Source organism: Hemiscyllium ocellatum, chromosome 6 (assembly GCF_020745735.1).
Source record: "Hemiscyllium ocellatum isolate sHemOce1 chromosome 6, sHemOce1.pat.X.cur, whole genome shotgun sequence".
Lineage (NCBI taxonomy): Eukaryota > Metazoa > Chordata > Chondrichthyes > Orectolobiformes > Hemiscylliidae > Hemiscyllium > Hemiscyllium ocellatum.
The window spans coordinates 122,998,287-123,113,414 of record NC_083406.1 but is presented as its reverse complement, the minus strand read 5'-3'; the positions used below and the strand labels follow the sequence as shown (position 1 = coordinate 123,113,414).

Genomic DNA, 115,128 nt, shown 5'->3' with positions numbered 1-115,128 from the left:
TGAACTCATCTCCGATCATTAGTCTATACCTTGGATTACTAGTCCAATAACAAAGCCACTTTCCTACCACTCCCAGTTGATCTCATTTACCTTCTCTTCTGCAGTTTTGCAGTTAAGTTGCTGCTGTGTCCTGTAGGATCTCAGTTGTATTTCTGAACTTTAATAAAACTCCCCCTTCATTCTGACAGTATAATGTTCCACTCCAGTGACATCATGAATAGGGGTATGTGCAGGGGGAGGGGGCAGAGGGAGAGGGATACCACAGAGTGACTGGATTAAAATGACGTGAAAAGTTATTCCAGGGCACTCGCCCCGCTAGGCTGCAATTATCCAACATTTCCATGTGGAAACACGCAACTGGACCGAGAGAGCAGTGAGTGTTCAGATACTGCATACAGTCATAGAGTCACAGCGATGTACAGCATGGAAACAGACACTTAGATCCAACCCGATCATGCTGCCCAGATATCCCAACCCAATCGAGTCCCACTTGCCAGCATCCAGCCCATATCCCTCAAAACCCTTCCTATTCATATAGCCATCCAAGTGCCTCTTAAATGATGTAATTGTACCAGCCTCCACCACATCCTCTGGCAGCTCATTCCACACACGTACCACCCTCTGTGGGGTATATTCAGAGAGAGACACTCAACAACTGCAATTTGACTTTGTATAGTGTGTTTAATGTTGAGAAATGTCTTATTCATGGGGGAAGAGGTGGGGGTGTGTGTGGCGTGGGCTAGGTGCATGCTGGTATTCAGGAGTCATTTCAAAGAGGCGAGGGCAAGAGGTTTAAGGATAAAATTCCAAAACAGATTATAGTTGGAGTGAGCAGAATGGAGGACAACAGGCTCATGTCTGCAAGTTATCTGGGATGGGGAGGTGGTGCAGAGTTGCACAGATACAACAGGCAGTGGAGCGTTCCTCCTGCAGAATGTTTGAGGTAGGGGTGACCACCGATGCTCCAGCCGACTTCACCTGCAGGAAGTGCAGCCAGCTCCAGCTCCTCATAGTCCGCGTTAGAGAACTGGAGCTGGAGTTGGATGAACTGAGGATTATTCGAGAGGCTGAGAGGGTGATAGATAGAAGCTGCAGGGACATAGTTACGCCAGAGAACAGAGGTAGCTGGGTAACAGTTAGAGGTGGGAAGGGGAGGAAGCAGGCAGTGCAGGGATCCCTGTACAATAAGTATACCGCTTCGGATACTGTTGGGGGGGACAGCCCAGCAGGGGTAAGCGGCAGTGATCGGGTCTCTGGCACGAGGTCCGGCTCTGAGGCCCAGAAGGGAAAGGGGGAGAGGAGGAGAGCGCTAGTTATAGGAGACTCTATGGTTAGAGGGACAGACAGGCGGTTCTGTGGACATGGGCAAGACTCTCAGATGGTTTGTTGCCTCCCGGGTGCCAGGGTCCGAGACATCTCAGACCGTGTTTTCAGAATACTTAAGGGGAAGGGTGTGCAGCCAGAAGTCGTGGTGCACATTGGCACCAACGACATAGGTAGGAAGAGGGGTGGGGAGGTCATTCAGGAGCTCAGGGAGTTAGGCTGGAAGCTAAAAGCTAGGATGGACAGAGTCGTCATCCCTGGGTTGTTGACGGTGCCACATGACAGTGAGGCAAGGAATAGGGAGAGAGTGCAGTTGAACACGTGGCTGCAAGGATGGTGTAGGAGGGAGGGCTTCAGGTATTTGGACAATTGGACTGCACTCTGGGGAAGGTGGGACCTGTATAAGCAGGACAGGTTGCACCTGAACCAAAAGGGCACCAATATCCTGGGAGGTAGGTTTGCTAGCACTCTTCGGTGGGGGGTTTAAACTAATTTGGCAGGGGGATGGGATCCAGACTTGTAGTCCAGCAAGTAGGTTAGCTGTTTTTCAGGATGTCCAAGAATGTAGGGAGGCTGTGGAGAAGATAGCACTGACAGGAAATACTTGCGGACACAGAGATGGGCTCAAGTGTGTATACTTCAACGCAAGGAGTATCAGAAATAAGGTGGGTGAACTTAAGGCGTGGATCAGTACTTGGGACTATGATGTTGTGGCCATCACGGAAATGTGGATAGAAGAGGGACAGGAATGGTTGTTGGAGGTTCCTGGTTACAGATGTTTCAATAAGATTAGTGGGGGGGGGGGGGGGGGGGTAAAAAAGGAGAGGGGGTGGTGTTGCTAATTAGAAATGGTATAACGGCTGCAGAAAGGAAGTTTGAGGAGAATCTGCCTTTGGAGGTAGAATGGGCTGAAGTCAGAAATAGGAAAGGAGCAGTCACCTTGTTGGGTGTTTACTATAGGCCCCCCAATAGGAGCAGAGATGTGGAGAAACAGATTGGGAAACAGATTTTGGAAAGGTGCAGAAGCCTCAGGGTAGTAGTCATGGGCGATTTCAACTTCCCAAATATTGATTGGAAGCTCTTTAGATCAAGTAGATTGGACGGGGCGGTGTTTGTGCAGTGTGTCCAGGAAGCTTTTCTAACTCAGTATGTGGATTGTCCGACCAGAGGGGAGGCCATATTGGATTTGGTACTTGGTAACGAACCAGGACAAGTGATGGGCTTGTTAGTGGGTGAGCATTTTGGTGATGGTGACCACAGTTCTGTGACCTTCACCTTGGTTATGGAGAGAGATAGGTGCGTGCAACTGGGTAGGTTTTACAATTGGGGGAAGGGTAAATACGATGCTGCAAGACAGGATCTGAGGAGCATAAATTGGGAGCATAGGCTGTCAGGGAAGGATGTCGTTGAAATGTGGAACTTTTTCAAGGAACAGATACGACGCGTCCTTGATATGTATGTACCTGTCAGGCAGGAAAGAGATGGTCGTGTGAGGGAACCTTGGTTGACGAGAGAGTTTGAATGTCTTGTAAGGAGGAAGAAGGAGATTTACATAAGGTTGAGGAAACAGGGTTCAGACAGAGCATTGGAGGGATACAGGATAGCCAGGAGGGAGCTGAAGAAAGGGATTAGGAGAGCTAAGAGAGGGCATGAAAAATATTTGGCGGGTAGGATCAAGGATAACCCCAAGGCCTTTTATGCATATGTGAGAAACATGAGAATGACGAGAACGAGGGTAGGTCCGATCAAGGACAGTAGTGGGAGACTGTGTATTGAGTCGGAAGAGATAGGAGAGGTCTTGAATGAGTACTTTTCTTCAGTATTTACAAATGAGAGGCACCGTATTGTTGACGAGGAGAGTATGAAACGGACTGGTAAGCTAGAGGAGATACTTGTTAGGAAGGAAGATGTGTTTGGCATTTTGAAAAACTTGAGGATAGATAAGTCCCCCCGTCCTGACGGGATATATCCTGGGATTATGTGGGAAGCAAGAGAGGAAATTGCAGAACCGTTGGCAATGATCTTTTCGTCTTCACTGTCAATGGGGGTGGTGCCAGGAGACTGGAGAGTAGCGAATGTTGTGCCCTGTTCAAAAAAGGGAATAGGGATAACCCTGGGAATTACAGGCCAGTTAGTCTTACTTCTGTGGTAGACAAAGTAATGGAAAGGGTACTGAGGGATAGGGTGTATGAGTATCTGGAAAGACACTGCTTGATTTAGGGACAGCCAGCACGGATTTGTGAGGGGTAGGTCTTGCCTTACAAGTCTTATTGAATTCTTTGAGGAGGTGACCAAGCATGTGGATGAGGGTAGAGCGGTGGATGTAGTGTACATGGATTTTAGTAAAGCATTTGATAAGGTTCCCCATTGTAGGCTTATGCGGAAAGACAGGAGGCATGGGATAGTGGGAAGTTTGGCCAATTGGATAGAAAACTGGCTAACCGGTCAAAGTCAGAGAGTGGTGGTAGATGGTAAATATTCAGCCTGGAGCCCAGTTACAAGTGGAGTTCCGCAGGGATCAGTTCTGGATCCTCTGCTGTTTGTAATTTTTATTAATGACTTGGAAGAGGGGGTCGAAGGGTGGGCCAGTAAATTTGCAGACGATACGAAGATTGGTGGAGTTGTGGATAGTGAGGAGGGCTGTTGTCGGCTGCAAAGGGACTTAGATATGATGCACAGCTGGGCTGAGGAGTGGCAGATGGAGTTCAACACTGTCAAGTGTGAGGTTGTCCATTTTGGAAGGACAAATAAGAATGCGGAATACAGGGTTAACGGTAGGGTTCTTAGTCAGGTGGAGGAGCAGAGGGATCTTGGGGTCTATGTTCATAGATCTTTGAAAGTTGCCACTCAGGTGGATAGAGCTTGTAAGAAGGCCTATGGTGTATTAGCGTTCATTAGCAGAGGGATTGAATTCAAGAGTCATGAAGTGATGTTGCAGCTGTACAGGACTTTGGTTAGGCCACATTTGGAGTACTGTGAGCAGTTCTGGTCGCCTCAATTTAGGAAAGATGTGGAAGCTTTGGAGAGGGTGCAGAGGAGATTTACCAGGATGTTGCCTGGAATGGAGAATAGGTCGTACGAGGATAGGTTGAGAATGCTAGGCCTTTTCTCATTGGAACGGCGAAGGATGAGGGGTGACTTGATAGAGGTTTATAAGATGATCAGAGGAATAGATAGAGTAAACAGTCAGAGATTTTTTCCCCGGGTACAACAGAGTGTTACAAGGGGACATAAATTTAAGGTGAAGGGTGGAAGATATAGTGGTAGGTTCTTTACCCAGAGAGTGGTGGGGGCATGGAATGCGCTGCCTGTGGGAGTGGCAGAGGCAGAATCATTGGTGACCTTTAAGCGACAATTGGATAGGTACATGGCTAGGTGCTTAAGCTAGGACAAATGTTCGGCACAACATCGTGGGCCGAAGGGCCTGTTCTGTGCTGCATTGTTCTATGTTCTATGTTCTAACAGGTTGTGGAATTAGGCAAGGTGGCATTTCAATACAAAGTGTCCAGGATAAGGTGAGCAGATATCCTGGTTTTGTTGGTGCGGTTACAATTTTACATTAAATGTCCTGATGCCCAGACAATTTCCTAAAAATACTTCAATGTCATGGCCTTCACGTATTCCCTATTTATCTGATGTAAATTTGGCCTGAAAATCTGTAAAAATTTCCTCTTTTTTCCTGTAGGCACTCATCACCACATTCTTTGATGTCTACATGGGAGTCACCACAAACCTCTTTGGCTCCAGCATCTCCACTGCTGTTGATGTCTCTTAAAGGATCAACACAATAGGGTCATCAGCTGTGGCTGAACAAATTCAGGGAGTTGTCTCCACTTGATCTCATGGAATCAGAATCCCCATATTGCAGAAAGAAGCCACTTGACCCATTGGGTCAGCACCAACCATCCAAAGAGCATCCCACCCAGACCCGCCCCCTAACCTATCCCCATAACCCGGTATTTTCCATGGTTAACTCACCTATAACACATCCCAGGATACTACGGACAATTTAGCATGGCCAGTCCATCTAACCTGCACATTTTTGGTCTGTGGGAGGAAACTGGAGTATAGATTAGATTACTTACAGTGTGGAAACAGGCCCTTCGGCCCAACAAGTCCACACCGACCTGCCGAAGCGAAACCCACCCATACCCCCACACTTACCCCTTACCTAACACTACGGGCAATTTAGCATGGCCAATTCACCTGACCCGCACATCTTTGTGACTGTGGGAGGAAACCGGAGCACCCGGAGGAAACCCACGCAGACACGGGGAGAACGTGCAAACTCCACACAGTCAGTCGCCTGAATCGGGAATTGAACCCGGGTCTCAGGCACTGTGAGGCAGCAGTGCTAACCACTGTGCCACCGTGCCGCCCACAAAGTATGCAGTGGAGTATGCAGTGGAATCCCACACAGATACAAGGAGAACCTGTAAACCCCACACATTTACCCATGGTTGGAACTGCACCTGGGTCCCCTGGTACTGTGAGGCAGCAGTGCTAACCACTGAGCCATATGGCTGCCCACTCTTCCCACCTCCCACCTTCAACTGCTCCTCCCTCAGTGTCCTGCCTTTGATCACCCACCAAGTGAATCATCAAAGAGACCAACCTTGCCATCATCTTTTAGTGTGCCCTGGTTTTGACTTGTAAAATTTGGCCACTTTAATCCCGAGCAAATCTAGTGACTAGTCAGTGGGACACCATGTGGTATAGAAGACAAAGTTTGGAGGGAACTGGAATATAAATGTTGGGGTGGGGGGGGGGGGGGGGGGGTGGCATTGGAGATGTAGAGAGACCTGGAAGGCCAACCAGAAGGTCATTGGCATGTTGCTAAGAAGAGATACATTTGTCAAAGCTCTTATGTTCACTTGGACAATTTACATGAAATAGTAATGATCGGGAAAGTAAGGAGGTGGGCTCTGACTGATATGCTGTGGCACATGCACTAGTTAATGATAGTTGGCAGTTAACTCCTCTCATGCAATATATAAGAAACTGCTGATTGGTAGAAGTGTTGTCGTGATGAATGCATCAGTTAATGATGACTGACAATTAACTGCCAACCCCTCTCAAACAATATATATGTATGTTGTTTTTCTTGCAAATTGTCCTGATGAGCAAGCTTAAAAATTTCAACAAAAAAAAGCAGTACTTACGTTGAGTGCTACTAAATCTTTCCTCATTCCTGAAGAAGGGCTTATGCCTGAAACGTCGATTCTCCTGCTCCTTGGATGCTGCCTGACCTGCTGCGCTTTTCCAGCAACACATTTTCAGCTCTGCTACTAAACCAACCTTGTAATCATTGTTGAACTGTGAGAAACAAAGCTCACTCACTGCAATAATTTCAGTCCGAGACAAGATCTGAATCAGTAGTGCCCTTTATTTCACACTTGCAAGTGGGTGTGATGTCCACAAGGCAGGGACAAAACACACTGAATTCAACAAATACTCAATATTTATATAATTTGGTTCCTACATTTTTTTCTTATTTCATTGTTTCCCCCCCCTGTTTACATCCTCCATTTCCCTAAGACCAGTACCCATTACTCCTGTTTATCTCGTGTCTTATCTGGTCTTGTCTGTGACAAAAAATGCTCATTCCTGTTCTCAAGGCCATTTGACCCCCTCCTGCTGTGGGCACATCCTTGCCTTACCATTATTTACCCCCTCCATCTGTGCTGCCCCTCACAGCATCTTATCACTAAGCCCTTTTAATTGAGGTTTGTTCCTGTGTTTCTGTAAAAGTGGGAAACAGATGTTTATACCTACTGTTTATACAGGCCTGTCTTCACAGCATCTTGTCTTGTGCCTTCATTTTTACCATTGTCTTACAGCCCCATTTCTTTCTTGCATACATTTCTAGCTAATACAAAAAAAAATTATGCATTGTGGGCAGCACGGTGGCACAGTGGTTAGCACTCATTTCCCGACTCAGGCGACTGATTGTGTGGAGTTTGCACGTTCTCCCCATGTCTGCGTGGGTTTCCTCCGGGTGCTCCGGTTTCCTCCCACAGTTCAACAAAGATGTGCGGGTCAGGTGAATTGGCCATGCTAAATTGCCCGTAGTGTTGGGTAAGGGGTAAATGTAGGGGTATGGGTGGGTGGCGCTTCGGCGGGTCAGTGTGGACTTGTTGGGCTGAAAGCTTATGCCCGAAACGTCGAATTTCCTGTTCCTTGGATGCTGCCTAACCTGCTGTGCTTTAACCAGCAACACATTTTCAGCTGTTGGGCTGGAGGGCCTGTTTCCACACTGTAAGTAATCTAATCTAATCATTTCCTCCACATAGTTCCCATTCTTGCTGAAACAATTACACACTGATGTGAGTTCATTCACCTTGTATCAGAAATTATAAATGAGAATTGCAGAAGGAACATTAATTTACCATATCCCACAGAACCAACACAAAGACCATTTCTCTTGGAACCTCTTCATCTTCCTACAACCTAAGACCAGAAATGCACACAATGTCCCAATCCTCCCTTTCCCTGGAGCCCCTAGTTATATTAGTTAATTTGGTTGATGGTTAACCGGTCAGGATGAGGTCAGGAAGCAGCTAGTTAGGGTTAGTTGAGAGAAGCAGCACTGATGAAGGCTGTGGGTTTAGTCAGGAGCTGGTTGCTAGGCACCAAAGGCCATGGTTGGTTACGTGCGCGCACCCGCGGCCGGCTCCGTGCGCGCGCGCGCACCCGCGGCGGGGGCGGGCCTCCGACATCACAAGATGGCGGCCCGGAGCGGGAGCGGGGAGCGGGCCCGGAGAGAGCGGCCCGGGCCCCGGCTCCAGGCCCAGGCCCAGCCCCAGCCCCAGGCCGGAGACAGCGGCCTGTGCCGCGGCTGCCTGAGCCTCGGCCTCGCCTGCCCGCTGTGCCGCCACCGCCGCTGCTGCTCGGGCAGCGGGAGCCGTGTCCCCTCGCCCGGGGCGGACTCTGGGGCCGGGCCGCTCTGGCAGCAGCCGCTGGGCCGCAGGAGGAAGCAGCAGCCGGGACGGAGAAGGACGAGGCGGAGGCTGGGCGAGGAAGCGGAGGAGGAAGCGGCGGCGGCAGGGCCTGAGTCCGGTGAGAATGGGAGGGACCGGGGATAGAGCTTCTGATCTGGGCGGGAAGGGAGGGATAGGGGCGGGACCCTGGCCCGGACTGGCCCGATCCTGGGACCCGGACCCCGGCCTGACCCTGGGACCCGGACCCCGGCCTGACCCTGGGACCCCGGACCCCGGCCCGGCCCTGGGACCCCGGCCCGGCCTGACCCTGGGACCCCGGACCCCGGCCCGGCCTGGCCCTGGGACCCCGGACCCCGGCCCGGCCTGGCCCTGGGACCCCGGACCCCGGCCCGGCCTGGCCCTGGGACCCCGGACCCCGGCCTGGCCTGACCCTGGGACCCCGGACCCCGGCCTGACCCTGGGACCCCGGCCCGGCCTGGCCCTGGGACCCCGGACCCCGGCCCGGCCTGGCCCTGGGACCCCGGACCCCGGCCCGGCCTGGCCCTGGGACCCCGGACCCCGGCCCGGCCTGGCCCTGGGACCCCGGACCCCGGCCCGGCCTGGCCCTGGGACCCCGGACCCCGGCCCGGCCTGGCCCTGGGACCCCGGACCCCGGCCCGGCCTGGCCCTGGGACCCCGGACCCCGGCCCGGCCTGGCCCTGGGACCCCGGACCCCGGCCCGGCCTGGCCCTGGGACCCCGGACCCCGGCCCGGCCTGGCCCTGGGACCCCGGACCCCGGCCCGGCCTGGCCCTGGGACCCCGGACCCCGGCCCGGCCTGGCCCTGGGACCCCGGACCCCGGCCCGGCCTGGCCCTGGGACCCCGGACCCCGGCCCGGCCTGGCCCTGGGACCCCGGACCCCGGCCCGGCCTGGCCCTGGGACCCCGGACCCCGGCCTGGCCTTGATCCTGGGACCCTGCTCCCGGAATCCGCCAAGAGGGGAGGACGTTCAGATACAGGGAGGCGATGTAGTAGCCACTAAACTGGAGATACTGTCGACAGTTAATGGTGTCAAAGCAACTAAGGTAGTCATCGAGAGGCTCAGGTAATGATGTGGGAGCTAGTTACTGCAGGTGCTGGAATCTATACCGAAAACAACACATACTGGAGACCACAGGCAGCATCCATGGAGGGAGAGAGAGAGCTAACTGCCTGCTTCCAGTCTAGATGAACTCTGATGAAGAGTCATCCGCTCTCAAAACATTAGCTTTCTCTCTCCAGGGAATGCTGTCTGACCCACTGTGATCTCCAACATTTGTTTTCCGTCATGATGTGGGAACATACCTTCAAGTCCCACCATGGCAGCTAATGGTGTTTAAATTCAGTTACTAAATCTGGGATTAATTCCCTAAATTACAAGTGTAACAGTTCTACCCTGTAGACAAATCCTGAACACGCCAACCTAATCCCATATTGAGTCATTTTTCAGATTGGGGTGATCACGGTAAAGTGGAAATGTCATTGGGTTAGTAATTCAAGACACAAGTTTAAATCCCACAGCTGCTGTACCTACCAGATTTAAAATCAATTAATATGTCTGAAATTGAATTGAATTTAGATTAGATTAGATTACTTTTTAGTAAAAAAAATTAGATTAGATTACTTACAGTGTGGAAACAGGCCCTTCAGCCCAACAAGTCCACACCGACCCACTGAAGCGCAACCCACCCATACCCCTACATTTACCCTGTGCCTAACACTACGGGCAATTTAGCATGGCCAATTCACCTGACCCGCACATCTTTGCACCCAGAGGAAACCCACGCAGACACTGGGAGAATGTGCAGATTCCACACAGTCAGCCATCTGAGGCGGGAATTGAACCCGGGTCTCTGGCACTGTGAGGCAGCAGTGCTAACCACTGTGCCACCCACGAATTTATTGTCATGTATACCAAGGCACAGTGAAAAGCTTTGTCTTGCGAGCAATACAGGCAGATCACAGATTAAGTAAATAATAGGTAAACAGTGGCAAAAACAAAAACACAGTTACATTGAATGTTAAGAGTTTAAGTCCATTCAATATTCTAACAACTAGCCCCAGTAATGTGACCGTGAAACTTTCCTTGATTGTTGTAAAACCCCACCTGTTTCACTAATACCTTTTCCCTTTCTTTTACCTGGTCTGGCTGACATGCAACTCTGAATCTACAGCAGTGTGATTGACTTTTCTCTGCCCTCTGAAATGACCCAGCAAGTCACACCAGGGCACTTGGTGATGAGCAGTAAATGCTGAGTCTGCCAATTACTCATACATTCATGAAAAAATTAAAAATAATTTTAGAAAATGATGCATGGGGAGAATGAGAGATAAAAGGACCAATCTTACATAGTTCAAGGAATGAGAGGAATGGGATCAGAGGGAGTTTTGTGGGATATACAGGTTTGTGACAGTGAAAAGGCTTAAGTGGATGACCAGGGGAACTGAAGAGTTTTTACAAGCTTTCTTCATTGTGGAGTGGAACTTCTGAAATTCTTAAAATGCCTGTTTCAGGTCTGATTCAATCACGAACCAAAGCTGAAGCACTTACTGGTTCCGCCCGCCTCCGAGAGTTTTCTCACAGGACTTGTCCAGGCATGTAACTGGCTGCTCTTTGCTTGTGTTAAAGTTAATGTGTAGGATGTTACAACACAAGAGAAGCCATTTGGCACATTTCTGCTGCCCTGTGACAAAACTGCATCACCCCCGATCCCACCTGCACCACCTTTTAATCCTAAGCCATCCTATCTTTTCCTTCTATTTCTCCATCTCACATTTTCCCTTTGTAAAGGCCAATTTAGATTCTGTTCTTTGTGAAATATTCATTGTCCTGTTGGTGAGATCAGTGCTTTAGAAAGAGTAAAATTCTAACATATCCCCTTGTAACAGTTTAACCATGTGTTCTGAAATTATAGATTCACTGACCATTAGATATATTTTCCCTTATTTTATGTGACGAAAATCTCTCAAATGTGAGTGTCTTCCAAAAATAATGCATCCGTTTCTTTCGCCTCCTCAATGTTGAAGTCTTTTGCCTTAGTATCATCTTGGTAAGTTTCTTGTAGTAAAACTTGCACACCTCTACATGGCATTCTGACCAGTGATTTTTACAGATTTAGTACTTTTTAAGATACTTTCTAGTCCATCTGTTCAGCAGTGTTATGAACCTGGACCAGATGGGACTTTAACCCAGACCTCAAGGCTCAGAAATAGTCATGATTTGGAGATGCTGGTGTTGGACTGGGGTGTACAAAGTTAAACATCACACAACACCAGGTTATAGACCAACAGATTTAATTGGAAGCACACTAGCTTTCGGAGCGTCGCTCCTTCACTATCACCTGATGAAGGAGCGACGCTCCGAAAGCTAGTGTGCTTCCAGTTAAACCTGTTGGACTATAACCTGGTGTTGTGTGATGTTTAGCTCAGAAATAAGTACACCACCTCTGTACCACAGGACCCACTTAAATACACTTTGTGATTTTGAAAAGAAGTCGACCACTCTCCGAATATGTTTGCAGGATTTGAATCTGGGTTCCCCCAGAATATTCCTGATGAAGGGCTTATGCCCGAAACATCGAATTTCCTGTTCCTTGGATGCTGCCTGACCTGCTGCGCTTTTCCAGCAACACATTTTTCAGCTCCCCCAGAATATTACCTGGGTTTCTGTATGAATAGTCTAGCTAATGCTAGGAATGGACTCACCTGTTTTAGGATGCTACGACCCTAATTCAGGACACTGTAATCTGGTCGTTGAAAAGAAATGGGGACAGAGATTTAACATTTCCATAACTTGCTAATACAAACTCGTAACCCATACAAGACAGAAAGCTTGTTTCTGATAATAATATTTCATCAGTGCTCGATATAATACAAGTGTCAGTGGGGGAGCATTTCGTAGATGGCAATCATTACTCCATTAGATTTAAGATTGCTTTGAGAAAGGACAAAGATGGGCCTGAAATGAAAGTTCTAAACTGGAGGAAGGCTGCTATGATTTGGCCAGATTGAACTGAGAGCACTAACTTTCAGAAAATCTGTCTCAGAACAATGGGATAACTTTTAAGGGAATAAGGAGAGTACAGTCCTAACATTACGCCATTAAAGAAAAATGGTGGGACCAACCAATCCTGTGAATCCTGGCTATCAAGGAACACAATGGATAAAGCAAAAAGGGAAGCTGAAAATCGCAGAAACCCTAAAGATGTATGGGGGAAACTTAAAAAGTAAATTAGAGCAAAAAAGGGAATAAAAAAAATTAATAAAGGAAAATTACAAATTATTTGACAGGAACATTATGGTAAAAGGATATCCAGGTAGACAGTCGGACCCATTAAGGGCCACATAATAATTTGTGCGAGAAACCAAAGATTGTGGACAGGTGAATCCTGGACTATTTTGTTGGTGTTCACTAATGAGAGGTACAATGTGGATTTGGAAATCTGAGAAGGACCATGATATACTTAAAGAAATTAACATAGACAGAGAGAAAGTTCTGAATGGTCTGGAGACTTAAAAATAGTTAAATTTCCATGGCCAGATGAAATGTATCCAGGCTGTTGAGTGAGGCAAGGGAGGAAATAGCATGTTGACAGTAATTCTCAACTCCTCTCTGACCACAGGAGAGGTGCCAGAGGGCTGGACAACGTGCCAGAGGGCTGGTCAACAGGCCAGTGTGCTACCATTTATTCAAGAAGGGAACAATGACAGGCTAACCTCAGTGGTGGGGAAAATATTGAAAACCATTCTGAGGAACAGAATTAATTTGGTCTTTGAAGGCGGGGATTAATCAAGAACAGTCAGCATGGTTTTGTTCAGGGGAGCTCATGTCTGACCAGCTTAATTGAATTTTTTGAAGAGGTGACCAGTTATGAGGATGAGAGCAATACATTCGATGTAGGCCTGCTGGGCCTTTTCAGTACCACACTCTCGACTCTAATCTCCAGCATCTGCAGCCCTCACTTTCACATGGTTGATCAGATAAGTTTGCTGATGATTGGAAGTCTATGTGTTGGTAAATAGTGAGGAGGATATAGATGGACTGGTCAGATGGCTGTTACTGGTCAGTGGCAAATGGAATAAGTGTGAGGTAATGCACTGAGCAGGACAAACAAAGCAAAGGAGTACATGGTGAATGGTATGGCCCTGGGAAGCACCAAGGATAAGAGGGACCTTGGTGTTTATGTCCCTTAAGGTGCATCAGGTCAGGTTGATACAGTGATTAAGAAGGCATATGGGATGCAAAAGGCATATGCCCTTTAGCTAAGGCATAGAGTTTAAGAGCAGGGAAGTTATGCAGGATTTGTATAAAACATATATTGAACCACCGCTGGAGTGTTGTGTGCTGTTCTGGCATCCAAGTTATAGAAGGGGTGAGATAGCATTGGAGAGGGTGCAGAGGCGATTTACTAGGATGTTGCTTGGCCTGGAGAATTTTAGTTTTGAAGAGAGGTTGGACAGACTGGGATTGTTTTTCCTGGAGCAGAGCAGCCTGAGGCGGGGTGAATGTGATTGAAATGAATAAAATTATAAGAGGCAGAGACAGGAAGGGACATTCCGTCTCAGTGGAGGGACCAGTGACCAAGGAGCAGAGATTTAAAGTAAAGGCAGATGGTTTAAAGGGGATGTGAGGGTAAAAAAGGTACTGAGGGTGTTTTAGAATCTGAAACCCACTGCCTATAAGGGTGGTAGAAGCAGAAACCCTCATTCCAACATTTAAAAAGTGTTTAGATGTATGTTTGCAATGCCAAATGCTGGAAAATATTGACTGGAAGCGCTATAGTTCGAGTACCTTAGATGGGTCAGTTTTTTTTCCCATGTGTGCCGGAGGGTTTCCTGACACAGTATGTAGACAGGCCAACAAGAGGCAAGGTCACATTGGATTTGGTACTGGGTAATGAACCAGGGTAGGTGAGCACATTGGTGATAGTGACCACAATTCAGTTACATTTACTTTAACAATGGAAAGGGATGAGTATATACCGCAGGGCAAGAGTTATAGCTGGGAGAGGGCGATCATGATGCAATTAGGCAAGATTTAGGATGCATAAGATGAGGAAAAAAGGTGCAGGGATTCAGCACAATTGAAATGTGGAGCTTGTTCAAGGAACAGCTACTGCGGGTCCTTGATAAGTATGTGCTGGTCAGGCAGGGAGGAAGTGGTCAAGTGACCAAACTGTGGTTTACTAAGGAAGTTGAATCTCTTGTCAAGCAGAATAAGGAGGATTATGTTAGGGTGAGACGTGAAAGCTCAGTTATGGCACTTGAGAGTTACAAGTTAGCCAAGAAGGACCTAAAGGAGAGCTAAGAAGAGCTAGGAGGGGACATGAGAAGTCTTCGGCAAGTAGGATCAAGGAAAACCCTAAAGCTTTCTATAGCTATGTTAGGAATAAAGGACTGACTGGAATAAGATTAGGGCCAGTCACGGACTGTAGTGGGAAGTTGTGCGTGGAGTCCAAGGAGCTAGGAGAGGCACTAAATGAATATTTTTCATCAGTTTCACACAGGAAAAAGATAATGTCGCCGAGGAGAATACTGAGATACAGGCTAATAGATTAGATGGATTGAGGTTCATAAAGAAGAGGTGTTAGTAATTCTGAAAAGTTTAGAAATTAGATAAGACCCCTGTGCTGGATGGGATTTATCCTAGGATTCTCTGGGAAGCCAGGGAGGAGATTGCACAACGTTTGGCTTTGATCATTATGTTTTCATTGTCTACAGGAATAGTGCGAGAAGACTGCAGGATAGCAAATGTTGTTCCCTTGTTTAAGAAGGGGAGTAGAGACAATCCTGGTAATTATAGACCAATGAGCCTTACTTTGGCTGTGGGTAAAGTGTTGGAAAGGACTATAAGAGATAGAAATAACTTGATTTGGGTTAGTCAACATGTTTTTTGAAGGGTAGGTCGTGCCTCACAAACCTTATTGAGTTCTTTAGAAGGTGACCAAACAGGTGGATGAGGGTAAAGCGGTTGATGTGGAGTATATGGGTTTCAGTAAAACATTTGACAAGGTTCCCCACAGTAGGCTATTGCAGAAAACATGGAGGCATAGGATTGAAGGTGCTTTAGTGGTTTGGATCAGAAATTGGCTAGCTGAAAGAATACTGGGAAATGTACATCCTGGAGTTCAGTTACTAATGATGGATAGCACTGTTTTGGGGCCACTGCTGTTTGTTATTTTTTTATAAATGATCTGGATGAGGGCATAGAAGAATGAGTTGATAAATTTGTAGATGACATTAAGGTAGGTGGAGTTGTGCACAGTGCTAAAGGATGTTGCAGGTTCCAGAGGGACATAGCTAAGTTGCAGAGCTGGGCTGGGAGGTGGCAATGGAGTTTAATGTGGAAAAGTGTGAGATGATTCACTTTGGAAGGAGCAACAGGAATGCTGAGTACTGGGCTAATGGTAAGATTCTTGGTAGTGTGGATGAGCAGAGGGATCTTGGTGTCCATGTACATAGATCCCTGAAAGTTGAAAGGTTCATAGGGTTGTTAAGAAGTTCACTTTTATTGGTAGAGAAATTGAGTTTCGGAGCCATGAGGTCATGTTGCAACTGTACAAAACTTTGGTGCAGTTCTGGTTGCCACTTTATAGGAAAGATGTGAAAGGGTGTAGAGAAAATTTACCATGGTATTGCCAGGTTTAGAGGGAAGGGCTTACGAGGAAAGGCTGAGGATCTTGAGGCTGTTTTCATTAGAGAGAAGGTGGTTGAGAGGTAACTTAATAGAGACATACAGGATCATCAGAGGATTAGGTAGGGTGGACAGTGAGAGCCTTTTTCCTCGGATGGTGACGGCTAGCATTGGGGAATTGCTTTAAATTGAGGGGTGATAGATGTCAGAGGTAGGTTCTTTACTCAGAGAGTAGTAGGGACGTGGAACAGCCTGCCTGCAACACTAGTAGACTCACCAACTTTAAGGGCATTTAAATGGTCATTGGATAAACATATGGATGATTATGGAATAATGTAGGTTAGAAGGGCTTCGGATTGATTTCACATCAAGGGCCAAAGGATCTGTACTACGCTGTATTGTTCTATGTTCTAAATGGAATTAAATATTCAGGTTGTTTTGACCAGCACACATTCAATGGACCAAAGGGCATTTTCCTGTGCAGTAGACCTCTATAACTCTAACATCCTTTCAAGAAAGAAAATCTCCTATCTTTACCTGATCTGGCCTGCATGTGACTCCACACCGTCAGGAATGTCCTCTGAGCAATTAGAGTTGGCCACTAAATCCCTGAACCATTAAAATGGCTAATGTAAAGACAAAATACTGTGGATTCCAGAGTTGAAGTTAAATCAGAAAGTGGTGGTGAAGTTCAGCAGGAAACACAGACTTGCTGAATTCCTCTAGCTCTTTCTGCCTTCATTTCGGATCATCTGCTGGTTGTGGCTGGTTGCCGTCATAGATCAGCCCCAGCTCAGTTAGTAATAATGTCTGCTGAGTTAGGCCATTATAGGTTCATGACCTCATTCCAGAGACTTGAGCATTTAATCGAGACTGATGCTTCTAGTGCCAACACTGTGGATGTGCTAGACTGTTTGAGATGCTGTGTCCCAGACGGAAAGTTAAACTAAGGCCCACCTTCCCACCCAGGTGAAATATCCCCCAATCGCTACTGGGGAAAAAAAAGACTTTTGTTTATATGTAGATCCTTTGAGAACTTTGGGACAGATAAATTATTTTTGAAGACTAACCCCTGATTTAATGTAGGAAAAACGGCAGAAATGTCTGCACAGCAAGATCCCACAAACAGTAGTATGATAAAAGGTTACCAATGTAAATGGTTTGCATATTGTTGTTTGAGAGGCGAAGCCGAAGGAGCATCTCACCTTCAAAAGAAATCTTTAACATCCATGTTGGAGGGCACAGATTCTTACAGAAAATGGTATCTCTCACAGTTCATCATTCCTTCAGTACAGCATTGGCAGTGCCAACCTCCGATATTGTGCTCAAAACACAAAGCATTCTTGCCTGTGTCCTGGGCCAATGGTATTCAGCTGTGAGAAAATTAGACTCTGTATTGGCTTTACTTTAAAAACAGGTATATCATGTTGTAGTGCTTTGAGACAACCTGAGGTGGTGAAAGACTTTGCCCTAGTTTGTGTGTGTCTGTGTGTCTATGTGTCTGTAAATTAGATAGTGTGGACCTCTGATTGTTTCTGACTCCCAGGTATTATACCAGAAGCTATCCAGCAATGACCTTCAGAGTTTTGGAAGGACTTTTAAACTCTCATTGTGCCTTTCATAAATCTCTGAATGTTTTCAAATTCCTTAGGTAGGGCCTTTAGCTTGTTCTGTTGTCTTTATTGGGCTGAAGGCTGTTCAGCCCCTCCTGGTGCTGTTCTACCATTCAGTGCCATTGTAGCTGATCTATGTCTTAACAATTTTGTGGTCATTTTGAATGAAACCAGATTTATATTTCCTAATTTTTTTTTAAATTACAAAGCCTTATATAAACTAAGTTGGGATTTGAATTGACAGCTCTGTCACTGAACATTTTGTTTTGTGACTATGCTTTGATTGGGCGGCACTTGATAAACATCAATGATGTGCTCCTAGCTGCATTAACAAACAGTTTAAGATGGTTAGGTGACCTCATACAAGGCTTATTTATACTTACTGCAAGCAACACATTTGTACCAGGCCTGTTATCTGCGAACGAAAGGGAAATGTTTGCACTTTGCTTTTTTTTTTAATCGCACAAGACTTAAGGGAGTGGGTAAATCCCTTTTGATTTCTCTATAAAATGTCAGCCAATCAGTGCCCTTTTCTCCTCCAGTGTAAGTTGTTGAAGTTGGCATTCTTACATTTGTCCTGTTGAGTGCAAGATGGAAAGCTTTAGCAACATGATTCTGCCTTCAGTGACATTCACCTTTCCATATGTGATATGTTTCAGGTCACAACCCAGTACTTGGGCACAGTGTTAGGCTGATCAGCAGCTGACACAGGCATGATGGAACGAATGGCCTCCTGTTCTCTAAATCTTTACTTCTGACTCAGTCAAACAGCATGAACTGAGCAAGGATAAATCTTGGCAATAAAGACTCGATGGGCCAAAGGGCTTCTTCTGTACTGTGTGATTCTGTGAACGTTATAGCCTTACTTGACCAGGTCTGTTCCCCTTATTGTTCTGTCAATCATTTCAACCCTTTATTGTTCTGAAGGCAATTTGAGTCTAGAACGTAGCCAGTTATGGAGGCTGAGAATAAAATACAAGATATTTCCATCCTGTCACTACCTCCGTGCTCTAAACAAACACACAAATCCAGTTTGGCAAACTTTCACATCACCAGTTATCACCTTGGTTTCAAATGCCTCCACTTCCTCACCCTAAACAACTCTCCAATGATGTGTATGCTTCTTTTATTCTGTATTCCCAGTTTCCATCATCCAACTGTTGAGTGATCATGCCTTCAGCTGTCAAAGCCCAGAGTTCTGGTATTGTCTCCCTAATCTTGTCTCCCACTCTCCGATCTTTCAGTACAATCATTTAACAGCGCTCTTTATTACACTATTGTGATGCATTTTCCATTGGCACATTCGTAGGAGTGCCTTTTTGACGTATAGGACATGACAATTGTTCCCTCTGCTGTTTAGAGTGTCTGTCATGCTCTGTGAAATGCATGCTTGAGTCACTGTACAACCTTATCTGCATTCCAAATTGTGAGGACCTGAGGAAATGGGGATAACAGTTTTCTCTGGGGAGAGGGTTAGTAACCAGAGGTCACAGACTGAAGATAATTGGCGAAAGGATGAGTGCAAGTGTAAGACCTGGAAGCTGATTCAGTCACTTTTATGTCAGTTCAGTAGTATAGAACTTGAGTTTTGCTGAAAAACAAACACTTTGAACCTTTTCATCTTGCATTCAGAACAAATTGCAAGAAATTCCAAAGTAATGGGGAACAACATTACATTCTCCATGGCAATGCCTGTACCAATCAGAGTCCGCTTGCCAACCAATCAGTACTTGTTCTGATACAATTTAAATATTTTGTTCCTCTTTACACTGGTATTTCTTGCACATTGTCCTGATGAGGGCAAAATGAAAAGCTTTGATGCCATTTATCTTTTTTCTGTAATAACTTTTAGAAGGGAATTAGATGAATAAATCGATGGGGACATTTCCTGGCTCTAGACAAAGAACAGAGGGTACTGAGATTAATTAAATAGCTGTGCTAAAGGGTCAGCACAAGTCAAATGAGCTGGGAGACCTCCAGTGCTATATGATTTACGGTTATTGGAACTTGATGGATAAAGGGTATTGGCTACTTCAGGAGCTTTGTCTGATTGGAGTTGGGTTTGTCTTCACTGAGTTTCCATCATTGAACGGTGTGATGCTGGAAAAGCATAGCCAATCAGGCAGCATCCAAAGAACAGGAGAATCGATGTTTCAGGTAAAAGCCCTCGGATGCTGCCCAACCGGCTGTTTCCAGCATCACACTCAGACTCTGATCTCCAGCATCTGCAGTCCTCACTTTCTCCTTTAGTGAGTTTCCCTTTTGTTTTGTGCTTACAGAGCCAGTGTTCCGTGCTCCCCTGGTGCTGAGTAAAGCAGGTGATGTCCGGGAGGGGCTTGAGAATCAACTCCGACAGGTACTGTCCTCTGTCACTTCAGTTACTTCAGTCAACTGTTTTCAGAATGAGATGGGGAATGGGGCAGCGATTTGTGGGGTGGAGAATGACCTCGCTCTCTCCTTGTACTGTAACCATTTGTTGATGGTGTCATCTTGGAGGAAACACAAGTTCTTTGGTTGTATTCCAGGATTGAGCTGATGTGGAGTAAATTATGTTCATGTCACAAGTGCCAATCAGCGGTCACCTCAATACAGTTACATGATAGCCCTCCATTTCATTACACACTGATTGAACTATGGTTGTCAGCTCTGTTCAGCGTCATCTTCTGGGGCTCCTGAACCGCATTCTGCCGTTGCCACATTTGCTGCAGAGGAAGATATTGGGCTGAGAAGATGCAGTATTCAGTAGTCTCTGTTTTCTCTGGGCTCTCTTCTCACTAGCTGAGCTTCTCGTTTCTGCTTGCATCTTCCAGTGGTCGTTCAAGCAGTTAGCCTCCAGACATTGCAGGCATCAGTAGATGCTTCCATGAAGAGAGTCTAACCATCACCTCGTGACATTCTGTAATATTACCATTGAATTCCTACCATTAACATCCTAGTGATTACTATTGACCAGAAACTGAACTGGATTAGCAGTATAAATCCTGTGCTAAAAGGACATGGCAGATGCTGAGAATTCTCAGTGTAACTTACTTCCTGACTGTCTTAAGTCTGTCCGCTGTCTGTAAGATACAAGTCAGGATATATGAAATATCTCCCACTTGTCTAGTTGGGTGCAGCTCCAACGATGTCCTAGAAGCTTGACACCCTCCAGGTCAAAGGATCCACTTGCTTGGCACCTTATCCTCCACCTTCAACACACACTCCCTGACCACTGATGCACAGTGCTAAATGTGTGGACTGTCTACAAGATGCACTGCAGCAACTTAGCAAGGCTCCTTAACACCTCCCAAGCCTAGTACTTCCTTGTAAAAGGATAAGGGCAGCAGATACATGGGAACGTCACCACTTGCAAGCCACTCACCTTCCTGAAATATTTTGCTGATACTTTACTGTTACTGGGTTAAAATCCTAGAAATTGTTCCTCTGAGCACTGTGGGTGTTCCTATATCACCCAGACTTCAGAAGTTTAGGAAAGTGACTCATGACTAAGATGCTATTTACAGTGTGATACTGAATGTGTTGTTTGATTCGGATGGTTCAGTTCAGTCTGCGTGCACCCTGCCCCTCCATCTCCCCAAGTACAAGTCACTGATTAGTGTCCTGAATAACTTGGGGTTAATTGGATGTCAAGTAATCATATTCCTAAAAATTAATCTGCGAAATATCAATCAGTCCAAATGGCTAATAGAATGACGGCCCTTTGTGGCTGATATACAAGGGGCAAAAGTATGTACCCATTGAGGAAAATATTTAAAGGGACTGCATTCAACTGTGGTAAACCTCAGGGAGGATATCCCATCTTACCTTTGTGTCATGGATTCACTAGAAAGATGCCTGGCTTTTTTAGGGTTAAGTTGCAAACTCAACTTGAATGAATTTGGTCTGTATTCCTTTCAGTTCAGGGGTTTATGTGGTTTTCTATAAATTTGATGGGATTAGAAACTGTTTCCTCTGGGGGTGGTGGACAGAGATCCATAATAACAGGCAGAACTTCTTTCAAAATAGAGCTAGGCTGTCAGGAAGCCTTTCCTCACACAAAAGGGATTGGAAGTTTGGATCCATTGGGGTCAGTTGGAAATTTCAAGACAAATTTTCAGGTAAGGCATATATCAAATCAACAGTTAAGAGCATTGGAGTCCAGATACACACCAAGGCAGACTCACAAAAGTTGGAATGCACTCCTTCCATGGTACAGATCTGGACACATTCAGGGCAATGCCACCTTTATTGACAGGCCTAGTCCAGCCTCTGAGCTCATATCTTCTGGAAACAAACCTGTGCACGTTCCTGACACTTTTGGAAAGAGGCCAAGATTGACAAGCTGCAGAGGATCAGAACCAAGGGAGTGTTGCACTCTCGGAGGGTCAGCACTGAGGGGGCATTGCACTCTCGGTGGGTCAATGCCAAGGGTGTACCATACTGTCGGAAGGTCAGCACCAAGGGAGTGCCGCACTGTTAGAGGGTCAGCGCCAAATAAGTACTGCACTGTCGAAGGGTCAGTAATGACAGAGGGCTACGTTGTTGGAGAGTCACTACCTGGGTCATGCCATACTATCCGGCCATCAGTGCAGAGTCTAACCAATCAGGGAATCAGCTGTGATATTGTGTCATTATGTCAGGACTGAGGCAATGCCACACAGTTGGAGGGTCAAAGATGAGAGAACATTTTGCTATCAGAGGGTCAGGGCTGAGAAAGAACCGTGTTGTTGAAAATGCCACCTTTGTGATGTAACTTTTAACTAAAACTTGCCTGCACCCTCAGGTAGATATTCAAAATTCCAAGATTACTATTTCAAAACAGAGCAGGTAGTTTCTCACTTGTGTTCAGGGGCTAATGTTTCTCCCTCAATTAACGTCACTAAAACAGATGATTTGGCCAGTGCCACATTACTGTTTGTGAGAGCTTGCTGTGCATAAATGACAGTGACTGACTGTGACAGTCCTGATGAAGGGTGCTGCTAAAACGTCAACTCCCCTGCTCCTCTGCTGCTGCTTGACCTGCTGTTCTTTTTCCAGCTCCACATTTTATTGACAGTGATTGTATTACCTGTTTTAAATAAAACCTTTAGGAATGCCAGGAGGGCTGTGGTGCTATTTAATTAGATGGCTGTCTTTGTTTTAATTAGTTGCCTTTTTTCCATTTATCATTGGATGTGGTACAGCATTTATTGCCCTTTGATAAGCTACCATCTTGAACAGCTACAGTCCTTGAGGCTTAAGAACACCCACAATGCCATTAGGAAGGGGGTTCTAAGATTTTTGTTGAGTGACTCTGAAGGAACCGTTATATGTACAAGTCAGGATGGCGAGTGGCTTGAATCTGCTGCTGTTGTTCTTCTCGGTTGTAGGTTTGGAAGGTGCTGTCTCAGGAGCCTTGCTGAGTTGGTGTATTACATGTTATAGATGGTATACTGTTATTCAGGAGAATGCTGTAGCCATTCTCCACATTACCCATAGTGATGAGAGAACTTGTTTAATGATATTGTGTGAGAATTTAGAAAAGGTACTGAAATGCCTGAGTAGTCATGATGATCTTTAAAATCATGTCCTGGAATCTTCTGCATCGAGCAAGACAGCGAGGCAGGGCCTCCATTCAATCTCCCATCTGTATCCGTGTACCTGCTGAGTCCAAGCTGGGAAATTCTGGCGATTTTGTCTGTTAATAATTCAGATTTGCCCTTCTTGAATGGGAATAGTCAGACTAAACACTGCAGGGGAATGAGTGAATCAGAAAGATGGTAGAACAAACTCTCCATCTCTGCTTCTGCTTCTGACTTTGAAAGTAAATTACAAATCGCTCCATTAGGCGAGTTAAATCTGTGACCTTGCCCTTACTCCCTTTCTATTTCTCTAACCAGTTCTGAGCCCAATCTTCTTTCTAAGCTTCACAGAAAAGTTGCATCCTGAAAATTCCTGCTCAAGTTGATTTCTTTTAAGTTGCTCACGCATGTGCAGCTCCGCACAGGATTTAAAAGGGCCACGTACTTAAATAAATGATCATGCCCTCCAAAACCAAACAGGAAGCTTTGTTGGCCGCAGTGACATCTCTCTGCTCTTCCAATTCTGGCTTCTTGAGCAGGCCTACTCCTAAGCTGTACTGTTCTTTGTCCTGTTGCCCCCCCTCCCCACCTGCCTACCCATCCAGTGTAATTATTGCACCAGGGACAGCAGGACCTTTACCTTCCTGAGCCCTGACCCCTGAACCAGCCTGGCTGAACCTGTCAGCCTTTTTGAGAAAGTTGTTACTCAACCAAACCCTAATATCTCCTCACATTGTCAAATGCTTACTCTTCAGTGAAGCATGGTGGGAAGTTGCATCCTGTTAAAGTTGCTGTATGATTGACAAACCCTTACTATTGAAGCAGGTTTGGTAATAATGGCAGTGGGTACTGTAACGCTACTTCTCCTGCTCACATCCAGTTATCCACCTTCCCCCATTGCTTGCGTGTTGGGTGGGGCGGAGAGGGTGTAGGGGTTCGCTGAGACTGAGATTATAACGTTTCCTGTCTCCAGTATGAGCCGGAGAAGGAGAGCTTGAAGGAAGATGATGAGACGGTCACGGCGGAAATAATTCAGATTATTCTGGCTGAGGGGGAGCACGAGAAGCAGCAAATGGACAAAAAGAAAACAATCATGGAACAGGTGAAGAGGGATGAGGAGCTGGCAAGAAAATGGGGTCGAGATTTTGTGAGTGTTTATAAATTCTCCTCTGTCTTTTTCTCTTTCTCATCTCCCTCTGTCCTTGCCTTCCCTTCTGTCCCTCCCTGCCTCTTAATCCCTCAGCTCCTGCCCTCTCCCCTTCTCTACCTGTCTTGCTGCCTCCTTGCCCCCTGGTGCTCCCTCCCTCTCACCTATGACATGCACTCACAGTGACCTGCTAATGTTTTCTCTGTGCTGCCTGTTTCTGTTGAGGAAAGGACGTGTAGAAAGTGATCAGGATGCATGTCTGAGCAACTGCTGCTGGATGAGGGAGGCTCTTTGTGTTTAACAAAAAATGCATTGGCTGCTATGTAGATCAGAACCATCCAATTTAAAAATTTTTTTTGTTCATTCATGGGATGCGGGATTGCCTGTCTGGGCCAGCATTAATAGCCTGTCCCAATTTGCCCCTTGAATAGGTGGTGGTGAACTGCCTTCTTGCAGTCTGTATGGTGTAGGCTGACAGTGCCACTGTGGAGGGGATGAGCAGGACTTTAACCCAGCGTCACTGAAGGATCGGTGATATAGCTGGGGGAGGTAATGGCCCCGTGATATTATCACTGGACTACAAATCCGGAGAGCCAGGTAATGTCCTTGGACCGTGGTTTGAATCCCACCATGGTGTCCAGTGGAATTCGCCTTCAAGTAAAAGAAAATCTGAGATTACAATCTAATGATGATTGTGAATCTATTGTTGATTTTTGGAAAAACCATCAGGTTCATCAATCCTCTTGAGGGAAGGAAACTGCTGTCCTTATCTGGTCTGGCTGCCATGTGGTGATTCCAGACCCACAGTAATGTGGGTGCCTCTTGATCTCCCTCTGGGCAATTAGGGATGGGCAATAAATGCTGGCCCAGACAGTGATGTCCACATCCCGTGAATGACCTTTTTAAAAAGAAACTCCAAGTCAGGTGGTTAGTGGCTGAGAGGGGAACTTGCAGGTGGTGATGTTCCTATGTGTCATAGTCATAGAGATGTACAGCATGGAAACAGACCCTTCGGTCCAACCTGTCCATGCCGACCAGATATCCCAACCCAATCTAGTCCCACCTGCCAGCAACCGGCCCATATCCCTCCAAACCCTTTCTATTCATGTACCCATCCAAATGCCTCTTAAATATTGCAGTTGTACCAGCCTCCACCACATCCTCTGGCATCTCATTCCATACACGTACCACCCTCTGTGTGAAAAAGTTGCCCCTTTGGTCTCTTTTATATCTTTCCCCTCTCACCCTAAACTTATGCCCTCTAGTTCTGGACTCCCCGACCGCAGGTAAAAGACTTTGTCTATTTATCCTATCCGTGCCCCTCATAATTTTGTAAATCTCTTTCAGGTCACCCCTCAGCCTCTGATGCTCCAGGGAAAACAGCCCCAGCTTGTTCAGCCCCTCCCTCTAGCTCAAATCCTCCAACCCTGGCAACATCCTTGTAAATCTTTTCTGAACCCTTGCAAGTTTCACAACATCTTTCCAATAGGAAGGAGACCAGAATTGCATGCAATACTCCAATAGTGGCCTAACCAATGTCCTGTACAGCCACAACATGACCTCCCAACTCCTGTACTCGGTACTCTGACCAATAAAGGAAAGCATACCAAACGCCTTCTTCACTATCCTACCGACCTGTGACTCCACTTTCAAGGAGCTATGAACCTGCACTCCAAGGTCTCTTTGTTCAGCAACACTCCCTAGGACACTTACCATTAAGTGTATAAGTCTTGCTAAGATAGCTTTCCCAAAATGCAGCACCTCACGTTTATCTGAATTAAACTCCATCTGCCACTTCTCTGCCCATTGGCTCATCTGGTCCGGATCCTGTTGTAATCTGAGATAACCTTCTTTGTTGTCCACTACACCTTCAATTCTGATGTCATCTGCAAACTTACTAACTGTACCTCTTATACTCGCATCCAAATCATTTATGTAAATTCCAAAAAGTAGAGGACCCAGCACTGATCCTTGTAGCACTCCACTGGTCACAGGTCTCCAGTCTGAAAAACAACCCTCCCCCACCACCCTCTGTCTTCTAACTTTGAGCCAGTTCTGTATCCAAATGGCTAGTTCTCCCTGTATTCCATGAGATCTAACCTTGCTGACCAGTCTCCCATGGGGAACCTTGTCGTACGCCTTACTGAAGTCCATATAGATCACATCTCCTGCTCTGCCCTCATCAATCCTCTTTGTTACTTCTTCAGAAAACCCAATCAAGTTTGTGAGACATGATTTCCCACGCTGAAAATGTGTTGCTGGTTAAAGCACAGCAGGTCAGGCAGCATCCAAGGAACAGGAAATTCGACATTTCGGGCCAGAGCCCTTCATCAGGAATGATTTCCCACGCAGAAAGCCATGTTGACTATCCCTAATCAGTCCTTGCCTTTCCAGATACATGTACATCCTGTCCCTAAGGATTCCCTCCAACAACTTGCCCACCACCGACGTCAGGCTCACCGGTCTATAGTTCCCTGGCTTGTCTTTACCGCCGTTCTTAAAAAATGGCACAACGTTTGCCATCCTCCAGTCTTCCGGCACCTCTCCTTGGACAGCGCCTTCTGAACCCACAACCTCTGTCTTTGAATGTTTTGAGTATTTTATACCATGTAATTAATTTTAAAAATTTATTCTCAGAGAATGGCTGGCTCAGCCTGCATTCATTACCTTTTGCTAACTGTCCTGAAGAAGGTGGTGCTAAGCTGCCTTCTTGAACCAATACAGTAACCTCATCCACTGTCTGTGTCCCCTACCCTGTCCACTACAGTAACCTCATTCACTGCCTGTATCCCCTACCCTGTCCACTACAGTAACCTCATCCACTGCCTGTGTCCTCTACCCTGTCCACTACAGTAACCACATCCACTGCCTGTGTCCCCTACCCTGTCCACTACAGTAACCTCATCCACTGCCTGTGTCCCCTACCCTGTCCACTACAGTAACCTCATCCACTGCCTGTGTCCCCTACCCTGTCCACTACAGTAACCTCATCCACTGCCTGTGTCCCCTACCCTGTCCACTACAGTAACCTCATCCACTGCCTGTGTCTGCTGTCCTGTCCATCATCTGCAAGGCACAAGTCAGGAGTGTGATGTAATACTCCCTACTTGCCTAGATGGGGGCAGCTCCAACAACACTCAAGAAGCTTGGCACCACCCAGGGCAAAGCAGCCCGCTTGATTGGCACCACATCCACAAACATCCACTCCCTCCACCACTGACACTCAGTAGCAGTAGTATGTATCACCTCAAATGCACTGCAGCAATTCACCAAAGGTCCTCTGTCAGCACCTTCCAAATATGACCACTTCCATCTTGAAGGCCAAGGGTAGCAGATACATGGGAACATCACATCTGCAACTTCCCCTTCAAGCCACTCACCATTCTGACTTGGAAATATATCTCCGTTCCTTCAGTGTCACTGGGTCAAAATCCTTGAATTCTCTAAGGGCATTGTGGGTCTACCTATAGCGGGTGGACTTCAGCAGTTCAAGAAGTCAGCCCCCCACCCCCCCACTTCTCAAGGGGGCAACTAGGGATGGACAATAAACGCTGGCCCAGTCAGCAACATCCACATCTCAGGAATGAATTTTTAAAAAAGGCATATGGTATCCTAAGCTTCACTAACAAGGGCACAGAGTTTCTATTGAATCTATTTGTAATATTGGAGAATAGTGTGCAGTTTTGGGCATCACTGTTTTGGAAGAATATGAATGCATTGGAGAGAATGCAGAAGTGGCTTACAAAAATGGGTCCAGGAATGAGACACCTGAGTTATAAGTAAACATCGGAGGAGTTGAGGCTGCTTACCTTGATGAGGTGAAAGCTGACAGGAGATTCGATAGAGGGTTTTTTTATGTCATTGATATGGACTGAGTGGATATGGAGAAACTGCTCCCATTGTCAATGGATGGAGAACAAGATGGCACAGTTTTAAAGTGTTTTGCAAGAAGCAAGTGTGAGGTGAGAAAAATCTTCTTTTTTCTTAAAGCGAGTGGTTCAAATCTGGAACACAGCCTGAAAATGTGGTGGAGGCAGGTTCAATTGAAGCATTCAAGAGAGTATTAGATAATTGTTTTAATAAAAAATAAAGTGTTATTGGGAAAAGGCAAGGGTTTGACACTAAATCAAAATGTTCAAAGATTTGATGGAGATGGAATGAATGGCCTCCTTCTGAGCTCTCACATTTCTGTGATTACCGTTAAATCACCACCTCCCTGGCAATGGTGAGTAATCAATACCCCACAATCAGGGAAGAGATCAACATCCAGGTAATCTGGTATGATACTGAGCACTACTGCAAGCAAGTGGCTGGTCCAGATGATTTTTATTTAGTATTAATGATTAAAGGCATCGAGAAGTGCTACTCTGTTTTTTTGAAAATACTTTGGGGTCTGTCCATCTGAGAGGGCAGTAAGAGCCCAAGTTCAATGCTCCATTCAAAAGAAATCGCAGTCATCAATGTGACATTCCCTTGACCTGACCTTCGGACAACCTGACACTCCCGCATTGCTTCCCCTGGAATAATGCAGCATTTTCTCAGTGCTGGCCATTGGTGTTACACAGGCAATAGGAGCCTGAAGGGACAGGTTGGCACTGAAAAGGCTGGTTTACAAATGAAATCATCTGGCGAATCTGTTACCCCATGGGTTATCAGATGTTCTAGTGTTCATCAGTGTGTTAGGAGATTTAATACTTGTGTTCTTCTCCAGGCTACTGACAACATGTCTGATTCAGAGAATGAGGAGCCAGTGAAACATATAACTACACGGCCATGGGGTTTAGCAGCCAACAACAAGCTGAGCTCCAACTCTTCTGGTCGATTTTCAAGGTAATTAGAGTCCTTGGTCTCCTAGACAAGAGAGTGGTTTTAATGTCCTTGAATTCCACTCACTCGTTACCCCTGTGGGTTATTCTATTCTGTTGAATCCACTTCCAGCAACCACCTTGAAATGCTCAAATTCCTCCATGATCCTCCTCCCTCCCTCTCTGTAACTTCCTCCACCTTCCAACCCTCTGAGATCTGTGTGCTCCTGCAAATCTTGGCTCTTGTGAAAGCTGGATTTTAATCGATCCACCATTGGTGCCCATGCCTTTAGCTGCGTGGGATCCTTGTGCTGGAATTCCCACCCTATACCTTTCCACTTCTCTCTCTCCTCCATTAAGACCCTAAGTAAAACACATTTCTTTGACCATCACCTGTCCCTGATATCTCCAGATGTGACTCTGATTAAATTGTGTTTGATGATCACTCCTGTAAGGCACCTCAGGAAGTTATGCTACTTTCAAGGAGCTCTGTAAATGCAGGTTGTTATTGAAGTGACCCTGGATTCCTTTCCCTAAATCTTGGCTTCTTGTTACAGTATGCTGAGCATTGAGGAGGAGAATCGAAGTTGGAGCACACCAGTGGAAAACAACCAGGGCCGAAGAGGGACACCTCGCATTGAGAGTAGAACCAAGGTATTTGTTGTTTCAGCAGGTCCCTTTGGCTGGGCTGACCTGGTGAACTGCTATATCACTTACACCCTCTGTGTTGAAGCGATTACTAATCATTTGGATACATTGGTTATGCAGTTCTTACTGGCACACGGAATTTCGCTGTCTAATTTGTTTCCCTCCAACTTCCTTATTCTTCTGTGAAATGTGGATGTCACTGATGTAATTCATTATTGTACACCTCTCCCAATCAAAAAAAAATCTATCATTCTCAAGCCTGAAAGTTCCACTTGTTCCCCAACATCCACAGGTTTCAGCAGGGAGTGCTTTCTGGCTTTCCACTACCCTCTGTGTGAAGAGTGTCCTCCAGGCATCACCTCTAGGTGGTCTGGCTCTAATTTTAAGGCAGGATTACTTTTCTTTGATTTTCTATCTGATCCCTACCAAATGTGGTCAACATTTGAAACTGCCAGAGTGTGCCAACAAGGGGCATAAATAAGAATGCTCCAACAAATAAGGTCAGATTAGGCAAAAATGGTAAATAGCTATTAGATAAATCCCTAATTGCCCTTGAACAAAGTGGCTTGCAGGGCCATTTCAGAGGGTTATTAAGAGTCAACCACATTGCTCTGGATTTTTTATCCATTCACTGAATGTGGGCATCACTAGTTGGGTTGGCATTTATTGTCTAGTTACCAATCTTGAACCACTGCAGTCCCTTTAATGAAGGTATATACAGATTATCATTAGAGATGGCGATCCAGTATTTTGACCCAGCGACACTGAAGAAACATTGAAGGTCTGGAGTCATGTGTAGTTCAGACTGGGTAAGGATGGCAGATTACCTTCCTTGAAGGACTCTAGTGAACCAGGTAGGGTTTGCAATGATCACTAGTATTTTTCACATTCACCATCGCCAAGAGTAGGTTTCAATTCCAGATTTATTAACCGATTTTAAATTAGTTGGGTGCAGCTGCCATGGTGGGATTTGAACCCAGATCCTATGAGGTTCTGAATTATTAATCTAATGACGTTACCATTATGGCCCAGTTAGAAGGACGACTTAAGAAGGGATCATGTTGGTATGCTTAGGATTTGCGTTAAGGGTGGAATAATTACAATTGTAAATTGTGATAGGTCATTTGGGTCATGAAAAGACGTTTTACTGACTCACTGTCCAAATGCATGCTGCATGCACAGCAAGGAGGGTGAACTCATAGTAAAACTAGACCTAAATGAATACATGGTAGTGGTTGCAAGGTGACAAAGACCTGAATATTCTCGGCATATGACATTTCAGAAGGATTAGGAAGAAAGGAAAAGGAGGTGGAGTAGTTAATAAAGAACTGGGTCAATACAGCAGTGTGAAATAATCTTGATTTGAAGGATCAAAATGCAGGATTATCTGGATGGAAATTTAGAAATAACAAAGGAAAGAAATCACTGCTGGGTGTATATTTAAAGCTGAGATAAATTCTTAATCAATAGAGGAATCAAGGGGTCCGGGGAAAGGGTAGGAAAGTGGGAGTGAGGAATGTCAGACCAGCCATTATGTCATTGAAGGGCTGAATGGACTTCTGTTTTCATTTCTTAAGATCTTCTGATCTTGCCTTCATATTCCTGGTATCATCTCTCCAACGCTAATGTATCTTTGAGTGCCATTGATTTGCATCATGTTTCCTATGGATGTATAGGATATATGGACAGTTGGTCTGTATTGTTTATCTTCCATGTTGACCTCTCCCAGCCCTCTTCATCAGACTATAATGTATGTAATGTAGGTGGAAATTGGAATACGAAATAGACTGATCGGTCATGATCTTATTGAATGGTGAAGCATGCTCAGTGACCTACTTGTGCTACTCTTTTGTATGTTGGTATATCCTTGTATTTTTCTCTCTCTGTGACTCCCTTTCGTCTGAATTGACTCAATAAGATTCTTACTGTTTGTTCTATATGATGATGATTCAGCTTCTCTCAGTGAGATGATGCAGTTTCCAAATATGTATTTTCTAATTTTATTCCCAGTGGATCCTCTCCAATCTCGCTCTCTTTTCTTTGCAGACATCTTCAGTTTCTGTAGGTTCCCTTGTTACCAACAATGTCATCAACATCCTGTCATCCTCTGAAAACAGTCGCTCCAACTCTGCTCCAAACCTGAGCTCAGAAAAGCGCTCTGCAAATGACCCAGCACCCTCAGGCCCAGCCAAGAGAGAGCGGTCAGCCAGCCCTGACAGCAATGACAGTATCTCTGGGGAGTTCAACCATTTCAAACCCATCAGCTGTTCACCCTGCACCCCTCCCAAGAAGCTGCCTGATGGCAGGGTGATGAAACCCAAGATTGTCAAATCGACCCCCCGAAACCTCGGCTGTGGTTTCCACAAACCAGCCGCTGCTCCCACCACTTATGAGGTGAACCCCAATCTCCTGCAGAAGTGGGGCCAGATTCTGCAGGAGCGCCATGAGGAAATGGTAGCCTCCAAGGGCACCCTGATTTCGGAGGACGAGGGTGAGGATGCTGTTGGCAGGCTGGAAGCAGAAAGCGAGATTGCTGCAATGGAATTTGCTTCATCTTCAAATTCCCCTGGCCACCAGAAGAATGAATATTTAGATTCGGGGGTAAACTCTGCCCCCTCCCAGGACAGCCATCAGAAGGTTCCCGAGAGTTGGAGTAGCCACATGGAGTCAATCCCAACCCAACAAGCCTCTGTGGAGCAAGGTAACAGGTCTCAGCACAGCATCAGCACCTCGTCGTCTGACCACATGGGGGCGAAGAAAAGCAAAGGATCGAAATCTTCCTTCTCCTCCTCCTCCCAGGGCAAGAAGAGGCACCACAAGACCAAGCACACAGTGGAGCTGCAGACCAAGCGGACAAAGTGGACCGCCAATAATGTTGGCACAACATCAGTCAGCGGTCTGGATCATAGCCAACAGGAAGATGAAGACAGGAGGTTAGCAGCCAGGCTCCAGCGACGGCTTGATGCTGAGCGGACCACAGTTAACCGACAGAAGGGCAGTGAGGATGGTTACCCACTGCGGACAAAGACCAACTTTAAATCAAAGTAGCTCACTTGGGATGGCTGCCATTCCCTATCAGCTCTGCTGTGCCCAGGGATCTCTGCCTGTTGCTTCCAGTCTGTGCAGTGTGCAGGAATAATACAGTCCTTCACTTCATTCTGGCTTTTTTTTTTGGTCTTGATCTTTTGCTGATGCAGAATTGCTGAGTTTAGTTTCACTATCCGAGACGCCCCTTCTCCCTGAGCCCCAGAGAAATCTAATCCACCAGCCAGTGGTCAGATGAGGCTTCATGCTCCCTTTTTAACATCAGAGCTGTATGCTATTATCGACGATCTGTGTTTGTGATTTCTTCCTTCTGGGCGTGCTCCTGTTCCACTGCTGAAATAGCAAATCAGGGGCTTTACAGAGGTTCCCAATGAGGTGCATACTCATTGTGCCCATCTCCTCTGACCCTGGGCAATATTGGATCCACATTTTTGTGAACTGTTGCAAGGAGCCTAGATTAATTCCCATTACAAGTTTTGTACCTGCAAGTTATCTCATCATAACCTATATTTTTTATTGAAAGGGGAATCATTCCTCAGTTTGCAAGAGGGAATGTAACATGAAAATTTCTTTTCTCATTCCCTTATCAATGCTGTTCCTTAGCATTTCATCTCTGCCAATGTGTGTCCCTGATTCAAACAATGTATCAGAGTTGGTCTGGGTCCCCTCTGTCTAATCACGGATGTGCATCTTTCCCCCAACCAACAACTTGTACCAGGCTTTTGTATCCATGTCCTCTCTCATTTTGTACAGACACCTCATGTGCTTCTGTATCCAGAAGCAGAGGCCTTTTTTTACTCTCCTACTTTCACTGGATCTGATGAATAGATTAAATGACCAGCGGGACCATCAGAAGCTTTCCCCGTGGCATAATGACCACAGGAACAAGGTTGAGCATTTTCTCCCCAACTCCCATCGCTGTTTCCCAGCTTGAGAGAAAGAGAGCCCGTCGGGATGATATAATATGTCATGGAAACTGAGTGGACGGCATTATTTGCCAAGTCCTTCTTAAAATGGCTGACAGTGCCATCTGCTAATCATGATTAAAAATTTCACCCTAACCTTTATCAACTCCTACTGAATAGGAGATGCCTCCATAAACTTGTGATCTTGTACTCGTGCTCCAGGGACTCTCCCTGTGTCCTGTTGTGTATTTGTGCAATAACGTTAGTCTTCACTAACTCACACCCTAAAGCTGTGTGAGGCTAAGCCAGGGCTGAAGCAGAGAGCATAACTGGGGGTAAGCCAGCATCCTGCACTTCCCCTCTAGTCCTATTGCCTCCACTGAAAGTTGTGAAATCACCATTTTGAGTAAAGAATTTATTTTCTTAATATTGTTGTAAATTTTGTACCTTCAGAAATTCCTTTGAACCTGCTGAGAAGACTTGGCTTTTTCTGATTTGGAGATGACGGTGTTGGACTGGGGTGTACAAAGTTAAAAATCACACAACACCAGGGTATAGTCCAAAAGGTTTATGCGGAAGCACACTAGCTTTCGGAGCGACGCTCCTTCATCAGGTGGTAGTGGAATGTACTGATGAAGGAGTGTCGCTCCGAAAGCTAGTGCTTCCACATAAACCTGTTGGACAATAACCTGGTGTTGGGTGATTTTTAACTTTGGCTTTTTCCCGTTCACCTTATCTGCGCTGTGTTATATTTCAGTCTAATCAGTACTTGCCATGCTTATAGAAGGCCATCAGCATTCTTTGTTGATTTTTTGAAAGTGTTGCAACTTCATGAAACTTTCAGATAAAGTAACCTGCTGCACACAGGCACGCATACACACAGGCACGCATACACACAGGCACGTTTACACACACACTCTGAGCTGTCAGCACTGTTGAACACAATGCTGTCTTTGCGTTTTAGATACTTAGATGCAGAGCTCAACTTTCTGCGATCCTTCCTCCTAACTTGCAACCCAATACCCAGACTAGTTATTATCCCCACCTTATTTGATGTTTGCACTCCCCATTTGTGAAATGGGAGGATCAAATTTCAGTAAAAGCAGATTCTCTTGGATGGAGCTGTGAAGAAAGGGGGGTCTTACCCCTGGTGCACCTGTCTTGAAGAGACTGCTTGCTCCATCTACCTGAAGCAGATATGGTGTGCAGTTTTGCAGCATCTGCTACCACTGTTCCACCTTGCTTTCATACTCCACCATTATGCTGTTCAGTGAAATTGGAACTTTTAAACAAAAGCATATTGGTTTTGACACTTTGGCATTCAAACAGTTTCAAGAGTTCCCCAACTTTTATTCCCATTCCCCTCGCTCTGTTGCAGAATGTGGGCTGTTCTAGACTAGGAACTAAACAACGAACAACATGGGAATTGCAAATTGTTACTGTGAAGTCATTTAGCCCATCACATCTGCACTGACACTCTCAACATTTTGACTCAGTGTCAATCTCCTGCATATTTCCTGTAAACCTGCATTGCTTCCATTTAAATAATTGCCCAATACCACCTTGAATGTTGAAGCTGCCTCAAGCAGTGCATTCTAGAACGTGCAAGTGCTAAAGGGTCAATTGCTGTCATTCGAGGTTCTAGCAGCTAGTTGGAGAGTCTAAATGGTCAGTGCCTCCTGTGGAGACACGTACAGATGAGCTCACTGAGTTGCACCTGCATCTTTTCTCTGAGTTAGCAGGAGCGAGGAGTTCAGAGATTGAACCTACATCAACCCGGTGGCAGAGTCCATGATTTATTCTGTGGGATTACATTAGTTTTACAGAACAGAAGCCAGCAGGTTTATGGCTCACGGAAACTGCCTTCTGCCCTACTTCACCCTTTCCCTGACTGCCTCTTGGATGTACGTCTTATTTACAGTCAGTATTGGTTGCATTGTGACAGCTCTACTTAAATCCAGTCAATTTGAGTTACAAATTTCTTGTACTTGTTCCTGTGCTGGATTGGAAATAACAAACAAGGGCTAAATATTTTTGTAATCATGGAAAAAAATTAAGAAAAGAATATTGGATTAATGAAAAAAATGGACATTTTGTTAATATACTTTATACTAAACCCAGTAAAGCACTTAGGCTCCTTCGAACCCGTTTTAAGTTCTTTCACAGAGAGTTATTTGCCAAAGAGAGAGATATACATATATAAAGAATTTTTAACGAAAAGAGTTTGTGGACAAATAATTTTCAGAATGCAGTCACATAATCAATATTTGCACAGAATGAATTTTTCACACCTCGCCTGGACAGATGTGAGTGCCAAAAGGCATTGGATCGAGGGATGTGTCTGTCACTGTGTGTGTATGTACACATTTATAAAGAAAAAGACTCTGTCCAGATTACTTTGTTTGCTTTTTCTAGTGTTTGTCTCCATTGTTCTGTGGCAAATAAGTGCAAGTTCTATTATCTTCCCCACCTCCCCCAATAGGTAACTCAAACTGTAGATTTATTAGCCCTGCTGAGGATTGTTACCTCTGTTGTGAAACACACCATTGGGAAAGCATCTGTGTCCTGGGAGATAATTGACTATACGATGTAGGCCATGCAGCCCACTGCTGCCATTCAGTGAGATCGTTGCCGATCTAAAATCTCTGGTCCCAATTTTCCTATCCTTGTCCTGCTAACCCTTGATCCCCTCACTTATTATCAATCTCAGCCTTGAATATATTTAATGAACCAGCCTCTACAGCCCTTGGCAGTAAAGAATTTCACAAACGCACACTCTCTTCTGAGAGAAGAAATTCCTCCTTATCTCTAAGTTAAATGGGTGATTGCCTCTGACTGTGAGATTATGCCTTCTAGTCCTAGACTCTCCTATGAGAACAAACAATATTTCCACATCTACCCTGTCAAGTCCCTTAAGAATCTTGTAAGTTTCAAATAGGTCATTCTTCTAAACTCCAATCAATGTGGTACAGCCTTCAGTAAAGCCTTTGATAAGGATCCACATGGTAGCCTTTTTGGAGAAAATGTGGAGGCATGGGATAGAGGGTGATTTAGCAGTTTGGATTAGAAACTGGCTTTCTTTAAGAAGGCAGCAAGTGGCAGTTGATAAAAAATATTCAGCCTGGAGTCCGATTACTAGTGATGTGCCACAAGGATCTGTTTTGGGACACTGCTGTTTGTCGATTTTATAAATGACTTGGACGCCGGCATAGGGGGATGGGTTAGTAAGTTTGCAGATGACATTAAAGTTGGTGGAGTAGTGGACAGTGTTGAAGAATGTTACAGGTTCAGGGGGACTTGGATAAACTGCAGAATTGGACTGAGAGGTGGCAAATGGAGTTCACTGCAGATAAATGTGAGGTGATGCACTTTGGGAAGAATAACAGGAAGGCAGAATACTGGGTAAATGGAAACATTCTTGGTAGCGTGGATGTGCAGAGGGATCTTGGTGTCCGTGTACATAGATCCCTGAAAATTGCCACCCAGGTGGATAGTGCTGTTAAGAAGGCATACAGTGTGTTAGGTTTTATTGGTAGGATTGAATTCCAGAGCTGTGATGTCATGCTGCAACTATGCAAAACGCCAGTGCGACCTCACCTGGAATATTGTGTACAGTTCTGGTCGCCCCATTACAGGAAGGATGTGGAAGCATTGGAAAAGGTGCAGTGGAGATTTACCAGGATGTTGCCTGGTCTGGAGGGAAGGTCTTCTGAGGAAAGGCTGAGGGACTTGGGTGTGTTCTCATTGGAGAGAAGAAGGCTAAGAGGGGATTTGATAAAGACATAAAAGCTGATCAGAGGATTAGGTAGGGTGGACAGTGAGAGTCTTTTTTCCTAGGATGATGACATCAGCTTGTACAAGGGGGCATAGCTGCAAACTGAGGGGTGATAGATTTAAGACAGATGTCAGAGGCAGGTTCTTTACTTAGCGAATGGTAAGGGTGTGGAATGCCCTGCCTGCCACTGTAGTTAACTCAGCCACATTAGGGGCATTTAAACAGTCCTTGGATAAGCACATGGATGACGATGGGATAGTGTTGGGGGATGGGCTTAGATTAGTTCGCAGGTCGGTGCAACATCGAGGGCCAAAAGGCCTGTTCTGTGCTGTATTGTTCTATGTTCAACCTCCTTTCATCAGATAGTCTCTCCATACCTGGGATCAGCTGAGTGATGAGGGGCAGGATCTGGATTATAGCGAACAGGGCAGCGGTAGACGTCCAGTATGTGGCCAACGCCATCTGACACCTTAAAACGGCAGTGCTCGGACCTGACAGATGCTCAGGTGTGTGGTGGAATCCTGTCCACGCTCACCCCAGCCCACATGGAATTTCACATTGGCCCCAAGGTCCTGAACTTCCCGTGGGAACCTGTGCCCCAGAACCTGAGCCGCTTCCAGAACTTTAGTTTTGTTCCTTTTAAGGATGTAAAAAGGCGGGCCCTGAATCAACTGCTGCACACCGTCCACCTCTTCTCCCTCATCCACCGTCATGACACGCCTTGGCATGCCCATTTGTCACCGGGCAGTGGAGATCCCCAGTGGACAACTCTCTACGCGGGGGTCCTCCCCCTTTCGGTGATCTGGGGTGGAGGGTGCTGCATGCAGCGGTCCCCTGCAACTGCAGATTGCGATGGTTCACAGACTCCCAGCCCAACTGCTTGCTCTGTGGAGTCCGTGGACCATGTGTATATTGGGTGTGGGCATTTGCATCCTTTTTTGATTTTCTTAACCTCCTCTGTTTTTGGTTTCACTTCAGTCTCACGTCCCTGATCTTTGGGCACCCGGTACGGAGGGGGGAAGGCAGGTCTGAAGACCTCCTCGTGAGTCTGCTCCTGGGCCTGGCCAAACTGGCCATAAACAAATCCAGGCAGTAGGCTGTGGAGGGGGCCCTTAGGTCCGACTGCCTGCCCCTCTTCTGTGGTTATGGTAGAGCCCAGGTATCTCTGGAGAAGGAGCACGCAGTGTCCACCTACACCTGGAGTTGATCAGGGAGAGGTGGGCGCCGCAGGGAGTGGAGTGTATTATTTCCCCCTCCAACTCTATTTTGATTTAACCCCTGCCCTTCCCTTCACTGATTGATCACACAGCGTTGCCCTTCGATGTGAAGGGCACTTCTTGTCACTGGCCACTTGGGTGTTTCCTTTCTTCCTGGTTGTGGAAACTGAAAAATGATTTGTGCACCTTGTGTCTCTCACTGTGTCACACCTGCACACACACACAACATGGCTGCTGGGGGAAAAAATTTTTTAAAAATAGTGATGCTGGAAAAGCACATCAGTTCAGGCAGCATCTGAGGAACAGGAAAATCGACGTTTCGGGCAAAAGCCCTTCATCAGGAATGGGGCAGCTTTGGTCCGTCTCGTGCCTTGTATAGTTGTAACAAAATTTCCCCATGCTTGAGCTCCATTTCCTTTGCGGTAAAGGTCAACATGCATTTGCCTTCTCTGTTAGCCCCTGAGTTTGGATACTAGCTTTTTATGATTCATGGACAAGGATTTCCAAAGCCTTCTAAGCTTTCTCCATTTAACTGATATTCAACTCATCATTTCTTCCTGCCAAAGTGCATCACCTCATATTTTATGAAACTATATTTTGCCTGCTAAGTTTACACCCACATGCTTCACATATATCGCTCTGTCAACTTCACAGCATCCTCCTCACTTGCCTTCCCACCTATTTGTGTGTCATCCACAAAATTGGGAATAGTACATTCGCTTTCCTCATCCAAGTCATTAATATATTGTAAATAGTTGTGGCCCCGGCACTAATTGAATGCAGTAATGGAGGTTTCATTGTAATTGAATTTTCTTCCACTGCATGAAATGCTCCTCCCCTTTAGTGTGTATAGTGGTGCCTACAAACCGTGACCAGAGATCCCAAATGTTTTTCTAAAGAGCTATAATCACTTGCTTATTTTTAAAATGGATTATTGATTAAAAGTCTGCTAATGACCATAGAACATCCAAGTTGACGAAGGTCTAGAAATTTCCAGAAATGTCCTGTGAACAAAGCTAGTCGTCAATCTCACAACTCCCAACGTGTGAACATTGCAGTATAAAGCACTCAAAGGTTGAGTGAAAAGTATTGGACATGGAGAGCGATTGGAGTATTTCCAAATTGGCATTTAACATAAATTTGGGTGGGGATGTTGGTTGTGATGACAGTGCAAGGAGTTTTCAATTCAACTTGGGACAGGCTGTGAATAGGCTAAAACAAGGCAGCTAGAATATAATGTAGATAAATGTGAGGTTATTAACGTTGGTGGAAAAGGCAAACTGGTGAGAAGTTGGGAAGTGTGGGTGTCCTTGTTGATGAGTCACTAAGAGCTAATATACAGGCGCAGCAAATAACTAGGAAGCAAATAGTATTCTGATCTTATTCGTGAGGAGATTTAAGGTCAGGAGTAACATATAGTTGTATCCATATAGTTATGGAGTTCAACCCTGCCAAGTGTGAGGTTGTCCATTTTGGAAGAACAAATAAGAATGCGGAATACAGGGTTAACGGTAGGGTTCTTAGTCAGGTGGAGGAACAGAGGGATCTTGGGGTCTATGTACATAGATCTTTGAAAGTTGCCACTCAGGTGGATAGAGCTTGTAAGAAGGCCTATGGTGTATTAGTGTTCATTAGCAGAGGGATTGAATTCAAGAGTCGTGAAGTGATGTTGCAGCTGTACAGGACTTTGGTTAGGCCACATTTGGAGTACTGTGTGCAGTTCTGGTCGCCTTACTTTAGGAAAGATGTGGAAGCTTTGGAGAGGGTGCAGAGAAGATTTACCAGGATGTTGCCTGGAATGGAGAATAGGTCGTACGAGGATAGGTTGAGAGTTCTCGGCCTTTTCTCGTTGGAACGGCGAAGGATGAGGGGTGACTTGATAGAGGTTTATAAGATGATCAGAGGAATAGATAGACAGTCAGAAACTTTTTCCCCGGGTACAACAGTGTTACAAGGGGACATAAATTTAAGGTGAAGGGTGGAAGGTATAGGGGAGATGTCAGGGGTGGGTTCTTTACCCAGAGAGTGGTGGGGGCATGGAATGCGCTGCCCGTGGGAGTGGTAGAGTCAGAATCATTGGCGACCTTTAAGCGGCAATTGGATAGGTACATGGATGGGTGCTTAATCTAGGATAGATGTTCAGCACAACATCGTGGGCCGAAGGGCCTGTTCTGTGCTGTATTGTTCTATGTTTATCCAGCCTTTGTACATATTTGCTTAAAGGGATTGTGGTGCAAAGACTAAAGCATTCAAAGAGTACGTAGGTAAACTGCAACAAGAGTTCATTCCAGTCTGAAGTAAAAGTAAAATGGGAAGGAGTGTCAAATCATGGCTTCCAGGCAAATTTAAAGGGAGTATTAGATTCCAAAGCATGCAAACTGGCCAGAAAAACAACAGACTGGGGGAGTGGGAGCAGTTCAGAATTCAGCAAATGGAAAACAAAGATTGGTTAAGAAAGGCAAAGAGTATGAGAGCTTGTGAGGGACGTAAAATCTAACTAAACATTTCAATCAGTATATGAAGAGAAACAGAACCAAAATATGTATTTCCAAGGTAGGACACAACTAACATACCAGAAATGTTGGGGACCGTGGGGTTTGGTGAGAGAAAGGAGCTGAAGGAAACCTGAACTAGTGGGGAAATAATGTTGGGAAAATTGATGGGATTGAAGGTGGGTAAATCCCTAAGACTTGATGGTCTGCATCCCAGAGTACTTAAGAAAGTGGTTGTAGAAAGAGTAGATGCATTGGTGGTCATCTTCCAAGATGTTATAGACTCAAACATTCCTACAGATTGGAGGGCAGCTCATAAAACCCCACTATTTTAAAAAAGGGAGACAGAGAAAACAGGGAATTATAGAACAATCACAAAAACAACAATTGCTGGAGAAACTCAGCAGGTCTGGCAACATGTGTGAGAAGACAGAGTTAATATTTCAAGTCTAGTGACTCTTCCAAACTGTTATTTGTGAGGAAAGAATGGTATTTATGGTGAATTAGTAAGTAGTTGCTCTATACAGCTGTCACCTGTAAGCTGTTCATCTCCTTAAAAGATGCAAAACCTGCCAGCACACTATCCCACTCATCTCCTTCCAGGTGAGATAGAGTTTCACCTGCTTCTACTGCAATCTAGTTTACTGTATCTGGTGTTCCTGATGTGGGGTTTTTTCTACATTGGTGAGACTAAACATAAACTAAGGCCACATTTTGCCAAGCTTCTTAGCTGGGCCTGTAAGGATGCTAGCCTCCCAGTCACCGCACATTTCAATTCCTTCTCCTAATCCCTCTCCGACATGACCATCCTCGATCCCTTCTGTTGTCACAGTGAATCAGACCACAAATTGGAGGAACTACACCTCATCTTCTGCCTGGAGGACTCAACATTGAGTTCTTCAATTTTAAATAATCTCCCTCCCCATCCTCTGACTTATTTTCCAGCCCCTCCCCTTCCCTTCTATTCCTCTGACCAACCCTTTCTTCCAGCTACCAACTGGATTCATTCCTCCCATTGACCAGCCAGGCCATAGCCACTACCTATGCTCACCTATCATTCATTACCTCACCACTCCATCCCTCTCCCCACACACAACCACCTTCCCCTTTATCTGCAGCTCCTCCTACCCACACCCCCAGTCCTGAAGAAGGGTAACTCCTGAACTGTTGACTTCTCCACCTGATGCCAGGCTTGCAGCTTCTTCCAGCCTCCTTCCTGTCTATTTTCAGCCCCCCAGCGTAGAGGTGACCACATTGTGAGCAGTGAATACAGTAAACTAGATTGAGTGAAGTCCAGGTAAATCGCTGGTTCAATTGGAAGGTGTATCTGGGGTCTTGGATACTGAGGAGGGAGGATGTAAGTGGGCAGTTGCAAGGGAAGGTTTTGTGGGAGTATGAGAAAATGTTGGGAATGGAGGAGTATACCAAAGAGTCCAGAGGGAATAGTTCCTGTGGACTGTTGACAAAGGAGGGGAAGGGGATATGTGTTTAGTGGTAGCATTCTGTTTGAAGTAATGGATGGCAGCAAACAATCCTTTGGATGTGAAGGCTGGGGGCTGATAAGTGAGGACCTGAGTATTGCTCCTATGGAAAGGAAGGGGAGAGGGCAGAAGTACGGGAGATGGGTCAAACATGGCTAAGGTTCATGTCAACCACTCTAGTAGGGAATCCTCAACTGAGGGGAAAAAAATATGGACAGTTTGCAGGCAGTTCATGAAAGGTGCATCAGAACAGATATGACGGAGACAGAGAAACTGGAATGGGGTGGAGTCTTTACAAGAAACAGGCCATGAGGATGTCTCAAGGTAACTGTGGGAGTCAGTGAGTTTGTAGTGGATACCAATGGCCCAGTCTATCCTGAGAAATGGAAACATGTCGTGGAAGGGAAGGTAGAGTCCAAGATGGACCAGGTAAAAGTGAGGGCAGGGTGGAAATTGGAAGTGAAATTGATAAATTCTCCAGTTCAGAGGGAAACAGTAGCAATGATGTCATCAGTATACTAGCGAAAGAGTTGTAGGTGGGGGCTGGAGTAGGACTGGAACAAAATGTTCCAAATAACCCACAAAAACACAGCTATAACTGAGAGTAATGTGGGCACCAACGGCCACCCTTTGACCTGAAGAAAGTGAGAGTTGTTCAGAGTGAGGATGAGCTCAGCCAGGTGGAGGTGGATGCTATCGGTTCACGCCTTTTCTTCCAGGGAGAAGTAGAGAGTCCTGAGACCGTTCTAATAAAGGATGGATGTGTAAAGGAATGCCTGATTCCAAGTTTTTTTTACCCACCCAACACCCAGTTCTGTTATGACACAAGTGGCTTTTAGCACAGTAACCCACTCCCATGTACCCCTAGGCCCATTATCCATCATGGGCTGCATTCAGCACAGCTAACATTAATCTTCTCACTCTTCCCTCTTATTATCAATTATTTAGTCTTCTTTCCGTCCTGGCCTGCTCTTCATAATCTTGTTTACCTAACCCTTTCATATCTCTGTCTCTGGACTCCATCTACCTGCTAATCTCTTCCCTCCTCACCTCCAGCAATTTCTGTTTTTGTTTCAGATCTTCAGATTCCTCATTTCTTTGTTTTCTTATAGACCAGTCAGCCTCACATCAGTAACAGGGGAAATGGATGCGTCAGTTATAAAATATTTCATAGCAGAGCACTATAAGATGTAGGATCAGAATTAGGCCTGTTTCTCAACCCCATTCTCCTGCCTTCTATCTGTAACCCTTGACCCCTTTATCTATCAAGAACCTATCTATCTTTGTCTTAAATACACTCAATGACTTGCCTCCACAACCCCCTGCAGTAATGAGTCCTACAAAGTCACTACCCGGTGGCTGAAGAAATTCTTCCTTAACTCCGTTCTAAAGGATTGCCCTTTCAGACTGAAACTGTGCCCTTTGGTCCTAGTCTCTCCTACTAGTGGAAGCACTTCCTACATCTGTTCTATACAGGCCTATCAGCATTCAGTAAGTTTCAAGCAGATTACCACCACCACGACCAAACCCACTGTCCTTCTAAACTCTGAATACAGACCCAGAGTTCTCAACAGCTTCTCGTATGACTTGTCCCTCATTTATAAGAAGGGAACCTCCTTACGAACCTCCTCTGGATGCCCACTGAGGTCTTCACATCCTTCCTTCAATATGGGGCCCAAAACTGCTCACAGTATTCCAAATACATTCTGACCAGAGCCTCATACAGTCTTGGCTGTACACCCCTTTTCTTGTGTTCTAGCCCTCTTGAAATGAATGCTAAAATTGCATTTGCCTTCTTTACTGCAACCTGAACCTGCATATTAACTTTTAAGAGAATCCTGAATTGGAACCCCCAAGTCCTTTGTGCTTCAGATTTCTGAAGCCTCCCTCATATAGAAAATAGTCTACACCTCTTCTTCCTACTGAAGTGCATAACCTCACACTTACCCACATTGTTTTCCATCTGCCACTTGTTTGCCCACTTTCCCACCCTGTCCAAGTCCCTCTGCAACCTCCTTACTTCCTCAAAACTAACTGTCCCTCCAGCTATCTTTGTATCATCTGCAAACTTAACAATAATGCCCATAATTTGTCTAGATCATTAATGTATAATGTGAATAGTTGTGGTCCCAAAACAGATCCCTATCATCCTGAAAAAAAAAGCTTTTATCCCCACTCTTGGCCTTCCACCAATCCATCAATCTTCTATCCAGGCCAGTTCCTTGCCGTAATACTATGGGCTCATCTTATTTAGCAGTTTCCTGCGTAGCATTTCATTGAAGCCCTTCTGGAAATCCAAATAGATCATGTCCACTGGCTCTCCTTTGTCTAACTTGCTCATTACCTCCTCAAAGAACTCAAATAGATTTATCAAGTATAACCTCCTATTAATGAAACCGTGCTAACTCAGCCCTATTTTACCATGCAACCTGGAAAACAGACAGGAACAGAGATTTACAAAGGGATGTCATATTTGACAAATTTACTGGAACTCTTCAAGGAAGTAACTCATAGATTTGATCAGTGGGAGCCAGGGTTTATTTGGACTTTCAGAAGGCTTTTGTCAGAGCACCACAGAAGAGATTAGTGTGAAAATCTAGGGATGAAAATGTGTTGCTGGAAAAGCGCAGCAGGTCAGGCAGCATCCAAGGAACAGGAGAATCGATGTTTCCGGCATAAGCCATTCTTCAGGAACCTGAAAATCTAGGGAGTAGTGTTTTGAGGTGGACAGAAAAGTGTCAGATAGTAAACCTAGGAGTGGAAATAAATGGATCTTTTTTCAAAAGGAATTGACTACTGGGGTAGTGCAGGCATCAGTGCTAGGACCCCAGGTATTCACAAATACGTTAATAATTTTGATAGAACTAAATGTGATAGCTCCAAATTTGCAAATGACACTGCTGGGTGGGGAGGCGAGCTCTGAGGAGGATGCAAAGACATTTCAGTGAAATTTGGATGTGAGTGGCCAAATGTTTGGCAGATGCAGTAGAATGTGGATAAATGTGAGCTTATTCAATTTGGGAACAAAAACAGGAAGACCTTATTATCGGAATGGCTATAAATTAAGAAGGGAATGTTCAGTGAGACCTGGATGTCCTGGTAGACCAATCAGTGGGAGTAAGTATCCTCACTGCTTGAGGATTTGAGTACAGGAACAGGGATGTCTTGGTGCAGTTATATTAGGCCTTGGTAATCTTCCTTCCCACCTATCTGCTCCATCCTCCTCTCTGACCTATCACCTTCATTCCCACCTCCACCCACCTATTGTATTCTTGGCTGCTTTCTCCCCAGCACCACCCTCTCCCATTTATCTCTCCACCCTGGAGGCTCCCTGCCTTCATTCCTGATGAAGGACTTTTGCCCTAAAGGTCAATATTCCTGCCCTTTGGGAAGACCACACCTGGAGTACTGTGTGTAGTTTATCTGAGGAAGGATGTTCTGGCTACAAAGGGAGTGCAGTGTAGGTTTATCAGATTAATTGCAGGGACAGCAGGCCTGATGTATGAGGTGAGGTTGATTCGGTGAGGATTATATTTGCTGGAGTTCAGAAGAATGAGGTAGACATCTCAATTAAACCTGTAAATTCTAGCAGGACGAGGAATGTAGTTGAAGGAAAGATGTTCTCCATGACAGGCAAATTCAGAACTCGGGTCACAGGGGAAGGATACGGGGTAGACCATTTAACATTGAGAAAATGTCTTCACCCAGAGTGTGGTGAGCCTGTGGGAATTTGCTACCACAGAAAACAGCTGAGTTCCAAAACACAGCATCTCGAGAAGGAATTGGATACAGCACCTAGGGCTAAGGATATCAAGGAATATGGGGGGGAACGGTGGGAACAGGCTGTTAAGTTGCGTCATCAGCCATGCTCACAATAAATTGGAGTAGGCTTGAAGGGCTGAGTGGCCTGCTGTTGCTTCTATTTTCTATGAACCATTCTTAATGTAATGAAGTTAAATAAATACAATTTGCAGCTCTGAAATAATGAAGCAGCATCAAGGAGCTCTGAAATGAAAGCAAACAAAGTTAGAGCTGAAAAATGTGTTGCTGGAAAAGCGCAGCAGGTCAGGCAGCATCCAAGGAGCAGGAGAATTGACGTTTCGGGCATAAGCCCTTCTTCAGGTTAGAGTAACACAAAGTTAGAGTAACATTATTCAATTTTAATTTTTAAATTTAAATTTGAGCAGTTTTGGTTTCTTGTTTCCTTGTAATAGTTGCTGATCCTCCAGAAATAAGCTGTGGTGAGGAATCACAGATGAAATTCTTTGCACACTGAAGAAACACTTTAAGGACAGATGATACTTGTGTTTAAATTAGTTGTACTTTTTATTAAAAATTGTTAGTTATAAAGAAAATTAATACAGAAATGTGGAGGTTGAGGGCATGCCCTTTCAGCAGAGTGATGAATAATTTACGTCATGCAACAAACGTCCAGAAATTGGACTGATCAGAATTGGCTGCTGTTACTCTCTGTTGCTGTTTGGTTCCGACTGACCATCTGAAGGTTTGAGACTAATGTCAGACTGTTCCTCATCGCTGTCAGGTTTCACACACTCAGTTTGTAGCTTGTTGAAGTTAACAGCCAGTTGCTTTCGAGCTTCCTTGTATTTCAGCTGCAGCTCTCTCAGTAATTGCACAGCCTCTTCGTAGTCATGCTTGCTGATACCTTTTCCCCTTAACACATGGGCTAGGTGGAATCAGAAAGTCAGTCACAACAGTGTTCAGCGTTAGTAACTCCAGGCACATGGGTTCAAATCCCACCTGGGCAGCGGGTGCAATTCCATTAATACCATCTGACAGTGAAAGCTAGTCTCTGAGATGGTTACCATGGAACTGCCATTGATAGTCCTCAAAGCTAACTGGTTCACCAATGCTCTTTGTGGCAGGAAAGCAAATGATGGGCAACAAATGATGGCGTATTCACCGACACCCGTATGCCATTTAGGAATATTGGGCACCGTCCTTTAAGAAAGAGTCAAATCTAGGAGAAGCTGCAGAGGAGATTTCCCACAATGGGACCAGGGATTTCCGTTATATGGAAAGATTCAAAATGAGATTGTTCCTTAATCTACCCTACACTAAGGAGATGTTCAGAATCGTAAGGATAGATACAGTAAATAAAGGTAAACTGTTTCAAAAGACGGGGTTGGAAACCAGAGGGACACAGATTGAAGATGATTAGCAAAACAATGAGGTGACTGAGAGAAACCTTTTTCGGTAGTGACCCTGACTGATCTACACGCACTACCTGAAAGGGAGGTAGAGGTTTACAGCATGCAAAACAAAGCCTTTCATCCCATCATATCCACACTGTTGTTTAAGCTTCTATTTATTCTCATCCAATTTTCCAGCACTTGGCCCTTAGGCAGTGCACTTTAAGTGTTTATCTAAATTCTTCTTATGATGAGGGTTCCTGCCCTTCAGCAGTGAGTTCCAGGTTCCAACCATCCTCTGGGTGAAAATAACCTCCTTAAATCTCAGGGTTGTTCCTGTTGTTCTTTACCTTAAATCTATACCTTCTGGATGTTGATCTACTGAAGGGAAAAGCTTCTTCTTATTTACCTTATCTATTGCATGTATAATTCTATACATCGAAGGAAAACAGCCCCAACCTGTCTATTCTCTCCATTGCTAAACACTCCATCCCAGGCAACATTCTGATGAATCCCTTCTGCACTGTCTCTAGTGCAGTCACACCCTTCCACAGTTCTCCAGCTGTGGCCTGACTCATGTTATGGACAGCTCTATCATAACCTCTAAGTAAAAAAAAAACTGCAGATGCTGGAAATCAGAAATGACAACAGAAATGCTGGAAAGTCGCAGCAGGTCTAACAGCATCTGCAGAAAAAGATCAGAGTTAAGGTTTAGGGTCCAGCGACCCTTCCTAGCTACCATTCGTTCTGAAGGGTCACTGGGTCCGAAACGTTAAGTCTGATCTTTCTCTGCAGATGCTCCCAGACCTGCTGAGATTTTCCAGTCATTTCTGTTTTTGTTTCTATCACAATTTTGCTCCTGTATTCAGTGCCTCAGTTAGTAAAGGCAAATACACCATATGCCTTCTTCACTCCTTATCCATCTATCCTGTACCCAAAGATCTGTGGACAAGCACACCAAGGTCTTGTTGAATCTCCCAGAGTCCTACCATTTATTGTGTACTCTCCTTGCCTTGTTAGTTCTCCCAAAATGCACCATCCCATGCTTTCCGTGATTAAATTCCATTTGCCACGGTTCAGCCAATCTGACTAACCTGTCTATATTGCCCTGTAGTCTAAGGCTTTCCTCCTCAGTGTTTACCACACCAGCAATTTTCATGACATCTGTGACCTTCCTGATCATTCTCCTACATCCATGTATGATCATTAATGTATATAACAAACAGCAGGAAGCCAACACTGAATCTTGTGGGATGCCAGAGGACACAGGCTTCCAATCACAAAAAAATGTTTTGTCTATCACCATCTGCTCCTGCTACAAAGGCAATTTTGGATCCAGTTTGCAAAATTAGCTTGATGCCCACGGACTTTTCGCTTCTTAACCAGTCTCCTATGTGAGACTTTGTTAAAAGTCGCAACAAAGTCCTGGTAGATGAGATCCACTCATTCACACAGCTGGAAACCTCCTCAGAAAATTGAGTTAAACTGTCAGACACGATCTCCCAATTACAAAGGCATGCTGACTATCCTTGATCGATCCTTGCCTCTCGGAGTGAAGAATTATTCTGTCCCTCAGAATCTTTCCAATAGTTCCCCTTCCATTGATTTTAGACTCACAGGTTTATACTTCCTTGGTATAACCTCTTGAATAATGATACTACATCAGCTGCCCTCTAGCATCTTTCCCGTGTTCAGAGAGGATTTGAAAGTAGGGAGGGTAAGAACCCAACACACCAACGCAAAAGATAAGGCTGAAGCATTTGCAGCAATCTTCAACCAGAAGTGTCTAGTGGATGATTCATCTCAGTCTCCTTGGCAGTTCTCCCATAACTGTTCAATTTTCAATAGCTCAACAGTTACAGTATACCCACATCCTCATTACACCTGTGATTCCCAGCATCACAAATACCAGTCTTCAGTCAATTTGACTCACACCATTTGACAACAAGAAATGGCTGGATGCACTGGATATGACAAAGGCTGTGGGTGCTGACAACATTCTGGTAATAGTATTGAAGACATGTTCTCCAGAACTTGCCAATCCCCTAGCCAAGTACAGTTGCAACATTGGGATCTGCCCAACAATGTGGAAATTTGTCCGGGTATGTGTTGTACATAAAAAGGAGGACAAATCCAACACAGCTAAATTACTGCACCATCAGTCTCCTCTCAATCATTAGTAAAGTGATGGAAGGTATCCATTAACAGTGCTATCAAACAGCACCTGCTCAACAATAGCCTGCTCAGTGACGCCCAGTTTGGGTTCTGCCAGGGCCACTCAGCTCTTTACAACCTTGGTTCAACATGGACAAAAGAGTTTAATTCCAGAGGGGAGGATGGAGTGAGAGCCCTTGACATCAAGGCTGCATTTGACTGAGTGTGGCATCAAGGAGCCCTGGCAGAACTGGAATCAATGGGAGTAATGGGGAAAATTCTCTGCTGATTGGAGTCATACCTGGAAGATGCTCCTGGTTGTTGGAGGTCAGTCATCTCAGCTCCAGGACGTCTCTGCAGGAGCTCCTCAGCTCCAGGACGTCTCTGCAGGAGCTCCTCAGGATACTGTCCTAGGCCCAACCATCTTCAGCTGCTTCATCAAAGACTTTCTCCCAATAAAAGGTCAGAAGTGGGGATGTTTGCTGTTGGTTGTATAATGTTTAGCACTATTCATGGCTCCCAGATACTGAAGCAGTGCATGCCCAAATGGAACAAGATTTGGATAATATCCAAGTTTGGGCTGACAAGTGGCGAGTAACATTTGCAATAAACGGGTGCTAGGCAATGACCGTAGAGTCATAGAGATGTACAGCATGGAAGCAGACCCTTCGGTCCAACCCATCCATGCCAACCAGACATCCCAACCCAATCTAGTCCCACCTGCCAGCACCTGGCCCATATCCCTTCAAACCCTTCCTATTCATATACCCATCCAAATGCCTTTTAAATGTTGCAATTGTATCAATCTCCACCACTTCCTCTGGCAGCTCATTCCATACACGTACCACCCTCTGTGTGAAAATGTTGCCCCTTAGGTCTCTTCTTTATCTTTCCCCTCACACCCTAAACCTTTGCCCTGGCATGGTGGCTCAGTGGTTAGCACTGCTGCCTCACAGCACCAGGGTCAATTCCAGCTTCGGGCGACCACAGTGTGGAGTTTGCACATTCTCCCTGTGTCTATGTGGGTTTCCTCTGGGTGCTCCAGGAAGTGGGTCTGGGTGGGTTACTCTTCAGAGGGTCAGTGTGGACTGGTTGGGCTGAAGGTCCGATTTCCACACTGTAGGGAATCTAATCTAATCTAGTTCTGGACTCCCCACCTCAGGGAAAAGACTTTGTCTATTCATCCTATCCATGTCCCATATGATTTAAAAAACCTCTATAATGTCACCCCTCAGCCTCCGACGCTCCAGGGAAAACAGCCCCAGCCTGTTCAGCCTCTCCCTGTAGCTCAAATCCTCCAACCCTGGCAACATCCTTGTAAATCTTTTCTGAACCCTTTCAAGTTTCACAATATCTTTCCAATAGGAAGGAGATCAGAATTGCATGCAATATTCCAACAGTGGCCTAACCAATGTCCTACACAGCCACAACATGACCTCCCAACTCTTGTACTCAATACTCTGACCAATAAAGGAAAGCATACCAAACACCTTCTTCACTATCCTATCTACCTGCATTTCCACTTTAAAGAAGCTATGAACCTGCACTCCAAGGTCTCTTTGTTCAGCAACACTCCCTAGGACCTTACCATTAAGTGTTTAAGTCTTGCTAAGATTTGTTTTCCCAAAATGCAGCACCTCGCATTTATCTGAATTAAACTCGATCTGCCACTTCTCAGCCCATTGGCCCATCTGATCAAGATCCCATTCTAATTTGAGGTAACCTTCTTTGCTGTCCACTACATCTCCAATTTTGGGGTCATCTGCAAACTTACTAACTGTATCTCTTATGCTCAGATCCAAATAATTTATGTAAATGATGAAAAGTAGTGGACCCCTCCAGTCTGAAAAACAACCCTCCACCACCACCACCCTCTGTCTTCTACCTTTGACCCAGTTCTGTATCTCCCTGTATTCCATGAGATCGAACCTTGCTAATCAGTCTCCCATGGGGAACCTTGTTGAACACCTTACTGAAGTCCATATAGATCACATCTACTGCTCTGCCTTCATCAATCCTCTTTGTTACTTTCTCAAAAAACTCCATCAAGTTTGAAAGACATGATTTCCCACGCACAAAGCCATGTTGACTATCCCTAATCAGTCCTTGCCTTTCCAAATAAATGTACATCCTGTCCCTCAGGACTCCCTCCAACAACTTGCCCACCACTGACGTCAGGCTCACTGGTCTATAGTTCCCTGGCTTGTCCTTACCACCCTTCTTAAACAGTGGCACCACATTAGCCAACCTCCAGTCTTACAACACCTTACCTGTGACTATCGATGATACAAATATCTCAGCAAGAGGCCCAGCAATCACCTCCCTGGCTTCCCACAGAGTTCTAAGGTACACATGATCAGGTCCTGGGGATTTATCCACTCTTATGCATTTCAAGACATCCAGCATCTGTAAAGTGGACATTTTTCAAGATGTCACCATCTATTTCCCTACATTCTGTACCCTACATCCCTGTTCTTCTCCACAGTAAATACAGTAGCAAAATACTCGTTTAAGTATCTCCTCTATTTTATGTGACTCCACACAAAGGCCGCCTTGCTGATCTTTGAGAGGACCTGTTCTCTTCCTAGTTGCCTTTTGTCCTTAATGTATTTGTAAAAACCCTTTAGATTCTCCCTAATTCTATTTGCTAAAGCTATCTCATGTCCCCTTTTTGCCCTCCTGATTTCCCTCTTAAGTATACTCCTAGTGCCTTTATACTCTAAGGATTCACTCGATCTATCCTGCCTATATCTGACATATGCTTCCTTCTTTTTCTTAACCAAACCCTCAATTTCTTTAGTCATCCAGCATTCCCTATACTTACCAGCCTTTCCTTTCACCCTGACAGGAATATACTTTCTTGGGATTCTCGTTATCTCATTTCTGAAGGCTTCCCATTTTCTAGCCGTCCCTTTACCTGCGAACATCTGCCTCCAATCAGCTTTTGAAAGTTCTTGCCTAATACCATCAAAATTGGCCTTTCTCCAATTTAGACCTTCAACTTTTAGATCTGGTCTATCCTTTTCCATCACTATTTTAAAACTAATAGAATTATGGTCGCTGGCCCCAAAGTGCTCCCCCACTGACACCTCAGTCACCTGCCCTGCCTTATTTCCCAAGAGTAGGTCAAGTTTTACACCTTCTCTAGTAGGTACATCCACATACTGAATCAGAAAATTGTCTTGTACACACATAACAAGTTCCTTCCATCTAAACCTTTAACACTATGGCAGTCCCAGTCTATGTTTGGAAAGTTAAAATCCCCTACCATAACCATCTATTATTCTTACAGATCTCCAACAGAAAACAATTTAACCATTGTCCCCTGACATTCAATGGTGTTACTATCATTGAATCCTCCAATACAAGGTATACTGTTGATCAGCAACTGAACACTGGTCATATAAACACAGTGGCTACAAGAACAAGTCAGAGGCTAGGAGCCCTGCAGCGAGTAACTCCCCTCCTGACTCCCCAAAGCCTGTCCACCATCTACAAGGCACAATTCAGGAGTGTGATGGAATACTCCCCATTTGCCTGCAACTTGAAAAACACTCAAGAAGCTTGACAACATCCAGGACAAAGCAGTTGAGGCTGAAGTCACATGTAGACTAAAACAGGTAAGGATAGCAGATTTCCTAATTGACATCAGTGAACCAGATGGATTTTATGATAATTTCATGCTCACCATCACAGAGACTAGTTTCAATTCCAAATTATTCAAATTGAATTCAAATTCCACCAGCTACCATGGTTGGATTTATCACCTGGACATTAGCCTGGGTTTCAGGATTACTAATCCATCTCCCTTACAAGTGGATGGAACTTCTTTATATCATCTCACAGCTCTTTGCTGCTGCTGCTGCTGGAGATATGTGTTTCAGCCCAGATTGCTGGTTCCCATGGGACAATGGCCCATCATGCTCATCATTCCTGCCAGCCTGTACCACCCATCCTCTCCAATGATGGCAAGGTGGAGTTTGATGACAATAAAGGGGTGGGCGGGGGGATGAAATGATCATGAAAGGGAAAATACATTCCAATAATCATTTTGGGGAGCATCACATGCCGTCTCGTCCTGAAGTTCTGAGGGGGTTATATTGTTTCTCTGCACAGAAGCTGCAAGACCCGCTGTGATTCTTCAGTATTTCCTGTCTTTATCACAGTCAGCACTGATTAGCCAGTTTGAAGATGTGTGGGTCGATGATCACTCATTGAAGATCCTCAAGTATCAGAATAACTAAGTTTATAAAAAATCTGGAAAAATCTTGAATTTTCAGATTGGTGTCGGGGAGCTTACATTTATGACATGAAAAAATTCATGCCAGCAGGGAATGCATAAGTTGCTGGAAATACTCAGCCGGTCTTGCAGCGATTTTGGATAACAGAGTTGAAAACATCAACTGCAAGCAGAGTCAAGAGTGTGTTGCTGGAAAAGCACAGCAGGTCAGGCAGCATCCAAGGAGCAGGAGAATCAATATTTCAGGCATAAGCTCTTCATCAGGAGTGAGGCTTGTGAGCCAGGAGGCTGAGAGATAAATGGGAGAGAGGTGGGGCTGAGAGGGGTAGTTATCTGGGAATGTGATAGGAAGATGAAGTTGGCGGTGAAAGTGATAAATTGGAGAGGAGAGTGGAGCAGATAGGTGGGAAGAAAGATGGACAGGTAGGACAGTTCAAGAGGGCAGTGTCGAGTTAGAGGCCTGGGACTGGGCTAAGGTCGGGGGAAGGGAAATGAGGAAACTGGTAAAATCCACATTGATCCCGTGGTGGCAAGAAGTGCAAAACCTGCACCCAAACCCCCCCCTCCCCCCCCTCACCTCCACCCAAGGCCCCAAAGGAGCCTTCCACATCCGACAGAAATTTACCTGTAATTGCACACATGTCATCTACTGTATCTGTTGTACCCGGTGTGGTCTCCTCTACATCAGGGAGACAGGATGCCAACTTGCGGATTGTTTCAGAGAACATCTCTGGGACACCTGTACCTACCAACCCCACCGCCCCGTGGCTGAACACTTCAACTCCCCCTCCCACTCCACTGAGGACATGCAGGTCCTGGGCCTCCTCCATCGCCAAACCCTAACCACCTCATGCCTGGAGGAAGAACGCCTCATCTTCAATCTTGGGACCCTGAAACCACATGGGATCAATGTGGATTTCACCAGTTTCCTAATTTCACCGCCCCCGACTTATCCCAGTCCCAAGCCTCCAACTCAGCACTGTCCTCTTGAACGGTCCATCTTTCTCTCCACCTATCCACTCCACCCTCCTCTCCATTTTCACCCCCACCTTCATCTACCTGTCACATTTCCAGCTACCTCCCCCCAGCAACCCCTCTCCCATTTATTTCCCAGCGCCTCTGGGCCACAAGCCTCATTCCTGATGAAGGGCTTATGCCCAAAATGTTGATTCTCCTGCTCCTTGGATGCTGCCTGACCTGCTGTGCTTTTCCAGCAACACATTCTCAACTCCGATCTCCAGGATCTGCAGTCCTCACTTTCTCTGAACCAACTGCAACATTCAAGGGTCAGTGTGACATTCCAATGCGGGACAGAATAAATTGGATGGGCAGAATGGAGATCTTTTCAAGTCATGCGATGATTGAAATTGAATTGATAATTAAGTACCTAATGGAATAATGTTCATCGTTCTCTGCTCCTTCATCCTTTTCAGAATCTCTTCTATTTTATCTGCTCTGCTCTTGTGACATGTGAATTCTGCTAATTTCCTTGGCTGCACAAGAGAAAACTGAATGAGTACATTTGGAAAAATCATTATTGAATTAACAGAGTCAGCACGGCTTCACAAAAACAAAACTGTGTCTGACTGATATATTCAAGGTTTTTGAATAGAGTCATAGAGATGTACAGCACGGAAACAGACCCTTCAGTCCAACCCATCCATGTCGACCAGATATCCCAACCCAATCTAGTCCCACCTGCCAGCACCCAGCCCATATCCCTCCAAACCCTTCCTATTCATATACCCATCCAAATGCCTCTTAAATGTTGCAATTGTACCAGCCTTCACCACTTCCTCTGGCAGTTCATTCCATACACGTACCACCCTCTGTGTGAAAAAGTTGTCCCTTAGGTCTCTTTTATACCTTTCCCCTCTCACCCTAAACCTATGCCCTCTAGTTCTGGACTCCTCAACCCCAGGGAAAAAAACTTTGTCTATTTATCCTATCCATGCCCCTCATAATTTTGTAAACCTCTATAAGGTCATAATTTTGTAAATCTTTTCTGAACCCTTTCAAGTTTCACAACATCCTTCCAATAGGAAGGAGACCAGAACTGCACACAATATTCCAACAGTGGCCTAACCAATGTCCTGTACAGCCGCAACATGACCTCTCAACTCCTGTACTCAATACTCTGACCAATAAAGGAAAGCATACCAAATGCCTTCTTCGCTATCCTATCTACCTGTGACTCCACTTTCAAGGAGCTATGAACCTGAACTCCAAGGTCTCTTTGTTCAGCAACACTCCCTAGGACCTTACCATTAAATATATAAGTCCTGCTAAGATTTGCTTACCCAAAATGCAGCACCTCACATTTATCTGAATTAAACTCCATCTGCCACTTCTCAGCTAATTGGCCCATCTGATCAAGATCCTGTTGTAATCTGAGGTAACCCTCATTGCTGTCCACTACACCTCCAATTTTGGTGTCATCTGCAAACTTACTAACTGTACCTCTTATGCTCGCATCCAAATCATTTAGGTAAATGACAAAAATGACAAAAAATCTGAGTGTATTGAGGGGAACTAGTGGTTCTTCGCACAAACCTTGAACACTTACGGTTGTGAAGTACTTGGACTTCCAGAAAGCATTTCAAGGTATCCCACAAAAAGTTAAGCAATGACAGCCCAGAGTGTTGGAGGTAGTATATCGGCATGGATAGAGAATTGCTTAAGGACAGGAAACAGTGAGTGGGGATAAGGGGTTCTTTTTCAGGTTGGGAACCAGCGGGGATCAGTACAAGGACTGCGACTGTTTACAATCTATAGTAATAATTTGCAGGAAGGAAGCAAGTACAGAACAACCTCGATTATCCGAACGAGATTAACAGGTAATATTGTGTTTGTATGACTGATTGTTCATATAACGGATAACGTTTTTATAGGACCTCAAGATCTTGTTTGGATAATCTGAAATTCAGAAAATTGACTTTCGGATAACTGAGGTCATTCTGTATACTGTTGCAAAATTTGCAGATGACACAAAAAATTGGTAAAAACAATGACTGCAGATGCTGGAAACCAGATTCTAGATTAAAGTGGTGCTGGGAGAGCACAGCAGTTCAGGCAGCATCCAAGGAGCAGCGAAATCGACGTTTCGGGCAAAAGCCCTTCAAGTTGTGATGGGAATACAAAAATTCACAGAGAGATAATGATAGATTAAGTATGTGAGCAAAAAAACTGATAAATAGAGTATAATGTGTGAAAATGTGAAGTTGTTCATTTTGAAAGGGAGAGTACTCTGTACCTGGAGAAAAACTGCAGGAAGCTGTAACATATCAGCCATGATCGAACGAGGGATTACAAAAACCAAATGGCCTAATTCTGCTCTTATAGCTTATGGTCTCAGTTCTATTATAAAGGGACTTAGGGATACTTGTGCTTGAACACAGAAAGCTAGCATACAGGTGCAGCAGTTAATAAGGGAGGCTAATGGAATATTGGCCCTTATTTCAAGGGGGTTGGAGTGTGAGAGGAGGCAAGTCTTACTGCAATTGTACAAGGTGCTGGTGAGACCACATCTGGAGCACTGTGAGCAGTTTTGGTCCCCTTATTTAAGAAAATATATTATTTCACTGGAGGCAGTTCAGAGAAGGTTCATGAGGATGATCCCTGGGATGGAGGGACTGTCTTACAGGCAAAGGGTAAACAGGTTGGGACTGACTGGAATTTAGAATGAGGGACAATCTCGTTGAAACATATAGCATTCTTAAGGAGCTTTACAGGGTCAATGTTGAGAGAATGTTTTCCCTCAAGGGAGGGTCTAGAACCAGAGGACACAGTCTCCGTATAAAGGGGCACCAGTTTCAGACTGAGATGGGGAGGAATTTCTTCTCTCAGAGGGTTGAGAGTCTTTGGAACTCCTCGTCACAGAGAGCTGTGGGGGCAGAGTCCTTGTGGATATTTAAGGCTGAGATAGAATTTCAGGAAGTCAAGAGTCAAAGGAAAAGGACAGGAAAGTAAGCGTGAGGAACATCAGATCAGCCATGATGTTATTGAATGGTGGAGCAGGCTATTCCTCTTCTCCTGCATGAGGCCTTTTGTGGCCATCGGTAAGAGAAGTGTTCCAAATGTCAGACCCCTTAATTTGTATGACACCACTTTCTCTAACTGACCAACTGGGTAAGTTAAAGGCCAACAAAGGTTTCCCATTCTGATGTCTTACTGAGGGAATGCTGCCTGGGCAGACGGCTTGGCTGTCTACTCCAGGAGATGGTGCAGAACCCAGGCCCCAATTCAACAAAACAAGACAGAAGACTGTGCTCGAGTTCTCCCTCAATCAACACCACAAACAGATTAAGGTCAGCTACTGGGATCTTTCAAAGTGAGAAAGGATTGGATACTCTGAAGGCAGGAAACATGTTTCCGAGCCAGAGGACACAGCTTAAAAACATGGGGTAGGCCATTTAGGACAGCGATGAGGAGAAACTTCTTCACCCAGAGAGTGGTGACTGTGTGGAATGCTCTGCCCCAGAGGGCAGTGGAGGCCCAGTGTCTGGATTCATTTAAGAAAGAATTGGAAAGAACTCTCAAAGATAGTGCAATCAAGGGTTATGGAGATAAGGCAGGAACAGGATACTGATTAAGGATGATCAGCCATGATCATATTGAATGGTGGTGCAGGCTCGAAGGGCAGAATGGCCTACTCCTGCACCTCTTGTCTATTGTCTAAATGGCTGCTTTTCTGCAGTATTGGCAACACTGCACATGGCACTATGGTGTCAGTCTTTGCTCTCTCCATTGAATCATAAGATTCTTGACTCAGGTCTCACTTTAAAGACCCAAGTTCCATAGTCTCCACTTCCAACAGTGGTGGGATTTTACTGAATGCTGCATTGTCAAAATTACTATCTTTTGAATGAGATTTTAAACCAAGGCCCCATCTGCCCTCTAAAGATGATATAAACATTGCTACAACACTCTTCAAAAAAAAACAGCAGGGCAATTCTTCCTAGTGCCCTGGGACAAATACTTACCCTTAAACCAAAATCAGTAAAACAGATTCTCCTGCCATTTGCTGTTTGTGGGAACATGCTATGCACAAGTTGTTTGCCATATTTCCAACATTAGGATAGTGACTAAATTCAAAAAGCACTCATTAGGTATAAAGCACATTGGAACATCCTGAGATGGTGAAAGGTGCAGTGGTTATTCATTTTCTGATTCCTAGAGTGATGTGACAATAAAGTACTATACCATTCTTGCCCTGGGCACATAGGGCTCTCTTTGGAGGTTCACTCTGGCAAATGGGTCAGGGTACAGTTGTAGCTTCCGAAGTGAGCGTTCCAATTGTTGAACATTCTGCTGAATTCCTGGAGAGTCAAACGAGAACAAAAACAAACTGCTGAAGGTTCTGGAAGACTGAAACTCAAACCTACTGTACAGAAGACTGAACACACACCAGCTGGTTTCAAAACAGTTCCTACCCTCCTGTTGTTAGAATACTGAATGGACTCACAAACTCTTAACATTCGCCTGTACCTGTGTTTTTGTTTTTGCTGCTGTTTACGTATTATTTACTATCTATGCTACAGATCGGTGATCTGCCTGTATTGCCCACAAGATAAAGCTTTTCACTGTGCCTCAGTACACGTGACAATAAATTCAATTTCTTTTAGATTAGATTCCCTACAGTGTGGAAACAGGCCCTTCAGCCCAACCAGTCCACATTGACCGTCTGAAGAGTAACCCATTCAGACCCATTTCCCTCTGACTAATGCCCCTAACACTACGGGCAATTTAGCATGGCCAATTCACCTGACCTGCACATCTTTGGACTGTGGGAGGAAACTGGAGCACCCAGAGGAAACACACACAGACACGGGGAGAATGTGCAAACTCCACACAGACAGTCACCCGAGGCTGGAATCAAACCTGTGACCATGGTGCTGTGAGGCAGCAGTGCTAATCACTGAGCCACCATACAATGGGGAAGAGGGCCACTAGGATTCAGTAGTATATCCGGATGTCAAATCCTGGAGCATCTATTCCTGGAGGTTACATGCTCTCAATTTCAACATTTCCAAACTTCTGCCATTTCTTCCAACACTTGTATTACTGGAAGGATTCGATGAAATTTAAAGTAACTTTTTTTTAGAAAACCAATGATCTGATTTCCGACATTTCCTCACAGCAGTGGGCAGATGGTTCCTCATCAATTCCTGGAGACTGCAGGACAATTCCTAGAAGAGCTGGTAACATCAGCTGATGCTCATAATGCAGAAGTATTGGACCTCTCTGAGATGATAGGGGGTGGGGGAGGAAGCTATGGATGGGAGTAGGATCTCTTACCAAGTGGTTCCACAAAGTCAGGGTCAGGATTTGCATCCAGAAGTTCTTCATAGCCTCGATATTTTTCAGGAAGATTAGATGTGAATGAGGATGCTTCAGTAAATGTTTCCTTCAGACTCTCCAACCCTTCACTCTTCGGTGTCACATTGTCAACCTTTGGGAAATAAAAATCAGCGCACAGAGATATTGGAACTCACAGGACTGCCATAGGCTCAATGTTTCTTCAGGCTCTAGTGTAGGGTAAGGAGTGACAATGCGATAGGTAGAGAGCTCCAGCAAGATACAGTGAAAGTACTATTGATTTCAGAGAAAACACAGTGTTAACATTAGTGTGCTCAAAAGGAGACCGTGCCAACACAACTGAGGGTTACAGAGTACACAACACACTGAAGGGATAGACTAAGAAATTACAGGCCGGTCAGTTTAACCTCAGTGGAGGGCAAATTATTAGAAAGAATTCTGAGACAGAGAATATATATCCACTTGGAGAAACATGGATTAATGAATGATAGTATGGGTTTGTTAAGGGGAGGGTTGATTGAATGTTTTGAGGGAGTAACCAGGATTGTAGATGAGGATAATACTTTTGACATGGTGTACATGGACTTTAGCAAAGCTTTTGATAAAGTATCTCAGATTGGTCAAGAAAGTAATGAACTCATGGGGATCCAAAGTTAAGTGGCACATTTGAGTTTTGGCTCGGAAGCAGACACAGAGGGCGATAGTAGAGGGGGGTTCCTGTGGCTGCAAGTCCGGCTCCTGTGGTTTCCATCACTGCTGGTGACCTTGCTAATTCTAATGTACGGATATGATCAGGATGTTTGCAGATGCACAAAAACTGTGGGGTGGTAAATTGGAAATTTGCATCACATGTAGACAGGGTGGTTAAGAAGGCATTTAGCATGCTGGTCTTCATTGCTCAGACCTTTTGAGTTTAGAAGTTAGGACATAGCTTTAAATTAAGGGGTGGTAGGTATAGGACAGATGTTAGGGCTAGATTCTTCACACAGCGGGTTGTGAGTTCATGGAATGCCCTGCCCGTATCAGTGGTGAACTCTCCTTCTTTATGGTCATTTAAGCGGGCATTGGATAGGCATTTGGAAGTTATTGGGCTAGTATAGGTTAGGTAGGATTCGGTCGGCGCAACATCGAGGGCCGAAGGGCCTGTACTGCGCTGTATCCTTCTATGTTCTATGTTCTATGACACCATGTTGAGGTTGTCCAGGACACTGGTGAGGCCTCTTCTGGAACACTGTGTGCAGTTCTAGTTCCCCTTTTATAGGAAGGATATAATTAAACTGGAGAGGGTTCAGAAAAGATTTATCAGAATGTTGCCAGGAATGGAAGGTTTTAGTTATAAAAATAGGCTGGGATTTTCTTTACTGGAACGTAGGAGGTGGAGGGGTGTCCTTATAGAAGTTTATAAAATCGTTATAAGGTTTGACAAGTTAAAAACTTGGGTCATATTTTTAAGGTGAGAGGAGAAAGATTTAAAAAAACAAAACAGGCAATCTTTTTACACAGAGAGTGGTTGGTTTGTGGAATGAACTTCCAGAGGAAGTGATGGATGAGGGTATAGTTACAATGTTTAAAAGATATTTAGATAAGTACATGAATAGAAAATGTTTGGAGGGTTATGGGCCAAATACAGGCAGGTGGGACTAGTTTAGTTTGTGAACAGGGTCAGTGCATTGAGCATAGGAGTTGGGAGTCATGTTGCAGCTGTACAGGACATTGATTAGGCCACTTTTGGAATACAGCATGCAATTCTGGGCTCCCTGCTAAAGGAAGGATGTTAATTGGACAGGCAGGAGGCTGGAAGAACCCGGCAAGCCAGGCAGCATCAGGAGATGGAGAAGTTGACGTTTTGGGTATAATCCTTCTTCAGGACTGGGGGTGGGTGTAGGGGGAGCTGCAGATAAAGGGGGTGGCAGGAACAGGGTGGTGAAGTGGGGATAGGTGTATACAGGCAAAGGGTATGACCTGGTTGGTCAATTGAAGGAATGAATCCAGTTGGTGGCTGGGAGGGGTGAAACGGAGGGGGAGGGGAGAAGGGAAGAAACGATATTTGAAAGTGAAGAACTCAATGTTGAGTCCTCCGGGCTGCAGGCTGCCCAGATGGAAGATGAGGTGTTGGTTCGTTATGGCAATGGAAGAGGCAAAGGATGGTCATGTTGGAAAGGGAATGGGAAGGGAATTAAAATAGGCTGTGACTGGGAGGTCCTGCAGACCCAACTGTGATGCTCAGCGAAATGTTCAGAGATTACATGCGGTCTGGTCTCCCTGATGTAGAGAAGACCACATCGGGAGCACCTGATGCAGTAAGCTAGGTTGGAAGTACTCCTTGGATGCTGACTGAACTGCTGTGCTGTTCCAGCACCACTAATCCAGAACCTGGTTTCCAGCATCTGCAGGCATTGTTTTTACCTGGGTTGGTTAAAGTGGACAAGTGATCCTCTGTCTCACTTAGAAAGATCTTTTGCAGACCTGGATGGCGGTGAGGGGGGTGGTGTACTGGCAGGTTTTTACATCTTTTCCAGTTACAGGGGAAGGTATCTGTGGGTTCAGGGGGTCAGTGGGGACAGTGGTGCAAACCAAGGACTGTTGAAGGGAACGGTCCTTGCAGAAGGTGGAGAGGGGTGGGAAGGGGAGGATGTTCTTAAGGGTAGGGTCTAGTTGGAGTTGGTGGAAGTGTTTAAGGATGGTGCATTGGAAGCGGAGACTGGTGGGGTGTTAGGTAAGGACAAGGGGCACTCTGTCTTTATCATGTTTGGAGGGGGTTGGGTTTAGAGCAGTAGAACAGGGAATGGAGATGGTGTGATGGAGGGCTGTCTGGATGGAAATGCATGTTGTTCGAAATAGGTGGACATCTGGGAAGCTTTGGAGTGGAACGTCTCCTCGAGTGAGCAGATGTGATGAAGGCAGAAGAATTGGGAGAAGGGGATAGATTTCTTGCAGGATCCTGGGTGCAAGAAGGTGTAGTTCAGGTAGTTATGGGAGTCTGTGGATTTGTAGTAAACGTCTGTCTGGAGGTTGTCGCTGGAGGTGGAAATGGAGAGGTCAAGGTGGGGTCAAGGTAGGGGAGAGCGATGTCCTAGATGGACCAAGTGAATTTGAAGGTGAGGTGGAAGTTGTGGGTGAGGTCGATGTTGTCAAACCTGAAAGGGTTCAGAAAAGATTTATGAGGAAGTTGCCAGGGTCGGAGGATTTGAGCTACAGGGAGAGGCTGAATAGGCTGGGGGTATTTTCCCTGGAGCGTCGGAGGCTGAGGGGTGATCTTATACAGGTTTATAAAATCATGAGGAACATGTATAGGGTAAATAGACAAGCTCTTTTGCCCAAAGTGGGGGAGTCAATCTTGAGAGCATAGGTTTAGGGTGAGAGGGGAAAGATTTAAAAGGGACCTATTGGGCAAATTTTTCATTCAGAGGGTGGTACGTGTATGGAATGAGCTGCGGCAGAAGTGGTGGAGGCTGGTACAATTACAATATTTAAAAGGCATATGAATGGGTATGAATAGGAAAGGAAGGGTTTAGAGGGATATGGGCTAAAAGCTGGCAAATGGGACTAGGTTTATTTAGGATATCTGGTCGGCATGGACATGTTGGACCATAGGGTCTGTTTCCGTGCTGCATGTCTCTATAACTCTATGATTCTATGGTTGGTTGGACTTAAGTGTCTGCTTCCATGCTGTTTCACTCTATAAATAATGAGGAGGAATCGCCACAACCTGCAGGAGAATATGAATGGACTGCTCAGATGTGTAGAATAGTGACAAATGTACCTAAGGTTGAGGTTCTGGATGTAGGTATTACCATATTAGGTAATATTTTCAGTGAGCTGCTGGACAAAGCATTGCTGATGATTCCTGCTTTCTATTTATATGTTTGGGTTTCTTTGGGTTGGTGATGTCATTTCCTGTGGTGACATCATTTCCTATTGGAATGTCATTTCCTGTTCTTTTTCTCAGGGAGTGATAAATCGGGAACAAGTCAATGTATTTGTTGATAGAGTTCCGGTTGGAATGCTTCTTGGAATTCTCATGCGTGTCTCTGTTTGGCTTGTCCTAGGATGGACGTGTTGTCCCAGTTGATGTCACAGCCCTGTTTACATCAATCAATATCAGCCTGGCCAAGGAAACACTGACTACACTATTAGAAGACCCAAAGACACATACACCAACACAGCATCGTCAATCTAGTAGACCTATGCCTTACCACCCACTTCACCTTTAACAACAAAACCTACAGTCAAACCAATGGAACACCCATGGGATCTCCAGTATCAGGGTTCTTAGTAGAGACTCGAACAAACAGCTCTGCCAAACATCCAACCCAAACTTTGGGTCTGCTATATGGATGACACCTTTGTCATCAGTAATGAATCAAATCAGAGGAAACCTTCAAGACCATCAATAATACCCTTACTGGCATGAAATTCACTAGAGAGGAGGAAAACAACAACAAACTGCCATTCCTAGATGCCACAGGGGAGCGAACTTCAAACCAGCATCTACAGGAAATCAACACATACAGACCAAATATTGAACTACAGAGGCAAATATCCCAATATCCACAAACAAAGCTGCATCAGAACATTATTTCAATGAGCCACCACACACTGTAGCACAGAGGAACTACACAGAGCAGAGGAAAATCACCTAGACAGTGTACTCAAAAAGAACAGGTACCCAATGGACACAGTTGGCAGATTTCTCAGCAACAAACACAAACAAGCAGACAAAACGTGTCCAGAAATCCTAGCCACTCTCCCCTACATCAAAGGCATCTCGGAAATGACTGCCAGACTCCTTGGCATCATGGTAGCCCACAAACCCACTAACACACTAGAACAGCAGCTAATGAAATTGAAAGACCCTATACAGACAACAAACAAAACTAATACCATTTACAAAATACCTTACAAGGTCTATAACAAATAATACATTGGACAAACAGGCGAAAACTAGCCACCTGGCTACATGAACATCAACCAGCCAAAAAACAACATGACCCTCTCTCACTAATATCCTCACATACAGATGAGGAAGGACACCACTTCAATTGGGACAACACATCCATCCTAGAACAAGCCAAACAGAGACATACATGAGAATTCTTAGAAGCATGGCATTCCAACCAGACCTCTATCAACAAACTTGGACCCAATTTACCACTCCCTGAGAAAAAGAACAGGAAATGACATCCCAACAGGAAATGACATCACCAACCCAAAGAAACCCAAACATATAAATAGAAAGCAGGAATCATCAGCAATGCTTCGTCCGGAGGCCCACTGAAGATGTTACCTAGTATGGTGAGCTGTTACCCAGCTCAGCGAACAAGCCTACATCTGGAAATGTGTGATGTAAATGCATTTGGGGAGAGCTGGTAAGGCAGGGTTACACTATAAATGGCAGGTTCCCAGAAAATACAGAAGATCAGAGGGACTTTAGTGTGCACATCAAAAGATCCCTATAGGTAGCATGGTAAGGTGGTTAAGAAGACATATGGGATACCTGCCTTTACTGGCTGAGGCATAGAATAAAAAAATCAGGAGGTTACGTTGGAACTGTATAAAACACTGGTTAGATCACAACTGAGTGCTATGTGCAGTTCTGGTCACCACATTATAGGAAAGATGTGATTGCAATAGAGAGGAGACTTACCAAGATGCTGCTGCCTGGAGGACCTGAGCTGTGAGGAACAATTAGATTGAAAACAACCACAACCAATGTAGCAGCGAAGATTGAAAGGGGTCCTGATAGAGGTATGCATGGTAATGAGGGGCATAGATCGGGGGAACAGGAAGATACATCTTCTGATAGTAGAGAGGTCAATAACAAGGGAGCCTAGATTTAAGGTAAGATGAATAGGGCTCAGAGAGGAGTTGAGTACAAACCTTCACACTCAGAAGGCACTGCCTATAATGGCGATTGAGTCAGAATCTCTTGTGATATTTAAGCAACATTTAGATATTCACTTTCATAGACTCCAGGGCTATGGGTCAACAGCTGGAAAATGGAATCAGATCTTGGTTGACTGATATGGACACAATGGTCAAATTGTCTCCTTCTGCGCTGGAAACATTTAGGAGTCTATAAGTCAGCTGAGGGAATTTAAATTAAATTTGCAAAATAAAATTTGGAATCAGAGGCTAGTCTAAGTTATGGTGATCATGAAATTATCATTGATTGTTGTAAAAACCTATCTCTGTGGTCGTATTCTTTAGGGAAGCAAATCTGCTGTCCTTACCCAGACTGCCCTACATGTGACTCCAGACCCATAGCAACATAGTTAACTCTTAACTGCCCCCCGAAATGGCTAAGCAAAACATTGGAGTTTAAGGGCATTTAGGAATGAGCAACTAATGTTGACTTTTCCAATGAGGCCAAAATTGCAAAGAAAGTGGTTCATCTGAATTTGAGATTTTATTACTTTTCTCAATGCACTGTGCCATTAACTCCCTGTTCCTCTAACATAAAAAGCAGTCTATAATCATGGTATCTTTGATAGAACTGACCTGGGTCATGAAGAACCCCTCTATTTCCTTTTCTTTGATTGTCTGATCTGAAGTCCAGGAGCTCCCTTCAGAGGACCTGCTCTCCAATGGGCAGACCCTGTGTGATATTAATGACAGAAGGTCTGAGCAGATGGCAAGTGGTGGTGTTGGAATTTCCATCTCTTCATCATCAGACTGGCTCTCTCCTTCTCCATCCTGGTCCAGCTCCAGGAGCTGCTCAGCGGCTTCCAACACCAGGTCCTGTTTAGGAATCCGCGGAATGTGACTGTTGACCTGAAACAGCAAAAGGGAACTTCCTCAAGTAGTGATCCAGTAGTACATGAGACACAGTCCAGAATCTGGACTATGAAGGTTCCCTAGCCCTAGCACTCCTACAGCAGGAAGCCAACCTGATCATTACGTCATTGCTCATACACTGAAGAATCCCCAAAAATCCTGGAATTCCAAGCAGTGGGAAATTAAATATGAAATAGTTAAGCGCCTTAGTGCAGCTGTCCCAATGATGAAAAATTTACAGCTCCATATTGCTTTGAGAAAATAGTGACCATCTGTAATCAACCCACTGTTGGTTTAGGTTGTGGGGGAGACGGGGTGGGTGGGAGATGAGCAGGTTTCTGAGTTGTGATCTGGAACAGACTGCTGGAAAGGGCAGATTCAGTATAAGACTATGGGGAAGCAGCATAATTGGATACCTCTCCCAAAGAGGTCGCACAGAGAGTATCAGTCTGCACTGTCATTCAATGATTTAAAGTTCAAAAGCAGAGTTCCTACCGAACCCCTGGCAACAAGAGTAACTTGCCCACACTGCAACTCAAGGAGCTCCCACAGCGAGAAAGGTGTGAACTTCACAATTGAAACTCTTAGTCTGCCCTGACAGTGGAAGGCATGAGCCCTGTTACATGTGCAACTGGAATTTGTCACAACAGTAGGGAGACACACTGAAGTGAGGAACCCCCTGCACACTCAGGCCCTAATCCCATCAGGTCCTGATCCGAATATTTAACATGAAGAACCTGCCAGCTTCGGACAAGCACGTTTACCGGCCACTGCAGGAAGCTAGTTAAAATCCACCACAAATGATCTGGGAGGTTGGATGTAAATACCATCAGATTTACAGCCCACCTTACTGCATTCTGTCAGTTTTGATAAAGTCAGCTGCAGTGAGTATTTTTCTGATCTCTCTAACCTCCTCCAGTCTTGCAAGGTCTCTGCATTCCTCACTTTCTGGACTCACAAACATCCTCAAATTGGATCCCTCCATCACTCACACAGGCGTCCCTGCCCAGAATTCCTTCCCAAACCCTGTCCGCCCCACTCACATTTTCATTCTTAAATTGGACTCTGTGGCCAAGCTTTGATCCCCTATCTTAGTACTTCCTGATATGGCTGAGTGTGCAATGTTGTTTAATCCTGTAAAATTTCTCTGGATGTTTTACAATATTAAAGATGAAATACAAATGCAATTACTTTTTGAGAAATCTTTGTTGATAGCGGTACTCAACATATCCACCATAAGCCTGACTCTATGTCCTCTTGCCCTGCAGTATTTTGGTTCACCTTTTCTATCCCATTAAGTTTCCATTAACCTCTGAAATGTCTCAGAATGTACTTACTGTCCAATAAATACTACAGCAATTTGCCAAACCTCCTTCAACAGCATCTTCCTCTATCATGAAGGGCAGCAGACATATGGGAACACCATCCCTGCAAGTTCCCCTCCAAGCCACTCACCATTCTGACTTGGAATTATGTCGCCCATCCTTCAGTGTTGCTGAGTCAAAAGTTCTGGAACTCCCTCCCTCAGGGCATTGTGTGTCTATTTACAGCAGTGGTTCAAGAAGGCAGCTCACCCCCACCTTCTGCAGGGAATGGAGATGGGATGGATGATAAATGCTGACAACACCCACATCCACTGAACAAATATAACAACGTTACCTTGCGCTTGTGATTAAAGACATTGTACACTGGTGGTTTCTCTGGGGGCCGGGGCTTGTCTCTGATCACCTCAATCCCGAGTCTGTCCTGAAACATGGAGAGCACTAGCAGGTGCTTCACTGAATGGGAAAATGAAGAGGATCTGTGTAAGAACGGTCATTACAATGTGTTTGTGCAAAGTAAAATAGTATATATACATACATACACACCCACACACGCTAAATGGAGCACCGCGTGTCTCAGTAGTTAACACTGCTGCTTCACAACGCCAGGGACCCAGGTTTGATTCCAACCTCGGGCAACTGTCTGTGGGGAGTTTGCACATTCTCCCCGTATCTGTGTGAGTTTCATCCGGGTGCGCCGATTTCCTCGCACAGTCCAAAGATGTGCAGATCAGATGAATTGGCAATGCTAAATTGCCCATTGTGTTAGGTGTATCAGTCAGGGGTAAAAGTAGGGGAATGGGTCTGGGTAGGTTACTCTTCGGAGGGTCAATGTGGACTTATTGGGCCGAAGGGCCTGTTTCCATATTGTAGGGAATCTAATCTAAATCCTCTGTCCTGTCCATTGAAATAAATTGGAGTTGAATTGCAAGCTGCTCAGTGCCCAGGGCACCAATCCCAGCTTGACTATTCAAAACTTTCTCACATGTTTGAGTTGCTGGTGGGTTGTCAATTATTGGTGATCTTCAATTGCCCTCAAACTGAGTGGTCTGCTAAGCCATTTCAAAGAGCAGTTAATTAAGAGTTTAACACATTGCTGTGGGTTGGTAAGATTGGGTAAGAACAGCAGGTCTCCTTCCCTAAGGGACATCAGTGACCCAGATGGGTTTTTACGAGGAGCAAGTGTGGACTGCAGATGCTGGAGATCAGAGTCGAGAGTGTGGTGCTGGAAAAGCACAGCCTGTCAGGCAGCACCCGAGGAGCAGGAGAATCGATGTTCAGATTTAATTCACTAGCTTTCATAGGTTCATGGTGTTTTATAGCATAGAAAGAGGCCCTTCAGCCCATTACATCCATGCCAGTCATCAAGCATCTAGCTACTCCAGTCTCTTTTCCTGTACTTGGCCCATGTCCTTGTATAAGGATATTTCAAATGATCATCTAAATGTTGTGACAGTTTCACTTTTAACACCATTTCAGATAGTAATTTCCAGATAACCTCCGTTCTGACCATTCAACGGTGCAAAATAGCTCAGGACTGACTCTCCGACGGTGCTGTTCTCCTTCAGTAATAATCTTTTGATAGTGCAGAGCTTCCTCTTAACTGACCCTTCAACAGTGCAGAGTCCCTCGATACTGCCTCACCATCAGTCCAGTGATCCCTCAGTACTGAGTCTCCAGCGGCGCAGCGCTCTCTTCCCTCCATCAGTGCAGTGGGGAAGTCAGCAGATAATTAATATCAGCAAATTAGTAATCCAGAGGTTAGGATTAATTGTGGAGGAAGATAAGTTTAAATGTAATCAAGAATAAAAAACTGGGATTGACAGCTAGTACTAGTAATGGTCAGGGACATTCGGCCTCAGACCTTCGCATGACCAACCTCCAAGGCAGACCTTGGGACACTCAACAACACATAGTGGCTGAGTAGAGGCATGGGGCTGGCCTCAACCGGATTCTTGGCTTCATGTCACACTACAGGCGACCTCACTGTACTAAACACACACACACACACACACACTCATAAACAAGCTCTCTCTCATACATTCACATATACACTCCCACACATGCACCCTCTCACAGACTGATACCATTACACTCACTTACACACACTCTCATAGACACTCATATACCCCCCTCCCACAGACACACCCTCTCTCACAGGCACTCACACCCTGACACACACATGCACACACTCACTCGGTCTCCCCTGCACACAGACACATAAGTTTGTGGGGTGAATTTGTATTTGCAGAATTACATTTTATTTTGCTCAAAAACTGCATAAATCCATGTAAGATTCTGTAAATCCCACTTTAGAAATAGAATCAGGCTGACCTAACATTGGGACACAGACTGACTTTAATCTCACACCTTCAATGCATTATCTGAGCTGAGATGGCACCTATTGTTAAAGTTATCTTGACAACATAACTTTTTGAAAGTTCTGGGATGTCCATATGAAGGAACCAAAACAAACATGATCATTCTAAAAGATGAAAGACTTAAGCTAAATTTGTTTAATATTTCATTCCGTGACACTGCAATCCTGTTACTATAAATTCTTTCAGGCACACCTTCCTCTTTCCTGAAGAAGGGCTCATGCCCGAAACATCGATTCTCCTGCTCCTTGGATGCTGCCTGACCTGCGCTTTTCCAGCAACACATTTTCAGCTCTGATCTCCAGCATCTGCAGTCCTCACTTTCTACTATAAATTCTGTGTCTTATGATCCTGCTCCACAGCTACCTGATGAAGGAGCAGCGCTCCGAAAACTAGTGCTTCCAAATAAACTTTCGATTACTTACAGTGTGGAAACAGGCCCTTTAGCCCAACAAGTCCACACCGACCCGCAGAAGCGCAACCCACCCATACCCCTACATTTACCCCTTCACCTAACACTATGGGCAATTTAGCATGGCCAATTCACCTCACCTGCACATCTTTGGACTGTGGGAGGGAACCGGACCACCCGGAGGAAACCCACACAGACACAGGGAAAATGTGCAAACTCCACTCTGTCAGTCGCCTGAGGCAGGAATTGAACCCGGGTCTCTGGCATTGTGAGGCAACAGTGCTAACCACTGAGCCACCATGCCACCCTGTTGGACTATAACCTGGAGTTGTGTGATTTTTAACTTTGTACACCCCAGTCCAACACCGGCACCTCCAAATCAGTCCGAGTAATGGTGACCACGAAACTTTGCCATTAGTAAAATCCCATCTGGTTCACTAGCAGGAAGCTTTAGCCAGGGAACCTGCAGTTCTTACTTGGTCTGGTCACTGTCAAGGGCAATTAGAGATGATCAAAAAATTATGGCCTTGCCAGTGATGATCACATTCCATGGAAAGTAAAATAGACTGTCCATCTAACAGTGTAATACTCCCTCATTCAGTACTGCACTGTGAACCATCAGCATCATATATGTACACTTCAAAGTGGAACTTAATTCAGAACATCCCTTACTGCCAATCAATTTCTTTTGGAAGTTTAATAATTTATGTAATACATGTGAATCCAAGACTACAGCCATTGGAGGGGGGGGGGGGGGGGGGGGGTTGGTGGTAGTGGTGGGCTCTTGTGGGGCAGTGATAGTGTCCCTTCTTCTGAGCCAGGAGGCCTGGGTTCAAGTCCCACCTTTTCCAAAGATGTGCAATAACAGGTAGGTTAGAAAAAATAAAAATAGAGCCAATAATATAAGACAGTCTCTAATAAATCCAACTGAAATTTCAGGAGAAACTTCTTTCCTCAGAGAGCAGTGAGAATGTTGACCACAGAGTGTAGTTGAGGTGAAGGGATTAAGAGGGAGAAAGGAACAGAAGGAGTGAGAGAAAGAGATTGAGGGAAGGCTCATGTCGAGTATCAACACCAGCATGGACCAGAACATAAAGGTCTATAGCATCCAAGGTCAAATGACAAGCTGAATCCAAAATTGGCTCAGTGACTGGAAGTAAAAAGTGAGGTCTGCAGATGCTGGAGATCAGAGCTGAAAATGTGTTGCTGGTTAAAGCACAGCAGGTCAGGCAGCATCCAAGGATTTTCAGCTCTGATCTCCAGCATCTGTAGACCTCACTTTTTACTCGAAGATTTTAACCTACTGCGAATCCTCTTGCAAGGATGCCTACCTTGAAGAAGCTCTCTTCCTCCCTCTACAAGGATTTCAGTGAGTCTCTCTCTCTCTCTCACTGCACCCCGCAGGTCATCTCCTCTGCACAGAAGCCTTCCACCTATCACATCTCCATCGCCCCTCCCCCAAGTCCCTCCTCCCTACCTTTTATCTTAGCCTGCTGGACACACTTTCCTCATTCCTGATGAAGGGCTTTAGCCCGAAACGTCATATTTCCTGTTCCTTGGATGCTGCCTGACCTGCTGTGCTTTAACCAGCAACACATTTTCAGCTCAGTGACTGGAAGCAATGTGCAATGGTTGATGAATGCTTTTATGACTGGAAGTTAATTTCCAGTGGAGTTCTATAAGATTTGACATTTATTCTCTTGCTTTCCATAACAATGATTTAAATGTAGGGTGTCAATGATTGTGCGGTTGCTGTGTAGTTGATAGCTGTGGGAGAATTATTAGATTTGTGACAGCCATTTTGTCACATATTAAAAGCCTGGAAACCATTTTGAATCTTATCTTAGTGCCTGCTTACTAAAAGCCTGTGTTTCCCATGTCCAGCTAAGACGGTTGGCCTTGTAGCTGTACTGTTATCTAATAAACAAATTTTTGCCTTGCATGGGGCTATTCTTCTCTTTGCAAGGACCTATTATATACCAACACCTGCTTATCAGCTACTAACCAACACTGTGCAGACATTACTTGACTGAAGCTAATGACTGGGCAAGGTGCCTAGCTTGCTTTTTATCCTGCAAATTGACAGTTTGATAATTTTTAAACAATTGTAACCCTTATAATCACACAACTCTCTGTATCTCATTCAAGTGACTTGTCATCATTCGGTTGACTTGTCTCTCCCTGTGAGCTCACGAGTAAACCAGTCAGTACTTAAGGCTTGAGTGTGGCGTATTACTTCTAAATTGGACTGCTACAAGCGAGTCGCCCACTGCATGATTTATTTCACCCCCAACAGTAGTGCTACAATTTCTAAGAAATAAACAGCTTGTCTATAGTCAAAAGTAAGGATTGAAATCTCATTTGGTGGTACTTGCTGTCCATCTACATGAAGATACCATTAACACAAGAGGATAAATGGCTGCAGCAACAAGACACAGTACCGGAGTACGAGGCAACAGGATTTTTGTAGATGGTTAGTTTGTTGAGTGCCGGAAAGAGACAGACAGCCAGCAGTTCCTCATCATCCGTTATCTACAACAGAAAACACATCAGCAAAAACAAAGGCATTTGTAAAGTGCATCTTTTCCATATACTTTTCCACCTGGCACTGTCCCAGTCATGTCCAAGTCCCAGCCATGCATGAGGAAAATACCCTGAATCTGGATTCTATAGGATTATCACGTTAAGATCTTCCCCATCCTGACATCTTCCTGGCTCAGATTAACAACAGAGTAGGGTTGGGAAACTAAAGCTGCTTCACAGAATGGAAAGAGTCCATTTGGCCCATCATTCCTGTGCTGGGTCTTTGAAAGAGCTATTCAACCGTGGGAGGTAGTGATGTAGTGTTAATTTCACCAGATTCGTACTGCACAGTCCCAGATTAACTGCCCTCTGAAATGGCCCAGCATTCACTTACTTCAAAGGCAATTAAAGAATGGGAAACAAATGTTCATCTTACATCCAATGACATCCAAGGCATGAATGTATGGAATGCTTTGCTAGTTGAGGTGGTGGAAGCGAAGTCATCGGGGACATTTAAGTGACTGCTCGACATGCACATGGATAGCAGAGAGTTGAGGGGTGCATAGGCTAAGTTACTATATTTTATATTAGGATTAAGTCTCGGCACAACATTGTGGGCCTAAGGGTCTGTTCTGTGCTGTACATTTCTATGTTCTATGTTCTATGAAATAATAAATAGAGAACTGGTTCTGCGGGTTGACCATTTGCTCACTGAAATACTCATTCCACAGATTCATAAACTGCAACAGTTCATATTCTTTTCCTGTCCCATTACAACTGAATTCAAAAACAGAACAAAGAGGTTTTGGAGATGGAATTCACTTTTATACCTCCATAATTTTTGGCAGAAAACGACTCTCCTATTTGAAGGGTTAGGAAGATTGAAATATCTGGCTAATTCTAGAATATATCAGGTCAATGAGGTAATAAAACAAATCCCCTGACACAGTCTGTATAAGATATAGGTATCTATATTCACTTTTTGGAGGTGTTGGTGTTGGACTGGGGTGGACAAAGTTAAAAATCACACAATACCAGGTTATAGTCCAACAGATTTATTTGGTGGCACTAGCTTTCGAAGTGCTGCTCCTTCACCAGGTAGTTGTGGAGCAGAACCGTATGAGTCTGTATTGTATGATTCAGCTCCACAACCACCTGGTGAAGGAGCAGCACTTCGAAAGCTAGTGCCACCAAATAAACCTGTTGCACTATAACCTGGTGTTGTGTGATTTTTAACTATATTCATTTTGTTTATTTGTTCATGGGATGTACACATATTGGTTAGGCAAGCATTTATTACTCATTCCTAACTATATATCAAAAGAATTCCTCAGGTATGCTCCTATCTTCAATGCTTATAGCAGCTAGGACCAGAGGACTGGATATGAGCTCTTGAAGGATCCCCAGAACATTATACTTTTATATATTTAATTACCTAGAACAAGTTAGGATTGTTTTTGTGGGAGTGCAGACAAGTGAGGAGGGAAATCTTATAAAGACTTATGAAATTCTAACAGGACTAGACAAGATAGATGCAGGGAGGGTGTTCCCGATGGTGGGTGTGTCCATAACCAGGGGTTACAGTTTGAGGATTTGGGGTAAACCATTTAGGATGGAGGTGGGGAGACATTTCTTCACCCAAAGAATGGTGACCCTGTGGAACTCATTACCACAGGAAGCAGTTGATGCCAAAACATCAAATGTATTCAAGAGGTGGCTGGATATAGCATTTGAGATGAATGGGATCAAAGGTTATGGGGAGAAAGCACGATTAGGCTATTGAGTTGGACAATCAGCCATGATCGTGATGAATGGTGGAGCAGGCTCGAAGGGCTGAAAGGCCTCCTCCTCCAACTATCTTTCGTGTCTCTAAATGCAGCGCCCATATGTCAAAGTGTCTGCGTGTGTGTGTGCGTGTGTCTTTTTATCTCTTCCAGTTGTCAGTGAACAAATTCATAATTCAGCAATTGACTGTACATGTTGATCCTTATATCAATGATCCACTAACTCTCCAAACTGGAAAAGGTCACATGGAACTGAAACAGCTGCACTGTAAATCAGAATAAATCTGGATCTCAAACAAATGTCCAGGATCATCCTGATACAATCACTCTGAGCATTGTTTGTCTGTAGCAACTTACTAGGGATAGGATCAGGGATTTGACTGTAATTCTTGCCATCAATCCTCATGTATGCAATCAGGTAATTTAGGGAAAAATTAAAGGACAAAAGGTGAATGAGAGTGACTCAACTGGAATCTAGGCATACCTTATTTCTTGCAAGGCTGAGGTGTCTCAGCTCTGAGAATGGAGGGAGAAACTCATTCTTCTGTTTCAGAAAACACATTGGTTTTATTTTGGGAAGCTCCAGCAATTCTTCCAAACTAGCTTGCCCCTGGAACAAAGGAATGGGAAGAGGATAATTTAATTTTGTTCAAACATCTTAAAACTGAACATAATACACTACTTCAATCATTACTATTATCACAATAAAAGCAAAATGCAGATGCTGGAAATCTGAAATAAAAGCAAAAAGCGCTGGAGAAATTCAGCAATCTGATAGAATGTTTGGAGACAGAAACAAAGTCAATGTTTTGAATCTAATATGACTCTTTTTCAGAGTGATCATAACTCACTGATTGGTTCCTGGGCAGAGGAATAACTTATGTGCTCACAATATACACTCTGTTTGTGGTGAAATAACCAAGTCTGGAAGACATCTAGATATTTTCACCCACACTTGCTGCAAGTTGTTGCCTCTACACAGTAAGACCTAATGACTTCACAATTAGTGTGCCAATTGCCCTGTGCCTTCCACAAATAGTAAATGCATCTGAAATAAGGAAATTGAAGAACGAAAGTGTCTTTGAAATGTGTCCCCTCTGCAATTTTTTCCTGCATCCATATTTGTTTGTTTGATTATGTCACTTTGTATGTATAAGGGTTTAAGAAGGGGGTTAGAGTTTTATCTAGTACAGTGATGTTGATGATTTATATTTTTGCTTTCCTGCAGTTAGAATTGATTTCTACGGAACAAATAGTAGCATCTTGTTAAATACAGAAACCTAGTCTGTGTTTCTGTCATCTTATGTCCATCAGACAGGTAAATTGGGGACTTTGAGTACTTTGATTACATCTTTATCATTTGTGATGGCCCCAGTGGAGCTCAAGAATGAGCACACTTTCCAAAGTGGGTTGTTCTTCTGTGTACAGTCCTCACCATCGGAATACAGAAGGTTGTACACCAGGGAGAGCACAGAGAAGATTTGGTGTGTCAGGAATGGAGAATTTTAGTGATGAAGAAAGGCTGAGTAGGCTAAGATTGGTTTCTATAAAACAGAAGAGGCTGCAGGGAGATTTAATTGAGATGCGTACAATTATAAGAGGCCAGAACAGAGAGTGAGAAGATAGAATATGTTTCTACTAAGTGAAAGGGCAAAAACAGGGGACTTGGTTGAAGAATTGGGGAAAATTGTGGAGTAATTTGATCACTTACAGAGTGGTAGGGATCTGGAGCTCAGAGTGTGGTAGGATAGAAACTCTCATTGCATTAAGAGAAAATTTGGATAATCTGAAATGTCATAATCTACAGGGTTATTGAACATGCTGCAAAGTGGGAATAGAGACAAAAAAACTGCAGATGCTGGAATCCAAAACAGAGTGGGAATAGGGCAGACAGCTCTTTATATGCTAACACAGTAGCCCAGCCTGTAAAAGAAGATTTGTATTCCTACAGCACCTTTTACAACTTCAGAAGGTCAAGGAATACTTTACTGCTAATGAAGTGCAGTCACGGCTATAACATAGGCCTGCGTGTGCATAGCAAGGTTCTCCAAACAGTAATACGATAAAGAGCTGATAATACTTTTTTTAAAGTGATGATTGTTGATGCTGAATTGAAAAACGTCCTGCAATCTGAACTAGTTCATTATCACCAGGAACATCAGGTCAGGCAGCATCCAAGGATTTTCAGCTCTGATCTCCAGCATCTGCAGACCTCACTTCTTACTCGAAGATTTTAACCTACTGCGAATCCTCTTGCAAGGATGCCTTCCTTGAAGAAGCTCTCTTCCTCCCTCTACAAGGATTTCAGTGAGTCTCTCTCTCTCACTGCACCCCCCAGGTCATCATCTCTGCACAGAAGCCTTCCACCTATCACATCTCCATCGCCCCTCCCCCAAGTCCCTCCTCCCTACCTTTTATCTTAGCCTGCTGGACACACTTTCCTCATTCCTGATGAAGGGCTTTAGCCCGAAACGTCGAATTTCCTGTTCCTTGGATGCTGCCTGACCTGCTGTGCTTTAACCAGCACACATTTTCAGCTCTGATCTCCAGCATCTGCAGACCTCACTTTTTACACCAGGAACATCACTCAACTGAAGTGGCCCAGGAACAAAGACACCATTTCCAATGATTTGAGACAGCAGGATCGCGAAATGTTGAACACTCCCTGCACATGAACTGTTGCTGATGCCCACAGCTTGTTTTGTTCATGGGATGTGAGTGATGCTGGCCAGGCTGGTTACCTTTAAGAAAATAGTGAGCTGCCTTCTTGAACTGCTACAGTCCAGTGTGTTGTAGATCCACCTGCAATGGCATTAGGCAGGGAGTTCCAGGATTTTAACCCACTCGACAGTGAGGGAACAGCAATATATCTCCATGTCAGAATATTGAATGGCTTTGAGAGAACTTGCAGGTGATCAAGTCTACACCCATTTTGCCTGGAAAGATTATAATATTGGGGGCATGATTGTGTAAATTAAACTCTTGAGGGGAGCACACTTCAGGAAATTGCATCCTACAAAGCCCGAGTCCTAGTGGGAGTTCCTTTTATATTAGTCCACGCAGATGTGGTGGTAAGCTGCTTTCTTGATCTGCTGCAGTCCTTGGGTTTGCCAAAATATGTAGTTACCACAGCTATTCTTAAGAAATAAAAACCACAGTACAACATGCCCTGTCCCCCCACCCAGGCTACCTTACCTGCATAGTGGAAAAGGAACTATTTGATTCCAAGCCATGGTTAGTGGAGGTTACTAAAGGAAATGCAGAGAGCATGAATAAGCTTTTAAAAGCACAGTTAGACTGAAAGAATCACATTTCACATTTCTCATTTTGTCAAAAAAGCACTTTACAGTGTTACGACATAGCAGTGAACCCTTCTGCTAATTAAACCAAACACCCAAAAAAGCTCACCGTGCCGTGTAATCTGTTAAAGTATGAAAAACATCCAACTTCCACAATTTAAAAACAAAAAAATCAATTTATTCTTTAACTCTAGAAGTGAACATTAAACAACAACTATTTACAATTCTAAGCCTCCTTTCTCTTACAGCTTTGCTATCTACCTCCAACTCTGTCACAATATACTGTTCCAATAACCACCCGGATTAAAATGACATCAATTTCATTTTCAGAACCAGATAGCGGCAGTCACCTCCGGTGTCCACCTTCCTCTGGCTGTAGATCTCCCTGGGTTGCCTTTTGGTGTTTTGCTGCAAAGATGTTTCATATGAAAAAGGTACCTTTGATAGAGAGTGTTTTGCTGACAGTTACTCTAGTGATGGCAGTTGGTTGCTCACTCTAACTCTCAAAATGCCAGCTTCTTTATACCCTAAACCTCAGATAGTCTCATTGGTTTGATGTTGTCAAAACACTAAATTCAAATTCGATTGGGTGTTAGTATCCTGGGGCATAATTTAAACTGATTGGTTAAATTTGAACTGTTGTGAAAACAGCACCCAAAACCCAGGTCTTTGTTTCACAACCACATGTTACATATTTTCAATTTTCCAGTACACTCTGAGACTGCTGGTTACATGACAGGTACCTACTAGCTCTCAGTGCAAAGAAGCATTCACTCTCTCTTAAAGGTACTGCACTCACCTTCAACTTCATAAAAGCAGCTAATGAGCTGTCCTCAAAATAATACAGTAATTCAAAAAGACATTACAAGTTCTCACCAATGACCAGCTCACTTTTTAAAAAAAATCAATCATAGGATGTGAGCGTCACTTCCTGTACCAGTATCTATTGCACATACCTAGTTCCACTTTGAGAAGGTGGGGGTGAGCTGCCTTCTTGAACTGCTGCAGTCCACCTGCTGCAGGTTAACCCACAATGCCCTTAGGGAGGGAATTCCCAGGATTTTGACTCAGAGACACTGAAGGAATGGCAGTATATTTCGAAGTCAGGATGGTGACTGGCTTAAAGGGGAATGTGCAGATGCTACCTAATTTTGCAATGCATCTTGCAGATGGTACACATTGATGTTACTCCGCATCATGGTACAAGAAGTGGGTGTTTGTGGATGTGGTACCAATTAAGGGGGTTGATTTGTCTTGAATGGTGTCAAGCTTCTTGATTGTTGTTAGAGCTGCACTCATACAGGTGATAAGTGAGATCCTAAATGAATACTTCGCATCAGTATTTACTATGGAGAAAGACTTGCAAGCTAGGGAACTCAGGGAAATAAATAGTGATGTCTTAAAAACAGTCCACATTACAGAAAAGGTGGTGCTGGACAGCTTAAAGCACAAAGATAGATAAATCCCAGGACCTGATCAAGGGTATCCCAGGTCATTGTAGGAAGCCAGGGAAGAGATTGTTATGTCCCTAACAGAGATATTTGTGTCATCAACGTCATAGGTGAGGTGCCGGAAGACTGGAGGGTGGTTATTGTTGTGCCATTATTTAAGAAAGACTGCAAGGAAAGCCAGGCTACCATGTACTAGTGAGCCGGATGTCAGTGGTGGGAAAGTTGTTGGAAGGGAATCCGAGAGAGAGGATCTACGTGCATTTGGAAAGGTGAGGACTGATTAGGGATAGTCAGCATGGCTTTGTGTGTGGGAAACTTGATTGAGTTTTTTGAAGAAGCGACCAAGAAGATAGATGAAGGCAGAGTGTTTAGATGTTGTCCAAGTGGACTTTGCAAGGGCTTCGGCAAGGTTCCTCATGGTAAACTAGTTAATAAGGTTAGAGCACTTGGATCTAGGGAGAACTAGCCATATGGATACAAAATTGGCTTGACAATAGGAGACAGATGGTGGTAGAGAGTTGTTCAGACTGGAGGCCTGTCACCAGTTGTGTTCTGCAAGGATTGGTGCTGGATCCATTGTTGTTTGTCATTTATATTAATGATTTGGGTTAGAATATAGGAGGCATCGTCAGTAAGTTTGCGAGTGACATCACAATTGGTGGCATAGTGGACAGTGAAGAAGGTTATCCAGGAGTACAACGGGATCTTGAACAAGTAGGCTGAAGAATGGCAGACGGAGCTTAATTTAGATAATTGCGACATGTTTATGGCTGTACAAAACATTGGCAACGGCACACTGGGAGTACTGCTTATAATTCTGGTTGTCCCTCAATAGGAATGATGTTATTAAACTGGAAAAGATGCAAAAAAGATTTACAAGGAAGTTACCAAGACTGGAGGGCTGTTCTGCTGACCCTCAGACAACTCCACACTCCCTCAGTACTGACCCTCCAACAGTCAGCATCTTCCAACAATGTGGCACTCCCTCAGTACTGACCCTGTGACAGTGTGGCACTCCCCCAGTACTAACCCTGAGATTGTGACACTCCCTCCGCAATGACCCACTGACAATGCAGCACTCTCTCAGAAGTGATTCTTTGACAGTGTGGCACTTCCTCAGTATTGAACCTCCTACAGTGCAGCACTCCCTCAGTACTGACCCTCTGACAGTGTGGCACTCTCTCAGCAGAGACTCTCTGACAGTGTGGCATTCCCTCAGTACTGACCCTGTGACAGTGTGGCTGTCCCTCAGTACTGACCATTTGATAGTGCAGCACTCCCTTAGTACTGCCCCTCCAACAGTGCGGAACTCCCTCAGCAGTGATGCTCTGACAGTGTGGCACTCCCTCAGTACTGACTGTCTGACAGCGTCCACTCCCTCAGCACTGACCCTCCGACAGTGTGGCACTCGTTCAGCACTGATCCACTGATAGTGTGGTGCTCCGTCGGCACTGACCCTCCGACAATGTGACGCTTGCTCAGTACTGTCCCTCAGACAGCTCCACACCCCCTTAGTACTGACCTTCCGATGGTGCCAACTCTCTTAGTACTGACACTCCATCAGTGCAGCACTTCCTCAGCACCGACCCTCTGACAGCGCCGCACTACCTCAGTGATGATACTGTCACATTGCAGCACTCCCTCAGCCTTGAATCTATGCTGTCTTGTACTTTTGTAATTGTAGTTGACGAAAATGTAGGATGAGGCTTGTGATAGCTGGAAGCCCTTTTGTTATTGGAAGAGAGGGGGAAATGGAAGATAGAGGACCAGGATCTAAAATACTTTGCAATTCGATGTTTCAGTGGTAGTACGAGGGCTTTATAAATGGGCACATTGGTATTGAACTCAAATTGCAGAAGCTTGTGTAGATACCACATCCAATGCCCCATGTGCCCTCTTTTCAGGAAGGTCTGCTAGATCATATTCCCCTCAAAGAGTGGACAGGCCATTACTGGTATTAAAAGTGCTAGGGACAGATAATCTGCCAGCCAAGAGCAAACAGTTCTGCAGTTTCAATGAATGACTTTGTCACTAGTAGCTGCTTACTATAGATAGTGTGCCATCTACCAGAGACATTGGATCATCACTGGATCCCTGGCTCCACGAATAACAACTTATAGGGTTGCAGTTCCTTTTGTGGGGCAGGATTCATTGGAGGCCATGGATGGGGTTTGCAGCAAAGGCAGGGGGTTGACTCTGGAAACTGCACCCCCACTCCCAGAAACAAACCTTCCTGCTATTGGATCCCTCAGTCAGGCATTGAGTGTTGTTGAAAGATGGGCAATCCTCCTATCCTCAAAAACCTGAAAGGAATGCCAAACTTGTTTCGATGTCTGCCTCCATGCATGGTGAGCATCCAGCCTGCTGTTCTATTCATACCAGTGGCATTGAGGTGCTTATGCTGGGAGTGGAAATGGTAATGATAATCCATAGATCTTCCCACCACTGTCTGAATCTAGATGGAGGCCGAGAGCCTGTGGACACCCATTGCCATAGTTCTGCCTAATTAAAGGCCCCCTGTGTTCTACACCACCACCTAACCCACAATGGGAAAGAGAATAAGATTGTATCCAGGATGTTGGATCAGTGTTTAATGCTCTGGTACCTGTCAAATTTATTGTTCAGATATAGTTTTTACACGTTGTTATTTCATTGCCTGTCCTGTGTGGTAAAGATGTAGTTCAATCATGAGCTCAGCTGCGTGTATGGAACGAGCTGCCAGAGGAGGTGGTGGAGGCGGGTACAACTATGTCATTTAAGACATCTGGATGGATACATGAATACAAAGGAATATGGGCCAAATGCTGGCAAATGGAATGAGGCCAGATTGGGATGTCTGGTCAGCATGGACATGTTAGACTGAGGATGTGTTTCCATGCTGTATAATTGTATGACTCTAGGACAATGAAAGAAGGACTAATACATGTCCAAGTCGTCATGGTGAGTTATTTGAAAGGGTCTTGGCAGTAGTTGTGGTCCCATGCACCAACTGTCCACCAAGACCTTGACTTCCATCACAGCAGCCTTGGTAAGCTGTTGCAATGCATCCTGTGGTTTGTACACATTGCAGCCAGATTGTAGCCAGGGTGGATAGCATGTCCTAGATGATGTCAAACACCTTGAGTGTTGCTGCAGGATATTGGACAACCCTGACCCTTGTCCACTGTTCAGCGTTAGAAAGTGCACATCATGGACTTTGGTAAGGGCAGGTGGACTGACCTCCCATTGTGTAATCATCCCTGACATTCCTTCTCTTCCAGGATCACTTTGCTATGAGAAGGCACCCATCAACTGTGGTCACATATTGAGGGGAGAGGATGAGAAACAAATCATAAAATACACCCACCATCAGTAAAATCATTTTGCCACACTGTCATCTTCTCTCCTATCTTTTCCATTGTTTTCTCCTCTGTTTCGGTTACTTTTAGGTTTTCTCTGCTGGTTTCGACATCAGATTCAAACTCAATGGTCTCCATTTCCTCCCCTTTTGGACATGGAATGGGCTGTTTGAATTGGTTGATGATGGATCGGCAAAGTGGATCACCTTCAGTCCTCTCCAGCAGTGAGAATGCCAGCTGCTGCAGGTAGGGCACCCCAGTGAAATTGTTCTTGTCGAGATTTAAGTATTTTAAGCTATTAACATTGAAAAAAAAACACTGGTAAGGTACGATATTACAGGTGGATTAGAGCGTGAGGGTGGGGGATGGGAGGGGCAGGTGACAATTTTATTGAGAAACCAAAGGTGAAATGTTCAGACCTACAGTGCAGGTCAACATTGAAGGTAAGATACGTCAATGATAAGGTGATTAAAAATCCCTTAAATTACCATTTCTGATTTCATGCATAATGAGAATTGGTACCTTGGAACGGAAAGACCTCAGTTTCTCATTTCTCTATTATTAACTCACCTCTTGCTTGTGAGAATGTACAGGACTAGGTGAGTGGGGATCTTTTGGAACTGCCCATTGGAGTGTTGAAGAAAAGGTTTGGTTTGATTAATCTCTCTGTAAACCCCTCTCTTTGGATACAGGATTTACTGGATGACAAAAAAAGTCTACTGCTTTTTTCTGCAATCAAGTGGTCACTTGGTACAATAAAAGAAGTTGCTGCCAAGCTACAGAGATCAATCTCATATCAATGAGTCTACAACAGATCCAGGTGAGGTGAGGAAAATCCCAAAGGAGGAGAGTTTGTGAACCATTGACCTGAAGTCACCGGTTTCTTTCATGCATTGGACACTCACTCCACCTCAACTTACTCATATGCCATGTTCCAAAATGTTATTTTTTGAAATAAATATATGTAATTTTAATTTGAATGATTCATCACTCACTCACTGCTTTCTACAGTTTATTCTCCTCAGGCACAGGTCCTGTCCTCTGGTTCTGGAGAAAGTAAAACAATCTACATTACCAAGATTCTTTGTCACACAAACCATATTGGATTTAGTTTTCTGATGCCATTTTAAAATTGATCTGTTCTTACTTTTTAAGAACAGGAAGCAACAATTAAAAGTAATACCTACACCTACTCATCACCACCCTCACCTCCGCAAACCCTACCCTACATATATTTTGATAGACTACCACTAATTCTCATACCACATCCCTGTTCTCTCTCCATGAACATTGTCCTTTCCCATTCACCTGATAAATAATGCATTCCCCTCTGAACAAGACATGTAAACTATTGATGAAGGAACAAATTACTGCAGATGCTGGAATCTGTTCAGAGAAAAACAAATGTTGGAGATCACAGTGGGTCAGGCAGCATTCATCTGCTTTCTACGTTAAACATGGAGTCATAGAGTCCTACAGAAAAGAGATAGACCCTTCAGCCCAAACTGGTCCATACTGACCAAAATGTCCATCCACACTAATCCCATTTCCCTGCACTTGGCCCAAATCCTTCCCAACCTTTTCTATCCATGGACTTGTCCAAATGCCTTTTAAAAGTTGTTAATCTATCCATCTGAACCACTTCTGTTGGCAGCACATTCCATCTGCGTACCACCCTCTGTGTAAAAATGTTGCCCCTCAGGTTTCCCTTTTATTCTTTCCCCTCTAACCTTAAACTGATGCCCTCTAGTCCTCAATTCACACGATGACAGCACACAGGAGAAAAGATGATATCTTCTTGAAAAAGATCATGCTTGACAAATCTAATTGAATGTTTGATGTTGTAACAGAGAAGGTTGATAAAGGGAAAGCAGTGGATTTTGCCTCAATGGATTGAAGAAAACTTTTGACAGAGTAGCAGAAAAAGGCTGGTTCACAAAACTGAGGCTGAAGGAGGAGGAAGATAAAAAAAAGAGGTAAAAGACAGAAATCAGCGAGTCATAGGGAACAGTTATTTTACAGGACACTGGCATTCCCGAGAATAATTGCAAGAACCACCATACATTGTGATCAAGGCATATATTATTAACATCTGGGAATTTGTATTTTAAAGGTGAAATACATGTGTAGTGACAGTTCTGTAAAGGTAATTTTTTTTAAAGAGGTCAGAAAGTTATTTGGAACATTGAACTAAAGGTATCATTTCACGTAGGCATTAAGTGCCTAGCAGGTTACCTCTAGCACTAACTGATAAAACGTTCAGTACTTGTTCAGTTCGAGTGCTAATGCATGCAAATGAGGAGCAGGGATAATATTGACCATGAGCGATTATAATATAGTTTATGCTAGTGTAACAAGCATAGACAGCGGGTTCAATTACCTATAGTTATTGAGGGGACATTTAGGAAGGTAACTTATTTGTACAAATTGTCCTCAAAGGATTCAGGAAGAGATCAATCATGAGATCTTACTGTTATATATTTATGTAAATACTTTAACAGTCCAATCACGTGATGTCATTATGACATCATCAGCTATTTTAGTCTAGCTCGCTGCCTTACCCAGTGAACATCTCCCTATAAAACTCTTGTCATTGTTAAATACTTCAAACACTATCCTTCTTGAAACATAACATTTATCTTGTGTGACTGAAGTAGACAAAGCTGGTTGCATAAAGGAGCATGGTTTCCACAAGTTAGCGAACCTGCAGGAATTTAAGGTGCACAATGAAGGGCTTAAGCTCTGCAACAAAATCTGGTGACAGCCCCCAGATTCAATCTCTGTGAGTCCTGATGGAACGATGTGCCTTCCTGGCAGCAGGAAATCCCCCATCTCCTGCTAATACCTCCAGCTCCAAAAAAAAAATCACAGGACCATCTGGTGTGGAGAGTAGTAACTTTATGATTACTCTGCTTAAGAAAACAAAAGGGTGCAGGGTGGAGATCATGGCAGCTTCTGAGTAATTAGAGATTGGCAGTACCACCAGACATGTTGGCTACTGCTGGGACTGCATTTGGGCCAATTGAGGTTCCAGAAATAGGTAAATTGGAACTGATAGAGTTGCAGAAAGAGGGAGAGTTGGATGGTGGGGATTGCAGAGTCATTTTTTCTGATGCAGGATCCCTTACACCCCAACCCCCACCGTCTTCATCATAGAGAGTTGTGTGCAGTTTACCCAGTGGCAAGAAGTTTAGTGGTGGTGAGATGAGGCACTTAAATGATGTCCTGCAGGGTACAATTCCTATCTGGGTAGGGTGGCTGTCTTTGAGACTCCCCTTCCCCTCTGGATTTCATCAGAGATAGGCGGGAAGGCAGGAGGATTTTCATTCTGCACCCTTCCACCCAATTATATGAATTACCCTCCCCCCATTCATTTCACCCTTGAACTTGCCTCTGAAGGCAGAGAAGCATTAAATTTCAGTCTGGTAAAATTGAAAAGCCAGGCGGCAAAGTGACTCAGTGGTTAGCACTGCTGCCTCACAGTGCCAGCATCCCAGGTTTGATTTCAGCCTAGGACGACTGTCTGTGTGGAGTTTGCACATTCTTCCTGTGTTTGCGTGGGTTTCCTCCGGGTGCTCCAGTTTCCTCCCACAGTCCAAAGATGTGCAGGTTAGGTGAATCGGCCATGCAAAATTGCCCATAGTGATTGGTGCATTAGTCAGACGGAAATGGGTCTGGGTGGGTTACTGTTCAGAGGGTCGGTGTGGACTGGTTGGGCCGAAGGGCCTGATTCCACACTGTAGCGAATCTAACCTATAATCTCTCACTTAGCATTAATCTATCACCATTTGTGAATAAAGCCTGCTACCTACACTCTATCATCAAGGTATGGTGCATATTGGAACCACAATGTTATGCAAGATAGAAGGAAGGGACTTTACTACTGATGCAATGATGAATCTTACCTGTGAAGATTAGCCAGACTTGAAAACACACACGGGTCAGATAATCTGTTATCGTCCAACATCAGAACCTCAAGCGCAGGAAACCTCAGCAAAGAGTCCTCAAACCTGGTAAAATTGAAAAGCCAGGTAGCAAGGTGGCTCAGTGGCACGCACGCACGCGTGCGCGCACACACACACACACACACACGACACATTTATGATCTTCAATATTTCCCTTTATCTAACCTATCAAAACCTTGCATAACTTGAACACCACCATTTAAAGACACCCCACACAACCCATCTTATACCCTTAACCTTTCTGAGCATACATACCGATCCAAGATATCATAGGGTATTGTCAAATCTGGGGGAAGTGAGTCCAGATTATTGCCAGTCAGGTGGAGAACTTTGAGATGAGGAATGATTCCCAGTGTCAGAATATCTGTGTTAGACAGTTTGTTATAGGACAGATTCAGCACCTGAAGCATGTGAGACAAATTTAAAGTTACAAGGAGAAGAACAAACAATCCTTCTTGTGTTTAATTGTGAGATTTACAAGATTATGATGTTTTTGGACTATATCTTTAGTTTCTAAGAATTTGGATATCTATCTTTAAACTGTAGTAAATGAAAGCGATTATGTGACTCAATTAGTCTGTCTAACAATAGATCATCATACATTCCTGTTCAAGGGCTTATGCCTGAAACATTATTCTCCTGCATCTCAGATGCTGCCTGACCTGCTGTGCCTTTCCAGCGCCACACTCTGTCTGACAATAGAGTCTAGGTGGTTTGATTGTTAAGGTAAAAGGAGGACCCAGGTTTTACTGTGGAGGAGGTGTCACATATTTACATTTGGAAACAATGACAGTTATTTTTAGGTCAACATCCAGTAGATCCAAAGTCTCCTAGAGTACCAGGAAGGTGATATCAGTCACAAGCTCGAAGTAGTCATGTTGAAAACTATCCCTTTACTTTGAAGATGAAAGGAAGTTAAGATCAAAAGTAGCTGATTAGTATTTCTACGAAGGTACGAGATTAACATGTTTCCTGTTGCAAACGAAAAGAGGATAGGGATGCCATTTTGATATCAGGTTGCAGGTTCCCTAGAACCACAGAAACAGAGAAAAAGAGACTGAAACATTTGTCTGGCACTAAGCTACAGAAATATATTTACAATATAATCCTCACATGAAAGGTCTTTCTAAACTGAATGAAACTGAATTATTTGTAAGAAAACTGTAACTGGACAGAATGTGATGTGTAATAAGTAAGACATTTCTAGATTTTATAGTTTCAGCTGTCTAAAAGTGATGATTGTGCTGAGTGAATAGTGTTCTTTAGACATTTGGTAAACTATTTTTTGTTTTCAAAACATAAACTCTTGATGGATCATCTCTTGAGTCAATATCTGGAAGCTCAATATTCCCTTAGAACTATAGAACCACAGAAATTATATGTTAAAAGGGGCTACTATTCGGCTCATCTTTTCCATACTGATCCAAAGATACCCAGATGCCCTTTCTGTTCCCACCTTCCTGCACACACCCCATAGCCCTGCAGTTTACAGCACTTACAGTGCAGATCCAGGTACTTTTGAAAGAGTTTAGTGTCTCTGCCTCCACCACCAACTGTGAATATCGCATGCTTTTGTTTTCTGTTTAATCTGCCCCCGTATTTTTCTAGACAACCGTGGAGGTCTCAATTTGGCAGTACCATTCTTAATTTTGGAGGGGACATGTCTGTTTTTTGTCCCAAGGATCACACTTTTTAGTGCCTCTCACTGATTTATCCTTTAGCAGTCCTGTCCAGTCCACCTCAGCCAAATCATTGCTCAGTTTTGTAAAATTTGTCTTCAAGTTTAAAACTTTTACTCCTGATTTATCTCTGTCCTTTTCCGTAATAATACTAAATCTTCCTGTTTCCTAATCTGAATCTGACCCATTTAAACATACACTTTAAATCCCATTCCCCTGCCATACTAGTTTAAAACCTCTCCAATGGAACTAACAAAAGCCCCCCGTGAGGATTTTTGTCACAGCTTTGCCTAGGTACAACCCATCAGGCTTGTATAGGTTCCACCATCCCCAGAAATGGTCCCAATGCCTCAAGAATCTAAACCTCTCCCTGGTACACCATTCCTCCTGCCACACATGCATCTGATCTGTTCTCTTATTCCTGCTCTCGCTAGCATGTGGCCCTGGGAGTAGTCTTTTAAAAAAGATCTACTGCCTTGAACATTGGGTTGAAAGGCTTGCATCTGATGTAGGAGAAAACCACAAAAATTACTTACAAACATACAAATCAGGAGTAGGCCCCTTGGTCCGTCAAGTCTGGTTCGTAATTCAGTAAAATTGTGGCCAATCTGATTTCTCTGTATTCCCATCTACCCTGACAATACTAAACCCTTGTTTGGTAAGAATCAATCTACTCCACCTTAAAAATATTCGAAGACTCCACTTCCACTATCTTGAGGAAAAGAATTCCAAAACCTTACCATCCCCCTGAGAGAAGAGATTTCTCCTCAAGTCTGCTGTGAATGGGTTACCCTTTACTGTTGAAACAATGGCCTCTAATTCTAGGTCCTCTCACAGGAGGAAGCATTCTCTCCACATCAATCCTGTCAAAACCCTTCAGGATCTTATATGTTTCAATTAAGTCACCTCATGTTCTTCTAAAAACCACCAGATACAAGTCTGGCCTTCCCAATCTGTCATGTAAAGGCAACCTGTCCATTCTAGATATTAGACTCGTAAATCTTCACTGAACATCAGCTTGTAACATCTTTCCTAACTGCACACCTTAAAGAGGGAGATCAACACTATATACAACACTGCTCAATGGTTCCTACTGACACTAGGCACTCAAGTTGCATCCAGCAATTCTTACCTGTAGGCCTGGCAGGCAGGTCCTGTGAGTATCAGGCACCAATCTAAACTGAATAACTTACCTCCAAGTGGGGGAAATCCTTTGAGATCAGCTGCACTTTCTGCAGCCCATTCATTGTGAGATCCAGTTCTCGGATAGCTGGAAACAGTCTAAACACTTCTGAGAGAAAAATAGAGCAAGTGATTACAGTATACACATACAGGTTCCATTGGGTGGGTAACCCAAATTTGCAGTAATAATGAGTGGATGAGTTCAGATATTATAATTCAGGTAATCTATCATCTTAATTTCTAAGGGATAAAATTAACAGTCACTTGAATAAGTGTGGATTAATGGATTTATTAAAGCCAAATTGTGTTCAACTAACTTAATGGCGTATTACTGAAGTGAGAGACATGCTGTCAAATCTTTACACCTTGCATTCTTCAGAACAGACACTAGGATGCCAAATTTCATGTAGAACAACAAAGCATATACTACCACTCCTCCACAGGAAAAACAAATGAGTTCTTGAGCAGGATCACGGGGCTCAAAACTTTAATTCTGCTTTCCCTCCACAGATCTGCTGCCAGACTTGCTGAGTTTCTCTATCAATTTCTGTTTTTGAGTATTGTTAGGGTTGCATTCATCCAGGCAAGTAGAGAGGCATATATTCTATCACATAACAAATATGTGTTTTATAGATGGTGGACAGACTTGGGGAGTTAGGATGTGAACTGCATGCTGCTTTTGTAATCACAGAATTTATATGACTAGTCCACTTCATTTCACCACTGACTATAATGTTGGGGAGTAGAGGATCCAGTGATGTTAATACTGTTGAATGTGACGAGGAGATGGTTAGACTTTCTCTTGTTGAAGATGGTCATTGCTGCTTCACAAATGCATGACAATGTTGCGTGTCAGTTGTCAGCCCAATTTTGTCCAAGTCTTGCTGGACACAAGCCAGACTGCTTCAATACCTGACAAGTCCAGACGTACTTTCCAAAAGGGCTTTGACAAGGTGCCACACAGATGGCTACTAAATAAGATAAGAGTCTGTGGTATTTGGGACAAGGTACTTGCAAGCATAGAGGATTAGCTGACTGGCAGAAGGCAGAGAGATAGGACAACCACAGTGCTGTTACGGAAGGAGTTTCAAAATTTTGACCCAGTGACAATGAAGGAACAGCAATATAGGTCTAAGTCAGAATGGCGAATGTGTTCAGGGGGAAATTTCAGATGTTGGTATTCCCATACATCTACTGTTTTTGTCCTTCTAGATAGTAGTGGTCATGAGTTTGGACGATCTTGTCAAAGGAGAGTCAATGACTGACCTGGTAGCTGCAGTATTTACACAGCTTGTCAATTTCAGTTTCTCATCAATGGTGACTCCAATGGTTGATATTGGGGCACACAGAGATGGTAATGTCTTTGAACATTAAGGTGAGATGGTTAGATTATGTCTTGTTTGAAAGAGTCATTGCCTGGTACTTATGTGGCATGAATGTTATTTGTCATTGATCAGCCTAAGTATGGATGTTGTCCAGGTTTTGCTGCATGTGGACACTGACTGCTTAAGTATCTGACGAGTGGCAGATAGTGCTGAACATGTTTGTTAATGATGGTACAATCCCCATTTCTGACCTTATATTGGAGTGATGGTTATTGAAGCAGCAGAAGATGGTCATGCTGAAGACTTACCCTGATGAACTAGACAGCCCTTGTGGCACAGTGGTAGTGTCCATACCTCTGAGCCAGGAGGTCTGGATTCAATCCCAACTCTCTCAGACTGTTTCTTTTTTAAAAAAATCACTACAGCAACAGAACTACTTACACATTAATCATTAAACTCCTTCAAAGACACAGACCCCAAAAATTAAGATGCCTCTAGCTCAAATGCAATTTCCAAAATAAATGATATTAAAATTGTCAATAAATCACAGACTTTACATCACAAGAGCTGCCCCCAATTCCCATTGGCTCTAGTTTTGCTAGAGCTCCTTACTGCTATACTCAGTCAAATGCTACCTTCATAAGAAGGGCAGTCACTCTCACCTCCTTTCTGAAATTCCAATCTTCTGTCCATGTTTGGACTAAGGTTAGGAACCAAATGGTCTGGGTGGAATGCAAACTGAGTACCAGTGAGCAGGTTATTCCTGAGCAAGTGCCACTCAATATCGCTGTTGATGGCTTTGTTGATGATCAAGAATAAACTAATGTTAATTGGCCAAGTTGCTTTTTATGGATGGCATCAACAAGACAAATCTGGCCAACTTTCCACATTGCTGGGTAGATACAAGCACTATAGCTGGACTGGAACAGCTTAGCTCTGGAGTACAAGTCTTCAGTTGTCTTACTGGAATGCTGTTAAGACCCACAGTGTTTCAATCCAACATCTCCAACTATTTCTTGACATCATGTGAAGTGAATTGAATTGGTTGAAATCATTTGATGTTCTAAATAGTTCAGCCTTGTCATTTGCACTGATGTGCTAGAATCCTGCATTGTTGAGAATGGGGAGAGCTGTGGAGCATTCTCCTCCACTTAGTTGTTTAATTGTCCATTAGTATTCATGACTGGATGTGATAAGATTGCAGAGCTTAGATCTGAGCTGTTGGCTGTGGGATGACTTGGCTCTGATTATTGCATATTGCTTCCACAGTTTGGCTTGCCAGTAGTCTTGTGTTGTATCTTCATCAGGTTGACACCTCGATTTTAGGTATGCATGGTGCTGCTCACATGTTCTTCCTTGAACCAGAGTTGACTTCTTGGCTTAAATTAAAGCAGAAAGTACTGAATAAACTCAGTAGGTTTGAGAATATCTGTAGAGAGAGAAACATGCCAGTTTTCAGCCAATTCAATTCACTCCATGTGATATCAAAGAAAAGTTGGAGGCAGTGGATACTGCAAAAAATTAAAGGCCCTGACAAAATTCTGGCCATAGTACTGAAGATTTGTGCTCCAGAACTTGCTGCATGCCCTAGCCAAACTGTTCCAAAACAGCTACAACACTGGCATCCATCTGATAAGGTGGAAAATTGCCCAGGTAAGTCCAACCCAGCTAATTACTGCCCCATCAGTTTACACTGAGTCATCACTAAAGTGATGGAAGGTATCATCAACAATGTTATCAAGCAGCACTTGCTTTGCAATTACCTGCTCAATGACACCCAGTTTGTATTCCGCCAGGGCTACTGAGATTTCGCTGCTCCTCGGTTGCTGTCTGAACTGCTGTGCTCTTCCAACACCACTAATCCAGAATCTGGTTTCCAGCATCAGCAGTCATTGTTTTTACATTACTGAGCTCCTGACTTCATTAGAGTCTTAGTTCAGACATGGACAAAAGAGCTGAATTCTTGAGGAGAGGTGATAGTGACTGCCTTTGATATCAAGGCTACATTTGACTAAATGTGGCATCAAGAGTCCGAGCAAAACTAAAGTTAATAAGAATCGGGGCAAACTCTCCACTGATGGGAGTCATATCTGAAGATTGTTGTGGTTGTGATGGTCAGTCATCTAAGCTCCAGGACATCTCTGCAGGAGTGTCCTAGGCCCAACTATCTTCAGCTGCTTCATCGTTATGAGCAGTCAACATATAATCTACTGGCTAAAACTCTAAACCTGGTGATAAACACTCCCTCTATACAAACATATAGACAGACAGGAAACAAAACATGGGTGTTGATGGGTGGAGGGACAAAACTAGGAAAGCCTTTCAGTGGTCCCTGTTCACAGGATATGCCATGATTCCGCAACTCCAGCTCCTTTGGAAACCTTCTTCCTGTGCTGCTGGAATAAGCAGCTGAGTAAAGAGTGCTTAAAATGGGTGTCAGGTTACCTGCCTTCCAAATGTACAGCAGGCCCACAATAATCCTTGGGTTTTAAAAACGTTCTTCCGTTCCAGGAATCAATCAAAAAATAGAAAAAGAAAAAGATATGGCCTTTGCACAGTGCTAGCAATGATCATCTCTAACAAGACAGAATCTAATCATTTCCACTTGACATTCAATGACATTAACATTGCTGAATCCCTCACTATCAATCTCCCTTCTTCTACAAGCTATCTTTCCTCTCTGGACAAAAACAAAATCTCTGTGGATAGCTTCCAATGCTGTTCTAAACTAAACATCTGGGAGGAAGGTAAGAATGTCTCAAAGCAAATATTGTTCAAACTTATTTTATCTCTGTCTCTCACATACTCATATCTGCCTGAGCATTTCCAAGCCCTGCTTGGTTATGCATTTTGTTGAGATTAGGACAATTCTGTGTGAGGGGTATCACATACAATCACATTGAATGCATAACACAGATTTAGGCCATTCAGCCCAACTGGTGCATGCCATTGTTTATTCTCCACATATGCCTCCTCCCACCCTTTAATATATCGTTCCACTCTGTCTGTGTGGAGTTTACACATTCTCCCCGTATCTGCGTGGGTTTCCTCCCAGTGCTCCGGTTTCCTCCCACATTCCAAAGATGTGCAGGTCAGGTGAATTGGCCATGCTAAATTGTCCATAGTTGTTAGGTGCATTAGTAAGAGAGGGTGGGTTACTCTTCGGAGGGTCGGTGTGGACTTGTTGGGCCGAAGGGCCTGTTTCCTAACTGTAGGGAATCTAATCTAACCTAATCTTCCTTTTTCAATTTATTATCATGCTTCCCCTTAGCTGCATTTCAACTATTTGCCTAAAACTTTAAGTCTTAGCCACATTTCAGCTCCTGTGGCCTTCCATTACTTGGGTGCTGACTGACTGTTCACCTGTGGGGGCATCACAGCCATGCCTCATTGTGTTGTCACATGCACACACACTTTGCAATAGGAGCCTAGGCTGTGGATACTTGCTCTCTCTCCCTTATCCATGATGCTGAGATGTCATATTTCCTTGATCAATGAGTTGATTCTTACCTAAAGGCAAATGGTTTTCTGCTGCATTTACATAAACCACAGAATCAAACAACTTAAGATCGTCTTCTTCAACCTAAAGAAAAGAAAATCTTATAAGATGGTTAAAACTAATTTGGACTTATTAGAATTTTTATTAATTTGTAAGATATTTACTGTAGCTTATTTGCTTATTTTCTCACTGAGAGCACTGCAAAGGTTTGTCTCTGTCAGAAGCAAGTTAATAATAGAGTGTCACTGTTGGAAAGCAAAGACACCAAACCAAGCAGTTACTAAGGCCAGCATCTCTTGTGCTGCCTACGACAAGTATACAAGAGTAAAAGGTCTCACTCACACCAGCAAGTTCTGCATTGAACAGAGGTGAATGATGTGAAAAATTGAAGCTATGTATTTTGAAGAGGCAAGTGCTAACCAATATTTATTCCGCATCGTTAAGAACAGAATATCTTTGTTATAATCAGAAAACTAGGTTAATTAATGCAACAAGCCACCTGAATCTTAGCTGTAACAATTCTGTCTCAGATGTAGAAACACTGTCAGATCTAATGAAATGTCACAGAGTTGAAATATTTAAGTCCACTTCTTCACAGATGCTGCCTCACCTGCTGAGCGTTTCGTGTTTTTATTTCAGCTTTCCAGCATTTACAGTATTTTGTCTTTAATGTTAATGTTACGGTGTTTTTTTCTGATATAATTTGTGGAATAAATTTTGGTCAAGGCACCCTGCTTTTCTTCAAATATTGCCAGCCATCTTTTACATCCAACATACAACAGTATATCGGACAATATAGAGTTCACTTTATACTGCACTGGACTGTCAGCTTAGATTGCGATACTGAAGTGTCTGGAATGGGACTCAAGTCCACAATTTCCTGACTCTGAGATGACACTGAGCTACAGCCAAAGCTTAAAGCTCTACAGCTAGATTTTATAGATAAACCAAATCATAATTCCTACCGTTTCAGTGACAGGGAAAAGTCACATAATCCTGAGCATTAATGATTTAATACTTGGAGCAAATTAATAAGTTAAAAGAGGGGAAGCCCCATGTTGGAGAGATGCTGGGGTAACCAGATGGCCAGCAGCTCTGCAGACCTAAAAGCGGAGGTTGGACATTGAGGTCATTGCTGGAACTAGACAGGGACAACACATTGGTGATACAGAAAAGTCCGGGGTTACGGGTATCTTTGCAGGGGTTTGGGAGTGAATTCAACAGGCCAGGGAAAAGTTATAGACAGTCGCGAGTGTCATGCTGGAAAAGCACAGCAGGTCAGGCAGCATCTGAGGAGCAGGAGTATCGACATTTCAGGCATAAGCATTTCATGAGGAATCAGCCTTGTGGGCCGGAAGCTGAGAGATAAGTGAGAGGAGGGTGGGGCTGGGGGGAACATAGCTGAGAATGCAATAGGTGCATAAAGGTGGGTGGGAAGATAATAGGTCAAAGAGGAGGGTGGAGCGGATAGATAAGAAAGACAATGGACAGGTCAAGAGAGCGGTGCCGAGTTGGAGGCGTGGGACTGGGATAAGATGAGGGGAGGGGAACTGAGGAAACTGGTGAAATCCACATTGATCCTGTGTGGTTGCAGGGTCCCAAGATGGAAGATGAGGCGTTCTTCCTCCAGGCATCAGGTGGTTAGGGTTTGGCGATGGAGGAGGCCCAGAACTTGCATGTCCTTAGTAAGTGAGAGGAGGAGTTGAAGTGTACAGCCATGGGGCAGTGAGGTTGATTGGTGCGGGTATCCCAGAAACATTCTCTGAACCAGTCCGCAAGTTGGCGTCCTGTCTCCCTGATGTAGAGGAGACCAGATCGGGTGTAATGGATATAGTAGATGACATTAGTGGAGGTACAGGTAAATTTCTGTCAGATGTGGAAGGATCATTTGGGGCCTTAGATGGAAATGAGGGGAGTTGTAGGCACAGGTTTTGCATTTCCTGCAGTGGAATTGGAATAATTCTCCACCTTCGCCCAGATGGCCTCTTTTTTGAAAGACTGCAATATCCCCTCCCACATGGTCCAACAATGCCCTCCAGCACATCTCCACTTCCCGCAACTCTGCTCTTGTACCCCACCCATCCCAACGCAACAAGGACAGAGCCCCGCTGGTCCTCACCTTCCACACCAACCTCCGTATACATTGCATCATGTTCAAAGTTTGTGCGAAGATTTATAGCTCGGATGCTTGTTGTAGTGGTTCTGTTCGCCGAGCTGGAAGTTTTTGTTGCAAACGTTTCGTCCCCTGGCTAGGAGACATCATCAGTGCTGTGGAGCCTCCTGCGAAGCGCTTCTTTGATGTTTCTTCCGGCATTTATAGTGGTCTGTCCTTGCCGCTTCCGGGTGTCAGTTTCAGCTGTCCGCTGTAGTGATTGGTATATTGGGTCCAGGTCGATGTGTCTGTTGATGGAATTTGTGGATGAATGCCATGCCTCTAGGAATTCCCTGGCTGTTCTCTGTCTGGCTTGCCCTATGATAGTAGTGTTTTCCCAGTCAAATTCATGTTGCTTGTTGTCTGAGTGTGTGGCTACTAGGGATAGCTGGTCGTGTCGCTTCGTGGCTAGTTGGTGTTCATGTATGCGGATTGTTAGCTGTCTTCCTGTTTGTCCTATATAGTGTTTTGTGCAGTCCTTGCATGGTATTTTATAAACTACATTAGTTTTGCTCATGTTGGGTATTGGCTCCTTTGTTCTAGTAAGTTGTTGTCTGAGCGTGGCTGTTGGTTTGTGTGCCATTATGAGTCCTAGGGGTCGCAGTAGTCTGGCTGTCAGATCTGAAACGTTCCTGATGTATGATATTGTGGCTAGTCCTTTTGGTTGTGGCATGTCCTCGTTCCGTGGTCTATCTCTTAGGCATCTGTTGATAAAGTTGCGCGGGTATCCGTTTTTGGCGAATACCTTGTATAGGTGTTCCTCTTCCTCTTTTCGCAGTTCTGGTGTACTGCAGTGTGTTGTAGCTCTTTTGAATAGTGTCCTGATGCAGCTTCGTTTGTGTGTGTTGGGGTGGTTACTATCATAGTTTAGGACTTGGTCTGTGTGTGTTGTTTTCCTGTGTACCCTTGTGGTGAATTCTCCGTTCGGTGTTCTCTGTACTATCACGTCTAGGAATGGGAGTTGGCTGTCCTTTTCTACTTCTCTCGTGAATCGGATGCCTGTGAGTGTGGCGTTGATGATCCGGTGTGTTTTTTCTATTTCCGTGTTTTTGATGATTACGAAAGTGTCAGCGACATATCTGACCCAGAGTTTGGGTTGAATTTGTGGTAGGGCTGTTTGTTCTAACCTTTGCATCACTGCCTCTGCTATGAGTCCCGAGATTGGTGATCCCATGGGTGTTCCGTTGATTTGTTCGTATATCTGATTGTTGAATGTAAAGTGTGTAGTGAGGCCTCACTAGCCTCAACCAAAAGGACTAGCCACACTACCATACATCAGGAACGTTTCAGAACTGACAGCCAGACTACTGCGACCCCTAGGACTCATAACGGCACACATACCAACAGCCACGCTCAGACAACAACTTACTAGAACAAAGGAGCCAATACCCAACATGAGCAAAACTAATGTAGTTTATAAAATACCATGCAAGGACTGCACAAAACACTATATAGGACAAACAGGAAGACAGCTAACAATCCGCATACATGAACACCAACTAGCCACGAAACGACACGACCAGCTATCCCTAGTAGCCACACACTCAGACAACAAGCAACATGAATTTGACTGGGAAAACACTACTATCATAGGGCAAGCCAGACAGAGAACAGCCAGGGAATTCCTAGAGGCATGGCATTCATCCACAAATTCCATCAACAGACACATCGACCTGGACCCAATATACCAATCACTACAGCGGACAGCTGAAACTGACACCCGGAAGCGGCAAGGACAGACCACTATAAATGCCGGAAGAAACATCAAAGAAGCGCTTTGCAGGAGGCTCCACAGCACTGATGATGTCTCCTAGCCAGGGGACGAAACGTTTGCAACAAAAACTTCCAGCTCGGCGAACAGAACCACTACATTGCATCATGCTCTGCCACTTGCGCCACCTAAAAACAGACCCCACCACGAGGGATATATTTCACTCCCCACCCCTACCAACATTTTGGAGAGACCATTCCCTCTGCGACTCCCTTGTCATATCCACGACACCCACCAGCCCTCACCTCATTCCCGGCAGCTTCCCCTGCCACCGCAGGAAGTGCAAAGCCTGCGCCCACACCTACCCCCTCACCTCTGTCCAAGGCGCCAAAGGATCCTTCCACATCGAACAGAAATTTACCTGTACCTCCACTAATGTCATCGACTGTATCCATTGCACCTGATCTGGTCTCCTCTACATCGGGGAGACAGGACGCCAATTTGCAGATTGTTTCATATACCCACACCAAACAACCCCACTGCCCCGTGGCTGAACATTTCAACTCTGCCTCCCACTCCACCAAGGACATGCAGATCCTGGGCCTCCTCCATTGCCAAACTCTAACCACCTGACGCCTGGAGGAAGAACGCCTCATCATCAGCCTTGAAACTTGCAACCATACGGGATTAATGTGGATTTCACCAGTTTCCTAAATTCCCCTCCCCCACCTTATCCCAGTCCGAAGCCACCAACACAGCACCGCCCTCTTGACCAATTGTCTTGCCAATCTATTTGCTCCACCCTCCTCTCTGACTTATTATCTTCCCACCCACCTTCATCTACCTATTACATTCTCAGCTACCTTCCCCCAGCCGCACCCCCCCACCCCACATCCCCCATTTATCTCTCAACTCCCCAGCCCACAAGCCTGAATCCCGATGAAGGGCTTAAGCCTGAAATGTCGATTATCCTGCTCCTCGGATGCTGCCAGACCGGCTGTGCTTTTCCAGCACCACACTCTCAACTCTGATCTCCAGCATCTGCAGTGCTCACTTTCTCCTAGAAAGTTAAAGAGATTCATGACCTTGTTGTAGGAGTACCTCCAATGAATCGGGGACCTGCAATGGAGAATTCTACACTAACTAGATATTGGACAGAACATCTAAAGCCACTGGGCTTCCTACGTGGCCTGGGCTTCCCATAGATTAACCACTTAAGGAATTGAAAACACTGAAGGGCAGGTGGACCTCCCCGAACTTTTGTAAAACATCAGACATGCCAATGGCAGGTAGATAAGCGGTGAAATGGTCATCAATCCAACAGCAAAGGAGCATAAAATACATTCCGTGGAAGCAAGGGAGGTCACAATCATTAAAGTATCATGAGCTGGCACATAAAATGATCAAAAGACAAATGGAATGCAGGCCTTTACATCCGGAGGACAAGATACAATTGTAATTAAAAGAGAAAGAAGTCATATCACAGATATAGAAAACTCTGGTTAGGTCACACATGGAGTGTAGTCTGGGCTGCACACCTCAGGATCCTTGGCCTTGGAGACAATGGAGCAGAGGTTTACTAGATTAATACCTGGGACTCCAAATGTTATAAGGGAAGAGTAAGGTTGCATTCCCTTGAATTTAGAGTACTAAAAGTGTTATTGTTAAATCTATCAAGACAATAAGGGGATCTCAAAGGGTAGAGAGAAACTGATCCCACTGATTGCAGGAAATCTATGATAAGGGGACATAACCTAACAACTAACCTCAGACATGAGGTTAAGAAATCTAGTAGAAGTTTGAAAAGCTTTCACAAAGCACAATTCACAAGGCTCTGTAGCGATTGTAACGATGTCAACCAGATAAACCTCATAAAATCTGAGTTCCCTGATTGGGGCTGTTAACCTAGTCCAATCAGGGAGCCCTAGCTGACAGATATAAACAGGAGTGTGCTCTTTCGATACTGTGCTCTTAGAGTGCAGAAGTTGGTGGATCGAGGTTTAAAAATGCAGATCTTCGTAAAAACCCTCACGGGGAAAACAATAACCCTCGAGGTTGAACCCTCTGATACTATTGAAAATGTAAAGGCTAAAATTCAGGACAAGGAAGGTATTCCCCCTGATCAGCAACGACTGATCTTCGCTGGAAAGCAGTTGGAGGACAGCCGTACACTCTCTGATTATAATATCCAAAAGGAATCAACTTTGCACCTTGTATTGAGACTGTGTGGTGGTGCCAAGAAGAGAAAGAAGAAGTCTTACACCACACCAAAGAAAAACCAGCATAAGAGGAAGAAGGTCAAACTTGCTGTCCTTAAGTATTACAAGGTTGACGAGCATGGAAAAATCTCTCGCCTGAAACGCGAGTGTCCTTCAGAAGAGTGTGGTGCTGGTGTCTTCATGGCCAGTCACTTCAATAGACAATACTGTGGCAAGTGCTGTCTGACATACTGCTACAACAAGAATGAAGATGCATAATTACACATGTGTATAATAAACTATGATGGAAAACTGTTTAAAAAAAAAATAAACAGGAGTGTCTGAGAGCTACTTCTGAGGAAGCCGAACCAGTGTCACGTACAATGCAAGTGGAACTAAAGACTAACTTGGTAATGGGATACCAGCCTTTGTGGAGTTATTTCAGTGGTGACAAGAGAGAAAAAAATACATTCCTGAGTTGGGTAAGCAATTCTGGCATCATGCAAGTATTTCAGAAGATTGACGTTGCCATCGAAGACTGGGCCCAATATATGGAAAGAATGCCTTATTTTTTTTCTGGGCAAATGATGTTGGGGCAGATGAAAAGCAACAAGTAATTCTCCTGATAGCTTATGGATCCATACCCTTTTTGGTTATTAGGAACCTAACATTTCCTGAGGCACCAAACTTCGTCCCGCGAAGTAAACTGTCTTTCTCACTTAGAGGAATCTTGTGTCCGGCATTAGTGTTCCTGATGTCGTTTGACCCTCCACCTCAAGTCTGGAAAAGTCAGATTTAACCTTTAATCAGTCTTCTCCTCAGTCGCAACCCTGTTGAAACTATCCCTGTAGTTGGACACCCTTCCAGTCACCACTGACAATATCAGACTTTGGACGCAAAACGATCTGGTCCTGGCAAAACTAAAACAGTTTGTGGTGATGGGGGATACAAAAGGGCCGTCACAACCAGAATTGAAACCTTTCTGGACCCAGAGAGACCAGATCAATGTAGAGGATGACATTTTATTATGGGGAGCAAGTATGATTGTCCTGAGGAAAGGTCGTTGCCAGATACTGGCTGAACTCCATAGGGTCATCCAGAGGCTTCCAAAGTGAAGATGTTGGTGAGAAGTTATGTTTGGTAGCCAAGATTGGATGCTGACATAGCCACATTTTGAGGCAGTGCCCAGATTGCCAAAATTACAGCCATCTGCTACCCCATGTTCGTGGGAATAGCAAAGTAAATCCTGGACTCAGTTATATGTCAATTATGCTAGCTCTTTCATGGGCTCAATATTCTTAGTCGTTGTGGATGCCCACTCAAAGTGTATAGAGTTCATTCATCAAACATGGGGATAACAATAGAAAAGCTGCAAGCTTCTTTTGCAATACACAGGCACCCAGAAATGTTGGTTACAGACAATGGGCCATCATTTACCAGCAGGGAATTTGTGTATTTCTTAAAGTCAAATGGCATTTGGCATATATGGACTGTTCCATACTATCCACTATCCAATGGTCTGGCGGAAAGAGCAGTCTTACAAAAACAGCCTGAATCTTCACTGGACACCAAACTGTCCCAGTTCCTATTCAGTCATTTAACCATTCGATCAACCAAATTTCAGATTATCTGAACAAGATCGCAAGGTCCCGACACTTGGCTAACTATGTTATCCGGCATTCGATTAACCAAATGATGTCCTACGTATAATCGAGGTTCCTCCGTACAGGGATGGCTCCAGCTGAGTTGCCAATGGTGAAGACTCTGCACCAGGTTAAAACTGATCTTCCTGGATCTTGAGGGGGGAGGCATCAGGAATACCAATGCTGGACGAAAGACTCCACTAAGCGGTATACACAGTTTGGTGCCAAAATCAGGGAAATTGCCCTGCACGGGCAAGAGGCATGGTGGACATGAGGCCCCATGATGTACAAAGTCTGCTAATTTAGGCACTCCTGAACAAGCATGTGGACCACATGAAAGCTGCAAACTCACAAACAGGGCAGGAGCAAAGCATACCTGGCTCTTTAGAACAGCTGGGAAGGTTATGGGAACCCTTGGGTTCTCCCGTTCCACCTAATATTGAAGAAATCTCGGAGTCTGAGATGGACATGGTGGATGAAGAGTAATGTAGACTTGAAATGTTAGCTTGCTGTCTCTCCATGGATGCTGCCTTACCTGCTGTAATTTCCAACATCTTTTGTTTTCAGTACAGATTCCAGCATATGTAGTAAATTGTTCCTCTAACATTTAAGGCATTTGGATCAGTACACGAATAGGAAAGGGGCAGGTAAATGGGACTAGTTTGCTTTGGGAACATGGTAGATGTGGACTAGTTGAACTGAAGGATCTGTTAAAAAAGGAACTGAGGGTCAACTTTTTAACAGAGAGTGGTGCGAAAAAGGAACGAGCTGCCAAAAGAAGACCTATTTCTGTGCTGTATGACTACGATAAAAACTAGGTAAAAACAATGACTGCATATGCTGGAAACCAGATTCTGGATTAGAGTGGTGCTGGAAACACACAGCAGTTCAGACAGCATCCAAGGAGCAGGAAAATCGACGTTTCGGGCATCAGGAATACAGGCAGGGAGCTTGGAGGGTGGAGAGATAAATGAGAGGAGGGTGGGGATGGGGAGAAAGTAGCATAGAGTACAATAGGTGAATGGGTGGGGGTGGGGATGAAGGTGATAGGTCAGAGAGGAGGGTGGAGTGGATAGGTGGAAAGGAAGATAGGCAGGTAGGACAAGTCATGGGGACAGTGCTGAGCTGGAAGTTTGGAGCTGGGATGAGGTGGGGATAGGGAAATAAGGAAACTGGTGAAGTCCACATTGATACCCTGGGGTTGAAGTGTTCCGAGGCGGAAGATGAAGCATTCTTCCTCCAGGCGTCGGGTGGTGAGGGAGAGGCGGTGAAGGAGGCCCAGGACCTCCATGTCCTCAGCTGAGTGGGAGGGGGAGTTGAAATGTTGGGCCACAGGGCGGTAGAGTTGATTGGTGCGGGTGTCCCAGAGATGGTCCCTAAAGCGCTCTGCTAGGAGGCGACCAGTCTCCCCAATGTAGAGGAGACTGCATCGGGAGCAACGTATACAATAAATGATATTGGCGGATGTGCAGGTAAAACTTTGCTGGATGTGGAAGGCTCCTTTCGGGCCTTGGATGGAGGTGAGGGAGGAGGTGTGGGCACAGGTTTTGCAATTGCTGCGGTGGCAGGGGAAGGCGCCAGGACGGAAGGGTGGTTTATTGGGGGGCGTGGACCTGACCAGGTAGTCACGGAGGGACCGATCTTTGCGGAAGGCGGAAAGGGGTGGGGAGGGAAATATATCCCTGGTGAGGGGGGTCATTTTGGAGGTGACGGAAATGTCGGCGGATGATTTGGTTTATGCGAAGGTTGGTAGGTGAGCACCGGGGAGGTTCTGTCCTTGTTACTGTTGGAGGGGTGGGGTCTGAGGGCGGAGGTGCGGGATGTGGACGAGATGCGTTGGAGGGCATCTTTAACCACGTGGGAAGGGAAATTGCGGTCTCTAAAGAAGGAGGCCATCTGGTGTGTTCTGTGGTGGAACTGGTCCTCCCGGGAGCAGATACGGCGGAGGCGGAGGAATTGGGAATACGGGATGGCATTTTTGCAAGAGTTAGGGTGGGAAGAGGTGTAATCCAGGCAGCCGTGGGAGTTCGTAGGTTTGTAAAAAATGTCGGTGTCAAGTCGATCGTCATTAATGGAGATGGAGAGGTCCAGGAAGGGGAGGGAGGTGTCAGAGATGGTCCAGGTAAATTTAAGGTCAGGGTGGAATGTGTTGGTGAAGTTGATAAATTGATCAACCTCCTCGCAGGAGCACGAGGTGGCGCCAATGCAGTCATCAATGTAGCGGAGGAAGAGGTGGGGAGTGGTGCCGGTGTAATCACGGAACATGGAGTGTTCTATATAGCCAACAGAGACAGGTATAACTGAGGTCATACGGGTGCCCATGGCTACCCCTTTGGTCTGGAGGAAGTGGGAGGATTCGAAGGAGAGATCTTTAAGGGTTAGGACCAGTTCAGCCAAACGAATAAGGATGTCGGTGGAAGGGTACGGTTGGGGACGTCGGGTGAGGAAGAAACGGAGGGCTTGCAAGCCTTGGTCATAGCGGATGGAGGTGTAGAGGGATTGGATATCATGGTGAAGATGAGGCTTTAGGGGCCGGGGAAACGGAAGTCTTGGAGGAGGTGGAGGGCGTGGGTGGTGTCTCGCTCGTATGTGGGGAGTTCCTGGACTAGGGGGGATAGGACAGTGTCGAGGTAGGTAGAGATGAGTTCAGTGGGGCAGGAGCATGCTGAGACCAGGGTGGTCAGGCTTGTGGATCTTGGGAAGAAGGTAGAACCGGGCATTGATGTTGATTCATGAATGTTTATATCAGAGAATGACAGATTTTGGTTAATCAAAGGTGTTAAAGAATATGGGCCAAAGGTGAGTATTATGAGGTAGGTCAGGTCAGCCATGATTTCACTGAGTAGTGGGACAGATATGAGCAGATAAATGGCTGCCACCTGTTCTTAGGTTCCTGCCATTAATGATCTTAATCCCTAATCACAAGCACAAAATTGCAATGTTAACATCATACATACGGAATGGAGGTTCTGGTCACTAATATTCACAGTACACAGGTCGGAGTAATTATCCACACAATGCAGCCACTTCTGTAAAGAACAACAGAGTAATTGATAGAAACTTGAATCAATCCTGGCAAGTTCCATAGCTGGGTGTGGATATTGTTTAAATGAGATAAACCACATTCAGCCCACTTCACTTCGGCTTTATCTGATATTCTTCTTCATGTTTAAGGCAAGGCAAGTTTGTATTTCTCATCAACTCAAAATGTATAAACCTTTTGGCCAGAATGAATGGTCAAGCCTTTTGGATTATTAATGCAACAAAAGCATGAATTGCTGGCAAAACTCAGCAGGTCTGGCAGCAGCTGAGTTTTTAAGGAAAAGTCATCGGACTTGATATGTTGACTCTGCTTTCTTCTCATAGATACGACCAACCTGCTGAGTTTCACCAGCAATTTCTGTTTTTGAGTCAGATCTCAAGTACTCTCAATTCTTTGTTTAATTGGATTACTAATTACCCTTGTTTTAGAATCATACCCTAGAAAGAGTTACAAGAAATCATCTAGGCTATCCTGATCTTTTTAATTAAAAGGTGGATATGTAACATTGGAAGGTTGTTGACCACGCACAATTTTTCTTTATACTTATTAAAAACTCTGCTCAAGTTATTTATATCTGCATCTACAAATTCCCAATTGACAATCATTTGTCTTGTGTTTGCTGTGAAACTTCTGCACGTGTATCTCTACACAACCAATTCCTCACCTCAACATCTAATGCTTTTGTTCCCAATAAAACTATTAACTCTTCCACATCATGGTCACTGCATCCAATATAGCCTGCCAGCAGGGAATTGGTTATGGAGTAAGAAACAGTCACTAGCCATAATAGGTATGTACTCCAATTTATAGAATGTGGCTAATGTTTCCTCTAAGTAATGCAATTGTGCAGAACAGCCCGAAAAGAACTCCTAGGATAAATGCAGTGTGGAGTCAGATATTAACTAATATTCCCTTTATACTGTCCCATTAGACTTTTGCAGCACAGAACTTTTTTTTATAGTCATCGTTTCCCTGGGGTCAGGGAGTCCAGAACTAGAGGACATAGGCTTAGGGTGACGGGGGAAAGATATAAAAGAGACCTAAGGAGCAACTTTTTCAGGCAGAGGGTGGTATATGTATGGAATGAGCTGCCAGAGGAAGTGGTGGAGGCTGGTACAATGACAGCATTTAAAAGGCATCCGGATGGGTATATGAATAGGAAGGGTTCAGGGGGATACAGGCTGGGTGCTGGCAGGTGGGACTAGATTGGGTTGGGATGTCTGGTCGGCATGGACGTGTTGGACTGAAGGCTCTGTTTCCGTGCTGTACATCTCTATGACTCTATGAGGGCGTTGCTGGTTAGGCAGCATTTATTAACCATCCTTAATTGCCCAGAAGGCAGTTAAGAGTCAACCACATTGTTGTGGGTCTGGAGTCACATGTAGGCCAGACCAGGTAAGGATGGCAGTTTCTTTCCCTAAAGGAGATTAGTGAACCAGATGGGTTTTTCTGACAATTGACAGCGAATTCATGGTCATCATTAGACTCTTAATTCAAGATTTTCTTTTTATGGAATATAAATTCCACTATCTACCATGGCGGGATTTGAGCCCAGGTCCCCTGAACATTAGCTGGGTCTCTGGATTAATAGTCCAGCGATAATACCATTAGGCCATTGCTTCCCCCATATAAACTGTAACGCTCCCTCTGTACAGTTACAAGCCAACACTCACAGCATGGAGTTAGATACAGTGTAAAGTTCCCTTCATGTTGTCCCCAGCCACTCCTAGGTCAGGTATAGTATGGGGTTAAATACAGTAAAGCTCCCTCTACACTGTCCCCAAACATTCCAAAAACAGGTATTGAGCAAATCTCCCTCTATTCTGTCGGCATCAAACATTTACATTTCAGGAACAGCAAAGATGGGCATAGGCAAACAGGATGATATGAGGATGGACTTCAGACAACCAACGGCAAAACCATGGAGGCAGTTCACTTGATATGATGAAATCTCCAGGAATACGTCCAGCCAGATTTACCATCTGTAGAAGAGCCAGGGAGCTTACCAACACTTACCAAGAAATCTCCATTCAGCACCTTTTCTTTAGTCGGTTTAGGAGGCTTGTCAGTTTGTTGGGCTGCATCCACAGGGGCTGGCTGTGGATCCAAGCTTTGAACTGGCTTTGGTCCAATTACAACATGAAAAACCTTCTCCTTAGTACTTTTCTGAGCCTTCACCCAGTGTCCAGCACCTGTAAAGAAAGCACACAAACAAAGACTGTGCATAAGGTTGTATTACTATTGTCAGCCACTGAGAATGATTTTATGTAATCTTGGTTATCCTCTCATAACATTCATCTAGAGAATCAGTCCACTGCACTTGGGGAAAGGACACAGTTTGCTATAGTTTCAGACATGAAAAGTGACTCTGGTTAAACCATAGAATCCTTACAGTGCCGAAAGTTGCCATTTAGTCAATCAAACCTGCACCGACCTTCTGAAGAGATCCATCCAGAGCCAGCACTGCTTACTCTTTGCCTTATTTCCCATGGTTAGTCCACCTAGCCGACACATCCCTGAACACTACTGAGCAATTTAGCACGGCCAATCCACCTAACCTGGACATCTTTGGACTGTGAGAGGAAACCAGAGCACCGCAGAAAATCTATGCAGACACAAGGAGAATATGCAAACCGCACAAAGACAGTTCCTGGAGGTTGGTACTATGAGGATGCAGTGCTAACCACTGAGCCACTATCTAAAGTCAAAATGTTTTTGATTAAGATTTGCACTAAGTAACAAGATAGGGTTAATGAGGGTTAGTTCAGTTGATATTGTGCAAATAGGTTTTCAAATGATATTGTATAAAGTACCACTGATTGCATTCTGTGGATCAGGAGGTCAAGGATCCAGTTGCAGAGTGTAGATCAGAAGTCTAGTTCTCAGAGTTTGGAGATGAGTTTGTTTGGAATTGTAATATTGAAGACCAAGCTATAGTCTATGGATAGGAGTCTGACATCAGTATCCTTGTTATCCAGATGTTTCATGGGCAAGTGTAGGGCCATGCCAGGTGTTTATCATGGACCTGTTGCAACAGTAGGTGAATTGCAAGGGACCAAGGCTGGCTGGGATGCTGGAGTTGATATGAGCCATGACTAACCTCTCAAAGCATTTATAACTCTGCAAGTCAGAGCCACCGAGCGGTAGTCATTGATTAGATTAGATCCCCTACAGTGTGGAAACAGGCCCTTCAGCCCAACAAGTCCACACCGACCCTCCGAAGAGTAACCCACCCAGACCCATTTCCCTCTGACTAATGCACCTAACACAATGGGCAATTTAGTATGGCCAATTCACCTGCAAATGTTTCGACTGTGGAAGGAAACCCATGCAGACACAGGGAGAATGTGCAAACTCCATACAGACAGTTGCCTGAAGTGAGAATCGAACCCAGGTCCCTGGTGGTGAGGCAACAGTGCTAACAACTGAGCCATCGTGCCGCCCCATGAGATATGCTGCATGAATTTCCTTTAGTACTGGAAAGATGGTGGTGTTCTTGAAGCAGGTGGGGACTTCGGATCATAATATGGAGAGGTTAAAGAGGTCAGTGAATATTCCCACCAGCTGGTCCATACAGGATCCGAGGGCTCAGCCAAGGACACCGTCTGGGCCAGTCCTCTTGGGAGTTTTTTCCATTGGTCCTGCCATATCAATATCATCATGTGCTTTGAAGATCAAAAATCTACTGAAAGTTTAAATAGATATTTGCTCAAACTAATGACCATAAAATTAAACTGACAAAAGTTATTGTAAAATATGTTAACATCAATATTAGCTTTACCCATTTGAAATTGCCAACGGTGATAATTTTATCTTTAAAATATTGAGCACATACTAAGCGATAGCAAATCATAAATATTATTTTGTGTGGTATTGCTTCCTCACTCATTGCTTCATATTTCAGTTGAGTTTAGAATAACTGTACACAGAGAAGGATTTCAAAGATCACATGTGGAAGACATTCCTCTACATACCTCACAGCGACTCCAACCATCTCCTCTTGACATTCATTGGCATTCCCATTGCTGAGTCCCTACTAGTAACATCTGGGGGAAAGGGGAAGGGGAAGAGGGTGTCACCATTGACCAGACACTGAACTGGACAACCAAATAAGTATGTGGTTATCAAAAGCAGGTCAGAGGCTTGGAATCTTGTGGTGAGTAACTCACTTGCTAACTTTACAATGCCTGTCCATGATCTACAAGGCACATGCAGCAGTTTGATTGAATACTCTTGTTTTGTCTGAATGAACGCAGCTTCAACAACACTCAAGAAGCTTCACACTATCCAGGATAAAGCAGCCCACTTGATTGGCACCCCGTGCACCAACTTCAACATTCAACTCCCTACACCATATGGACTACAGCAGTTCGAGGAAGCAGCTTATCACCACTTTCTCAGGGCAATTAGGATGGATAATAAATGCTGGCACACATGCTGTTCTGTTGTACTATTATATTACACGATGAAGGACCTAAGTAGAGAATGATAAAATAGCGATTGTTCTCGGCAGAGTGTGTTAGAAAGACATTTAATAACACCTCCCTTATATTATTTGAATATTAAAGTAATGAGAATTTTGATAAAATTTGTTAGGTACCCAGAGGACACAGATTTAAGGTCAGAGGGAATATGAGAAGTTGTTATGACTAGAAAAGCACTGTCTGAAGGCATCGTAGAAGGAGATTCAATAGAAACTTTCAAAGACAATTGGGTAATTATGTGAAAAGGAAACATATGGTTATGGGAAATAGGACTATTTGTGACAAATGGTTTTCCCCTTTACTACAAGATGTTATCAAAGCTGTTTTACAATTTTAATTTGTTATTGTTGTTTATTAATACTGTTTGTTTATATTTTTAAGTAGGAATTTGCCTCATCTGTTGGAAGTTGGATGTGTGGTGTGGTGGAATAAGAACCAACACCGTGAAAAAATTTAAAATACCAAGAAGATACTTTCAGATATACTTTCAGCTAGGTTTGTTAATTGGGTAGTGCTTTACCAAATGACTAGGTCAGAAGATGCTGGGTTCTTATCCCATTTAAAAATACAGGATCTGAGTGGGCTTGATAAGGTAGATATTACAAAATTGTTCTACTGTTAAGGAAATCCAAGTCACTGCAAGATTTACACATCAATACATACTTCAAACTCTGCACCAATCATAATGTCTCCAAACCTCTGGCACAATCTGAAGATCATGTATTATGGACCAGAAGAGAAACCCTCAAACTTTCAGATAGATGTTTTTGAAATAATCTTTCTTGGGTTCACTACGATATGTACCTTCCAACTATGAAAAGGAAAAAGTGCTTACTTTGATATCCTCCCTTGAAGATCTTCCTTATTGGAAAGCAATCCATTGAGACACTCTCGCCATCGTCCAGCTTATATTGATTTTGCAACATAATTACTGAAAAACAACAAAAAAAATTAAAAGAACATCAAATGCCTAAAACGTAGCTGGTGCTCACTGAACTGGCATTATTCTGGCCTAGTTTGAATTCAGTAGCTGAGAGAATATATCTTTTTTATTCTTAGTTTTCTCACATCATGTGAAGGGTGATTCTAATGAGCTCTTGGAACCATGGTTACAGGCAGTTATCAGATCTAAACAACAATTAACCATGTATAAGCCTGGACTGTGTGTACAGCTGAACAAACAACTGTAAGGATCTTCACCATTAAACCAAATCCTTCATCATCCAAACACCATGCATGTTCACTTCCCAGAGGAAACAGGAACAACTAAATGTTGTTCAAGCGACAGAATTTTGGCTGATTTGGCTCCAAAGACAGGAATGATGAGGCCACCCTTAGACTGCTAATTGCTGGGGTCAGTTAACACATAGCAAGAATCAAAGTGGGGGATCTCCTGCTAGGTTTGTTAATTGGGTAGTGCTTTACCAAATGACTAGGTCAGAAGATGCTGGGTTCTTATCCCATTTAAAAATACAGGATCTGAGTGGGCTTGATAAGGTAGATATTACAAAATTGTTCTACTGTTAAGGAAATCCAAGTCACTGCAAGATTTACACATCAATACATACTTCAAACTCTGCACCAATCATAATGTCTCCAAACCTCTGGCACAATCTGAAGATCATGTATTATGGACCAGAAGAGAAACCCTCAAAATACAGTAACAAGATAGCCTACACCCTAACTTTCACATATATTTAAAGGCAAGTGTAAGGTGCTGTGTTCCACATATAATTCTATTGATCCACCACTAGGCTTTAAGCAAACTACACTGTATTCTTACAACACATATAAAATTGAAAAAACGACTGGCAATAATTTTAACTCTCCTGTAATATTTAACAAGATAATGTCTTATTTAACCACTAATCATCAACTGTTTCAATATAGGCAACACCTCACAAATACACCCTTTGGTAAAAATGCAACTCAGCAAAACAGCTCTGGTTCTCATACGCTGCCTCTTTTGATTTTGATGAGGAAATCTCGCTGTCTGAGACTCTTGCAGCAGGGAATGCAAAGCTTTTAGCTCAGCCACCAGCAGACTTTCAACTAACTAAAAGCAAAACTAAAAACCCTCCTGGGTCTTTGTGAGCCCTGACCCTGCCCACTCATGATTCTTTTGTCTCATTTTTTTCAAAAAGAAGCACCCACGCAGAACTCACAAGCTGTTTACCAACTGTCGGTCTGAGAGAGACATCCAGAGAAGGTTTGCAAGGATGTTGCCTGGTATGGAAGGTGCTAGCTATGAGAAAAGGTTGAGAGTGTTAGGATTGATTTTATTAGGAAAAAAGGAGATTGAGCGGGGACCTGATTGGATGGGAACCTGATCTACAAAATCTTGAAGGGGTATAAACAGGGTAGATAGAGATAAGCTTTTTCTCAGGGTGAGGGATTCAATAATGGCAGGTCACGCGTTCAAGATGAGAGGTGAAAAGTTTAAGGGGGTATACACGGCAAGTACTTTACACAGAGGGTGGTAGGTGCCTGGAACAAGTTGCCAGCAGACGTGGTGGAGCAGGAATGGTAGATTCATTTAAGATGCTTCTGGACAGATGCATGAGTAGGTGGGAGCAGAGGGATACAGATGCTTAGGAATTGGGTAATAAGTCTAGACAGAGTATTTGGATTAGTTCAGGCTTGGAGGGCTGAAGGGCCTGTTCCTGGGCTGTAAATTTTCTTTGTTGTTTGTTTTTTTTATTCCAGCACCTCTCCTCAAGAGAAACAGGTAAGGACCCATCTCTCTTAAAGGCACAGTACTGTCGCATATGAACCTTATGATCTTATACTCTCCAGCCACCTGATGAGGGAGCAGCACTCCGAAAGCCAATGCTTCTAAATAAACCTGTTGGACTATAACTTGGTGATGTGTGATTTTTAACTATGATTCTTTGATCCACTGACATTGGGTCTGTATAAATATGAATGGCAATTAACTTTAAACCAGGTCTACTGTGTTCATGACTGGTTGAGAAAATAGTCTGTCTGTCTCTACCACTCTCCATGAGGCCTCTATCTCTTTTCCTCCAGACATGGTTCGTCCAACTGCTGCTGCTCCCCTGCTCAATGTCCCTAACATCACCACATGTTGCTAGAGGTCTTGGGAGACTGCACTGAAAAGGTGAGGACATGGAAAGTGAGACCTGGTAGGAAGCTGCTGCCCACATGCAGGAAAGAAATGCAATATTGAAATAGGGATGGTGGGAAGAGGACTTGGAGGAGAGTAAGGATATGGGATTGAGAGAGAGAGGCCCAAGAAGACCCCTCTCCCCAAACACACACTCTCCCCCATTCACACTGGCACCACAGTTTAATGACAAATTCAAATTCCAACATCTACCATGGGAAATTCAAACCTGGGTTTCCAGAATATTACTGAGGTTTCTGGATTAACAGCATAGCAATAATACCACTGGGCCATCATCTCCCCTCCACACCTCAAGAGCAGATATTAGCATTAACTGAATTTATATTCCACCAGATACTGCAATGAGATTTGAACCAATGATGCCAGAACATTAATGTTTGTCCTTCTACTAGATCTACTCATTTTTCCTGTTCAAGTAATAATCCAATTCCCTCTTTAACATTCAATTTAATTTGCCTCCCACACTCTCAGGCTGTGCCCTCTTTCTCTCAAAGTAAATCACTTCACTATTTCTCTGCATTAAATTTCCTGTTCACCCACTCGATCAACCTGTCTATGTCCTTATGGTGTTTAATGCTATGTCCCTCATAATTCATTTTCAAATGTTTAATTGACTTCAAATTTTGAAAATGTCCCCTATACAGCTAGGTCTACGTCATTAATATTTATCAGGAAGAGCAGCAGTCTAATATCAATCCCAAAAGAATTCCACTTTAAACTTTCTTCCAATCTCATAAGATGTTAATAACCATTATTCTGTTTCTGTTACTTAGCCAATTTCATATCAATGTTGGTACTTTCCCTTTTAAAACCCAAATGGCAGCTTTCCTCACAAGACTGTTGTGCAGCACTTTGAAAGTCAATGCACAACATATCAGCAGCATTGCCCTGCTCAACCATCTCTGATACCTCAATAAAAAACAACTCCATTTGTTAGTTAAACACAAATTGTCCTTAACAAATCTACGCTGACCTGCCGTTGTTTAGCTGATCTTTATACTCAAATGTAAACATCTGTACTTCTCCAGTCCTCTGGCGCCACTTAGGTCAAAGGAAGATTGGAAAGTTATGGCCAGTCACTCTGAAATTTCTACATCTTGGTTTCTTCATTTGCATCTCTTCCAATCCTGGTGTCTCTAAAGCCAGGCAATCTATTCAAAACCTCTTCTTTGCAATTTCAAACACTTTCTTCAAGTGGCAGAGATCAAACAAATTAACTTAACTTAAACTGCAACCATTACAAGGTAGCATTTACACTTGCTGAAAACGTGTTGCTGGTTAAAGCACAGCAGGTTAGGCAGCATCTCAGGAATAGGGAATTCAACGTTTCGAGCATAAGCCCTTCATCAGGAATGAGAGAGAGTAGC

At 44.3% G+C, this 115,128-nt stretch overlaps 4 protein-coding genes across 6 annotated transcripts; 2 read left to right on the top strand and 2 right to left on the bottom strand.

Annotated features, from left to right (window-relative positions):
* Positions 1–8,032: 8,032 nt before the first annotated feature.
* On the top strand, positions 8,033–36,009 carry rnf169 (ring finger protein 169). 3 transcript variants are annotated; one of them, XM_060826370.1, is made up of 6 exons: positions 8,033–8,382; positions 19,808–19,884; positions 24,042–24,170; positions 28,927–29,045; positions 29,578–29,674; positions 31,715–36,009. In XM_060826370.1, the coding sequence occupies exons 1-6, from the start codon at positions 8,049–8,051 to the stop codon at positions 32,714–32,716; spliced, it is 1,758 nt and encodes a 585-aa protein (XP_060682353.1). In that variant the 5' UTR covers positions 8,033–8,048; the 3' UTR covers positions 32,717–36,009. The 3 variants fall into 3 exon arrangements, with proteins under 3 accessions (XP_060682353.1, XP_060682352.1, XP_060682354.1); XM_060826369.1 differs by having other exon boundaries at positions 24,042–24,215; XM_060826371.1 differs by lacking the exon at positions 24,042–24,170.
* Positions 36,010–46,926: 10,917 nt separating this feature from the next.
* LOC132816906 (X-ray radiation resistance-associated protein 1-like) lies at positions 46,927–76,213 on the bottom strand. The gene is made up of 8 exons (XM_060826923.1): positions 76,129–76,213; positions 73,779–73,869; positions 68,885–69,003; positions 66,950–67,222; positions 60,428–60,581; positions 59,333–59,448; positions 55,518–55,623; positions 46,927–47,270 (listed from the first exon to the last, which is right to left on the bottom strand). The coding sequence occupies exons 1-8, from the start codon at positions 76,204–76,206 to the stop codon at positions 47,047–47,049; spliced, it is 1,161 nt and encodes a 386-aa protein (XP_060682906.1). The 5' UTR covers positions 76,207–76,213; the 3' UTR covers positions 46,927–47,046.
* Positions 76,214–77,453: 1,240 nt separating this feature from the next.
* On the bottom strand, positions 77,454–99,700 carry LOC132816978 (X-ray radiation resistance-associated protein 1-like). The gene is made up of 7 exons (XM_060827006.1): positions 99,667–99,700; positions 90,570–90,667; positions 87,953–88,098; positions 87,638–87,742; positions 83,741–84,027; positions 78,840–78,892; positions 77,454–77,465 (listed from the first exon to the last, which is right to left on the bottom strand). Exons 1-7 carry the CDS (start codon positions 99,698–99,700, stop codon positions 77,454–77,456), a joined length of 735 nt encoding a protein of 244 aa, XP_060682989.1.
* Positions 99,701–101,200: 1,500 nt separating this feature from the next.
* Positions 101,201–101,745, top strand: LOC132816905 (ubiquitin-ribosomal protein eS31 fusion protein-like). The gene has a single exon (XM_060826922.1). The coding sequence runs from the start codon at positions 101,252–101,254 to the stop codon at positions 101,720–101,722; it is 471 nt and encodes a 156-aa protein (XP_060682905.1). The 5' UTR covers positions 101,201–101,251; the 3' UTR covers positions 101,723–101,745.
* Positions 101,746–115,128: the final 13,383 nt, after the last annotated feature.

Coding starts and splice junctions, on each gene's coding strand:
- LOC132816905 (XM_060826922.1), top strand. CDS start 101,252: ATGCAGATCTTCGTAAAAACCCTCACGGGGAAAACAATAACCCTCGAG.
- LOC132816978 (XM_060827006.1), bottom strand. CDS start 99,700: ATGGATACAGTCGATGACATTAGTGGAGGTACAG. Junction 84,028..87,637: donor AGTCTGGCTAATCTTCACAG/GTAAGATTCATC, acceptor CAATGTTAATAG/CTTAAAATACTTAAATCTCG. Junction 78,893..83,740: donor GCAAAATGATTTTACTGATG/GTGGGTGTATTT, acceptor CATTTCCTTTAG/TAACCTCCACTAACCATGGC.
- LOC132816906 (XM_060826923.1), bottom strand. CDS start 76,206: ATGTGTTTTCTGAAACAGAAGAATGAGTTTCTCCCTCCATTCTCAGAG. Junction 69,004..73,778: donor TCCTGTTGCCTCGTACTCCG/GTACTGTGTCTT, acceptor TTTCCCATTCAG/TGAAGCACCTGCTAGTGCTC. Junction 60,582..66,949: donor AGGGGTTCTTCATGACCCAG/GTCAGTTCTATC, acceptor TATTTCCCAAAG/GTTGACAATGTGACACCGAA.
- rnf169 (XM_060826369.1), top strand. CDS start 8,049: ATGGCGGCCCGGAGCGGGAGCGGGGAGCGGGCCCGGAGAGAGCGGCCC. Junction 8,383..19,807: donor GGCGGCAGGGCCTGAGTCCG/GTGAGAATGGGA, acceptor TTGTGCTTACAG/AGCCAGTGTTCCGTGCTCCC. Junction 19,885..24,041: donor TTGAGAATCAACTCCGACAG/GTACTGTCCTCT, acceptor TCCTGTCTCCAG/TATGAGCCGGAGAAGGAGAG.